The sequence below is a fragment of the Mauremys reevesii genome, linkage group 2 (assembly GCF_016161935.1).
Source record: "Mauremys reevesii isolate NIE-2019 linkage group 2, ASM1616193v1, whole genome shotgun sequence".
Lineage (NCBI taxonomy): Eukaryota > Metazoa > Chordata > Testudines > Geoemydidae > Mauremys > Mauremys reevesii.
In genome coordinates this window covers 146,330,049-146,436,388 of record NC_052624.1, presented here as the reverse complement: position 1 = coordinate 146,436,388, position 106,340 = coordinate 146,330,049, and the positions used below count along the sequence as shown (strand labels likewise).

The window sequence follows — 106,340 nt, the reverse complement described above, 5'->3', positions numbered from 1 at the left end:
CTCTCCTCGGCTCACCCTCTGGCACTGCCTTCCAGCGCGGGGAACAGAATTCGTCGAGCTCCCTGCTCTAGCCACAGCCTGAGCTCCGGAGTCTCTGTTTCGTTGGCAAGAGCTGGAGATCATAATGCCACCAAGTGCAGAACTCAGTCAGAACAGCTTCATGCCCTACCCTGTGCCTGCTGAGCAGGCTAGTCCCAGAGCCCTGTGTCCAGGCCTCTCCAGGTTTCCCCTCCTCCACTTCCCTCACAGGGGGCTTTGTCTCCTCCCAAGAGTCTGTTACTTGTTTGGGATCTGAGATGGCGCTTTCCGCAGTAATGTAACCCAAATTGCTGCACTTTGCCTGCAGTGAGCTTTGTCTGGGGCCAGATCTACAGGTCTTGGGCTAAGCCACAATCTTTGGGGCTGCTCATAGCCTTTGGCAACCCCTGGGCTCCCTGAGCTAGGCACTGGCAGAGGGAGGTGGGGTGCATGGGCTTTGAGGGCAGCTCTGGCGCGGTGGAGGGCACTGTCCCAGAACTGGGGAACCCCCCTCCCTCCACACTGTCCTTGGTGAGAGAACCCTCCACCCCTCTGTACGGTCTGGAGAGGGGGCTGGTACCGGTGCTCTGGGGTCCCCTTCATATGGGCCTGTCCAGTGTGTACTGGCAGGAGCTGGGGCTTGTAGCTGGGCGTGGCAGGACCTCGAGGCCAAGGGGCTGGGGCTGCTTTGCCCGGAGTCTCACCCCTGCCAGGCTTGCGTTGCAGGGGTCCCTGTACATGTAAGGCGAAGCTTCGGGTCCACAGGTGGGGGCGGGAGACCTGGCGGGGCCAGCCAGGCTGTTGAAGTTCTCCAGGGCCGGGACCCTGGGCATGGAGGCTGTTGCCACCCCTGGGAACATGGCTTGTGGGGAGAAGGAATTGAAATCCACAGCACTGAAGAGCTGGAAACCTTTGCCGGGGAGGGGGCTGGCCTGGAAGCCCTTGGGGGCCCAGCTGTTGTAGGAGTAGCTGGGGTAGAGGTCTTCATACGGGCCCCTGGGCAGAGCGTTCAGCTGGGGGCCAAAGCCCCCCTTGCACAGCTCAGTCTGCAGGTGCCGCTCCTTCTTCCGCCACTTGGCTCTGCGGTTCTTAAACCAGACCTTCAGAGAGAGAGAGTGGGGAGGGGAGACAAGCCTGCTTTGAGCTCAGTGGCACAGCAGCCAGCATTGCAGCTAGTCAACCTGCCTCCCACTTCTCAGCAGCTTGTGCCATCCCTGCCTCAGCCAGGAGAGACTCCTGGGCATCCCCAGCTGGGGGCTGTTTGGTGGGGCTCGTCCCTGCTGCTAGCAGGTGAGCCCACATCCCCCAAAGCACCCTCCTTCCCCAGTTGGCAGAGGGGCCAGGGACTGAACGACCCCTAGAGGCTGAATCCCTGTCTCCAGTACAAGCATGGGGCTTGCCCGGGCATTGCAGACATGGTCCCGGCTCGGAGAATAAGGCTCTAGGGATGCCAAGCTGGCATCTTCTCAGCACTATGGGGCCCCATCCAACCTGGTACCAACTTTCTGAGCTCAGTGGAGCTGCACCGGCTCACACCAGGTCTGAAACTGGCCCAAACAGCAGCCCTAGTCACCCCAGCACCTGGAATGACCCTGGCAGTTTTGTCTCCCTCTGTGACGAATTCCTATGCCCCAGTACGGGGGTCTGTCCCAAACCCACAGACTCACTCAGCCCCTGTGATGAGCTTTGCCAGTCTCTGCCCATGCAAGCCCTCCAAGCTGCACACAGGGCAGGGAAAGCCCAAGCTCTGTGGCACCAGAGGGATTATGGCAGCATGGCAGGAGTCAAAGGGCTGCCCCTGCATTCCACTCGAGCCCCAGGTGACGTGGATAGGAATTGCTTCCTGACTCGACAGGAGTTGCTGAGAGACGTCCTCTTCCCACCATTACCAGGCCTGTACAGCAAAGGGTTCCTGGCCCTGCCATCGGCACTTGTAACATACTGGCACAATGTGCACTGTATGCTTCTGTAGTGGAGGACCTGCCAGAGGACAATGGTCTACTATTGCTACCAGCTAATGGAGCGACTTCTTCAGCATATGACTGGAATTCTGTGCTGCCGCGCTCCTCTGGAGGCTCTCACACAAACCCCACTCATCTGAAGGCCCCGCACTGTAAAAGCTACAGTTGGAGGGGAAGGCAGACCATAGGCTGAGCCATTGCAGCCCATCAGGCCTGGACTGCCCCCTACTGGAGTATCTGAGGAGGCACCTGCTTACCCTGATCCTGGGTTCTGCCAGGTTGGTCCAGCCTGCGATCTCCTCCCTGGTGCTCATGTCTGGGTAGCGGTTGCGCTGGAAGGTGGCCTCCAGCTCCTGCAGCTGCTGGCTGGTGAAGTGAGTCCTTTGCCTCCGCAGCTTCTTCTTGCCTGGGTTCAGCTCCTCTTCGCCGCTGGAGCCGGATGACTTGTACCGCGAGTTCTCCCCATTCTCTGCTGCAGAAAGCCGCGGGGAGGAGGGGTTCAGTGGGAGAACCACCATGTGGGCGAGCCCAAAGCTAAACACAGGAGGCCCTGCAGCATGAACCAAGGAGCCTGGAGTGCTGTCACAGATCCCAGGCCACTGGGGATGGGCCCACAGGGGACATGTCACGCATCCCTGGGTTCCATTAGCACATACAGCACTGGAGTGTCCTTCTCTGCCAAGACAGCAGGGCTCACTCAGGCCAGCAGAGGCTTCGGAGAAGAGAGCGGGGCTTGTGGTTATGGAATGAGTCTGAGAGCTGGGTTGAGCCTTCTCCTGGGTCAACCTCCCGCTCCCAGAGGCAGGGACAGGCACACCCCCCCCCCCCCAGAAAGAAGTTATAGCCAGGTCTGTCAATTAATCGCAGTTACCTCAAGCAATTAATGCAAAACCAATTAACTAGATTAAAAACATAGTCGCGATTAATAGCGGTTTTCATTGCACTGTTAAACCAAAATACGACCCCAATTGAAATGGATTATTAATATTTTTGGATGTTTTTCTACCTTTTCAAATATATTGATTTCAATTACAACAGAGGATGCAAAGTGTGTAGCGCTCACTTTATATTAATTATAAATATTTGCACAGTTAAAAAAAAGATACGGTATTTTTCAATTCACCTCATGCAAATTCTGTAGTGCAATCTCTTTATCGTGAACCTGCAACTTACAAATGTAGAATTATTATTTTTTTACATAGCTGCACTCAAAAACAAAACAACTTAAAACTTTAGAGCCTGCAAGTCCACTCAGTCCTACTTCTTGTTCAGCCAATCGCTGAGACAAACTAGTTTGTTTACATTTATGGGAGATAATGCTGCCTGCTTCTTATTTACAATGTCACCTGAAAGTCAGAACAGGCCTTCACCTGGCACTGTTATAGCCATTGTTGCAAGGTATTTACGAGCCAGATATGCTAAACATTTGCATGCCCTGTCATGCTTCGATCCCCATTCCAGAGGACGTGTTCCATGCTGAATTGGAATTGATGTTCTGTTATTGTTTAACAGTGCAATTAAAACTGTGATTAACCGTGACTGTTTTTTTAAGTTTGCAATTAATTGGGATTCCTTTTTAAAATCATTTGACAACGTGGCCAGCTCTCTAACGCACAGAGGACACAGGGCAGGAGAGCTTGGAAGCCAGCAGCTTCGAAATCAGACACTGCAGGGATGGAAGAATTATATCAAAAAGAAGATTGAGAGGTGACTTGATTACAGCGTATATGTAGATGGGGGTGAAATACCAGGCACTAAAAGGCTCTTTCGTTGGGCTGAGAAAGGCAGAGCAAGACCCAGTGGGTGGAAGCTGAAGCCAGACACATTCCAATTAGAAAAGGCACCAATTGTTAAGAGTGAGGAGGAATGAACTCCGGCTCCTGATGGAAGCCTGTCTGCCTTTCTGCAAGATGTGTCAGTCAAACACATGTCATTGGGCTGAGTTCAGGGGTGCCAGGGGGACATTCTCTGGCCTGTGCTATATGGGGGCAGACTGGATGATTTAATGGTCCCTTTGTAGCAAGCCTCACCCTGGCACTGGCACCTGCTGCAGCGGTGATGCAGCAGCACCAGTGTGCTGTCCTGGGGAGAGAGACAGCCAGTGAGGGCAGCTTAAGCTGAAGAGGGGGCGAAGAATCAAGCTGGTGAGCTAGTGGACGAACCAGAGTGTGGATTGGAGGTGAGGTGATCAAATACAAGATGAGCAGGAGACTAGAGTAGGGCATGGGAAGTGAGAAGGAGGAAAGAAGGAAAACAGGGAAAGTTTCAGGTCAGGAGAAGCAGAAAAAAACAGACCTGGGCATGTGAGCAGCACGGTGAGAGAAAGGAAGTAGAAGGAAATAAAATCTACAGACGCACCAGGGAGAGTATCCAGGAAAAACCCTGAAATTGGTGAAAAAGGAAATTGATCAAAAAGCTGTTAGATATAAACAGGTCCTAAAACCAGTAAAAAAGATGCCCACCCAGAGAGGACCTAAGTCCATGAACAGAGAGAACGACCGTTTGAAAAGCTGTTGACAGACCAAAGGTGCCTAGTGGACAAACGAGTGCGCAGTAGATGACAAAGCCCTGCTCATGGATGAACTCACTGCAAAGAGGTACAACCCCAAGACCCTTGAATCTAAGGAGCACGTCATGGCGAAGAGAAGCAAAGAGCAGGACGGCAAGAGTGGCGCTGGAGCTACGGCCAAGGAGAGGAAAAGCTGATTCTTCTCTGAAGTGATACAGTCTATTTTGCTGAGTAATCTCTTGTTCTTGTTAGTACCAGTGTGTTTGGCACTAGCTGCTCAGTGTGTACACGCTCACAAAGGTTACTGAGTTGGTAACCGAGAGTTTATTATTTTATGTAGGGAGTCGTTGGGAATGTTCTACATTATTTATCCTCCTCGTACAATTTGGGGTTTTTCCCTTATAAAGTTCGAAAACTTTAAAACCACCCCTTTTGTCTTGGTTTGCCTCTGCCTCGCCTCCCCGTTAACACCACCGAGCCTAGCTGGGTCACTGCACCCGCTGTCCTTAAATGCTATTAATCTAGACAGAGAGAGAGATTCCCTGCCAATAGAATGGATGGATCTAGCTTTGCAGGGACTTGGGGTTTCCTCCAGCTCTCAACCTACTGGCTTCCCTACATGCTCCACAGACTGATCATTTCCAGAATGAGGGTGGTTTGAAGCCATGAAGTGGCCCTTCTCTGGCTGAGTGACAGGGCAGGTGAGCCAGCGGTCCTGCAGGCAGGCTGCCCACATGTGCAAAGGCTCCTGGTGTAGTGGAATGCTAAACTGTGTTATACTGTTCAACCACTAGGTGGCAATGTGTGTAAAAGACCTCATTTAAATGAGCCTCAGACATGCCTGGCACAGCATTAAAGGATCTTATGATGAACACATGTGGTGTGTACAAGCAAGCTCTGTAGCCAGTCCATATCTGGTACAGGACTATGACATGGTGTCAGGAGTAAACTAAGAACACAAATAGCAGGAAAACAGCAACAAAGGTTGCAAACAGAAGGAACAAAGCAACAAAGGTTGCAGGATCTCATCAGCATGCCTTCAACGCCCCTCTTCAGTGGCCCCAAGAACATCAGCTTCGACAAACCTTCAGAAGGGACAGACTGGAAACAATATTTTGCAAGATTTAGCACTGCTATTCAACTCCACAAAGAAACTGGATATAGCGGTATCATCTTTAGCATATGCTATGGGGAAGCAGGCAGACCCTATCTTTAAATGGTTTGACTTTACTGAGGACACAAGTCACAAAGATGACTGTGAAAGGGTTCTGGCTATGTTTGATGCATAATTTATACCTCAGATAAATGGGGTTTGTGAAAGCGCGTGTTTTCACCAGCGAATTCAAGAATGAGGGGGAAATGTTGAATGTTTTATAAGAGCTCTGCATACATTGGCTGAAAACTGTGATTCTGGGAATGCAAAACATGAAAATATTGGTGACAGGCTGGGTATTTCACAGCAGTTACAGTTGAAGAGAGATTTAACCCTACATACAGCTATGCAGGTAGCAAAGCAGTCAGAATTAGTCAAACAGAACAAAGGGCAGGAGCAACTTGAAAATCTGAAACAAGCTGAGAAACTACAAACAGACACTTGAATGTTAAAAGTCAAGATCATAAAACCCCTGAGGCAAGGAGGGAGAACTTCCAGGCAAAGAGGGACCAATTCCAGCCTACATGCACAAGGTGTGGAAAAAGTCATATCCCAAGAGATGATGCATGTTCAGCCAGAGGCAAACAGTGTAATAAATACATGAAACATGGACATTTTGTAGTTGTTTGCTGTGTGAAAGCAGTCACGGAGTTGACTCATATTACAGTGGGAAGAACATCTCAACAGACCAACACTGTGGCATTTAATTTCAAAAGAGGGAACTATACAAAAATGAGGGGGTTAGTTAAACAAAAGTTAAAAGGTGCAGTGACTAAAGTGAAATCTCTGCAAGCTGCATGGGCGCTTTTTAAAGACACCATAATAGAGGCCCAACTTCAATGTATACCCCAAATTAAGAAACACAGTAAAAGAACTAAAAAAGAACCACCATGGCTTAACAACCATGTAAAAGAAGCAGTGAGAGATAAAAAGACTTCCTTTAAAAAGTGGAAGTCAAATCCGAGTGAGGCAAATAGAAAGGAGCACAAACACTGCCAACTCAAGTGCAAGAGTGTAATAAGAAAAGCCAAAGAGGAGTTCGAAGAACGGCTAGCCAAAAACTCCAAAGGTAATAACAAAATGTTTTTTAAGTACATCAGAAGCAGGAAGCCTGCTAAACAACCAGTGGGGCCCCTTGACGATCGAAATACAAAAGGAGCGCTTAAAGACGATAAAGTCATTGCGGAGAAACTAAATGGATTCTTTGCTTCAGTCTTCATGGCTGAGGATGTTAGGGAGAGTCCCAAACCTGAGCTGGCTTTTGTAGGTGACAAATCTGAGGAACTGTCACAGATTGAAGTGTCACTAGAGGAGGTTATGGAATTAATTGATAAACTGAACATTAACAAGTCACTGGGACCCGATGGCATTCACTCAAGAGTTCTGAAAGAACTCAAATGTGAAGTTGCGGAACTATTAACTAAGGTTTGTAACCTGTCCTTTAAATCGGCTTTGGTACCCAATGACTGGAAGTTAGCTAATGTAATGCCAATATTTAAAAAGGCCTCTAGAGGTGATCCCAGCAATTAGAGACCGGTAAGTCTAACGTCGGTACCGGGCAAATTAGTCGAAACAATAGTTAAGAATAAAATTGTCAGACACATAGAAAAACATAAACTCTTGAGCAATAGTCAACATGGTTTCTGTAAAGAGAAATTGTGTCTTACTAATCTATTAGAGTTCTTTGAAGGGGTCAACAAACATGTGGATAAGGGGGATCCAGTGGACATAGTGTACTTAGATTTCCAGAAAGCCTTTGACAAGGTCCCTCACCAAAGGCTGTTACGTAAATTAAGCTGTCATGGGATAAAAGGGAAGGTCCTTTCATGGACTGAGAACTGGCTAAAAGACAGGGAACAAATACTGGGCTAGATGGACCTTTGGTCTGACCCGGTACGGACGTTCTTATGTTCTTATTATGTTCTTACAGACAATGAAGAGCCATTATTTCTGGGATTTGTCTCTGGTGATGCCATAGAGCATAAGAACATAAGAACATAAGAAAGGCCGTACCGGGTCAGACCAAAGGTCCATCTAGCCCAGTATCTGTCTACCGACAGTGGCCAATGCCAGGTGCCCCTGAGGGAGTGAACCTAACAGGCAATGATCAAGTGATCTCTCTCCTGCCATCCATCTCCATCCTCTGACGAACAGAGGCTAGGGACACCATTCTTACCCATCCTGGCTAATAGCCATTTATGGACTTAGCCACCATGAATTTATCCAGTCCCCTTTTAAACATTGTTATAGTCCTAGCCTTCACAACCTCCTCAGGTAAGGAGTTCCACAAGTTGACTGTGCGCTGCGTGAAGAAGAACTTCCTTTTATTTGTTTTAAACCTGCTGCCTATTAATTTCATTTGGTGACCCCTAGTTCTTGTATTATGGGAATAAGTAAATAACTTTTCCTTATCCACTTTCTCAACATCACTCATGATTTTATATACCTCTATCATGTCCCCCCTTAGTCTTCTCTTTTCCAAACTGAAGAGTCCTAGCCTCTTTAATCTTTCCTCATATGGACCCTCTCTAAACCCCTAATCATTTTAGTTGCTCTTTCTGAACCTTTTCTAGTGCTAGAATATCTTTTTGAGGTGAGGAGACCACATCTGTACACAGTATTCGAGATGTGGGCGTACCATGGATTTATATAAGGGCAATAATATATTCTCAGTCTTATTCTCTATCCCCTTTTAATGATTCCTAACATCCTGTTTGCTTTTTAACTGCCTCTGCACACTGCGTGGACATCATCAGAGAAATATCCAAGATAACTCCAAGATCTTATTCCTGACTCGTTGTAGCTAAATTAGCCCCCATCATGTTGTATGTATAGTTGGGGTTATTTTTTCAATGTGCATTACTTTACATTTATCCACATTAAATTTCATTTGCCATTTTGTTGCCCAATCACTTAGTTTTGTGAGATCTTTTTGAAGTTCTTCACAATCTGCTTTGGTCTTAACTATCTTGAGTAGTTTAGTATCATCTGCAAACTTTGCCACTTCACTGTTTACCCCTTTCTCCAGATCATTTATGAATAAATTGAATAGGATTGGTCCTAGGACTGACCCTTGGGAACACCACTAGTTACCCTCTCCATTCTGAGAATTTACCATTAATTCCTACCCTTTGTTCCCTGTCCTTTAACCAGTTCTCAATCCATGAAAGGACCTTTCCTTTATCCCATGACAGCTTAATTTACGTAAGAGCCTTTGGTGAGGGACCTTGTCAAAGGCTTTCTGGAAATCTAAGTACACTATGTCCACCGGATCCCCTTGTCCACATGTTTGTTGACCCTTCAAAGAACTCTAATAGATTAGTAAGACACGATTTCCTTTACAGAAACCATGTTGACTATTGCTCAAGAGTTTATGTTTTTCTATGTGTCTGACAATTTTATTCTTTACTATTGTTTCAACTAATTTGCCCGGTACCGACGTTAGACTTACCGGTCTGTAATTGCCAGGATCACCCCTAGAGCCCTTTTTAAATATTGGCGTTACATTAGCTAACTTCCAGTCATTGGGTACCGAAGCCGATTTAAAGGACAGGTTACAAACCTTAGTTAATAGTTCTGCAACTTCACATTTGAGTTCTTTCAGAACTCTTGGGTGAATGCCATCTGGTCCCGTGACTTGTTAATGTTGAGTTTATCAATTAATTCCAAAACCTCCTCTAGTGATACTTCAATCTGTGACAGTTCCTCAGATTTGTCACCTACAAAAGCCAGCTCAGGTTTGGGAATCTCCCTAACATCCTCAGCCGTGAAGACTGAAGCAAAGAATCCATTTAGTTTCTCCGCAATGACTTTATCATCTTTAAGCGCTCCTTTTGTATTTTCATCGTCAAGGGGCCCCACTGGTTGTTTAGCAGGCTTCCTGCTTCTGATGTACTTAAAAAACATTTTGTTATTACCTTTGGAGTTTTTGGCTAGCCGTTCTTCAAACTCCTCTTTGGCTTTTCTTATTACACTCTTGCACTTAAGTTGGCAGTGTTTGTGCTCCTTTCTATTTGCCTCACTAGGATTTGACTTCCACTTTTTAAAGGAAGTCTTTTTATCTCTCACTGCTTCTTTTACATGGTTGTTAAGCCACGGTGGCTCTTTTTTAGTTCTTTTACTGTTTTTCTTAATTTGGGGTATACATTGAAGTTGGGCCTCGATTGTGGTGTCTTTAAAAGGGCCCACGAACTTGCAGGATTTCACTTTAGTCACTGTACCTTTTAACTTTTGTCTAACTAACCCCCTCATTTTTGTATAGTTCCCCCTTTTGAAATTAAAGGCCACAGTGTTAGGCAGTTGAGATGTTCTTCCCACCACAGGGATGCTGAATGCTATTGTATTATGGTCACTATTTCCAAGTGGTCCTGCTATAGTTACCTCTTGGACCAGCTCCTGCGCTCCACTCAGGATTAAATCTAGAGTCGCCTCTCCCCTTGTGGGTTCCCGTACCAGCTGCTCCATGAAGCAGTCATTTAAAGTATCGAGAAATTTTATCTCTGCATTTCGTCCTGAAGTGAAATGTTCCCAGTCAATATGGGGATAATTGAAATCCCCCACTATTATTGGGTTCTTAATTTTGATAGCCTCTCTAATTTCCCTTAGCATTTCATCATCACTATTACTGTCCTGGTCAGGTGGTCGATAATAGATCCCTACTGTTATATTTTTACTAGAGCATGAAATTTTTATCCATAGAGACTCTATGGAACCTATGGATTCGCTTAAGATTTTTACTTCATTTGAATCTACACTTTCTTTAACATATAGTGCCACTCCTCCCCCTGCACGGCCTGTTCTGTCCTTCCGATATATTTTGTACCCCGGAATGATTGTGTCCCATTGATTGCTCTCAGTCCACCAGGTTTCTGTGATGCCTATTATATCTATATCCTCCTTTATCACAAGGCACTCTAGTTCACCAATCTTATTATTTAGACTTCTGGCATTTGTGTACAAGCACTTTAAAAACTTGTCCCTGTTTATTAGCCTGCCTTTTTCTGATGTGCCAGATTCTTTTTTATGTGACTGTTTATCATCTGATCCGGCCCTTACATTATACTTCTCATTCCTCTGCTCCTGACTGTAACCTGGAGATTCTCTATCATCAGACTCTCCCCTAAGAGAAGTCTGTGTCCGATCCACACGCTCCTCTGCAGCAGTCGGCTTTCCCCCATCTCCTAGTTTAAAAACTGCTCTACAACCAGAGCCTGCCTGGAGAGTGAAATTGAATAACGATGGCAAGACTATTGACTTTAAAACTGATTCAGGAGTTGATGTCACAGTCAGCTCCCAGAGCTGAAGTCACCTGACACAGCCCTGACTTGCCTGGGAGACAGGGGCGGCTCCAGGCCCCAGCACGCCAAGCGCGTGCTTGGGGCGGCATGCCGCGGGGGGCTCTCTGCCGGTTGCCAGGAGGGCGGCAGGCGGCTCCGGTGGACCTCCCGCAGGCGTGCCTGCGGAGGGTCCGCTGGTCCCACGGCTTCGGTGGAGCATCTGCAGGCGTGCCTGCGGGAGGTCCACTGGAGCCGCGGGACCAGTGGACCCTCCGCAGGCACATCTGCAGGAGGTCCACCGGAGCCGTGGGACCGGCGACAGGCAGAGCGCCCCGCGCCGTGCCGCCGTGCTTGGGGCGGCGAAATTGCTAGAGCCGCCCCTGCCGGGAGGTATTCTGAATTACATGGACCAGTTGATCACAGACACAACCTACAAAGACAAAAACTATGAATTCAGAGTGTATATGATCAAAGAACCACAGACCAACAGCCTTCTCAGCCACAGCATGGACACCATGATGGGCCTAGTGAGAAAGGTGGAAGAACTTGAGAGAGGATTTCATGATATTGGACTTTTGAAAGGAGATCCAGTACAATTCCACTTAAGAGACAATGCTGTACTATGCAGTGTACAGACACCTCTACCGGAGAGACTTTGGAAGAGCCTAGCTGCAGATTCATCTGAATTCAGAGAATCAAAGGATCTTATGATGAACATAGGTGGGGTTTATAAGCAAGCTCTGTAGCCAGTCCACATCTGGTACAGGAGCATGACACTTAGGGAGGCCAGATTTTCTCGTGGGAACAGGGTCCTGGGAATCAGGATTGTAGGCCCACCTCAGCACGCTGTGATTCAGAATTCCTGGGTTCTGTTTGCAGTTCTGCTACTGCCTCACTCCATGACCTCAGGCATGTCCCTGCCCTTCTCTGTGCCTCGGTTTCCCTAGTTGTGAAATGGCTGATAATAATCCAGCAAATCACAGGGCTTGGATTGTCTGTGGCTTTCTTTGTGGGATTTGTTACTCTCCCATCCCAAGTCTAGGGCTCAAATGATCCTCAAAGCAAACATGGCAGAGTTGCCCACTGCAGAAAGATATCCTCCTCCGAGGAGCCTAGCAGGGGGGTGGGTTTGCTCTCAATTTAGCCCAAGTTGAGGGGCTTGCAAACTACAGGCAATCTTTCAGCCCAGCCAGGACGGGGTGGAGCCCTAATGATGCCTCTACCTCCCAGGCCAGTGTAGAATGAACTTATCTGTGGTCGGCTGGGAGGGCTTGAGTGCTTTGGGATCCCCAGATGAGAGGGCTGGGATGGAGATGGGCAGAGCGCTGCTTGAAGTGTCCACCCAGCCCTTGCTGGGGGTCCCTTGGCCATATCTCAGGGCAAACAGGGTGTCTTCTCTTATACCAGCCTTGCCGTCAGCAGGTGCAACCCCACTGACTCCAGAGGGGTAACACTCCATCTCACCAAGCTGGGTCTCAGCACAGGGCTGTGTTGGGCTGCAAGCACTGGGCACAATGCCCACAGGCAGAACACTTCTCCCGCACTTCGTGCAGCTGCCCTCATCTCCTGGCCTGGCTCTGCAGGGCTCAGGCCATGTCCTTGAGCAGGCATTGGGTGGTGGGTGGCAAGAGCAGGGAGGAGTAGGAAGCCAGGGGAACCCACGTTAGCTTGGCACCTATGCCTTGATCAGCTAGAGAGTGGATCTCCCACCACCATCTGGGCAGGCGAGAACACTGGTACTTGGCATTGCAAAGGGCAGCATCTTTGCTAGGGTGGTTCAGAGGAGCGATCCTACAGTTTGCTTGCCTGTGTCCAAGGAGCTGCGGTAGGGCTTATCGGCAGCAGGAGGCCTAGCCAGGTATCCTCAGGGAGAATTACAGTGAGGGGCAGGGCCCAAGAGAAAGGAGAAGAAAAGGGTGAAGGGGGCAGCATCGGCCCGTTTGTTGGCTTGTCCCAAGGGACTTGCCTGGGGAGTTTCTAACAGTTAGTGTTACTGGTCCCAGTTCTGAAACGCTCACTCCAGCCAGCCAGTCACTGACTCCAGGAGAGGATTCTACACAAAGGGAGATGTCAGGATTGGGCCAGTTAACAATACAGTCTCCGTTAATACCCAGCTGGTTCCGTGCTCCATTTCTAGGGCGTGGTCCTGCTTGCTCGTACCACCAAAGAGAACACATGCTACCACCGGTAACCCTCACAGGTGGAGCTGCTCCCAGTTGGTGTAACAGTCTCTGGGAAGATCTACCAGGATTGGGCTGTGCCCCAAGGACCTCTGGATGCCAGTGGGCACGGGAATACATGGCGGGACAAGTATCGGGGGTAGCCGTGTTAGTCTGTATCCACAAAAACAACAAGGAGTCCGGTGGCACCTTAAAGACTAACAGCTTTATTTGGGTATAAGCTTTCATGGTTAAAAAACCCACTTCTTCAAATGCAAAGCTTATGCCCAAATACATCTGTTAGTCTTTAAGGTGCTGCCGGTCTCCTCATTGTTTTTACGGGGGGACAGGGATCCCTAGGTTCACCAAAAGAATGTCATGTAAGGTCTCTATGGAAAGCCTGTGTCATGCTGATCATCATACCCACTGCAGGAAGTACGTATGGATGTTGTGTAAGGAGTTATGGATATACTCAAAAATTGTGTTCTTCAAATCTGTGACTAAGAACTGGTCACCAGAAAGGTGTAAAGCAGGTTTTCTGTCAGGCAAGAAATGTTTCTCTGTCCATCTGTTCACATGTAAATCCAGGGTTGTGTGGCTCAGAACAGGCCTCCTTTGGCAGTCTATGCTGGGGCTAATGAAGGCTTGTGCAATTTGCAGAGAGATTTAAGGAAAAAGTGAACCAGCAGAGGAGAGCCCGATTGAGAAGGACAATGAACATTTGGGGGTATCACTAGGGGGTATGGAGGTACACCCTCCTTCCTTCCATCTGGGAGGACAAGCTGTCTGCGCGCTTGATCTTATGAAGGGGGGATCTCAGCCAAAGTGGTGGAAAATGCTGGGGAAAGAACTTGGGATAAACTATCCTGTAGGAGTCAGGGAAATGTCTTGTTAGTTAGGCCCTAGGAAGCATGTGATGATTTTGTGTTCTATGTTTCCCACATTCTTACTCACAACCACTTGAATCTCTGCTCTTTGCTAATACATGTATTTGTGGTTTCACTAAACCTGGCTCTCCGTGCTGTATGTTAAGTAGAGTTGGGGTCTTGAGCTGAGTCTTGCAAGCTGGGGTGTGCTGTTCCTTTGGGAAGAGCGGATCTGAGAGTTCTGCAGTGGCTCGGGGCCTGGGCACTTTTGAGGCATGCTCAAGGGACTGGGGGTTTGTGATGTGCCTATCGTTACCCGTACAGAGAGCGGGAGCCTGGGAGGCTGTACTTGTGCTGCCGGAGGCTGGTGCGAACAGGCGCTGAACCTGACGTCTGCTCACAGCTAGTGAGGAGACTCCTATTAGGAGTGTGTTGCTATCTGCAGCACCAAAGTAAAAGGGTCAGACTACACCATCAGCTTGGAAATGGATTGTGATGTTTAAATATGTGGCGTCATATGTACAGATACACACTATACCCTTATACACTATACCATGTCCATATATATTATCTGGAAATGCCCCCAAGGCTCAATCATAAAACTACATTCCTCAGTCAAAGTCCCAGACCTAACATAAGAACATAAGAACGGCTGTACTGGGTCAGACCAAAGGTCCATCCAGCCCAGTATCATGTCTACCAACAGTGGCCAATGCCAGGTGCCCCAGAGGGAGTGAACCTAACAGGTAATGATCAAGTGATCTCTCTCCTGCCATCCATCTCCACCCTCTGACAGAGTCTAGCGACACCATTCCTTACCCATCCCGGCTAATAGCCATTAATGGACTTAACCTCCATGAATTTATCCAGTTCTCTTTTAAATGTTCTTATAGTCCTAGCCTTCACAACCTCCTCAGGCAAGGAGTTCCACAAGTTGACTGTGCTCTGTGTGAAGAAGAACTTCCTTTTATTTGTTTTAAACCTGCTGCCTATTAATTTCATTTGGTGACCCCTAGTTCTTGTATTATGGGAATAAGTAAATAACTTTTCCTTATCTACTTTCTCTATATCACTCATGATTTTATATATCCCTAGGAAGCATATCCCCTCTATCATATCCCCCCTTAGTCTCCTCTTTTCCAAGCTGAAAAGTCCTAGACTCTTTAATATCTCCTCATATGGGACCCATTCCAAACCCCTAATCATTTTAGTTGCCCTTCTCTGAACCTTTTCTAGTGCCAGTATATCTTTTTTGAGATGAGGAGACCACATCTGTACGCAGTATTCAAGATGTGGGCGTACCATCAATTTATATAAGGGCAATAATATATTCTCTGTTTTATTCTCTATCCCCTTTTTAATGATTCTTACATCGTGTTTGCTTTTTTGACCGCCTCTGCACACTACGTGGACTTCTTCAGAGAACTATCCACAATGACTTCAAGATCTTTTTCCTGATTTGTTGTAGCTAAATTAACCCCCATCATATTGTATGTATAGTTGGGGTTATTTTTTCCAATGTGCATTACTTTACATTTATCCACATTACATTTCATTTGCCATTTTGTTGCCCAATTACTTAGTTTTGTGAGATCTTTTTGAAGTTCTTCACAGTCTGCTTTGGTCTTAACTATCTTGAGCAGTTTAGTATCATCTGCAAACTTTGCCACCTCACTGTTTACCCCTTTCTCCAGATCATTTATGAATAAGTTGAATAGGATTGGTCCTAGGACTGACCCTTGGGGAACACCACTAGTTACCCCTGTCCATTCTGAGAATTTACCATTAATTCCTACCCTTTGTTCCCTGTCCTTTAACCAGTTCTCAATCCATGAAAGGACCTTCCCTTTTATCCCATGACAACTTAAGAGGTAACATTCCCAGGCCCACCGTAAGGGACTAAAAACAATTGGAAAATAAAATCTGTCCACCGGTCGTAAGAAGGAATGTGCAGACTAACGGACAGATGAGACATGAACGTGTGGATGGTAAAGTAAGGTGACCACATAACAGGGTTTAGCCCACTGGGTCATCTTCAGTCCATGTGTTATGACGGGATGACGGGCAAATATCCTCCCCATGAAAAGACAAAAGGTGGGGAAATATAGTAGAAAGAGAGCCTGAGACATGATGAGGCCTTGTATCAGAGGCCCGGTGTGAGGCCTGAGGCCTGAACTAAAGTAGTGGTCAGGTCCTGCTAATATAAAGCAAAGTGAGGAAAAGCCAGGCTGTGAGCAGGAGTCAGGCTCACAGAACTTGGCAAGCACAGGGCTGGCATTGCAAACACACACACGTTCCTGAGACGTGCTAGGCACAGGACGCTCACGCAAACACATTCCACAAGGGTGGTACCAGAACACCCCGATACAGGGTCATGGTGTAAACACACTCCCTGAAGATGATACAAGGACACGCCACCCCACCCCCCCCAAGTCTGGATGACAGTATGATGGATGGAGATGTTTTGAGCAAACCAACATGTACAAGGAAAAGGGTGGTAACTAACCATGTCAGAGGGGCAACACGTAACTTGTTTGTGTCGGGGTATAAAAAGGAGCTTCAGAGGGAGTTTTTGGCCAGCCTGGCAGGGAAGGGAAAATCCTGCCATTCACTAAGCTGTGTCCATTGCAACGAGCATCCTTGTGCTAGTGTAACTGCAGACATTGAGCTGGGGAGCCAGGACCATGCTTCGCTGACAACAAACCTGGCCGGGTGCCTTCACTACAAAACCAAGTCTTGTGGTCTTATTGGGCAGTGTGTTTGGAGCCTGCTGTCCGGGCTATCTGGCCAGAGCCAGTGCAGCACGCAGAGAGAACACACACACGCAGCCAATGACTAACAACAGTGAGGTGCCCCACAACCCTGGACAGCCCCGGGAAGCATCACACCAGCCCTGACTCTGGAAGGAGTGGAGCCTTTTTATCTGCATGCTGTCTGCTTGGGTTGTGATGGATTTAGATGGGGGGAATGTTTTTGAAGCCAGAATGAAAGCATCCCAGCAGCCACTAAGGGAACTCCTGGCTTATGCAGCACATCTGCCTTCGGGGAGGGCATCCGGAGGAAAAGCCTGCCTTTTCCAGACCTTGCTTTGAAAAGAAAAGTAAAAAATGTGCAGAGATCAGAAAAAATGTGCGGAGATCGGGGCCTTAGGATGAACTTCCCAAGAAATTTGTGTTCTGCTCTTTTTCTATTAAAACTATTACTAATTGCTAGGACTGCTGGTTGTGTATTTTCTGCAAAATGAGCAAAAGAACGAAAAACATTTTTTTCCTAAATATGTTCCTAGATTTTTTAAAAATTCTCAAAACTAAAATGAAACTAAAATGTTCCACAATGAATGTCATTTAGAAAAGGGACTCGTTTTAAGCCAGAAAGAAATGACGAAGGAAAACGTTGAAGCTGCTCTAATAATAACGCTTGGCTTTCCCGGGGGAGTGACATTAACCCTGTGCCTCTTCTCCCGACTACTCCAGCCTGAGCACTGCTCACAGCCCATCACAGCAGCACCAAGACGGGGGATTCATGCTGAACCCGCAGCCTTTGGGATCAAAGGCAAAGTGCGGCCTGGGGGGAGCCTTTGCCTTTGCCATTCTGCTTGCCTGTACCAAATTGGCAATTCCCATTAGGGATGAGATTTTATAGTGCTGTGGGTACCTGTACAGCCCCTGGTGTGGGCACAATTATCCTGGCCTACGGTGCCGTCCCCCACCCTCAATGTAGAGGAACGAGTCTCCCGGCATAACCCCTTGCTAACAGTGTGCACTAGGAGTTATGTGTCGTCACAGGCCTAATGGCGCCATTGAAATCTCAGCCTCAGGGGCCAGAGCTTCAGCTGCTGTAAATGGAGCGATGCTGATTTACACCCTGTGGTCCAAGCCATGCAGTGAACCTGCAGTTTCGCAGGTTTCCTTTGCCCCCTTGCCTGCCTCATCAGCATTAAATGAAACCTGGAGGGGTTGGGCTTCTCTTGGAGTGGGGTTGGGGCTTTCAAGACAACCCACTGGGTTCCGGCCAAGGGAAGGCAGCAGGAGCTCTGCAGTGCAAACCAAACACTCCACGTTACCGGCAGGAGGGAATTCTGCCCAGCAAGGAGCGTGCTGGTGACTTGACCTCCCTGCGGGAGGGGGTGGGAACAAGCGTTCTGTACACTGAAACACAGACGGCTCCCGTCGATGTTCCCCCCCACACACCCGCACTGCTCCCCCAGCCTGGAGAGAGTACCCCCAAACCCAGGAGCTCTCGCCCCAGCCCCAGTCCCCCAGCCCTGAGCAAGTCCCTTGGCTCACCCTGCTGCTCCTTACCTCCACGCTCAGTGCCGGGGAGCCCTGCTGAGGGCAGCAGCGCCGACATGCTCCCCGCTCCGGGGCAGTGCCCTCACGGAATGCCCAGAGCTTGGGAGAGGAATCCGGCGGGCCAGCTGCCGGTCCAGGAGGGCCTCAGGCGCAGAGCTGATGTGCCGGGGGGAGGGGATTAGCAGATGACTGACATGGCACGGGTGGTGTGAGCCATCCACAGGGATCTCTCCACGCCCGCCAGTTATCTGACAGACAGCGCTGCCCCTCTCCAGCGAATAAATAAACCGAGTGTCGCCAGCCACTGGCCGGAGGGATCGGGTTCCCTGACCCCACGCGCCCCCCAGCGCCACGTGAGGCTTGTTAGAAGGTATCTGGCTCCCTGGACCTGGCAATTTAGCCTGCGCCCCCCCCCCCCCTTGCCCATTGATTTCCCTTTTCCAGGCAAGCGGGAGTGCTTGGGAAGGAGGCGGGATGGGGAGGTATGTCGGGTGTCAGGGACAGCTGAGTGCGAGCAAACCAGGTGCCAATCAAGGAGGCTCTTGGCATGCTGGGGAAGTGGGACATGAGGACGGACAGCAGCTGGGAGTTGGCTCCTTGCCAGTGCTCAGCCCTGTGGTGAGACGGGGCAGAAACTCACCAACAAGGGGAACGTCCTCTGCCTTTACTGCTGGTGTGGGAGCAAGGGGCGCACCTCGAAGCACCCTCAAATCCCTTTGGCTGTAGTGAGAGTGGAGCGTATCCAGTCCTGGGCAGGACCAGGCCCCTCGTCTGATCTGTGTGGCTGCTGCTCCAGCCAGGAGTCAGATTCGCTCCCTCCAGCATCCTGCTGTGTTGATAAACTGGATAGTCGGTTGTTTGACAGCACTTTGGTTCATTATTTCGTTATGAAATACACTTCAGAGACCAAATGCCCCGTGTCAGTCAGGTTTATGAATCTGGCCCAGAGGTTCTGTACAATCCCAGACTCGGAAGAGCAGTTCCATGCACTGGCATGCAGTGCTGTTCCATTCGCCTTCTGCAGAAGGTGGCTCCTGCAAGTGACACCTCGAAAGCCAGTCCTTTATCCCTTCCCCGTTCACCCAGAAAAGGTCCCAGGTACGTCGTTTGAAATGGAACGTAATTAATCACTTTTGTACCTTGTCTGTTTCTAGTACTGAGGGCACCCCTTTCTCTTTGGCTCTGAATCCAGCATGCATGCAGGTCATGATGCTCCCTTACCTGTGTTCTGAGACACGCATGCCAGGGACTAAGGGGCATGCAGGCCTCGCCTCAGGTTCTGTGGGCAGCTGCTTGCTTGCTGCCCTGAGGAAATAAAATCGGCTGTCCTGTTACGGACAGTTTTCCATCTACGCAGGCCAAGGCTGACTGCAGCTACAACAAGGTGTTCTGGAGCACTTGCCATAAGCACACAGGGTTATAACAAAGGTACAGGCCAATCTGGGCTATAGAACTGCTATGCTAATACGTCATAATATACACACTTAAACATGTGGAATACCTATATTGCGGGCAGTATTACCAGCATATTATGTGTATGCTAGCCAGCGTCTATTAGCCAACACTTTGTCTGTCCCCCCCGGGGTTATCAGTCCATTTTGGGGACACCCACAGCCTGAGTACCCAGGGCAGCTTGCCCACTCCCGTAGAGCTCAGCCTGATGTCCCATGTGTAAGGGGACTGTTGCCCCCTTACTAACATTCAGTGGGGGTGTTTTGGCTGCTAGCTCCCAGTACTAAAAGGGGAGGGATCGATGGCAAATCAGGACCCTGAGACTGACAGTCCCCAGGAACAAATGGCAAGAGGCCAATGCTCCAGGTCAGATTGATTGACAGGGGCAGCTCAGGAATCAGGAGACAGAAGTGGGTCCTGGGTCCTGGCCTGAATGTGCCGCAGGAATGTGCGGAGGAGTGGGAGAGGGGGAGCTAGGGGGCAGGGCAGGGCCTGGCTGCTGCTGGGAGAACAGAGCCGGGCAGGATCAGAGGGGCCAGAGAGAGCAGCCAGAGAGCCAGAGAGGCAGAGCCCAGAGAGAGAGGATCCTGTGCGGAGAGCCAGCAGAGGAGCCAGAGAGGCAGAGGAGAGCAGAGAGCAGAGAGTGTGCTGGGCTGGGAGCAGAGAGCCAGAGGCAGGAGACAGAGCAGATCCTGTGCTGCAGAGAGCCAGCAGACCAGAGGCAGGAGCAGAGGAGGAGGCAGGGAGAGGAGTTCAGAGCAGAGCTGCAGCCAGAGAGAGAGGCAGGTGGAGCAACTGGGGGCCAGCCGGGGGGGGGGGGCAAAGCCCCCCCAGCCAGCAAAAAAGACACCCCAGCCAGGGGTCCATGCAGGGGCTGGAGGGGGGGAGGAGGGGGAAGGGGGCTGCTGGAAAACTGGAAAAAACCACCCACAACCAAAGGAGGTGTGGTGTGTGGTCACCACATTTGTCCCACCCACAGCATCAGCCAGCCTGCAGCCAGCCAGGCCTGAGGAGGGGGGCCTAGGGGGAACCTACAAGAGGAAGACTGCTGTCTTGATGACATTGTCCATTGTTTTCTGCCGCCCTGTTCCCAGTGGGATGTGTTTTTCCTGTAACTGCTATTTTTATTCTTATTTATTCTTTTAAATTTAAACATTGTGTAACAATTTGTAAATGCTTTTTAAATTTGTCTGGAATAATCAGTGCAGGAGGAGGTGCCCAGTGCAGAGGAGAGAGGAGCTCCTTGGCCTAGGTCCTAGGTCCTAGGAGCAGGGTTGGGGGTCTTGTTGGGGGGCCCAGAATTCCTGGGCCAGTCTTGATTGGGGCTACGAGAACTCTCTTGTCCTGGAGAGTCCTCAGGGGCAGAGGAGAGGGAGAAGGAAGTGGGAAGTGACTACGAGAAACTGTTCACACCACAGCTGATCCACTTCAAAGTTCTCTACAACATGGATCTCTGCAGCAGCCCCAAGGCTGGGTCTCCCTTGAGGGATGAATAGAAACTGCCCCATTTGCTCCCAGGGATTCAGACCTGCCCCCAATTGGCCAAGATGTCACCCGGGGGTGTAGGGAGAGCTTAGATGGGGAAGATCACATGCAGACCCCCAAATCCGACCTGCTCCGCTAGGACATCCCTTGGCACCTTGTATCATGGGCTTCCCTGCCCTGCTATTCGACATGCTATGTTCTGTCCGGCTGCTGCACCCAAGAGGTGGCTACATTTCACAGATGCTGGGGGAGAGAATCTGCAAAGCACCATGAAAACTCAGGGCAGGAGGTTCTAGGAGACATTGCGGATGATGGATTGTGGGGTCCCTGGAGGTGAAGCTCTGGGGCTCTTGCTGTTCATGAATAAGGCCCATTCCGTTGAGGATGAAGCAGGAAGGATGCTTGTCCCAAAGGTGGGTTTATGGAAATAAACTGGCAAATTGCTGCTTCTCCAGCATGGGCCCTCCTGGACATCCCCACGTTGTCTGCAGAGAGCCCCTGGCATTCTGCAGGAGAACCCTAGCAGGTACAGAAAGGGTCCGGTCTCTTCACTGCGCCTGATGACTGACCATTCTGTCCTGGAGGCTGCAAGAATCACTCAGCTCTTGGGGGATTGACTATGACCTCGAGAGTGTTTGCAAAGGAGGGTGCAGTGGTCTGGGCACGAGCCTGGGCCTCGGGACACTCCAGGTGCAGTGCAGGACTCCCTTGGCCACAGCCTTCCTTGGGCAACTTCTGAGGGCCTGGCTGCACTGCAGAAAGTGGTATTCTGATCTGAGCTAAGAGCCAAGCTGCTGGGGCCGCCTGCTATTCTAACCCAGGTGAGATCACCCCTTTTCTGGCTGTGCAGCCAGACATCTCATCATGGCCTCAGCTCCAATCTGCACCAGGGGTGTGAGGGGCTCAGTTACTAGAAGGGTTTGGCTGGAAGAAAGGCAGGCCAACAGAGGTGGCTGAAAGGCTTAGCCAGGCATGGCTGGCTCCTGTGTAATGAGCTTGCTGGATCTTGGTCCCGTGTCTAATGGGCAAGGGTCCAGGTCAACACCCACCCCCACACCTGGCCCCGGCTTTTCCCTCAGCAGGCAGGACAAGGACTGATGGGTCCTCTCGCTCCCCGAGGGTTCCTGCGCTGGAGAACACTGGGGTGGGGGGGCTGTGCCTGCTTGGTGGGGAGCTGGAAGATGTCACCCCCAGCTGTCAGGCCAGGATCAGGGAAAAAACCTTGGAACCCTGTAGGGAAATCCCTGAAACCAAGCCACAAGATGAGCGAGCCCCTTGCAGATTTGCTGCTGTCCCCTCCAAGTCCTGGGGGCACAGGCTGCACCCCACTTAGTGCACTGACTGGCTCTGTGCCGCTGGGGGCTAGGGATGGCAGAGGAGCTGGGCTGGACTCTCCCATCCCCTGTGTCAGGGGTTGGGGTGCGGGAGGGGGTGTGGGCTTTGGCTGGGGGTGTGGGTTCTGAGGTGGGGCCAAGGATGAGAGGTTTGGGGTGCAGAAGGGGGCTCAGGCTAGGGCAGGGAGTTGAGGTGTGGGCATAGTGCAGGCTCCAGGAGGGAGTTTGGGTGTGGGAGGGGACTCCGGCCTGGGGTTGGGGGTTGGGGTGTAGGAGGGGGTTAGGGGTGCGCCGTCGCAGCGGCGCTTACCATGGGTCCCAGGAAATGGCCACCAGTGCCCTGCAGCCCCTAGGCACATGGGTGGCCAGGGAGACTCTGCACGCTGCCTGCAGGCGCCGCCCCCACAGCTCCCATTGGTCGTGGTTCCCAGCCAATGGGAGCTGTGCAGCCGGCTCTTGGGGCGGGGACAATGCACGGAGCCTCCCTGGCCACCCATGCGCCATGGGGACGCAAGGAACTGGTGGCTGCTTCTGGGAGCTGCGCAGAGCTAGGGCAGGTAGGGAGCCTGCCTTCGCCCCAGGCTCCCACTGGACGCCTGGCAACCGTAGGGGCACAGCTATAGAGAGAGACTCTGAGGAGCGGGGGCAGCTCAGGGAGGAGCAGCACGAATGAGCAGGGTCTGAGGGACCAACCAGCCCAGTTTGGCTGGGGGACTGGCGTGGAGGGGGAGCAGGCAAAGAGACTGTGAGTGCTTCGCGTGGGGGCACCAGGAGGGATTATTGAGGGGATTGGCAGCAGAGGGGGCTTACACAGGGAACATTGAGGTGGCACTCAGGGCCAGTGACATCAGTTTGACTGTGGAATCGCCTGCCAGGCTGGGCAAAGCTCTGGAGACAATCCTGCAGGGTCCCTGGGGACTGCGCTAAGCCTGGGGCAGTTCACAGGCCCTGGCCGCCAGTCAGTTACAGACGCCCCCTTCCCCCGTCACACACACACAGTCTCAGACACGGGCTCCTTCACGTCTTGTCTCCACAGAGGAGCCGGTGGGAACGGCCATCTTTAGAGCTCTGGCCCTGGAGCCTGTTTTGTGGCGGGTTCCCAGCAGGTTGCAGCTGTCTGTAGATTCCAGCTCGGAGTCTGCCTCGGCACAGCTGCTGGGGTAGGAGGCTCCGAGACAGTTGTGGGGGTGTCAGGATGTCATTGATATCCTGTGGACACTTGACAAATGGAGGGGCGTGACAGGAGAGGGGGAGGGGAAGGGGTAAGTATTAACAACCAAATAATAACTCAATGCACTTCAATCTGAGGGTCCCGAAGCAGGGGACAAATGTTCATGAACACAGCTGCACAGGTTTCCCAGCAGGAAGCCAGTGTCCAATGGCATGACCTGTTTCTGAGTCACTGATAAGCTGGAGGAAAATGAACTTGAATGCTTATGGATCAATGTTCTAATTGGTAAAGCACAAGATGTGGTATTAGCTGGTGTCTGCTACCAACTGCCAAATCCCACTAGGGAACAGGATAACTGGAATAAACAATCCAGGAAGTTTTTGGAAAGTGTAGGGGACAATTTCCTGGTGCAAGTGCTGGAGGAACCAACTAGTGGCAGAGCTCTTCTTGACCTGCTGCTCACAAACAGGGAAGAATTAGTAGGGGAAGCAAAAGTGGATGAGAACCTGGGAGGCAGTGACCATGAGATGGTCGAATTCAGAATCCTGACACAAGGAAGAAAGGAGAGCAACAGAATATGCACCCTGAATTTCAGAAAAGCAGACTTTGACTCCCTCAGGGAACTGATGGGCAGGATCCCTTGGGAGAATAACATGAGGAGGAAAGGAGTCCAGAAGAGCTGGCTGTATTTTAAAGAATCCTTATTGAGATTGCAGGAACAAACCATCCCAATGTGTAGAAAGAACAGTAAATATGGCAGGCGACCAGCTTGGCTTAACAGTGAAATCCTTGCTGATCTTAAACACAATAAAGAAGCTTACAAGAAGTGGAAGACTGGACAAATGACTAGAGAGGAGTATAAAAATATTGCTCATGCATGCAGGAGTGAAATCAGGAAGGCCAAATCACACTTGGAGTTGCAGCTAGCAAGAGATGTTGAGAGTAACAAGAAGGGTTTCTACAGGTATGTCAGCAACAACAAGAAAGTCAAGGAAAGTGTGGGCCCCTTACTGAATGAGGGAGGCAACTGAGTGACAGAGGATGTGGAAAAAGCTAATGTACTCAATGATTTTTTTGCCTCTGTCTTAACAAACAAGGGCAGCTCCCACACTACTGCATTGGGCAGCACAGTATGGGGAGAAGGTGACCAGCCCTCTGTGGAGAAAGAAGTGGTTTGGGGCTATTTAGAAAAGCTGGACGAGCACAAGTCCACGGGGCCGGATGCGCTGCATCCATGGGTGCCAAAGGAGTTGGCGGATGTGAATGCAGAGCCATTGGCCATTATCTTTGAAAACTCATGGTGATCAGGGAGGTCCTGGATGACTGGAAAAAGGCTAATGTAATGCCCATCTTTAAAAAAGGGAAGGAGGAAGATCTGGGGAACTACAGGCCAGTCAGCCTCACCTCAGTCCCTGGGAAAATCATGGAGCAGGTCTTCAAGGAATCAATTCTGAAGCACTTAGAGGAGAGGAAAGTGATCAGGAACAGTCAGCATGGATTCACCAAGGGCAAGTCATGCCTGACTAACCTAATTGCCTTCTATGAGGAGATAACTGGCTCTGTGGATGAGGGGAAAGCAGTGGGACCTGTTATTCCTTGACTTTAGCAAAGCTTTTGATACGGTCTCCCACAGTATTCTTGCCAGCAAGTTAAAGAAGTATGGGCTGGATGAATGGATTATAAGGTGGATAGAAAGCTGGCTAGATCGTCGGGCTCAACAGGTAGTAATCAACGGCTCCATGTTTAGTTGGCAGCCGGTTTCAAGCGGAGTGCCCCAAGGGTCAGTGCTGGGGCTGGTTTTGTTCAATATCTTCATTAATGATCTGGAGGATGGCGTGGACTGCACCCTCAGCAAGTTTGCAGATGACACTAAACTGGGAGGAGTGGTAGATACGCTGGAGGGTAGGGATAGGATACAGAGGGACCTAGACAAATTAGAGGATTGGGTCAAAAGAAATCTGATGGGGTTCAACAAGGAGAAGTACAGAGTCCTGCACTTAGGACGGAGGATCCCATGCACTGCTACAGACTAGAGACCGAGTGGCTAGGCAGCAGTTCTGCAGAAAAGGACCTAGGGGTTACAGTAGACGAGAAGCTAGATATGAGTCAACAGTGTGCCTTTGTTGCCAAGAAGGCTAATGGCATTTTAGGCTGTATAAGTAGGGGCATTGCCAGCAGATCGAGGGACGTGATCATTCCCCTCTATTCGGCATTGGTGAGGCCTCATCTGGAGTACTGTGTCCAGCTTTGGGCCCCACTCTACAAGAAGGATGTGGAAAAATTGGAAAGAGTCCAGCAGAGGGCAACAAAAATGAGTAGGGGACTGGAGCACATGACTTATGAGGAGAGGCTGAGGGAACTGGGATTGTTTAGTCTGCAGAAGAGAAGAATGAGGGGGGATTTGATAGCTGCTTTCAACTACCTGAAATGGGGTTCCAAAGAGGATGGATCTAGACCAGGGGTGGGCAAACGTTTTGGCCTGAGGACCGCATCGGGTTCCAAAACTGTATAGCGGGCCGGGTAGGGAAGGCTGTGCCTCACCAAACCCTAACCCTATCCACCCTGTCCCACTTCCCGCCCCCTGACTGCCCCCCTCAGAACTCCCAGCCCATCCAATCCCCCCACTCCTTGTCCCCTGACCACACCCTCCTGGGACCCGCTGCCCCTATCTGTCCCCTTGGAACCCCACCCCCTATCCAACCCCCCCTGCCCCTGACTGCCCCAACCCCTATCCACACCCCCACCTCCTATCCAACCCCCCTGCTCCCTGACTGCCCAACCCCTATCCACACCCCCACCCACTATCCAACCCCCCCTCTAAAGCCCCTTTCAGAATGCGGCCCTGCAAACGTGGGCGGAGGGCTCAGGAGGAGCAGGGGCAGCCCCCTCAGCTGGAGAGAGCGGCCATTTCCCCTTCAAAGCGCTGCTTCTCTCCAGCTGTGCAGTTGCCCACTGCTCCTCGTGAGTCCTCCTCCTGCGTTCGCTGCGTTGCCACCACCCACACTGCCCGCCTGCTCCCCTGAGACTGCAGGTGAGCCTCCCTCCCTGCTCTCCCCTGCCCCCACAGTGCAGCCCCCTCCCGCGCTGATATTCTATTCTAAGATTCTATTAACTGCTTCCTTATGCATCTGCTACAATATGTAGCAGGAAAAAAAACCGATGTTATTCTGGTGGACTTCAATGTGAGGCCTTAGCTACACTGGTGCTTTACAGCGCTGCAACTTTCTTGCTCAGAGGTGTGAAAAAACACACCCCTGAGCGCAGCAAGTTACAGCGCTGTAAAGCGCCAGTGTAAACACTGCCCCAGCGCTGCGCTGTAAGCTAATCCCCACGGGGAGGTGGAGTACCTGCAGCGCTGGGAGAGCTCTCTCCCAGCGCTGGCGCGGCAACTACACTCGCACTTCAAAACGCTGCCGCGGGAGCACTCCCACGGCAGCGCTGTTCAACTGCAAGTGGAGCCATACCCTGAGTCATGTATGCTGGGATCTCATTTCGCCAGTACTAGAGCATCCTTGGAATGGCTAAACACTATAAATGACAATTTCCTAACTCAAAAATTGCTGCATCCCACATGGGGGAATTCGCTATGACTCATAGACTCTAAGGGCAGAGGGACTATTCTGATCATCTCATCTGACCTGCACATTGCAGAACACAGAACCTGGCCCACCCATTCCTGTAACTGACCCCTAACCTTTGGCTGAGTTACTGACGTCCTCAAATCTTACTTTAAAGACTTCAAGTTACAGAGAATCCATCATTTACTCTAGTGTAAACCAGCAAGTGATCCTTGCCCACGCTGCAGAGGAAGCAAAAAATGACCAGGGTCTCTGCCAATCTGACCCAGGGGAAAGTTCCTGCCCGACCCCAAATATGGGGATCAGTTAGACACTGAGCATGTGGGCAAGACCCACCAGCCAGACACCTGGGAAAGAATTCACTGTAGTAACTCAGAGCCATCCCCATCAAGTGTCTTATCTCTGGCTATTGGAGATATTTGCTAATATCAGTCGAGGATGGACCATTACAGGCAGTACCACCATTCCATTCCCCTCCATACATTTATCAAGCTCAGTCTTGAATCCAGTAAGGATTTTTGCCCCCACTGCTCCCCTAGGAAGGCTATTCCAGAACTTCACTCCTCGGATGGTTAGAAACCTTCATCTAATTTCAAGACTAAACTTGTTGATGGCCAGTTTATAGAAATTTGTTCTTGTGCCAACGTTGACTCTTAACTTAAATAACACCTCACACTCCCTGCTGCTTATCTCTCTGATGTATTTATAGAGAGCAATCGTATCTCCCCTGTTAGGCTACACAAGACAAGCTCTTTGAGTCTCCTCAAAAGACAGGTTTTCTATTCCTTGGATCATCCTAGTAGCCCTTCTCTGCACCTGTTCCAGTTTGAATTCATCCTTCTTAAATATGGAGCCCAGAATTACACACATTATTCCAGATGAGGTCTCACCAGTGCTTTGTCTAATGGTACTAACACTTCCCTGTCTCTACGGGAAATACCTCACCTGATGCAACCTAGGACTGAATTAGTCTTTCTCATGGCCACATCACATTGGAGACTCATAGTCATCCTGTGATCGACCAGTACACCCAGCTTTTTCTCCCCTCTGTCACTTGCAATTGATACGTCCCCAGTTTATAGCAATAATTCCTGTTGTTAGTCCCTACGTGTATGACCTTGCACTTTGCACTATTAAATTTCATCCCATTTCTATTATTCCAATGTTCAGGGTTGTCCAAATCAGGGCTGCAATTTGCCCCTGGCCCCGGGCCCTGCAGGGGCCCCCATGAGAATATAGTATTCTATAGTATTGCAACTTTTTTTTTATGGAAGGGGCCCCCAAAATTGCTTTGCCCCAGCCTCCCTGAATCATCTGGGAAGCCCTGGTCCAAATCTTGTATGATATTCCAGTCCTCCTCTGGATTGGCAATACCTTCCAATTCTGTGTCATCTTCAAATTTTATTAGCACACTCCTAGTTTTTGTTCAAGGTCATGAATGAAAATAAGTAAGATTGGTCCCAAGACTGATCCTTGAGGAAGTCCCCTAGGACCTCCTTCCAGCCTGACAGTTCCCCTTTTCTTATGACCTGTTTAAGTCTCCCCTTTAATCAGTTCATTACCCACCTTTTGATTCTTGTATTAATCCCCATTTTCTTCAATTTAATATTTTCCCATGTGGAATTATATCAAATGCTTTACTGAAATCCAGGTAGATTAGATCTACTGCATTTCCTTTCTCTAGAAAACCAGTTATCTTCTCAAAGAAAGAGATCAGTCTGGTCTGGTACCTTTTGTAAGACCACGTTGGATTTTATCCCAATTAATGATTATCTCTCTGTCCTTAATGATGCCTTCTTTCTACATTTGTTCTAAAACCTTGCATACAATTGAGGCTTGTAGTTTCCCAGATCACCTTTTCCCCTCTTTCTTAAATATAGATGCTATATTTACAATTCTCCAGTCATAGGTACGACGCCCGAGTTTATGGATTCATTAGAAATCCTTGCTATTTGGCTTGCAATTTCACGTGCTAGTTTCTTGTTTCTTTAGCAGGAGCGGCTCCAGACCCCAGCACGCCAAACGTGTGCTTGGGATGGCATGCCGCAAGGGGCGCTCTGCCGGTCGCCGGGAGGGACAATGGGCTGTGAAAAGGTTTGGCCTTCCTGCAGACCCTCCATACTGCCACTGACTCATGGATGCTGTGATACTACAGAGTCAGGTGGTCTGTCATCTGATACTAAACATTACCTGGGACTTCTTGTAACTTTCCACTGTAAGGGAAGGGGGCTCAAACTAGGGAAACAAAGGATTCCTGCCTTATGCAAATCCTATTTAAAGGTGGGGAGTGAGGTAATCCTGGTTGTCAGTTCTCCCCTGCTGCCCCACCCAAGATGACTGCTGGAAACAACTAAGACTGACCAGGGGGAAAGAACTGGGCCCAGGCTGGAAGGGCGTCTGGCCTGTGAAGAAGATGATTAGAACCACATTTAAGGTGCGAACTCACATGTAACCAGTTTCTTTAGTGTATTAAGCTTAGTTTGTGTGCTCTCTTTTATTTTCTTAGTAATCTGCCTTGTTCTGTCTGCTACCTCCTTAACTACTTAAAATACACCTGTTATAGTTAATACATTTATTTCTGGTTTATAATATAGCCCATTGTATGTGATTTCTAACAGGGCGGGGGGAATTGTGCACATCCCTCTTCCACATTGAGGGAGGAGGCAAATTTCATACTATACCTTTGGGTCTGCACTCCAAGGGAGGGGGACGTCTGAGTGCTGGAGCAAGTCCCTTAAACTGAGTCTTCCCAGAGCTGATCTGCAGCTGGGTATGGCCCTGCCTGTGTGTGTCAGAGGAGGTTTTAAGAGCTTGGCTCAGCAAGACAGGTTAAAGAGGCCCAGGCTGGCAGAACAGGTAGACTCAGTGGTATCTCAGCACATCAGGTGACTTCCCTAGGGGTCCCACTCGTCACACTTATGTACAAATGATCATGACTTGATCACATATATAATGTGCAAGCAGAATACATTCCAGACAAGTAATATATATACTTGGTGCTTTAATAGGGCCAAATTCACAAAGCTGAATACAATTATGAGCCAAATCACCTGAGAGAAAGAATTTAATCAGAAAAATGTGAACAACAATTGGAAATAATTTAAGAATGCCTTACTAGAGGGCCACAATCAAGGAAGAAGGCTGCGCTGGTTAAAAAAACAACCTGATGTAGAAGGAAAGAGAAGGAAGCAATAAAAAATATATCTAACAAATGGAAGAAAGGAGAAGCTGATAGTATTGAATATAAATTAGGAATTGTAGAAAATTGGTAAGAGAAGCCAAGGGACACAAGGAGAAACCTACGGCCAATGGTGATAAGGACAATAAGGAGTTTTAAAAAAAATATTAGGAGCAAAAGGAATCCTGACAATAGTATTAGTCCGTTACTAGATGGAAATGGTAGAATTATCAATAATAATGCAGAAAAGGCAGAAGTGTTCAATAAATATTTTTGTTCTGTATTTTAGAGAAAACAGATGATGCTGTCTCACACTTTCCATTCCACTAGCATCTCTGGAATACATTAAACAGAAGCTACTAAAGTCAGACATTTTTAAATCAGCAGGTCCAGAGAACTTGCATCCAGGAGTTTTAAAAGAGGTAGCTGAGGAACTCGCTGGACCATTAATGTTGAGTTTGAGTAAGTCTGGGAGCACTGGGGAAGTTCCAGACTGGAAGAAAGCTAATGTGCCAATTTTTAAAAAGAGTCAACAGGATGACCCACGTAATTATAGGCCTTTCAGTCTGATATCGATCCTGGGCAAGATAATGGAGTGGCTGATAAGAGACTCAATTAATAGCGAACTAAAGGAGAGTGATATAATTAATGCAAATCAACATGGGTTTCTGGAAAATAAATCCTGTCAACCTAACTGGATATCTTTTTTTGAGCAGATTGCAAGTTTGGTTGATAGAGGTGATAGTGTGATATATCATAGTTAAACTTCTGTAAGGTGTATGACTTGGTGCCATAACCATCATGTCTCATGGCCCTGGTCTACACTGGGGTGGGGAAGAATCGATCTAAGTTACGCAACTTCGGCTGAATGAATAACGTAGCTGAAGTCGACGTACTCAGATCGACTTATCACAGTGTCTCCACTACGGTGAGTCGACTGCTGCCACTCCCCTGTCGACTCTGCCTGCGCCTCTCGCAGCGCTGAAGTACAGGAGTCAACGGGAGAGCACTCGGGGATCGATTTATCGTGTCTAGACTAGATGTGATAAATCGATACGCGCTGGATCGATTGCTGCCCGCCGATCCGACGAGCAGTGGCGACATACCCTAAGTGTTGCACAACATTTTGATTAAGAAACTAGAACGATATCAAATTAACATAGTTGTCGTAGTCGTGTTGGCTACAGGATATTAGAGACAAGGTAGGTGAGTTTTATCTTTTGTTGAACCAACTTCTTTTATTTTTCTGTACAGCTCGAAAGCTTGTCTCTTTCAGCAACAGAAGTTGGTCCAATAAAAGATTACTTCACCCACCTTGTCTCTATAAAATTAATATAGCACACATTAAATGGATTAAAAACTAGCTAACTGATCGGTCTCAAAATGTAACTTTAAACAAAGAATCATCATCAAGCAGGTGTGTTTCTAGTGGGGTTTTGCAGGAATCAGTTCTTGGCACTATGCTATTTAACATCTTTATCAATGACCTGGAAGAAAACATAAAATCACCCCTGATAAAGTTTGCAGATGACACAAAACTTGGGGATTGATAAATAGTGAAGATGAAAGATCACTGATTCAGTGCAACTGCAAGGGTGGTTTAGGTTGGTGTAGCGATGCGGGACTCACCCCTGGGCGCCCCCTGCTAGTCTTCCAGGGAATTAGCTTGTCCAGCCATTGGAGCGCCCTCTGCACATCAATGTTCCATTGTTGCTGGCCCTGTGTTCCTCCTCGACCCCAGTGCCCCTCTCCTTTGGGTGCTGCCCTCTGGCAGTACCCCCACTCTCTGGGGTCGACCTCCCAGCTAGTGTAGACCTGGGCTCAGTGTTCACTGCCAGTCCTCATCTAGCCCCCGCACTCCGGGGCAGACTGCAGTCCATATCACTCATCATCGGCAAGGGGGGTTTGAATCTGCTGCCTCCACCTACCTGCAGGCTGCACCTCTGCAACCACAGTACCTTTTCAGGCCTTTGGCTAGGCCTGCAGCCAGGGGGTTTTCCAGGTGGGAGGACCCCAGCTCCCTTGACCTATTCCCCAGCACTGCTCTATTCCGGTATCTTACTCAAGTCCCAGGCAGCCAGGCCCTTCTTTCTCTCTGTGCCTAGAGAGAGACTGCCTGTGCGAAAAGAGCTAATACGCTCCTTGGATGCGTGAACAGGGGAATCTTGAGTAGGAGCAGAGAGGTTATTTTACCTCTGTATTTAGCACTGGTGCGACCGATGCTGAGCCTGCTGGAATCCTGTGTCCAGTTCTGGTGTCCACAATTCAGGAAGGTTATTGGTAAATTGGAGAAGGTTCAGAGAAGAGCCATGAGAATGATTAAAGAATTAGAAAACCTGCCTTACAGTGAAAGACACAAGGAGCTCCTATTCATTTTAACAAAAGGAAGGTTAAGGGGTTACAGTCTGTCAGTACCTACACGGGGAACAAATATTTAATACTGGGCTCTTCAGTCAAGCAGAGGAAGGTCTAACATGATCTAATGGCTGGACATTGAAGCTAGGCAAATTCAGACTGGAAAGAAGGAGTAAAGTTTCAACAGTGAATGTAATTAATCATTGAATTCTCCATCACTGACCATTTTAAAATCCAGATTGGATGTTTGTCTAGCAGCTCTGCTCTAGGAATGACTGTGGGGCAGGTTTCTGGCCTGTGCTCTATGTGGGGTCAGAGCCTTAGAGTCCCTTCTGGCCTTAGAGTCTATTACTCTATTTTAGATGGGAAAATGGAGGGACAGGGAAGTGAAGTGACTTGCCTGGGGTTACACAGTAGGTCAGGGACAGAACACAGGAGTCCTGGCCCACAGCCTCTTGCTTTAGCCACTGGACACCATTCCCTCCACATACTGGCTCTTTTTGCCCCATAAGTGTGCTCATGCCATGAAGACTCCTAGGCCTCTGCAGAACCACAGCCCCCCAGGCACAGGGACATGGAGTGGGGCTGGCAGATGGGACAGCAGAGCAGGAGACATGGAATGCAGCAACTTTCAAAGGTTTGCCCAACCTCCCCATCACCAAAAAACCCACAGTGCCTTCTCCCAATGCCCCTTCCCCGACATAACACACCCACGGCCCTGCCCCCAACAATAACCCACCCACCGCCCCGCCCCCATTAACTCACCCTCCTTCTGCCCCCAACATTAACCCATCCACTGCCTGCCCCCAATATTAACCCACCTACCACCCCGCCCCCGACATTAACCCACCCTCCTTCTGCCCCAACATTAACCCACTAACCACTTTATACAGAGTAAAACGGATTTATTTGGGGTCTGGATCCCATTGGGAGCTGGGTATCTGGGTGCTGGAGACAGGTGACTTGCTGAGCTGTTTTCAGTTAAGTCTGTAGCTCTGGGGGCGTGGACCAGACCTGGGTCTGTGTTGTAGCAGGCTAGCGTGTCTGGCTCAACAAGGCAGGGTTCTGGAAGTCCCAAGCTTGCAGGGAAAACGGGCTCAGAGGTAATTTCAGCACATCATGTGACAGTCCCAAGGGGGTCTCTGTGACCAAACTCATCACAAAGTTATCTAGCCGATTGCCCTACTTTCTCAGTATGAATCAGGAGGCCTGCCCTGTTGCACCCTCCTCCTTGTGTTTCCTCCCGGTATCCCACTCCCCCACTTACCTCTGGGATTAGGTCTCCATCCCCCGGTGAACCTAGTTTAAAGCCCACCTCGCTAGGTTAGCAAGCCTGCCTGCAAAGAAGCTCTTCTGTCTCTTCATTAGGTGGATCCCATCTCTTCCAAGCAATCCTTCTGCCTGGAACAACATCCAATGGTCGAAGAATCCAAAGCCCTCTTTCTGACACCACCTGTGTAACCACATATTTACCTCCACAATTCGATGGGCCCTACCTGGGCCTTTTCCTTCAACAGGAAGGATGGAGGAGAACACCACTTGCGCCTCAAACTTCTTTATCCTTCTTCCCAGAGCCACGTAGTCTGCACTGACCCACTCAAGGTCATTCTTGGCACGATCATTGGTGCCCACGTGGAGAAGTAGGAAGGGGTAGGCTTGATCAGTCTTGGCAGACACTCTGTCACATCCTGCATTCTAGCTCCAGGCAAGCAGCACACTTCTTGAGTTTCCCGGTCTGGACGGCAGATGGTATGACTACATCTCTCTTAGAAGGGAGTCCCCAACCACCACCATCCATCTCCTCCTCTTGGGAGTGGTGGTCGTGGAACTCCTATCCCTAAGACAATGCATCCCATGCTTTCTGGCCGATGGGATCTCCTTCTGATCCTTTCCCTCAGATGACTCTTCCAAACCATTCTCCTCTGTAGTACCTGTGCAGAGAGCCTGAAAACGGTTTCTTACCTCTATCTGCATTGGGGGTATGTGGGTTCTCCTCTTTCTTCTTCTGAAGGTCACATGCTGCCAATTTTCTTCCCCATTTTGCACTGCCCTCTCTGATTCTTCAGCATGCTGTGCCTGCAGTACCAAACACTGACTTCTATTCAGAAAGTCTTCATTTTCTCTGATGCAGCGCAGGGTTGATACTTGAACCTAGTCCTTGAACCTTCTTTTCCAATATGGAGGCCAGCTTGCACTTTGTACAGAGAAGTCGCTTCTATCGTCTGGGAGAAAGACAAACATGGCACATCCTTTGCCGGTCACAACAGCTGTATGTTGTATTTACTGCTCACAGAAGCCTGAAAGGCAAAAAACTCTGTGTCACCTCCCACGAGGCGAACTCCCAGGTAAATTCCCTCTGTTTGCTTCTCCTCTGTTCACAGCTCACAGATAGCTGGTCAGCCCAATAAAATCTCTTTAAATGGAACGGACTTGGAAACTCTGTCTCTGTGTGTGTCCTCTAGCGTGTGTGTGTCTGCCTGAGCTTGTATGTCTGGGGGAGCTCCCTGTCACCATGTGCATCCTTGTGTGGGTGCATCTTTGTATTTATTGCACATGTGGCTAAGTAATGGGTGTAATTTTGATCTTGTATGGCTTGGAGTGAGCTAAGCAGAGTGTGCAGAGTGTATCTTTTTCTCTAGCTGTGTGTCTGATCTCACTGTAGCTGTGTTTTTGAGCGTTCCTTTGTGTCTGTATGTGACAAGTGTGCATTGTGTGTGTTCCTGTGTATGTGTTTGTGTACCTGTGTGTTTATGTAGATTCATATGTGTGTGCTGCTGAGCAGCTGTGGCTGAGAGGTTATATTCACACTGGAGGGGCAACAGTTTCTGGTTTTAGCCAACCACCCACTGAGGCAAAGCTGAGTCCTTATAACTCAGCACACCCAAGAGCCCTGGTAACACAGAGTGCACTATGTGATGCCATGGGCTCATTTAACAGAAAGTGAATTGAGGGGAAGGGGCAGCTCAAGCCATCGAGATGAGACCCTGAGCCTGGGGATGGGGGAAAGCAGATAGGTCAAGGCCTCCTGTCCCAGCTTGAGCAAACGCCTACCTTCAGCTGGGAATGCCAAAGACAAGGCGCAGAAGCATCTTGGGATACGTGGTCACCCACGCTGCCTGTGCTTTCCCTGGGGCTGAGAACCAGAGCGACTGGGCCTGAGCTGGGAAGTTTGGCTCTGAGTTTGAAATTCTTGTAGCGCCAGGTCCAGACCCACAGCTGGCTCTGGCCTCCAATGTCCCCACGGCTCAGGGAATGGAGCCTGTGTCCTGGGACCAGCCCAGAGGCAGCAGAACTGGCAGTGGCAGGGAGGAGGTGATGGGAATTGATCCCGCACTTGGGCCGGACTGCATAGGTCCTGCCCCTCCTCTGGCCTAGCTCCCTGGGCACCAGGAGAAGACGGTGCCAGGAGGCAGGGATTGAAGAAGGGGTGGCCAGGAACAGCCACATCATTTTAAAGAAACCAGCAGTGGGGTGGCCAGTTGCGTGATGAGTGGCTGCTGTGGGTGCCCAGGGAGTGGAATACGGGGGAGGGGGGCACTATGCCACCTCAGCCCCCCCCCGACTCCATCGCTTCCTCAGTCTGCTATGCGTCTTCAAACCCAGGGCGAGTACCTGCCCCGTGCCCTCCCACACCCATGCTGCTGCCGGAGCCCCGGGCGCTGCCCGACCTCCCTTTGTACTGTGGTGTGATCTCAGTGCCGCTTAGGTGCTGGGCTGGCACCTGACGCTTGCCTGCCTGCCATGGCCCCACAGCCCTGCTAACCCACTGGGGATCTATTCCTGCTTCTCCCAGTGGCAGCATAGCCAAGCAGAGAGCAGGCTTTGGGGAAGAGGACAAGACCCTACCCCAACTTCCTTCAGCCATCACTGCACCCCCAGCCCTGCCCACCCGCAGGCCAAGTGAGACTCAGGAATGAGAACCATTTTAATGGAAGGTTATTCACTGCCACCCTGACCTTCTGTCTGGGCTAAATTTGTTCTTCTGCAAACAAGTCGCCTTATTTATAGCTGTGATGACAGGCCTCGGGGGCAGCAAGAGGCTCCGATGCAGGAGCGCGCCTGCCTGGCCCCTGTGCCCGCCCGGCGCTGATTGGCCCAGGCGGTAATGAATTGTAATCCCAGATAAGGAGTGTGGATTTGCTGGCTGTCGTTACCGACAGACCCTGGTAACTCGACCCCCTCTGCTGGCTTGATTTATGAGGGGATCTGTGTGCTTCGAAGTCTGGGCACCGCCTGGCACAGCAGGAAGGCTGAGCATTGGCCTCAGCATAAACAAACCAGTGAAGGTTACTCAGCAGCACCGGGCTGTGCTGGGCTCTAATCCTGCCCTCCCCCAGGCTGTAAATATACCAGCCGCTGTCACGTTACTCCACGCATCCCCGCCCCCTTGGTACAGCCTGCGCATCAAGGAGTCACAGCCTCCTGAGGTGGGGCGGTCCCCTCAGGGCAGAGCTCAGGGTCTGCTGCGGGGGGGAGTGGGAGTGGTGCGAGGAACACAATGGGCTCGGGGTTGAGGAGACTCAATCCCACCCAAGTCAGACAAAGCTGGGGCCTCGTGGTGGGGGCAAACGAACCCTAGAAGAACCTGAAGATGGAATTCACCCCTCATCCCAGGACAGAAAGGACCCAGGACAAGGTCAGGGTCCATGCCAGGCAAGGATGCCAGGGTGAGGAAGGCAGCAGGGGTGGAGAAGCCCCAGGCCAGAGCTGTCTGGGGATTGTCCAGTGCTGGGGCTGAATGAACATCACAGGCGTTCCCCTCTCCCCCCCAAGAATGGACAGTCCCCTCCACCCCGTCCAGAGTGGGCTGAAATGGGGAAGCTTGCCGCACTCTCTCTGCCCAAGAGGTGATGCCCACAGGGCAGGGCTGGGGTCTCTGATGGCACTGGCAGCTGTGCTATGGACAGCATGTGAGAGCTGAATGTATGTGCCCCCTCCTCCCTGGCTACATGTCAACAACCCCACTGGCACCCAGAGGTAGCTGCAGTTTGACAGCCCCTTTGCCCCATCGGGGTTGGGCTCTGCTCTAACACCGGTGTAAATCCATAGTCGCTCCAGATTTACACCAGTTCTGCCCCAGGCTGTCTCCTCAGTGCTTTCCTTGGCCTGAGGGCACATGCACTGCAGAGGCTAATGGGTGATCAGAGCCGACACCTTGGGGGTTGTGGCGTCAGGGAAGGGTTCTTTGGATCTGTGCTTTGGGTTTCTTTGCCCTGAATGCTGTTTACCAGAGCAGGCTGGCAGGGCACTTAACCCTTCACCTGCCATGGGGAAAAAGGTTCAGGCCTTAACACAAATAAACATCCCCCTCTCCAGAGGGTGAGTCCCAATCTACAGCCGGGGAAGGTCAGAGAGGTCACAGCTACAGCTCCCCTGCCTTCAGTGCCTTACATGCCAGCATCTCTGAACACCAGGCCACAATGGCTCCCCTGAGCCACCAGACCCAAGCACTGACAGATGGAAAGAGACCCCAGGAGTCCGAACACCCAGCCCGCTCTGTTCTAACCACTAGAGCCCACTCCCCTCCCAGAGCCAGGAACAGAGTCCCCGTTCTCCCTCCCTGCTCTCACCTGCGAGACGCCACTGCCTGCCCAGAGCAGGACTAGAACTAGGGCACCCCAACCTCCAGACAGCGTCCCTGAAAATGATACTTTTCTAAGGAAAAATGTCCCCATAACAGCTTGACAAGGGGGGTGCGAGGTCATATCTTGTATTGGCCCAACTTCTGCTGGGGAGAGAGGCAAGCCTTTCAGCCACACACAGCTCTTCTGCAGGGCTGGGAAAGGCACAGTCAGCGGCAGATTAAGGTTTTGTGGAGCCCTGGGTCAGAGCAAGTGGGGGACCCCTCCCCACTCCTTCTGTCTGCGGTCCCTCCCCCATTCCGCCTTTTCCACCTGCTATTTCCCCTACAGCCCTGCCCCGTTCTGCCCTTCCCCTCACCCCTGTTTCACCCACGGTCCCACCCCATTCCGCCCCCCACTGAGGACCCATAACCCATTTGCTCCTTTCTGCCCCCCCACCCCTCTGCAGCCCCAAGACCAGAGAAGCTCTGTTCCCTTCCCTTCCCCCAGGAGGCCATGGCGGGGAGTGAGAGCTCCTCCAGTCCCAGGTCCATCCTCAGAGGGACCTGGGAGGCAGATGTGGCTCCGAGTCACGGCATGGTCCCCCTTGCTTGGGGCCTGAGTCCGCCCTGAGCATAGGGTTGCCAACTTTCTAATTGCACAAACCCAAACGCCGTAGCCCCGCCCCTTCCCTGAGGCCCCGCCCCTGCTCACTACATTCCCCCTCCCTCGGTGGCTCACTCTCCCCCACCTTCACTCACTTTAACTGAGCTGAGGCAGGGGGTTGGGGTGCAAGACAGGGTGAGGGCTCCAACTGGGGGTGCGGACTCTGAGGTGGGGCCAGAAATGAGGGGTTCAGGGTGCGGGAGGGGGCTCCAGGCTGGGGCAGAGATCTGGGATGTGGGAAGGGGTGAGGGCTCTGGCTGGGGGTGCAGGCTCTGGGGTGGGGCTGGGGATGAGGGATTTGGGGTACAGGAGGGGGCTCCAGGCTGGGGGTGAGGCCAAGGGATTTGGAGTGGGGGAGGGGGCTGGGGGGTGAGGCAGAGGCTGGGGGTGTGGGCGGGGGTGCAGGCTCGGGGGTGGGGCGGGGGATGCGGGGTTGGGGGTGCGGGAGGGGGCTCGGGGCTTGGGCCGGGGGCTGGGATGTGGGAGGGGCTGCAGGCTCCAGGGTAGGGCCATAAATGAGGGGTTCAGGGTGCGGGAGAGGGCTCTGGGCTGGGGCAGGGGGTTGGGGCATGGGAGGTGAGGGCTCTGGGCTGAAGGTGCAGGTTCTGGGGTGGGGCTGGAGATGAAGGGTTTGGGGTACAGGAGGGCTCCAGGCTGGGGTGAGGCCGAGGGTGTTGGAGTGCAGGAGTGGGGCTGCAGGGTGAGGCAGGGGGGGGGGGGGGGGGAGAGTGTGTGTGCGCTGGGCTGGGGTGCTGGCTCTGGGGTGGGGCTGGGGATGAGGGGTTTGGGGTGCAAGAGGGGTATCCATGTTTGGAAGGGCTCAGGGCTGGGGCAGGGGGTTGGGGCTTGGGGTTGGGGTGTAGGCTTACCTCAGGTGGCTCCTGGTCAGCGGCGGAGCACGGCTAAGACAGGCTAGTCCCTACCTGTCCTAGCACCATGCAGCACCCCAGAAGCGGCCAGCAGCAGGTCTGGCTCCTGGGCGGGGGGCCAGGAGGCTCCGTGTGCTGCTGTCGCCTGCAGGCACCACCTATGCTGCTCCCATTGGCTGTGGTTCCCATTGGCTGCGGAGCGCCTTGGTGCCGGACCTGTTGCTGGCTGCTTCTGGGGTGTGGCGCGGTGCCAGGACAGGTTGTGACTAGCCTACCCTAGCCCCGCTGACTGGACTTTTAACGGCCCGGTCGGCAATGCTGACTGGAGCCGCCAGGGTCCCTTTTTGACTGGGCGTTCCAGTCGAAAACCAGACACCTGGCAACCCTACTCAGCGCTGAGTCTGGGGCCTTCCGGCCTGGTCAATGGGTGCTGCCTTTCTCCCCCTCTTCTGTCCTTCCCTCCGGCCCCTCCCCACATGGTTCATTTCTCTACCCTGTGACAGGCTGCCACCTCAGCAGCAGGCCTCCTTCTTCCCCGGGGAAGGTATTACACAACTGGGTTAATCTCTCCTGCCTGTGGAGAACTGTCCCCTTGACACCCCAAGGTGACTTGTCATGACTCCAGACTCCCCCCTGACAGCTTTAATCTCCCTGACACCTTCGCTCCCTCCACTTTGATCTCAGAGTTATGGGAACCAACTGCAGGCCGGGCCGGGGGGAAGACACAAAGGTAACGGGACCCGGGACCCGTGGGCTCTGAGCTGTTCAGGGAGTCGGCAGGCACTTTGTATTTAATCACTGAGTCTAACTGGCCTCAGAGAGCTGTAAAAAACCTCTCTGTAGCTTTGCAGTCCCTGTAGAAAGGATTTAGACCTCGTCTATTCAGGCAGCTAACTCCTAGTGTAGACATGATTCGAACTAATGAAACTTGTGTTCACACCACCACAGCCACTCCAGTGACTGAAACCCCCAGCCAGCCCCACAGCAGATGTGACTTGGCCTGGCTCCAGTGAAGTCAAGAGTGTGACACTGGATTTACATCAGGGGAAGGTTTGGCCCCCAGTGTGGACAAGGCCTTAGACATGTTAAAGATCTGCAGGTCTGGCCCCTGGAATTCAGCGCTCTAGGTGAGTGGTTAGGTGGAGGTTTGCGTGTACCGTAGCAGAGCAATTTGCCTGTTTCCGCAGCGTTGTTCAGCGTGAAAGAGCCCAAAGCCCGTTGCAGAAGGGCCGTCTCCATCCTTTGCACAATTCCACTGCGCTTGTTGCAGGGATGAACTTGGCCCGGCGGAGGCAGTAGTCACAATTCTCACTCCTGAGCTGCAGTCACCTCCGTGGCAGGGCTGAGTCCCCTTTGGCACATACCAGTGCAGCTCAATGGGAAATTATTGGTTCCTTTCTAAAAGGGTTTGGAATTTGTCCACAAACCTGAAAAGTCTGTTGTGGTCAGGTTAACAGTCAGCTTCAGAAAGCCCTGTGCGTGCGTTGAGGTGCCTGCCTGGGAACTTGAACCCCAAGTACCACCTTTCCAGGGGAGCAGCCCAGCCCGGAAGCTGTTTCTTTGCCAATCTACTGGGATCTGGGGTGGTGTAAACACAAGTTTCACCAGTTCAAATCATGTCTACACTAGGAGTTAGCTGCCTAAATAGAAGAGGTCTAAATCCTTTCCCCATCTCCTAGATAAATGCCTTAATTACCAGGCTGGAGAGTCACTCTTGCTCTTTGGCCCAGTGACTATTTAGTATTTATCCAAAATGGGACAGCGTCAGCAGGACAGATTGAGAGCAGCCCACTCCAGAATAGTCTGCAGCCTGGTGGGTAGAGAGGGGTGAACATTCTGCCTGGGACAAACGGACAACAGGACAGTGTGCTCTCTTTCCAGAGCCAAGGCATGACATGTGACTCTAAGATTGGATGGGCTTCTGAAGTCGACTGGAAAGGATCCATTGGGGATGGTTCATATCAGCACTCGGGACAAAGGATTGTGGGATAGATGACTTCAGGGAACTCAGAAGTGTGCTGAAGAAGAAAAACGTGCAAGTGATCCTTCTTCCTGAGCAAAGGAAGACAGAATGCAGAAGATTCTGCAATTGAACCACTGGCTAGGTAAGTGGAGGAGGGTTTGGGTTTTGTGGAACATTGGCCACCTTCTAAGGGGAAAGGGAGCTGTCTAGTTTGGATGGCCTCCACCTCAGTAGAAGGGGGAACAATCTCCTCAGGGACAGGCTGGCTAGAGTAGTCAGGAAGGCATTAAACTAATAACAAAACAGGAGAGTAAAAAGAGGGAAGTTATGAGCACTCAGCACACACCTGAGATGATGAGAACAAAGTTAATCAGGGAACAAAGGGACATGAAGAGAAGAAATTCTTTAGTCTGAATGATAATTGGGAATTGTTTAAGAACACTTTACTAGATGCCCAAAAAGACACAATCAGGGAAGAAGGCCATATTGGTTAAAAACCCTACCTGGTTAGAGGGGAACTGAAGGCAGCTATATACAATTTAAAAATTATATATATAACAAATAGAAGAAAGGGAAAGTTGGTAGTAATGAATATAATTCAGAAGCTAGGAACTGTAGACAATTGATAAGGGAAGCAAAGTGACACGATGGGAAATCTATGGCCAGCAGAGTTAAGGACAATAAGGGGTTTTGGAAGACCCATTGGCAAAGGGTTCACTGTTCTTTGCAAAGAATTCTCACCTCAGACCTGACAACCTCAGTATAAGGATGTCTTGCAGGAAATGTATTTGTAAGGGATAACATGTAAGGGATCTACAAAAAGCAGGTAAATTATAAAGATTCATAATCATTGCAAGATGTATTTACAGGTAATATTTAAGGAATAATGGAACTATACTGACAGGCTGCTTTATGGACTTGGAGTAAAAGTTAATCACCCGGGAATATATATCAGAGATAGCCCATTCAAGCAGGTGGGAGCTGTACCCCTCCTGGGTTAGCTGTAATGCCAGGTTCAGTTATCTAGCCTTGCTCCATCCCAAGACTAGCCATGGAAACCATGAGAGAGAACTGCAAACAATCAAAACCACTCGGAGGTGAAAAAGGGACATGCAATAGACAGAGAATTGCCCTGTCTGTGAATAGAGACATACTTGATGGGGACCCCATCCTGAAAGACATCTTTCCTGAACCCCCTTTTCTGGCCTTTAAACAACCCCCACAACCTCTCCCAGCTCATCCTCAGAAGCAAGCTCCCCACAGACCAGGACACATCAAATAAACCTACTTTTGTTTTATCAGAAGTGCTTACAAGGGCTGTATGTTGTACAGGAGCAGGGATTTAAGGTCAAACTAATTAACTGGGCTACCCTGCTCCTTTGGGGGCAGAGGAGCTGGAATTCTGTGAGTAGCCAGTGTCAGGCGCTGAAGATCGCAGGGGAACTCAAAGGGACTCAGTATTAGGGACTGGGCCATGGGTAGTCTTGCCTAATGGCCAGGGTGGAAGGCTGGCCTAATGGTTGGAACAGAATTGCCTAGGCCTAGTGGCCAGAGGCCAAATCAGAAGCCAAATTGCCAAGTCCAGGAAGCGAGTCAGAGCCAAGAGCCAGGAATCAGGAGCCAAGAGTCAGAGCCAGAGTATCATCCTGCATCATCCGTGCAATCGCCAGCTGCTGAGTTCCTTACAGCTACTCCTTTCAGAAGTGGTGTGCCAAGTCTTCATTTATTCACTGTAATTTAAGGTTTTGCGCGCCAGTAATGCATTTTAACATTTTTAGAAAGTCTCCTTCTATAAGTCTATAATATATAACTAAACTAGTGTTGTATGTGAAGTAAATAAGGTTTTTAAAATGTTTAAGAAGCTTCATTTAAAATTAAATTAAAATGCAGAGCCCCCCAGACCGGCGGCCGGGACCCAGGCAGTGAGATTGCCATTGAAAATCAGCTTGTGTGCCGCCTTCGGCACGTGTGCCATAGGTTGCCTACCCCTGATCTAGAGGCTGCTGAGCTGAATTCACTTTGGGCCAATGGTGCACCAGCACTGGGGCTCCCCTACTACAATCACTAAGAGCTGAACTCACTAAAAGAGCTAAACTTACTGAGCTGAGTGCTGTGTTAACTAATGGGGGAGCCTGAAGCTCTATCGCTAAGCGGCTGGCAGAGCGGAGCAGTTTGCAGGACGGTTGGAGTAGCCCACGGAACAGTGAGTGGAGCGGTTTGCAGGGACGGCTGGAGCGGCTCACTGGTCGGCTGGAGGAGCGGAGTGGCTGGTGGAGTGGAGCCGTTCGTGGTGAATGCTGCAGCAGAACTCCACGGAGAGGCGGGGCAGTCGGCCCCAGACCATGTAAGGTGCCCTTTAACACCCTGTGTGCCCCCCCCCTCCAATTTCCACCCAGGCTCGGGGGGGGGGGTGAAAAACTCTGCAGATAGACTTTTGAACTCTGGTGCAGCACTGACCAGGGACAGAGACTTTTGGGTTGTTGGACTTTGGGGTAATTGGACTTAAGACCCTAAGGGGAAAAGGACATTGCCAAAACTTACTTGGTGGGTCTTTTGCTCATGGTTTATGTTATGAATCCTGTTTGTGGTGTTTCCCCAATATGATGCCACATTGTTTCGCCCCTTCAGTTGGCATCTTGCAGTAAACTGAGACTCTGTGCTTCAGAGAAATATTAAGAACATTCCTCCTAGAGGCACAACAGGTGCAACAAAATATAATACTGTCCCAGGTCACTGGGTAGGCTCGAGCTGCTTTTGCATTGCGTTATTGAAACGGAACCCTGGATACTGAACCCGGCCCTTGTTGCTTCATTTTATACTCAGAGGGGCAGAAGGTTACCACCATAATGGGCCCAGCAGAAAGCACCCAGAGGGGTTTCCAGCTGCAACACCCTGGGAGAGCGTCTCTTAGAGCAGATTGCTACTGCCAACTGACGGGGCTGTTCCGGTAGAACTTGCGGCAGAGGTTTAAGGTTGGGTGCTGGGTTCAAAGCCCCCCAGTGGCTGGGGTTGTTACACTGCCAGTGGCTATCAGCAATCCCTAGCTGTTATTGGGTTTGCGTCCTGCTTAGGAGAGACTGAGAAGAGATAGCGCAGGAGCCGGGAAGCCAGTGACAGAGCAGAGCGAAAATCAGACAGAGAGCAAAACCAAGGGCAACCAGACGGCCCTCTACTGGATACTGCCCCCCCAACTATGCCAACTCCCCTTTCTCCCCCCAGCATAACTCATCTGAAACTGCTACGGATGGACCAAAAAATCATGGGCTTCTGCCTGCGTTCCAGCTGGTACTATCATCCGATCCAGACTTGCTCAAAATCCAGCTCCTGCCACGACTCTGGCTAGCTTTGCTCAGAGCTGCTCCGACTGGGGTAAACATTGCACTTCAGGCTGGTCACATGTCATCCCACCAGCTTTGCCCTGCTCCCATCAGTTCATCAGTTCCCATCAGTCACACCTCTCTGCTGGGATCACCCAAATCTGGACACGGGCAATAGCAGAGAGGCGGAGGGGCAGGGCAGGGTCTGACATTGCAGGGCACCCAGGGGGCTTCGTGTGCCGCCCCTTTAAAGGGAGTCTGGCCGGTGTGATGTCACAGAGAGTGGGTAATAATGGAAGATGGTTGGTGTCAGTGGGCTGGGGAAGACAGGCCAGCCAGACCAATGCGAGTGGACCATCCAGGAGAGTTGCTCTTGGTGGGGTTGTAGCATGGGCCAGCGCTGGCTTAAGCTGCACCCTCCCTTAGAGAGTGTGACGCCTCCACAGAGTGAGTATGGAGAGGCTGGGTGGAGGCAGATGGAGGGGGAGCCCCAAGGCAAAGCTTGGAGCAGCGAACATGGACTTGGAGAAGCATCCTGACTGCTGGAGCACATGTTCCTTAAGAGAGTCCTTAGCATTGGACCAAATTGCCGAGAGAGGTCATTAATTTGAAGTGCCCAGCTTGAGACAACCAGGCCTGAGTTTCACGTGTGCGGAGCGGCTGCAAACTGGAGTAGTGGGTGCTCCGCACTTCTGGACATCAGGTCACGCACTCAGAAATGAAGCCCCCCCAATCAGTGGCCTTATGACTAGTTAGTAACTAGCCTTTCCTAAGCTTGGGGGTAGGCAGAATTATTTAACTGCAAGTGGCCCAGATGCTGCCTATCAGCAATTTGGATTTCTTTGGCTCTGCTATAAATTCTAGCCCCTCGACTAAGGGACCAATTGTCTTGGAAAGCAGTTGGCTTTGGAGCTGGGGTCACTGACCCACATTCTAGGGAGAGGTGGGACGATCTGAACCGTCTGTACCCAGCTGACGATGGCCCCTTGGTTCCAGACAGAGGAAACTGACAGAACTCAGCTCCTCAAGGCAATGAGACAGTGCTCCGCTTCCAGCTCCTGTGGGGCTACATGAGACTCAGAGCTGTGGGGGTTGGGGTGGACTCCAAACTTCCCCCACATCAGGGAGTTGTTTAGATCGCGATCCCGTTGACTCCAGTGGACTATTCCGACCTCCCTAATTCACCAGCAATTAGCTTCCAAACGATATAGCACTAAGATGTGTCTTGGCAGAGACCCACGGTCAAACTCAGGCTGGTATCAAACAAATTTGCAGATTCAGGACCAAATGGGACAGAAAATCCCACCCATGACTCAGAGCCAGCATGCCTAATGCACCTGGAATTTGACCCCCACATTCTCCCACGACCCCAGCAGCACAAGCAACCTTCCCCCAAGCCCTGGGTCTAGACTCCAGATACCCCACCCAGCCTCCATCCTCCTGACCCATCCGAGGGGCCCAAACCCCACTTACTTCATAGCTTCCTGCCCCCTAGACACCAAATCCCTCTCTCCTTCCTTCAGAGCCCCCAGGCTCACACACTCCCCAAATCACCCATCGGAGAAGGAACTCCCTGCTCCCACCCCCTTGCCTGGAGGGGAGATGACCTCTCCCAGTCCCAGCCTGGGCCGGGGTATGTGAAACGCTGGCTCCAGGCCTGCGGTGCCTCGTGGAGGAGGCCGTGTGCTCTCCCAGTGCATCTCCTGCAGCACCCAGCCAGGCACCTCGGGGTGCTGCCCAAAGCTCTGGCAGAGGTGGAAGGGGAGCAGGATACCCCTCCCCCATCCTTTCCCTCCTACACCCCCTGAGTGGTTTTCTCTCCCCTTCTCCAGGCCATGGCTGTGGGCAGCCTGCTCTTCCTGGCGGTGCTGGTCATCGTGCACCACCCCCTGAGGGTCAGCGACAAGCAGGACCCGGCAACGGTGCAGCGGACGCAGCAGCAGGAGCAGCGGCTGGCCCTGGAGATGATGCGCCTGCAGTTGGAGTTTGAGCAGAGGAACCAAGAGGAGAGACCGGGCCCACACCAGAGCCTGGGGCCAAACCAGAGCCAGGGGGAGGAGGAGGCCACGGCGCTGAGGGTGGCAGCCAAGCAGGGGCCCAACGATGTGGCCTGGGATGGGTGGCTCTGTGGGTTCCTGGTCATTATCCTGCTCTTTGAGCTCTGCAGGCCAGGCCTGGAGCCCGAATCCAGCTACGACTCCAGCAGCGAGGATGCCAGCAGCGAGGAGGAGGAGGAGGATGATGCCGAAGCAGTGCCAGGGGGCTCCTGCACCCGGCATCCCGACTTCCCCGACAGAGCGGCCCTGGAGCACTTTTATGAACAGCACCTCCAGGGAGTGTCCGAGGACCTGGCCAGCACCTGCGAGTTTGTGGAAGGTCTGGTGAACAGCCTGCTGGAGGTCTGCCAAGTCCTCACCTGCCAGACCTTCCTCCCACAGCTGGAGAACTGCATTGGTGTGGCCAGTGCCTTTGAAGGCTGGTGCCCCCACAGGGACTCCGAGGCCTACCGGGTGCTCGTGCCCCTGCTGCCGCCCAAGGGGCACTCCTTCCGCCTGGAGATGGAGAATGTGGAGGGCACCCTGGAGAAGCACGGCCACATCCTGGTGGAGCTGGAGTGCATGTGCAAAAGGGAGAGGCTGCTGGGGGACGTGGTCTGCCTCCTGCACCACGCCGAGGAAGACCTGAGTGACAACATACAGGGGCCCTTCCGCGTGCACCTCTTGTGCACTAGCTCCCACTTGGATGTGGAAAAAACCACCCTCTGGTTCCACAGTCTGGTAGGCAAGGCCTGGGCCCTTGTGGCTCACAACTACAGCTTCCAGCTCACAGCCCAGCCCTCCACCTCCTCCTGCAAGCTCAGCCTGGCTTGTGAGTCCAGGAGGGCCCTCTCCATTGAGATCATACTTGGGGTGCAGCGGGGAAACTCTCTGGTCTTCCTGGCCAGCAACGGGGCTGAGACGGGCCCCCCGAGCAGCCCAGTCTGGCTAGAGACCTTCGCTGTCCAGGAAATGCTGTTCTTCCAGTGGGTGAGCAGGTACGTCCCAAAGGATAGCTGTCACCTGAAATGCCTCCAGATCCTCATCCACCTCAAGGAATGCAGGCTGCCCATCCTGGAGAACAGGATCCTTACCACTTACCACTTCAAAACTGCCCTGATGCACCTACTGCTTCTCCTGCCGGTGTCGGAATGGCGCCCGGAACAGCTAGCTCAGAGGCTGCAGGACATCCTCTCGTACCTGCGCCGTTGCCTGGAGGAGAAATGCCTCTACCACTTCCTGATTGGAAACAGCACCCTGGCCAGCCAGATCCCTGTCCCCAAGGCCTTCCGGAACGCCAAGCCCCTCAACCTCTTCCAGCATCTGGCACTGGAGCCTGCTGCTCATGCCCAGGCAACCAGTGAGTTCCTGGAAGTGATGGAGCAAGTCAGGGCTCTAAAGTGCAGCAATTAGCAAGACAGTGTGTGGGTCTGAGGCACCGAGCAGCTGATTATGCTGTGAGTCTGATAGCCTAGCCCATCATCTGCGGCACAGAATCAATGCAGCTTCTGTCTCTGGTGTGACTCTCACTTGCAACCTCCCTGCTGAAAAGCATAGGCCCAGCAAATGGTCTGATCAGCCACTTCAAGACCTGGCAAACTTGTACCATCATCGGGCTGGATAGGCCGTTGCTTTTAGATGCCTCTTTCTGGTCACAGGTTTACAGCAGTGCTACAAAATATCCTGGCGATGCCAGACTCTTGTTAGGCAGAAGGGAAAAGGAGAAGAGAAGCACAGAGAAGAACAAAGGGAGAGAAAGAAAAGGACACGTGGGCTGGAGAGAGAGACACAAAGTTTCACATCCCAGGTGGTGGTTGGGATTCAGCCGGAGCTGGGTCTGGGTCCGTCTCTGGCCTCGCCTGGTCAGGACATCACTCAAGATCAGGAAGGATGACGTCCCACTGTCCCAGGAGGTGGTGGGGATGGCAACCATGGTGGTGAAGCTTGCTCCAGTAGCCAATTTTTCTCCCCAAAGTCTCTAAAGCCCCACATTAGTTTGTCCACCAATTAGTTTCAACTCACCAGTTCTGGTTCACTGGTTTCCGATTCCACACTTTTCTTGTTACCAGGCATGATCGTAACACAGTCCTTGAGTTGGATCAGGAAGCCTCTTTGTCGGGACTAATTCAGTCTCCCGTTCGGACTTTCACCCAGCAATGTTTGTTCTTATAGGCTGTTGTCACATCCTATAAATTCACTCTCGTTTTTTACAGCTGAACTCACACGCAAGGTAAATTTGTTGGCCCAATTATCACAACAGTCTTCATCAAAACCAAATCACCCCCCAGCACCTATGGACACCAACACACTTGGTTTCCCCTTAACACTAGCTGCACACTCCATTTCACCCTTCCACGTATCCAAAGACGGAGCACAGCACATGGAATAGCCTCTGTGATAACCCAACATGTTATGCTTCATTTTGTGCTATTCCAACGCCGCCCCCTCGCAATATCCCACGATCCCTGTTAGTGATTCACTTCTCCGCACATATCCCCCTTTCCCACTGCCCTGCTGGCAAAGTCCCTGTCCCCCAAATGTCCCCATTGGCAAACACCCCTCCACACTATCCCAACACCTCTGCCGGTGACCCCCTCCACCCCAATAGTCTGATGTCCCTGCCAGAGAAACCTCCTCCCCCAGGTATCCCAATGCTTTCACTGCCACCAAACATCTCCTGGATGGGGCACCTGAGGAAGCCTCACACACCCTCAAAGGGCCCTGCACCCCACCTCCGCAGTGACTCTCAGCCAACGTGTAACAAAGGTTTATTAGTCGCCGGGAACACAGCGTAGAACAGAGCTTGTTAGCACTGAAATCAGGAAGATTTAGCAAAGTCCACCAGGGCGGAGGGGAGAGGGGGGCAGTATCCAGAGCCCAGGGCCCTCCCCACTGAGTCCCAGACCAGTAGCCCAGCCTGAGACACCCCTCTTGCCCCTCCTCCATCCTCTCTCTCTTTCCCAGGCAAACAGGTCACCTGGTCTCTTTGTTCTCCAACACCTTGGGCTGGCTCCAGCTCTCAGTTGCCAGGGTACAGCGTGGCTGCCTGTTCTCTGTGCCCAGGTAGCCGGCAGTCACACCTGCCCGCTAGGGGTCTCTGCAATCATCACACACCCTTATCCCGCCACCTAGATACTTGAATGCCACACGGGGGAAACTGAGGCACATGCACAGTATTCAGAGAAAACATTAAGAACATTCCCACTTTGTCACAGGTGGCACAGCCCCCCACTGGTCTGGGCTGTACCCTGGTACATCACAGAGAGCGCCCGATATCTCAGTGTCCCTGCTGTGCACCCTGGTACTATCCCAATACCCCAATGGAACCCCAGCACATCCCAGAAGGTTTCCCACACATCACACTGCAACACCATTGAGTCGTCACACCAGGAAGAGTCTTTCCAGTGCCCTTTTCTCATACCCAAGCGTATCCCCAGCTCAGCAAAGCCCATTACACACTCCCTTTGAAAACTGATCAGATCCTAACAGCGGCAGGCAGCCTGCTGCTGTGTCAGTGGGGATCCTGGCCGCAACACACTGACATTGGCTCTGGCAGTGCTGCAGCCAGACTGGGGTCGGCTGCCCCCGGGCTACTTCCACTCTCCCCCTCACCGAGTACCTGAGTTGTCATGGTGTCAGCATAGGGGTCAACCACCATTCGCTCCTCAGGGTAAGTGTCCATGGGCAGGGTCAGTGGGTCCTTGGGGTAGGTGGCGAAAGGTGGGTTCGGCTCCTCGTCGGGGCAGCTGGAGTGGGGCAGGCTCATCCAGGCCTCCCCGGGATAGTGAGCGAGGGGAAGGGGAAGGGGAAGGGGAAGACTAGGCTGACCACTGTCTTCCACTGCCTCCCCAGTGGGAGCTCGGTTGCAGATATCCAGCCCCTCTGACGGCTGGCGCCTTACTGAGCTCGGAGGGCCTGCCTTTATACTTCTGGGTCAGTGCTTGACCCTTTGCGGGGCGGGCTCAGAGCTCCGTAGCTCCGCCCAGTCTGGCATTCTGCTGGGCTCTTCCTCCTCCAGGGCGTCTGGGAACCAGGCCACCTCACTACACACACGCCCTTTGAAAACTGATCAGATCCTCCCGGGAACCTTCACCAAGTCACCGGAGCGAGCAAGGGATGAAAACCAACATCTAGTGGACAGAGGGTCCCTTGTTTCCTGTTTGTCCCTCACTCCCCTTTCTCTGGCTCACCTCCAGGAGCTCAGCCAGGATGCAGGGGAGTGGTTCTCTGCCCACCTCTAGTGCCACCAATTAACAGTGCGAGGCAGGTCAGTGCCCCTGCAGCACTCCACTCGAAGCAGACTGTGCAGATCTCCATGGGATTGGCTCTCTCCTTCCCTACACGTTTTGGTGAGCAGGGAAACAGTTAACATTGACATTCAAATTACCAACAGGGCTTCGAGTCAACTGGTTTATGGCCCAGCTGCCTCTGCCTGAGGATGGCCCTGGGCGCCCCCAACCACTTGCCGCCCCAGGCGGCTGCCTAGTTCGCCTAGGGGTTGCACCGGCCCTGGTAACTGCTGACTTTGTGGGCCTGAAAGACTGGATCTGGGTGTGAAAATTTCTTCCTTTCCACCATTGCAAGTACATATAGACCAGAGTGCTGGGAGCACAACAGAATAGGTTAGGGTAAGAGAAAGCTGATTAGGGGAAAGAGGCCTCCAAAAAAATCTTGTCTGAAAATAGCCACAGGATTGGTTTAGTTGTCAAGATTTTTGTGGTCGTGTAAGTGAGATACAGTCCCACTAAAATAATCACACAACATTCACATTTTATACTACTTATAAGTTTGTTACACATACTTGGGGCTCAAACTATGGCTCTGATCCTGATATTACTCTCTCGGGATCAGTCGTGGATAATTTCCGTCACCCCCTTCCCTTCTGGGGAAGCAATAATTAAAAAGTTATTCAGGGACTGGGGTAGAATTTATGGTGCAAATTTAGGTCATTTGATCAAGACGTTCCCAATACATGTCCTCCCTCTACATTATGAGCTGCTTTTAATTTTCAAAGTACTCTAAAATCCACACGCATAATGAGATTATCTAGGATATTGGTATGCCAGAACAGGGCCAATGGTGCAAGCTTGGAATAATTTGGCTCAGGTGTTCCTCGCATATTGTTCCCCTCAGTGAGAAGAAAATGTTAATATTCCAGTTGCTCTAAAACGGATATGTATCGTGTGATTACCTTGAACAATGGTATTCCACGACTGAGACTATTCATCTCTTTGGAGCATCCTAATTCATCTGAGCACACCCCACTGAATGGGCCATTCCACACATCAACATCACTCCTGTACTGCAGAGGGCTGAGCAGAGCCCCTTCCTTTGCGCTAGCTCCCTGAAGTAGATACAAAGTCTGGGGGTCCCTGTTATTCCTCTTGCTGCCTCCAGCTGGTGGATGTGCTCCTCACAGCCCATCAGTTACCATCCTCCTTTCTTCTCATGGCCCTTCCAGCCCTACCGGGGGAATGGTGTGGCCAGGAGGAGAGCAGAGGTGGTAGCTAAAGTGGCAGATCATTCCCCTCAAACCCCCATGCCCGCCCCTAGAGCCCCTGCTGGCTCACTGCTCGCCTCTTTGCCCACCTGCCACTTGCCCACCCGCTCGCCGCCAAAGGCAGCCTGCCTGCCGTGTTTGGGGCGGCAAAAAAGCTAGAGCCGCCCCTGCATACAGAGAACATGAAAAGGTGGAAGTTGCCATACCAACTCTAAGAGGCTAATTAAGATGAGCTATTATCAGCAGGAGAAAAAAAATACTTTTGTGGTGATAATCAAGATGGCCCATTTGAGACAGTTGACAAGAGGTGTGAGGATACTTAACATGGGGAAATAGATTCAATTTTTGTAATGACCCAGCCACTCCCAGTCTCTATTCAAGCCCAAGTTAATGGTGTCTAATTTGCATATTAATTCAAATTCAGCAGTTTCTCATTGGAGTCTGTTTCTGAAGCTTTTCTGTTGCAAAATTGCCAACTTTAAGTCTGTTACTGAATGACCAGACAGGTTGAAGTGTTCTACTGTTTTTTGAATGTTATGATTCCTGATGTCAGATTTGTGTCCATTTATTCTTGTGAGTAGAGACTGTCCGGTTTGGCCAACGTACATGGCAGAGGGGCATTGCTGGCACATGATGGCATATATCACATTGGTAGATGTGCAGGTGAACAAGCCCTTGATGGCGTGGCTGATGTGATTAGGTCCTATGATGGTGTCACTTGAATAGATATGTGGACAGAGTTGGCATTGGGCTTTGTTGCAAGGATAGGTTCCTGGCTTAGCGTTTTTGTTATGTGGTTGCTGGTGAGTATTTGCTTCAGGTTGGGGGGCTGTCTATAAGCGAGGACTGGCCTGTATCTCAAGAACTGTGAGAGTGAAGAATCATCTTTCAGGATAGGTTGTAGATCTTTGATGATGTGCTGGAGAAGTTTTAGTTGGGGGCTGAAGGTGACGGCTAGTGGCGTTCTGTTATTTTCTTTGTTGGGCCTGTCCTGTGGCAGGTGGCTCTCACTGCTGCTCATCAGGCTGGGTTTGTGCAGAGCAGAGGGAGCAGAGGCGGCCAGTGACCTGGCCAGTGACCCAGCTGCCCAGGGAGACTAACTCCCGGTCCCTCTCCTTCTGCCCCCCTTCCCTCTCCTTCTACCTCCCCCTCCGTTGCAGGAGCCCAAAGAACCCCTACTGCAGCCCCCAGGGGAGGCGGGGCAAGGCCCCAGCCCTGGTGCACCACAGCGCCCCAGCCCTGGGTGTTTGGGCAGCACGGTCCCCATGCCCCCAGCCCTAGGCAGCCCTCAGCCCTGGGGCTCAGGAGGCCAGGCAGCGCAGTCGCCGCGCCCCCAGTCCCGGTTCTCAGGTAGCCCCAGAGTGCCGGGCAGCAGCACCGGCCCCCTCCCAGCACCAGCCCTGAATCCCTGCAGGAGGCACGCTGGCCAGGGGGTGGGGGCGGAGGCCTACTATACCCCCTGCTCATGAGAGGGAGCTCTGTGCTCCTCCCTCACCCACCCACTCCTAACCCTGGCTGGAGCAGCTCCCTGAGGCTGCTGGAGCAGGGACCCCCCCTCCCCACCGAGGGCTGACACAGGGCTGGGTCAGCCTCTACTGCAGCAAGCCCAGGGGCTACAAAAGTTGAACAGCTCATAGGCAATTAATGCAGCCATCTACCAGCTGATCAGTGGTGGGCAGGGCTGCCTAGGAGCTAGGAACTACTGAGCCCTGGCTGGGGCTGCAGCTAATTTTTTCCCCTGGGTGCTCCAAGGCTGTGGATGCCTATCCAGCTTCTCTCCTCTCACTCCCACCTCTGGCATTCAGACCGGTTTTTCAGAGGAGCCCAGAGTTCGCTGTCCATCTCCCAACACCCTGCACCTCCTTGGAAAATCCCACCCTTCCTTACCTCCCACTCAGTACAGGAAACTATAACACAGTGAGAGAGGTATGAGAAGCCAGCTAGAAAAACTGGCTATTTGCCAACACTAAACAGTCCCAAACTGGGGCTATGTTCCTCCCGGGACAAAAGTAAAATTTTTATTAAAGCTAATATTCAAAAAACTCTAATGCATATGTTGGGAAAAGAACATCTGTACATCTAGGCATAGTGCTTAGATTATCCACAAATACAAAGTTTGTTTTTAAAGTCATATGCTACATAGAGTACACAGTCAGCAACAGCCCAAATGTAGGTGAATAGATTTAACAATACAGTTTAGATTACGGGTCGGCAACCTTTCAAAAGTGGTGTGCCAAGTCTTCTTTTATTCACTTTAATGTAAGGTTTTGCATGCTAGTAACACATTAACGTTTTTAGAAGGTCTCTTTCTATAAGGCTATAATATAGAACTAAACTATTGTTGGATGTAAAATAAATAAGGTTTTTAAAATGTTTAAGAAGCTTCATTTAAAATTAAATTAAAATGCAGAGCCCCCCCAGACCGGCGGCCGGGACCCGGGCAGTGTGAGTGCCACTGAAAATCAGCTCATGTGCCGCCTTCAGCACCCGTGCCATAGGTTGCCTACCCCTGATTTAGATATTAGAATCCAAGTATTCAGGTACATCACCCATGAAAAGTTTACAGAGGTTTGGTCGTGGAAAGCAAAATATACCAATGAGTGGAGATTGTCCCTCAGTAATTGAGAATTCGGTTGGGTGTCTGTGTAAGAAAACACAATCCACGAGAAAAGTGGTTGGAGTCTGCCGTGCAGCCCTGGCAAGGGGACCGACCGGTGACACTGGCCGGGGTGAGCCAGCTGCAGGCAGATGCTGTATAAACCTCCCACACCCAGAGCACGGCGCGTCCCTCAAGCCTGACCCGCAGCCCCTGAGATCCCAACCCCTGCCCCATCCCCCACCTGCTCGCCGCCGAAGGCTTCACCACCGTCCTAGTGAAATAGTGTTCCCTAATATCCAACCTAGACCTCCCCCACTGCAACTTGAGACCATTGCTCCTTGTTCTGTCATCTGCCACCACTGAGAACAGTCTAGATCCATCCTCTTTGGAACTCCCCTTCAGGTAGTTGCAGGCTGCTATCAAATCCCCCCTCACTCTTCCCTTCTGCAGACTAAACAATCCCAGTTCCCTCATCCTCTCCTCATAAGTCATGTGCTCCAGCCCTCTGATCATTTTTGTTGCCCTCCGCTGGACTCTCTCCCATTTGTCCACATCCTTTCTGTAGTAGGGGGCCCAAAACTGGACGCAATACTCCAGATGTGGCCTCACAAGTGCTGAATAGAGGGGAATGATTGTGTCCCTCGATCTGATGGCAATGCCCCTACTAATGCAGCCCGATATGCCATTGGCCTTCTTGGCAACAAGGGCACACTGATCTCCCAGCAGTGCCCCAATCCTCTGTCTGCACAGAGTTCAACTAGTGATGGACAAGGCACTGCTTACTGCCAGACACTGCTCCTCTAGCCCTAGGCACTGCCAGCTCCACTGAGAATAGAACAGCGCCCCCTGGTGAGGGCCAGGGTTGCTCTGACTTCTCTGCCTGATTTAGTTCAATAGAAGTGAAGGTGGTGCTAGTGTTCCTACATTGCACAACCAGCAGTGTGAACAGATGCATGCTTCCCTGGGATTGCATGTGGGGCTCAGGCCAGCAGCCTTGACTTCTGCTGCTCAGAGGAGCTAGTCTTGTGTATGCAGATGGGACTGGATATGCACAGCCCGGGAGGTATATTGGACTGCATCTACCTACACATCACAACTACATTTCCTGGTGGGGAGAGCTGAAGCCCGAGTCCAGTGGAGCACTGCGAGGTCATAGCTCAGGTCACGGCTATACAGATGCCAGGACTATGCACCCCAGAACTCTGCAGCACACCTGTATGGTGGCATCACTTCTTGTTTACTCCAGTTAGGAGAATGGACAGAGGCAGTTGATGCTAAGTCTGCCAATGCAACCTCTTCAGGCACCCGGATGTCTGTTTCCAGAGGTTCAGGAGGGAATTCAGTCCGATGCTGCACCTATTGCATTGTTTTACTCTTCTCTGCTTCACCGCCTCCCAGCACCGTGAATTCTGAAACCATGAGGGAGATGCAGTGGGGTTTGTTCTACCCCTGGGAAATCCAGTCTCCCCCCAACAAAGCAGAGCCCCCAAAATCTGAACCAATATTGCAGTTTATTATTTTTTTAAAAAAATGCTCTGTACAAAATAGTTAAAATCATTTCAGAGAGATCCTAATAATGTGTAAAGCGATGAGACAGTATAGTTAAGGGGGTAAAAACCCAGTAATTACAACCAGTCCTATGTACAGAAAGTGAGAGCTGTGTTAAAACAGACAGGTGGGGATATGCTGGAGAGTTCTTTGCTCTAGCAGTGGCTATGGCAAGAAGCAGCATGAAACTGTGGGTCATTGTTACCATCTACAAAGACAAGGGAGACAGTTTGATGGTTCAAAGAAGGCTCCGGTTCCCATGGAAGCACAAGAGTAGCAATCCCCATCTGCCTGAGTGATCCTAAGAGCCCAGGTTTGGAGAGGCAGGTGTCCATGATTCACACAAGGTATTTGAGAAATCCCACTGATGTCGCTGGCAGGGGAGAGATGCAGTCATGCCACTCGCTGAAACAAATGGCTAGTCTCATGGTGGGACGAAGAGCTCCTGTCCTATCAGAGCAGCCAGAGCGCCCTGCTCCGCCCACATAGCACATCAATCTCCTTGCTTCACAAGGATGTCAGACAGGTCCTCTACCCCCTCCAGCGTCAGATTCTGAAAAGGAGAGGAAACCGATTAGTTCTACAAGCCAGACTCTTCCCAGCGGAGACCACTATAGCCAGCCCACAGGAACGCTGTTACTGACAGGTCACAACGGCACGGGTAGTCAAACTAGTCATGAGCCTAGTCTGCCCTGACTTCCAGCTTTGTACCTAGAACCGTCCCTAGGGTGGAACCATCTTAGAGTCACTGCCGAAGAGCCAACTTGCTTATTTCTTATCAGTGCATAGGAAACTGAATTAAAAAACCCCATAGCACAGAAGTGATGTTCAAAGCAAAGTGCAGGGCCTGAGCTAAGCCACCAGAAGACAGGGTGAAAGGCCAAATTCAAACCTTAAATCAAGACCAATGTGTTCGTTTCTGGATTAATAACCGCCTCAAAGAGGACGCAGGAGTAAGCAGAGAGCCTCCAACAAGGACTTGAAGACGGGATTGATCAGCAAAGAAAGCTACAGCTTGGAAGTCAGAAAGCATAGGCATGAAAAAAGAATTGCAAAATTCAAGCTGAGTTAGACCTTGCAAAGGAAATTAAAGCCGTAAAAAAGTTCTTTGGTCATAAATAAAAACCCAAGAAGAAAGGTGGGGTTGCTATGAAGCATCTGAGGAGTGAAGTTCTGAAGCAGCCTCCCAAGGGGAACAGTGGGGGCAAAAAACCTACCTGGCTTCAAGACTGAGCTTGATAAGTTTATGGAGGGGGTGGCCTGATGGGGCTGCCTACAATGGCATGTAGCCGATCTGTGACTGTGAGCAGCAAATATCCCTAGTGGCCAGTGATGGGACACTAGCTGGAGCGGGCTCTGAGCTACTGCAGAGAATTCTTTCCCATGTGTCTGGCTGGTGGGCCTTACCCAGGTAGAACTTTTGGACCCAGCACCCCACCTCTTCCACTGACTGCTCCTTGCAGGCCCAGTGGGATTCATCGGAGTTGCCCAGCATTACACGCAGACACTGTGCTCACCTTTTCATTTGCCAAGTGCAAGAGGCAGGCAAAGGCCAGTGGCACAGAGAGGTTCTGAGCCATCGCGGAAGGCAGTCTGTAAAACAGCCAAAGGGAGGGAGGTGGTTACATAGACAGTGGGAGCCTACACATTAGACACCAGTGATGGGGCATACTGGTGAGCCAGTGGGGGCTGTTTAAGTGAGTGACAGATCCTTCACCATTCTCCAGCTTTTCCTGTTTCTCACTAAGGAGACCAAAACCTCTCCCCTCGAGGGCCTCGCCTGGGCCGAGAGGTGAGCAGACTCTGATCGACATTCAGCAACCAAAGCTGGAGATCAAGCTATCCCCAGCTGCAGCAGATGGGAGAGCTTCACACTGCAGCCAAGACATTCAGGGTATGCTACACTGCCATGGAGCACCCGCAGCTGGCCCATGGCTCAGCCTCAGGGGCTATAAAATGGCAGTGTGGACCTTTGGACTCAGCCCAAGCTCTGGGACCTGGGTGGAGGGAGGGTCCCAGAACCCAGCTTCCAGCCCGAGTCCGTCAGCTGACATGGGGCAGCTGCAGGTGTTGCATTGCAGTGTACATATACCTGCCTCGGAGGCCACTCCCTGTTCAGACTGACACCCCCTTGGTGTAAAAGCCAAGTGCGACATTATCCCGCCAGGGGGCAGATGGGGAGTTAGTAGGGAACACCCAAGATTCATCCAGAGGCTTGCAGCAGCAGCATGTCTGATCCAGTAGCTTGCAGCCATGGTGCAGCAGGCCCTCTCTAGGCCCCCACATACCTGTGAAGCAGATCTTTTGTGATGCCACTGAAGACCTTCTCGCCTGCTAGCGTTACAGAGTCAGTCTCCTTCTCTGCGACTTCATTCTGCTTCAGCAAGGAGAGGAAAGGCAGATAGTCAGACACAGGCAGGTCAGGGTGCTCACCGGGACTACGCCAGGAAAGCCTCACCTCAGGAGTCCAGGTCTTTGCTTTCCCAGACATGAGCAAGCCAAAGATGCATCATGGAGGAGTCTCACACAGCTCCTTCTGAAAGGTGCCATCTTCTCTTCTAAGGCTGCCAGGGACAGTCTGGCCCCTTGACGAGCCATGTGCATTGATCTGAAGCCCTCCCTGGGCCACATCAGCATGAGAGAACGGGACCAAAGCTGAGAGCCTGGCCGTGGAGCTCCTACACTGAACACGACAATCCTGGCAGTGCAGGCAGGGTCGCGCTGAATGGGCTACTTTACCCAACATTCAGGATCCCCCAGGGCTTGGTAAGGTGCCTGCTAGAGCACCACAGAGACGCCTTGGCTGGGAATGCAGTGGAATCAGCCAGCCAGGTCACTAGGGTGCAGAGGAAGGCCTGAGAAGGGGCCGTCAAGCTGGTACGCAGGTGTGTGGGTGGCCAGCCAGGGACGGCTGCTTTGGGTTCTCCTTGCACTCACCTCTGCCCCAACCTGGTCCTTCTGCACATCAGTCAGGAGGTCCCACATGGTCCGTTTTAGCCTCTTCATGTCCATCTTTTTGGCCGTCTTTGCATAATGAATTTCTATCTTATTCACCTGAAGGTAGACATGCAGGGTGAGAAGAGTGGTGAGAAAGGGGGGAGGGATAGCTCAGTGGTTTGAGCATTGGCCTGCTAAACCCAGGATTGAGTGTTCAATCCGTGAGGAGCCATTTAGGGATCTGGGGCAAAAAATCTGTCAGGGGCAGTAATTGGTCCTGCTAGTGAAGGCAGGGGACTGGACTCGATGTCCTTTCAAGGTCCCTTCCAGCTCTACGAGATAGATAGAGCTATCTCCATATTAAAAAGCAGCAGCGTCTCCAGACAAGCAGAAGTGTGTCAAACAGACCAGAGAGCTGAGTCCAGCAGGATCCCCTCTCTGGGCGGTTTAGAGGGCATTATGCTACCGGATGGAGCACGGCAACCAGTTAGTCCCTGTGCCTCAGCATGCCGGCCCGTTCCGAACACGGCAGCGAGGCCTGAAGGGAGCAGGCTCCCACAGAGAGCTTTCCTTCCATGAGCCTCCTGCAGCTAGAGCTTCAGACTAGCTCCCCCCCTCCGCTGCATTGGCCAGCAGCTTGCTACGGGAGCACACAGGGGGCTTCACTGCTCTCAAGGGTCCCAGTCCACCCTGCAAGCTCAGGACTAACCCCGAAAGTGCTCGGCCACATACCAGGCGGGGCCGCACAGGCAGCAGGCCAGTTCTTACCTTCTGCGGCTCAGCAACAAGGTTGGACTCGCCATACGTCGTGATGTCAACCCCAAGGGCCCTGATGAGCTCAAACTGATCTGTCCCCCTCACAGTCAGTTCAAAGGGCCCACCCTGGCCCACGAAGTCAACGGGGTCGGGGTCGTCGTCGCTATCAGCAGCCTGAGCAGATATTGGGGGAAAAGGGAGACGCCTCATGCAGATGCCGTAGTCTGTCTCCTCCCTGCAAATCCCAACAGGAACATGCAGGTTTCCCCACTCCCCACCACTGCTCAAATATCTTCCCCCCACTTCCCCCCGATGAACCATCGACACCCCAGCACCAAAGCAGCACATGTTTTCCAGAGCTGGGAAGTGCAAAGAGATGCCCGAGCTCGCCCACCACAGGGGGTGTGACTGAATATACGGCACGGGGTCTGCGAGGGCATTGAAGCAAGTCTATGGCATTTTTAAAGAGCCAAGGCAGAGCACTTGGAACAGGATCCTGAAACAGCTGGGAAGCCACTGGAGGCCTTGGAGGATGTGACAATTGTGCTGTGAGCTGAGGTTTCGCGCACGCGGGAGGGGCGGCGGCCCGGCCCAGGTTTTCGGCAGATGGAGAGAAGCGCATTTGCAAACATAGGAGCTGGCTAGTTCGGAGTCAGCACGATTCCAAGGTTAGCGAGCATGGAGGGATGAGGAGGCTCCTGCTGCCCAGAGAAAGGTTACAACTGTGTCACCGGCAAGAGTCAGCTGCCGTTTCACTAGTGAAATCCGGTAAGCACGGGGCTTTGTTAGCGCCTGGTTCAGTCCCTCACAAGCAAGCAGCTGCCAAAGCCTGTCCAGGCAGTTCCACTCGTGGCACTGCAGGGACCACATTTGGATTGGTGAGAGCAAGCAGGCCTGTGGGGTGCTGGAGGCCGCTCTCCCAAGCGGATCTTTCCAGCTGGAGAGAGATGGTATTTTCCACCAGACAGTACACAGCCAAGTGACACCCCCACGCCACCTACCTTCAGTGCAGGACAGAAGTTGGAGGTATCATTGGGGTTGTTATAATCATACTCTCCAATCTCATCCTCTTGGTCAGACGAGCTGCTCTGAAGAGCCTTCCTCCACAGCTGCCGAGACAAGGCCAAGGGGGAGAAAAGGACAGAGATCCTGAGCACTGCCCAGACTAGCATCCAGACAGCCATATTCCCTTTCTCCTAGGCCCATGGCACTCCTCTTCCTTCCCAGGTCCATCCCAGCCCTCCTCCATTTATCCCTCTGCCCTCCTCCTCATGCACAGGTTGGGAAGCACAGCACGCCTGGTATCAGCAAGGCATCAGGTTTAACCAGATGAGCCAAGCGCCTCAGCGGACTGTCTCCTGCCGGAGGAGTGTTCGGTGACTGCACCATGGGAGTCCCGCAGCCCACGGCACAGCGGGCAGGGCGGAAGAACCCAGCGGGGTCAGGAAGGGACTGTACCTTGATAGCTGGTTTGAGGGAGAGCTGGATGATGTTGTCAGGGTCATAGTGGAAGTCTTCAGGGAGAGTGGTGCTCTTCTTGTTCTGGTTGTCAAGAGTTGATTTGGCCAGAGTTGTTGCTGCCTGTTCAAAGTCAACACCATATTATACCAGAGTTCCTGCCACGCCGAGGGCCAATCCTAGCCCAATACACCAGGGAGCCGTTTCAAAGAACTCCGTTGTTTGCCAGGGCATGGGAGCTCCGAGTTCCACACAGCACTGGAGCAAGCACACAAAGAGTTTGGAAGCGGCTCCTCAGAGCTCCATGTTCCAGAGAAGAGAGTGGGGGAATATTCAAGAGGAAGCTCAATGCATCAGCAGCAGCAGCAGAGAGCAAATGGGAAGACAACCAGCCTGGGGCTGGCACTACGGTGCCTCAACAGGCTCGAGCTGTGAGTCTCATCTGACAAGTAACTATGGGAAAAGGCACCTTTTCACTCAACAGATCTGCCCATTTATTCAGTCAGACTTGTTCACTTTAGTGACTACAATATGCTTCTAATCCAGATTATTCTTGGGAGTCTCAAAAAGCTAACAGCTCTGGGATAGCAAGATGGAAACTAGGCTAGTGCCCCCACTGTACAGATCTGTTAGCTGTGTGCCACTGGCAGCTCTGCAGACTGCCCTCGTTGACCCCTGGGCAGCTCCCTGCCTGCAGCAGCATAAGCCAGGAAGAATCCAGCATGACTTCCAGAATACAGGGCTAGCAGAGAAAGACTCTATTGTCATTTGATCTGCAGCGAGGAACACCCCCACAGATGGACCCCCAGGGCTCATTTTAGAGTCCAGTTCACCGCAGAACCCCATTTTAAAAATCTGCTAATGGCTTGTACTAAAGACACTCCCCATGTCGCAGAGGAGGGAGCAGAAAACAGCCAGGCCCCGCGGCAACCCAGTACATACCCTAGTCTTACGGAAACGCGTCGTGAAGTCAATATCCTCATCAAAGTTGAGTTCAAAGACTTTCTTTATGTTCCTCTTCCTGCCCGCATTCTCAGTACCCGTGTCCACTGCAGAAAGGGAGGATTTGGTCAATGCTCAGCACTTTGGGGGAGAAGACTCAAGTGCTGCTAGGCTTACTTCTCAGACAGACACTGTTCCTAGCCTACTTGGAAAGGTCCTCAAATCACCCACACCCAGGTATTCTTGAGCTAAAGGAAAGGAAGATGGTATATGCTCCTCTTTGTCAGTGGAGCTTTTCTGTGAACTAACAGAGGCACTGGAGTTTTAATTTGAGATTTAGTATTTTTAAAGGGATGTTTGTCTTTCTAAAGAAGCACAAGCAGAAAATGCAGTTGAGCTTCATTGTGTTGGAGGGAGGTTGCAAGCTAAACTGGGATAGATAAACTGGCATCCCCTATGGCTGCACTAGGACAGGACCTAGATAGTATTCTATTAGATCGATATATATAACCCCTCACCCTACACCAAGCTAGACTCCCCCCCTAGGCAGAGAGCGCTCCTCCCAAACTGGCTGGAGGAGCGACTGGAGAGCAGTGCACAGTCGTCTCTACCCGGATAGTCACTACTCAATGGCTAGAAAGCCATCTGTCTCTAGGCACACCGGAAGTTTATGATAATTGGATCCACTTTCTGAACTGCATCCTACAAATACATACGTTTATGGTGAGGCTTAAAGCGCCAGTGCTCTGGGCCGGCCCACATCAACATGGTGCGGGGGCTGAAGTAGGAATACTCTCCAGGTTTCACAGAGAGATGGAGGCACATGGTCCCGATGTCTCCCTCCGCAAGGGGAATCACGTCCTTACTGAAAGAGGACCCCCCCCCAAATCAGTTATAATCCATGCAAAAAACCACCACCACCACACACTACAGTAGCCCAGGGGCTAGCCAGTATGTGCATGCATCACTGTTGGATGGCATCAGTCCTGTTCAGATGTGGGTCTTTTCCCCATCCGGTGGCTAGTCTGCAAACAGTATAAAACCCTTAACACAGACAACCCTTGAGCTTAAGTAGGTGGGGAACAGTGGCTTCTAATCCCTACACCTCTTATTCACTGCCTTGCTGTTGGTTGTAGAGGTACACACAAAAATAATACAAGTTAGCTGACTTGCCAACAGGGGTTCTGGGATTTGGGGAGCAGATGGTGATTTGCCATGTTGCTCCCTAAGGAGGTACAGGATAAGCAGCTGAATAAGGTGATTTCCCTAGCTTCATTCCCTTTTGTCTCATTCCATCCCACCCCAATAGATGCCCACCACAGATGGTGGAAGGGGTTTTTTACTTTCCTCCTCCTGAAGTCTGTGGGGGTAAGAGCAGGTGTTTTGGCTCTAGCTAAGGGAACAGTTTGGGCACGTTGCAGACCCTGCCACAGATGTTTGGGGCTGTCAACTCCCATCTCTGGACATGGCAGTCAAATGGTTGATGCAGGGTAAGGATGCCCATCCCTTCAGAGGTGCTTTGCACAGGCTCAGGGACTGGTGGCCAACAGACTGAAGTGGCTTGAACTGAAGTAACAAATACTCTGGTGTGACACACAGCCCAGTTCTAACCTTCATTAACAAAGCTCAACCACCCTAATATCTTCAGCACTGATGGTTCCGGTGATTCACAGCAGGGATGGTTAGGGTGGGGGACTGGGAGAAATTTAAAACCATTTTAATTGAATTTGACATTTAAACAGCGTTGGGAGACGCTTTAGATAGCTGTGCCGCTTACTTTTAACCTGGAGAACATATTGGATGGATGCGGGCCTGATTGGATCATTAACTGGGATCCTAGTTTTCCATGATGATTAAAAAAAAAATCTCCAATAAAAAAAACGAAACAAAAACTATACAAAGCCGTGTCTTTCTGCAATTAAAATGAAACACTGAACTTTAGTTTCCCTAGCTACCCTGAGGTATCAGTTGAACACAATATTTTAGAAACCGTTTATCCAAACCTCTGTTATCCAGCTCTCTGTATTAACCAAACCACCAGCCGCCCGAGCCCCACTACTGTCGGTTCGGTTAATACCGAGAGCCAGTCAATGAACGCGTGGATAAACGGGGTTCTACTGTGTTTTTATTTTCTCATTTTAAAGATTATCTGTAAAAGCGCAAATTCCGTGTTTTTTCGTGGTGAACGGATTTCTAGGATCCCTGGTCACCAAGTCCCATTTCTGTCTCTCGGTGGGGGAAAGAAAAGATTAGAGCTAGAGTCCTATAACGAGAAGTTAGACCATTAGTCTGCTTGGTTCACGGATACCACCTGCACAGTAAGCAAGCTCTGCTTGTAAATTTCATTGCCTCAGGAAACCTGCTATCAAAACACTGCTGTCCGACACTGCAATCCTGAGCTGTGGCTAGGTGGCAAACCCCAGCTGCAGACCAAAGCTCTACCACGTACCTCATGCTCTCACGCACCATCCTGCAGGCTTCCCGCTTGTCTAAGAACTCCCCACCATCCCCCGCTACCGTCCTATCTGGCATGTCTGCATCAAAGTCATCCTCCATTAGGGCATCAGCACAGTCTGCAGGGTCACAATCCACCTCTGCGTTGATATCAAAGACTTGGTCGCTTTTCTTAAATCTATCCAGCAGAGCGGACACTGACTGCAGAACAGAAAGAGCAGGTTACTCACTCACAGAACGGATTCAATACCAAACCCTGGGCCTCCAAGGCAAAATAAGACACCTATGCAGGGCTTAACACATTTACTCCAGAATATAAACCCTACTCTGGCCCTAGTACTCAGAAAGAAGGGACTAACTAAAAACCTAAAGGGGACTGGTTATCCAGAGAACGGGCACTTCAGAGAATCCCACACCCAGGTAACCTGCTCATCCTTGGAGCCTTAGTCCAGTCCTGTAGATTAAATGCTATAGGACATCAACCTCAGGGAATAGAGAGGGAAAAGAAATTGTTAAGAAACTGAAGAACTAAACTCAGGTGATGACTCCTGAATGGAGCATATCCTCAGGCACATGCAGGCCATTTGAGCCCAGAGTACATCACCATCCTCCCAATCTAGAAGGACAAGAATTGATCCCATCTTGTACTCAGTATGTGTTTTCTCAGTACCTCAAGACGCAAGAGAAATCAACCTCTCTGCTCCACACCAATGGGTGCTGATTACAATAATCCTAGGGAATCCTTTTGCAAAGGCCAGGGCCTTAATAAGATGTCTGAGTGGCATGTATTTCTCCAGAGATGTCCCTTCAAATAGTTTTGAACCCCTATTTTCTGTTTAAAAGTAGGTCAGATGCTTGAGTTAGTCCCAGAATTCTAGTTGCTAAGATGCACCACAGGGAAATACTGCATACCACTTCCCTGTCCTGTTCCAGCAGAATAGCACTGACCCTGCAGAGCAAGTCTCCCTTTCCTTTCCAGCCTGCAGAGAGATCTTTGACAGAGGCAGCTGAGCACACTGGGAACAACTCCCATATCATGCGCTGCACTGACCTAATACGAGCAGCTTGCTAACAGACCTACCTCATTATGGGAGTCACTGTCCCAGTGAGAAAGCTGGAAGCCACTCAACGTAGGGCAGATGGGGCGCTGTTCGATGCACTGCAGTAGGATAGCTAGAGACCACGAAAGCAGTAAGGAGATATTATGAACAGGGTTAACTGATCAGCAATTAACCTAAACAACCATCATCAAATAACCTGGATTTATACTACTGCTGAGATGACCATACCTCATTTATGGATGAGCATTTCAGAACACACGCATGGGAGTTGAAGGTTGGAGAAGAAAGCTATTGCCCCACCGCTGAGTGATTAACCCAGGAAATAAATGCCTGAAGCCACACTCTGTTTACTTTCACCCTACACTGGCCATGATTTTACGGTTTAAGCCTAAAAAGCAGCAGGAACCAAGAAACCTACCCTAAAATACGTACCACGCATCAAATATAGGAACATCTCCCCCTAAGCAATACATGCATGACAGCACCAAAGGGTTAACTGGGGGAGGGGGGTGGGGCAGAATTAGATAACAGAAGCAAGAATGAGGTCAGCTGAGACCAGAATGTTAAAATAATCCAACCAGCGAAGGGAACATAGTGCCTGTTGCACTAAGAGATAATGAGCATAAGAACTTTATTAGGGGGTTAGGTGGCATGAAACGGGAGCCTGTAGGAGTCCAGAGTTCACAGTTATTACTTGCACCTACACTTCAGGTCTGCCACCTTCACAGGAGTAGAGCTCGGGGACTCCAATGTCTCAGAAGATGGGAGAGGCGTGACCTTGGAATCCAACAGGAGCTCACAGCGATAGCTGTGGGTGTGCAGGGTGCTGAGAAAGATGCCAACCGTGCTGCACTCATCGAAGGAGGCTGCTGTCTTCTGGAACATGGGATCGACCTGCGCATGGACACAAAGCGAGAAGAATCAAGGAACAGAGGCAGAGGGAAAACAGATGATGGATGGACACAAGACCCCATCACAGAGAAGCTCTAAATAGAGACATGAGCTTCACACTCACACTTGGGTTAACTAGTGCAGAGTTGTCTTGCTGTAGAATTTGAAGCACACCAGTACGGGAGGGACAGGGTGGAGACAGATGAGAGACTTGCTATGACAGCAGAGTGCAGAGAGAGGCAAGAGGAAAGCACATGAATGCAACAGCCTGACACAAGATTGCCATGTTGAGAAGAGGAGTTACATGGGGGTGAGGAAGGAGAAGTTTATCTGGCGCAGGGTTGAGTAGAACAATTGCTACACGAAGACTCCAGAGCAGTATTCCCCACCTCACTTCTGCGATCTGCCTCAGAGATGTTTATGTTATTCAGGTTCTGTTCGATTGTTTTGCATGAATGCTTCTTCTTTGTCTGGAGCTTCTTGGCAGCTTCAGTACCGGCAGCAGCTCCATCTATAAAAAAGGAGAATTACTGCAGAGGCTGTCTCTAGAGCCATGTAGCTACCAATGGTGGGGGTTTGACTCTTCTTGAAAAGTGGTGAGTTGAGAGTACATCAAACATAGACCCGACCCACTCATTCCTTTCTAAATCTCTGCCTCTTCTTCTATTCCCTCAAGCCTTGGGCTAAGAGGGGTTGCGTGTGTTTGGCTTTTATCCTAAACACTCATCAGGAGTTACCACAAAAATCAGCGAGCAGGTTCAAGAGTTTTGAAAAATCTCCTTAGAATTACTACAAAAATAATTCTAGGTTTATTTAAAAATCTGATCGCAAAAGGCAGTACTCAAACCCACTGGGCAGACGCTGCAGAGACGCAGACAAAAAAATGTCCTTGGATGCACAGAATCCAGCTCCATCCTCCATAAAATCTCTTCCCATTTAGATTAGTTTGTGAGAATTAACACAGGCTTCTTCTTGCACATGCTGGTGAGAATATCATCTCTGATTTCACACAGTGCAGCCCCACATCGGCTGACAGTGTAGGAATCAAGTGACATGAGTCCCTGGGCTCAGCTGAAGCTGCTTCAGTGCAACAGAGTCAGCGTTTTGTCTGCCAGTGAGCAGAGGACTGATTGTACAACATGTAGCTCCTGATTTCCTTGCTCGCCCAGACCAACACAAGGAGAAGACAAGTTCTGGACTTCACTAGCCATTATTGACTAGGGAACACAGGCCTAGACAAGTCAGAAACCAAGGTCCCTTCAACTGATCAAATTAATCCCAAAATAGCCATATAGTACCTACTCATAGCAAAGCCTTCACTACACTAAACGAAAGCAGGGAGCACAAACCAGACAATCAGCACTAGACATTTGGGGAAATCCTTTAAATTATTTCTCATTCAACTGCATTTAGATGCCTAAACTAACAGGGAAACAGAAACCCATGTCATTCGGCCCATCCCTTACTGCCCATGTAATGGGAAGCTGAAAAAGACATTGCACAAACATGCTAGAGCAATCTGGATTCATCCAGTTTGCTTAGGAATATAGGTTTACCATAAATAGATCAGACCATTAGTCCATATGGCTCAATATGCTACTTCCATCTGTGGCCAATACCTGCACACAAAACTGTCCCATAATGCACCTGACCAATGATACAATGCTGATGATCACAGAGGGCATGGGAAATCCGGGGCAGTGAATGTATCCTAAGGATTAGATTCCATTATTTTTATTTTAGCTTGTATGACTACAAAAGTTACTGGGCATAAAATTATCCATATTGGGTATGTCTGGATTCCCAGCAAAGGGAAGTTGTATAAAATTAGCTAAAAGGTTGTGTTTCCTTTTGCTGACTAATCTGTCTTTCAACAGGACATTCTGCTTTTGTAGCACAAGACAGGATGAAGACAAGGGGGTGCTTCCTCTTACGATTTTGAATCTGTCAGGCCACTCTGCCAGAATAAGTAACCCAAGTACTCACACTCAGCTCAGAGAAGGGAGAAAGGTCTAGCAGGCTGAGCACAGTACTTCGGAGTCAGGAGATTTGGGTTCTAATCCCATCTCTGTCACTGATTTACTGTGTGAATTTATACGGTCACTTCCCTCCATTTCCCCATCCCTAAAAAGGGCCTAGAAATCTACAGATGCTGTGTAAGCATAAGGTTGTTATATGGGGGTCCTGCACCAGAATTGGGAGTTATGACTGTTCCAACTCCCTTGATTAGTACATCAAAGTAAAAGCAGCACACCTGCACCCTGGCTGTCCACATCCTTTGTAGTGGCTGAGTCTTTGCCCAACCCTCCAAGAACCTTGTATACATCTGCATGGACAGCATCCACTCTCACCGCATAGATCTTTGTGCTGGCATCCAGGGTGCCGGCCGCTATCTGTGAAACAGACCAAACAGAACACACAATCAGAAAGGATCTAATCTCACTGGAATAAGTTGCTTTCAGAGAAAGCAAACACAAAATGTGAGCTGCAGGACTGAAATTTCAGTGAGAACATTTATTTTTATATTCCCGATGTAACTGGAGAGCAGCAAAAAGCTAAAGTAGAATTTGCCAAGCTGAAACTTGCAAGAGTGGCCATGTTGATGGACAAAGTTCATGTTCCATTCCATCAGCACGACCGGAGATGGATTCCTTTTGTAAAAAGGATATTTTATGAGCATGAATCACCACAATGCATTTCTGTTCAGCCACACTGGGCTCTTCCATCCCTTTTCCTTCCACAAAAACACAGCTCTTCAGTAAGGTCACTGTGGAGCCTATGGAATTTGTTTCTCACCCACCCTATGTGCTACTGCTGTGACCCATTCTATGGATCTGAATGCCACAGTTCTCTCTTTCAGCATGAGCTTCATACATGGAGGTCAAACTTAGTTACGGTCAGGCCACCATTACCCTATGACTCAGCCATGCCGGAGCTCTGCATTTGGTGCTGTTCTCCCACCTCCCAGATCTCACCTGTCTTACACACCTCATTTTAGCTAAAAGTTACAGAAGCCAAATGGATCACTCTTATTCCCCCCCTTTCAAAACGGAAAGTTAGAGCTCTATCTTCTGCCAGCGCCAGCGGGTCCGGCTCAGCTTTACTTTGAGGATTCTCAGTGACGACCTATCTTCGTAGTGTCTATCTGCAACTGAGTCCAACTTTATTGTATGCTGTTACCAAAAGTTTCATTAATTAACTGCTTCTCCTTGTCCCTCTTCTGCCCTGTTACAATTTCACCCCCTGCTACCAGACAGTTTCACTGCTGTACTGAATTCTACCCAGATTTTTTACCCTGTAGTGCCCTTCAGCAAATACCAGCTCTTACCCTAAGCCCAGCTCCCTAATCCCACCTGATGCTTTGAAAAGATTGGGGAGGTGTGGGGGTTGATGGTTCCCAGGGGTACCCAAGGCACCTCTACCGCCCATCCTTAGCACAAGGAACCCTTGCCAGTACCTGCTATGGTCAGTTCCTCAACACCACCGACATCTGGCAACATAAGAGCAGAAATACTGGGTCAGACCAAATGTCCATCTAGTCCAGTATCCTGTCTTCTGACAGTGGACAATGCCGGGTGCTTCAGAGGAAATGAACAGAACAGGGCAAGTATCAAACAGCGGCATCTCCTGTCGCCCAGTCCCAGCTTCTGGCACTCCAAGAGCATGGAGTTGCGTCTCTGACCATCTTGGCAAATAGCCATTGATGAACCTATCCTCTATGAACTTATCTAGTTCTTTTTTGAACCATTATCCTCTTGGCCTTCACAACATCTCCTGGCAACATGTTTCACAGGTTGATTGTGAGTTCTGTGAAGAAATACTTCCTTTCGTTTGTTTTAAAGCTGCTGCCTATTAATTTCATCTGACAACCCCTGGTTCTCGCCTAATGTAAAAGTTCGTCAATTTTCCCATACCACTCATGATTTTATAGACCTTTATCATATCCCCTTTAGTCATGTCTTTTCCAATCTGAGCAGTCCCAGTCTTTTTAAACTCTCCTTATACAGAAGCTGTTCCATACCCCTAATCATTTTTGTTGCCCTTCTCTGTACCTTTCCCAATTCTAAGATAGCTTTTTTGAGATACGGCAACCAGAACTGCACACAGTATTCAAGGTGTGGGAGTACCCTGGGTTTATACAGTGGCATGAGGATATTTACTATCTTATCTATCCATCCCTTTCCTAGCGGTTCATAACATTGTTAGCTTTTTTGACCACCCAAGCCTAGCAGAGTCCTCAGAAAAAGAGCAGTGCAGAGAAAATCACCAGAGAGGCCTTTACTGAAGCCTTCTGTGTAATCTACATTTTGCTTCCAGAACACTCGTGCAGACTCCCAGCAACATGGCTTGTGGAGTCTGACATCTCCCCTGGCAGGCAAGTATCTTACCGTTACCAGCAAGCAGGAATGCCCACTGGAAAGCACAACGCCCACATCCAGATCTGGACTCCGTTCTGCCAGTGACTTGCCTCTAGACAAATCACTCCCCCTGTTCCTCAGGCTTGCCCTGCAGAGTGGGGCTAAGCGCATCTGCCCACCTTTACAAAGCACTTGGAGATCAGAGGAAGGAAAGCACTCAAGATACAAAGTACTATTCTCAGGGTCACCAGACCCCCTGCTATTTAAATCATGATTGAGAATCCCCTACCCACACCTTGTCCACTTAGCCCAAGTGAATATTCTGCTGGGCTCCCTCTAAAGAAAACTGTTCCCCTTTTGTCTCCTCCCATCATATTGCTGGTTCCCTCCCTGCTGTCCATCTACTCCAGTCTAATTCACTCCGCCTTCAAGTCTCCGACCAAACTCCTTTCGGTATGGCCTTGCTCTATCGCTGGCCTCTAATGTCAGAATAAGGACTTCAGGAAACCTTGCAAGCCTTTCCTTGATAAATGAACCCTGGTTGCTGTGGGCTTAATTCTGCTCGATTATACCAGTGCAGAAATCTCACTGATTTCACTGGTGTAACAGAGGAGAATTTGGCCCCATCAAATTCTATTAGGAGTTACTGTCCAGTCATTTCCATTAGCTGTCCTAACCAGGAACAGCAGAGGAGTTCCTGTCCAGCGTTCCCTCTAAATTTTTATGTCCATGTGCGGAATGAATTTTCCTATGTGCACCAATATGGAAGTGATGTGTGGCGGGGTGGATCCAAAGGGTTTGGAGTCTGGAAGAGGGCTCAGGCAGAGGGTTGGAGTGCTGGGGGGGAGGGTAGGGATGAGGGGTTTGGGGTGCGGGGGGATGTGGGTTCCGACTGGGGGTGCAGGCTCTGGGGTGGGGCCGGGGATGAGGGGTTTGGGGTGCAGGCTCCCTCAGGGCTGCGGCAGGGAGAGAGGACTCCCCCCAGCCCTCTCTTGACACAGCAGCTCTGGGCGGGGTGAGAGGCGCCTCTCCCAACCTGCGCCGCCCTTGATAGCCTGCTGCACGGCCATGTAGCTTAGAGGGAACTTAGTTCCCATCTGCCTGCATTATGCCCATTTAAGGTGAGGCCGGAATTAACAAGAGGCCTCTCTGCTCCAGGAGGGAGCAAGAGACAGAGCACTGCACCAAGCGGGCAGCAGCCATCCACCTCACCTTGAAGTTGGTCAGTTCTGAGTCCTTCTGTTTGAGTATCTCTGCCATGTAGTCTATGAGGTGCAGGCCAAATGCATTCTTCGTGGTGATTCTCTGAAACACAGCACATAGGCAGCTTCTATTATTGGAAAATCATGTCCTTCAATCCAGTGACATGAGCAACTCTTGGTGGGGAATCTCATCAAACAGGGGGTCTTTGGAAATTGTTCTAGGCCTGACACTGTTCAACATTGTCATCAATGATCAGAAAAATATAAAATCACAGCTGATAAAAATTGGTAGATGGCACAAAGATTGGAAGAGGTAAATGAGGACAGGGCAGTCACACAGTGATCTGTATACCGTGGCAGGCTGGGCCTATTCAAACAAACTGTGTCTTAATGCAGATCCTTTCCAGCAGCCAGTTATTCTCCATTTTCTAGTTGTGCATTTGATTGTTCCTTCCTACTTTGCTGGTCTTTATTGAATTTCATCTTGTTGACTTCAGTCCAATTCATCAAGGTCATTTTGAATACTAATCCTGACCTCCAGCCTGCAAGTATGGCCTATATTTTTTGTTCCTAGATATATGACCTTCCATTTGGCCATACTGAAGTGTTTGTTTGCTTTTACCCAGCATAGCCAGCAATCCAGATCACTCTGCAGTGACCTGTCCTGTTCATTATTTACCACTCCCCCAATCTTTGAGTTATATGCAAACTATCAGTAATGATTTTATTTCTTTCAGGACACTAATAAAATATGTTAAATAGTGTATGGCCAAGAACCAATCCCAGAAGAACCTCATTAGAAACACCCCCACTCGATGATGGTTTTGGTCTGATAAACGCACGCATCCCCGCAGGTCAGCGCCCATATGTACCTCCGTTTACCTGTTTGATATAATCCTGTCTGACTGCACAGAATCAAATCAAAGGAGGTTGTTAGAGATGAAGCAAAGAGGAAACAAAATAATGAGAGATAAGGCTCCTTAAGGGAACAGTGAGGGGAGCTATTAATTGGGGATTGCCTGATAATATTTACTCTTTCCAGACCTGAACCTAGGAAGATGGGGGAGAAGGGGAATTGAATATTGGCTAGGGAAGATGGGAGGGATTGAGCGGGTTATCAGCAGCAAGTGGAGATGCCCCTCTGACAGACACAGAAACTGCAGCAAACATGTGGTCTCTCTCAACCCAGAGGTGCAGGTAATGAATGTCATATATGCTTTAGCCAAGTTATTTTCCTCAATATAGGGGGAACTTGGTGAAACATAACAGCCTGTGATAATCTAGATCTTAAGATGTTTATAGAAAACTTTGTTTGACAGCATTCTGTCTGGCAAGAAATCACATAAGAACAGCCATAGTGGGTCAGATCAAAGGTCCATCCAGCCCAGTATCCTGTCTCCCGACAGTGGCCAATGCCAGGTGCCCCAGAGGGAGCAAACCTAATAGGTAATGATCAAGTGATCTCTCTCCTGCCATCCATCTCCACCCTCTGACAAACAGAGGCTAGGGACACCATTCCTTACCCATCCTGGCTAATAGCCATTAATGGACTTAACCTCCATGAATGTATCCAGTTCTCTTTTAAACCCTGTTATAGTCCTAGCCTTCACAACTTCCTCAGGCAAGGAGTTATCACTCATCAGTAGTTGTGGTTGTGAAATCCTTATTGTTTTATCTTTATGGTCCCCACTTCTCTATTATTTGTTTGTATGGTCTCTGTCTGGTTCTTTGATTAATTATGTAACAGATAGAAACAATTTTGCTAGATGTAAATTAATTAAGGTGGTGGGGTATGATTGGTTAGAGAATTTTGTTATTGGTTAGTAAAATTTTAGTAAAAATGATTAGTTACGGTACAGCCAAGCAGGACTCAAGTTTCACTATATAAACTGGGGTCCAAAAGAAAGTTCTTTGGGAATCAACTCCAGGACGCAGCCCCAAGAACAGAGCTGCCAGACCTCACCACTCTGCCAATGACACTGCGCAGAAACTGGAGTCCCCCAGATGACCTGATCCCAACTGGCCAGCAAGAAAAGTTCATCTGTCTTATTGGGAATGGTGAGCATTGTACGTGTAGCCTGTGCATTCTGTTTTGGCAATTGTTAATAAATAGAAGTAGGATATTACTATGTAAGGCTCTTTCACTGGTAAAAGACCCCACAAACCCACAAAAGATTAAGCCCTGCATCCAGAGGGAATGGGTGTTTGCCCAGAGACCCCAGAGGAGTAGAGCTAGAGCGCCTAAATTAAGAGGGTTACGCCCTGAGCCCTAGGAACTAGGTAGAGGTGGGTGCCCTACGTGTGCAAGGGACAGTGAATTTTGTGTGGGTAACACATGGGCTTTTCACTAGTTTATTTGTATTGTTATAGCACCTAGGAGCCCTAGCCATGGGTCAGGGCTCTGTTGTGCTAGAAGATGCACAAAAAGACAGTCCCTGCTTTGAAGCTTACAACTTTGGGCTTACAACTGAAGGCTGCATTCTTCACTTCCAGGCTTAAACTTGGGAGTTATTAAGTCTATTGCTAAACAGCCCAGAAACGACAGCCTTGAGCATATGCCTAAGAGTCCGAAACTTCACCATCTCCACAGGCTGCACAATGTCCTTTTTTGGGTTGTGTTTGGGCGTGATCTGTATGTGCAGAATTGCCCCACTTGAAGAACTGACTTTCTTCAAAGTCGGTTTATTGCGCTACATGCAGAACTACTTTCACTTACGTTCTCTGTTGACAGCTTGATACAGGTGGAGTAGTGATCTGAAATCTGGGTGTTTGTCAGTTTCGGGATCACAGGCAGGGAGGTTTCTGCTGGCCTAAAGAAACAAGCAAGAACTTTTGCTTTAGAGAGCACAGTGAGAACTCCTGCTTGGGTAGCAATGCACGAGAAAGCATCTGTAACTTAGAAACGCCTTCTCACCCCGAGTCCCAGGCCTTTTTGCACATCTCCACCCATATACTTACCCACCCCCACTAAGTCTGGTACTAACACAGCCCAGGGCACTTCCCATAGGCAATAATCGAACGTGGATAGAGGTGCTTCATAAGTCACTCTGACCTGCTGGAAGGGGACTGTACAGAGAGGGGTGAGTCAGTGCTGCTGAGCTGCAGATCGATGACCCTGGAGCGTCGGCGCTGCTTCCGTTCCTGTTCGTCGTCGTTCCCCGGGAAGCTGGCTAGCACCGGGGTGTTCGAGGTGCTGACATGCTGCCGCTTGGTGCTGGGGGACACGAACACACCATCGGAGGAGGCGCTCCGGCTGCGACCAGCGGGCTGGGGCGCTGACGTGCTCATCTTCACTGCAGGGGGAAGAGCACAGAAATATAGAGAAGGCAGGTGATGAGCTAAAGAGACGTTAACCTCAGCCCCCGGCCAGCGCCCCACTAACCACCCTGGGACAGCTCCTCCCCCCTGCTCCTGGGATCCCCCCCCAGTGCCCCCTCAGCCCCCGGCCAGCGCCCCACTAACCGCCCCGGGACAGCGCCTCCCCCCCGCGCTCCTGGGAGCCCCCCCACGTCAGGCCAGCGGGAGTCACCCGGGCGGCCCGGCCCGTCACGCCCCCGCAGGACCCGGCTGCTCCGAACCGCGCTCGCTGGGGGTGGGGGCGGGGCCTCCCACCGTTCGCTGCCGCGCGCCCGACCAGTCACTCACTGGCCCGGCCGACTTCCTCCGCTTCCCGGTTTGAATCGGCCCGCGCGGACACTGCGCAGGCGCGGGCGGGTGACGTGGCAGCGACGAGGGAGGGTGAGCGGCTACGGGGGCCGAGAGGCGGCGTGGGGTTGGGGCCCCTTCCCGAGTGCCTGAGCCGGGGTGGGGTCGCCTTGGTTACCGCGGGGCGGCCCTGGGTCTGGCCGCTGCGCCCGGCAACCTGCAGCGCGGGGGAGACGGGGCTGCGGGGCGGGAGCGAGGGGCACCGCGGGGCTGGGGGGCGGGGCAGGAGTAACCGGGGGCTGGGAGTGGGGCACCGGCAGAGCTGGGTGGGGAGCCCAGGGCTGGGCTGGTAGCAGGGGGCTGCGGGGCGGGAGCGAGGGGCACCGCGGGGCTGGGGGACGGGCAGTGATGAGCTGCCAAAATATTAACAACCGGTTCCCTCCTCCTCACCCCACGAGGGGGTCGTGCCCCCACCCCCCCCGGGACTCCTGCCCCATCTAACTTCCCACGTTCCTTGACACCCCACCCCCCAGGACCCCTGCCCCATCCACCTCACTTCCCTGTCCCCTAACTGCCCCCTGCCGCCCCATCCAACCTCCTCTTATTCCTGATGGCCCCTGGAACCCCTGCCCCCTCCAACCACCCCTTCTCTCTGTCCCGACTGCCCCTGGAACCCCTGCCCCTGACTGCCTCCCACCGCCCCATCCAACCCCTGATCCTTCCTGACTGCTCCCGGGACCCTTGCCCCATTCAATTCCCGTGTTCCCTGCCCTCTGACCACCCTGAGTCCCGACCCTAATCCATCCCTGCCCTCTATCCAACACCCCTTCACTGCTCCCTGCCCCCGTTAGCGCGCTGCCTGGAGCTGGGCCGGCCGCCGGCCCGCAGCCGCGCCGCCCGGCCGGGGTCGGGGCCAGAGACGCAAGGTGCTTAGAGCCCTCCTCGTGCCCCCCGCCCCAGCTCACCTGCAGGAAGCTGCTGCTTCCTTCTCAGCCCTCCCAGGCTTCCCATGCTAACAGCTGATTGGCGGGAAGCCCGGAGGGGGAGCCTTCAGAGGAGGAGGCAGAGGCAGAGCTGGAGCCAGGTGAGCTGGGGCAGGGCAGGGCAGGGCAGGGAGCTGCTGGAGCTTTTGTCAAATTTAAAAGCCCCTTACAACCGGTTCTAAAAGGGTTTCTAAATTTAACAACCGGTTCCTGAGAACCGGTGGGAACCGGCTCCAGCTCACCACTGGGGACGGGGCAGGGGTTGGGATCTCAGGGGCTGCGGGTCAGGCTTGAGGGACGCGCCGCGCTCTGGGTGTGGGAGGTTTATACAGCATCTGCCTGCAGCTGGCTCACCCCGGCCAGTGTCACCGGTCGGTCGCCTTGCCAGGGCTGCACGGCAGACTCCAACCACTTTTCTCAGACACCTAACCTAATTCTCAATTACTGAGGGATAGTCTCCGCTCACTGGTATATTTTGCTTTCCACAACCAAATCTCTGTTAACTTTTCATGGGTGATGTACCTGAATACTTGGATTCTAATATCTAAATCAGCGGTAGGCAACCTATGGCACGGGTGCTGAAGGCGGCACATGAGCTGATTTTCAGTGGCACTCACACTGCCCGGGTCCCGGCCGCCGGTCTGGGTGGGCTCTGCATTTTAATTTAATTTTAAATGAAGCTTCTTAAACATTTTAAAAACCTTATTTAGTTTACGTCCAACAATAGTTTAGTTCTATATTATAGCCTTCTAAAAACGTTAATGTGTTACTAGCATGCAAAACCTTACATTAAAGTGAATAAAAGAAGACTTGGCACACCGCTTTTGAAAGGTTGCCGGCCCGTAATCTAAACTGTATTGTTAAATCTATTCACCTACATTTGGGCTGTTGCCGACTGTGTACTCTATGTAGCATATGACTTTAAAAACAAACTTTGTATTTGTGGATAATCTAAGCACTGTGCCTAGATGTGCAGATGTTCTTTTCCCAACATATGCATTAGAGTTTTTTTAATATTAGCTTTAATAAAAATTTTACTTTTGTCCCGGGAGGAACATAGCCCCAGTTTGGGACTGTTTAGTGTTGGCAAATAGCCAGTTTTTCTAGCTGGCTTCTCATACCTCTCTCACTGTGTTATAGTTTCCTGTACTGAGTGAGAGGTAAGGAAGGGTGGGATTTTCCAAGGAGGTGCAGGGTGTTGGGAGATGGGCAGCGAACTCTGGGCTCCTCTGAAAAGCCGGTCTGAATGCCAGAGGTGGGAGTGAGAGGAGAGAAGCTGGATAGGCCTCCAAAGCCCTGGAGCACCCAGGGGAAAAAATTAGCTGCAGCCCCAGCCAGGGCTCAGTAGTTCATAGCTCCTAGGCAGCCCCCGCCCATCACTGATCAGCTGGTAGATGGCTGCATTAATTGCCTATGAGCTGTTCAACTTTTGTAGCCCCTGGGCTTGCTGCAGTAGAGGCTGACCCAGCCCTGTGTCAGCCCTCGGTGGGGAGGGGGGGTCCCTGCTCCAGCAGCCTCAGGGAGCTGCTCCAGCCAGGGTTAGGAGTGGGTGGGTGAGGGGGGAGCGCAGAGCTCCCTCTCATGAGCAGGGGGTATAGTAGGCCTTCGCCCCCACCCCCTGGCCAGCGTGCCTCCTGCAGGGACTCAGGGCTGGTGGTGCTGCTGCTGCTGCCCGGCGCTCTGGGGCTACCTGAGAACCGGGACTGGGGGCGTGGTGACTGCACTGCCCGGCCTCCTGAGCACCAGGGCTGGGGGCTGCCTAGGGCTGGGGGCGCGGGGACCATGCTGCCCAGACACCCGGGGCTGGGGCGCTGTGGTGCACCAGGGCTGGGGCCTTGCCCCGCCTCCCCTGGGGGCTGCAGTGGGGGTTCTTTGGGCTCCTGCAACGGAGGGGCAGGTAGAAGGAGAGGGAAGGGGGGCAGAAGGAGAGGGACCGGGAGTTAGTCTCCCTGGGCAGCTGGGTCACTGGCCAGGTCACTGGCCGCCTCTGCTCTGCACAAACGCAGCCTGATAAGCAGCAGTGAGAGCCACCTGCTACAGGACAGGCCCAACAAAGAAAATAACGGAACACCACTAGCCGTCACCTTCAGCCCCCAACTAAAACTTCTCCAGCACATCATCAAAGATCTACAACCTACCCTGAAAGATGATCCTTCACTCTCACAGATCTTGGGATACAGGCCAGTCCTCGCTTATAGACAGCCCCCCAACCTGAAGCAAATACTCACCAGCAACCACATAACAAAAACGCTAAGCCAGGAACCTATCCTTGCAACAAAGCCCAATGCCAACTCTGTCCACATATCTGTTCAAGTGACACCATCATAGGACCTAATCACATCAGCCACGCCATCAAGGGCTTGTTCACCTGCACATCAACCAATGTGATATGTGCCAGCAGTGCCCCTCTGCCATGTACGTTGGCCAAACCAGACAGTCTCTACACAAAAGAATAAATGGACACAAATCTGACATCAGGAATCATAACATTCAAAAAACAGTGCAACACTTCAACCTCTCTGGTCATTCAGTAACAGACTTAAAGTTGGCAATTTTGCAACAGAATAGCTTCAGAAACAGACTCCAATGAGAAACTGCTGAATTTGAATTAATATGCAAATTAGACACCATTAACTTGGGCTTGAATAGAGACTGGGAGTGGCTGGGTCATTACAAAAATTTAATCTATTTCCCCATGTTAAGTATCCTCACACCTCTTGTCAACTGTCTCAAATGGGCCATCTTGATTATCACCACAAAAGTATTTTTTTTTCTCCTGCTGATAATAGCTCATCTTAATTAGCCTCTTAGAGTTGGTATGGCAACTTCCACCTTTTCATGTTCTCTGTATGCAGGGGCGGCTCTAGCTTTTTTGCCATCCCAAGCATGGCAGGCAGGCTGCCTTCGGCGGCGAGCGGGTGGGCAAGTGGCAGGTGGGCAAAGAGGCGAGCAGTGAGCCAGCAGGGGCTCTAGGGGCGGGCATGGGGGTTTGAGGGGAATGATCTGCCACTTTAGCTACCACCTCTGCCCTCCTCCTGGTCCCACCATTCCCCCAGTAGGGCTGGAAGGGCCATGGGAAGAAAGGAGGATGGTAACTGATGGGCGGTGAGGAGCACATCCACCAGCTGGAGGCAGCAAGAGGAATAACAGGGACCCCCAGACTTTGTATCTACTTCAGGGAGCTAGCGCAAAGGAACGGGCTCTGCTCAGCCCTCTGCAGTACAGGAGTGATGTTGGTGTGTGGAATGGCCCATTCAGTGGGGTGTGCTCAGATGAATTAGGATGCTCCAAAGAGATGAATAGTCTCAGTCGTGGAATACCATTGTTCAAGGTAATCGCACGATACATATCCGTTTTAGAGCAACTGGAATATTAACATTTTCTTCTCACTGAGGGGAACAATATGCGAGGAACACCTGAGCCAAATTATTCCAAGCTTGCACCATTGGCCCTGTTCTGGCATACCAATATCCTAGATAATCTCATTATGCGTGTGGATTTTAGAGTACTTTGAAAATTAAAAGCAGCTCATAATGCAGAGGGAGGACATGTATTGGGAACGTCTTGATCAAATGACCTAAATTTGCACCATAAATTCTACCCCAGTCCCTGAATAGCTTTTTAATTATTGCTTCCCCAGAAGGGAAGGGGGTGACAGAAATTATCCACGACTGATCCCGAGAGAGTAATATCAGGATCAGAGCCATAGTTTGAGCCCCAAGTATGTGTAACAAACAAACAAACTTATAAGTAGTATAAAATTTGGATGTTGTGTGATTATTTTAGTGGGACTGTATCTCACTTACACGACCACAAAAATCTTGACAATTAAACCAATCCTGTGGCTATTTTCAGACAAGATTTTTTTGGAGGCCTCTTTCCCCTAATCAGCTTTCTCTTACCCTAACCTATTCTGTCGTGCTCCCAGCACTCTGGTCTATATGTACTTGCAATGGTGGAAAGGAAGAAATTTTCACACCCAGATCCAGTCTTTCAGGCCCACAAAGTCAGCAGTTACCAGGGCCGGTGCAACCCCTAGGCGAACTAGGCAGCCGCCTGGGGCGGCAAGTGGTTGGGGGCGCCCAGGGCCATCCTCAGGCAGAGGCAGCTGGGCCATAAACCAGTTAACTCCAAGCCCTGTTGGTAATTTGAATGTCAATGTTAACTGTTTCCCTGCTGACCAAAGCATGTAGGGAAGGAGAGAGCCGATCCCATGGAGATCTGCACAGTCTGCTTCGAGTGGAGTGCTGCCGGGGCACTGACCTGCCTCGCACTGGTAATGTGGTGGCACTAGAGGTGGGCAGAGAACCACTCCCCTGCATCCTGGCTGGGCTCCTGGAGGTGAGCCAGAGAAAGGGGAGTGAGGGACAAACAGGAAACAAGGGACCCTCTGTCCACTAGATGTTGGTTTTCATCCCTTGCTCGCTCCGGTGACTTGGTGAAGGTGCCCGTGAGGATCTGATGAGTTATCAAAGGGCGTGTGTGTAGTGAGGTGGCCTGGTTCCCAGGCACCCCGGAGGACGAAGAGCCCCCTCTCCCGACAGCGGACCCCCTACAGTGTGTAACGGGGCTTTGCTGAGCTGGGGATACGCTTGGGTATGAGAAAAGGGCACTGGAAAGACTCTTCCTGGTGTGACGATTCAATGGTGTTGCAGTGTGATGTGTGGGAAACCTTCTGGGATGTGCTGGGGTTCCATTGGGGTATTGGGATAGCACCAGGGTGCACAGCAGGGAGACTGAGATATCGGGCGCTCTCTGTGATGTACCGGGGTACAGCCCAGACCAGTGGGGGGGCTGTGCCACCTGTGACAAAGTGGGAATGTTCTTAATGTTTTCTCTGAATACTGTGCATGTGCCTCAGTTTCCCCCGTGTGGCATTCAAGTATCTAGGTGGCGGGATAAGGGTGTGTGATGATTGCAGAGACCCCTAGCAGGCAGGTGTGACTGCCGGCTACCTGGGCACAGAGAACGGGCAGCCACGCTGTACCCTGGCAACTGAGAGCTGGAGCCAGCCCAAGGTGTTGGAGAACAAAGAGACCAGGTGACCTGTTTGCCTGGGAAAGAGAGAGAGGATGGAGGAGGGGCAAGAGGGGTGTCTCAGGCTGGGCTACTGGTCTGGGACTCAGCGGGGAGGGCCCTGGGCTCTGGATACTGCCCCCCTCTCCCCTCCGCCCTGGTGGACTTTGCTAAATCTTCCTGATTTCAGTGCTAACAAGCTCTGTTCTACGCTGTGTTCCTGGTGACTAATAAACCTTTGTTACACGTTGGCTGAGAGTCACTGCGGAGGTGGGGTGCAGGGCCCTTTGAGGGTGTGTGAGGCTTCCTCAGGTGCCCCATCCAGGAGATGTTTGGTGGCAGTGAAAGCATTGGGATAATACCTGGGGGAGGAGGTTTCTCTGGCAGGGACATCAGACTATTGGGGTGGAGGGGGTCACCGGCAGAGGTGTTGGGATAGTGTGGAGGGGTGTTTGCCAATGGGGACACTTGGGGGACAGGGACTTTGCCAGCAGGGCAGTGGGAAAGGGGGATATGTGAGGAGAAGTGAATCACTAACAGGGATCGTGGGATATTGCGAGGGGGCGGCGTTGGAATAGCACAAAATGAAGCATAACATGTTGGGTTATCACAGAGGCTATTCCATGTGCTGTGCTCCGTCTTTGGATACGTGGAAGGGCGAAATGGAGAGTGCAGCTAGTGTTAAGGGGAAACCAAGTGTGTCCATAGGTGCTGGGGGTTGATTTGGTTTTGATGAAGACTGTTGTGATAATTGGACCAACAAATTTACCCTGCATGTGATTTCAGCTGTAAAAAACGAGAGTGAATTGATAAGATGTGACAACAGCCTATAAGAACAAACATTGCTGGGTGAAAGTCCGAACGGGAGACTGAATTAGTCCCGACAAAGAGGCTTCCTGATCCAACTCAAGGACTGTGTTACGATCATGCCTGGTAACAAGAAAAGTGTGGAATCGGAAACCAGTGAACCAGAACTGGTGAGTTGAAACTAATTGGTGGACAAACTAATGTGGGGCTTTAGAGACTTTGGGGAGAAAAATTGGCTACTGGAGCAAGCTTCACCACCATGGTTGCCATCCCCACCATCTCCTGGGACAGTGGGACGTCATCCTTCCTGATCTTGAGTGATGTCCTGACCAGACGAGGCCAGAGACAGACCCAGACCCAGCTCAGGCTGAATCCCAACCACCACCTGGGATGTGAAACTTTGTGTCTCTCTCTCCAGCCCACGTGTCCTTTTCTTTCCCTCCCTTTGTTCTTCTCTGTGCTTCTCTTCTCCTTTTCCCTTCTGCCTAACAAGAGTCTGGCATCGCCAGGATATTTTGTAGCACTGCTGTAAACCTGTGACCAGAAAGAGGCAGCTAAAAGCAACGGCCTATCCAGCCCGATGATGGTACAAGTTTGCCAGGTCTTGAAGTGGCTGATCAGACCATGTGCTGGGCCTATGCTTTTCAGCAGGGAGGTAACAAGTGAGAGTCACACCAGAGACAGAAGCTGCATTTTCTACCTTCCCTGTTCTTGTCTCCCCACTTTTGTGGTTTTGTCGTCTTAGGCAGGGGTGGCTCCAAGCCCCAGCACGCCAAGCGCGTGCTTGGGGCAGCAAGCCGCGTGGGGCGCTCTGTCGGTGCCGCGAGGGCGGCAGGCAGGCTGCCCTCGGCAGCTTGCCTGCGGAGGGTCCGGTGGTCCCACGGCTTCGGCGGACCTCCCACAAGCGTGCCTGCGGGAGGTCCACTGATGCCGCGGGACCACTGGACCTGCCTCCCGTGCTTGGGGAGGCAAAATTCCTAGAGCCGCCCCTGGTCTTAGGAAACGGGATCAGGCTTTAAGAGCAGCAGCAAGGACAGCTCCAGCTCATCTCCACTAGCTTCTCCTCTTTTCCCCAAAAAGACAGTTATTGCTGTTACAGGCATCAGCTCACCCCCTCTCAGCCCCAGGCCCTGCCCCCACTCCACCCCTTGTCCTGCCTCTTCCTGCTCCGCCCCAGGCCCTGCCCCTACTCTCCCTTGCCCCGCCTCTTCCTGTCCCTGCTCCACCCCAGACCCCGCCCCCACTCCACCTCTTTCCCCAGGGCCCCACCTCTGCCCCACCTCGTCCTGCCCAGTTCTCCCCTGAGCGTGCCCCATCCCCAGTCCTCCCTCCAGGGCTGCCCGCGGGGGGCAAGTGGGGCAATTTGCCCCAGGCTCCACAGGGGCCCCCAAGAGAACGGCTGAAGCTCCTGCCCCATCCCGACCCGACCCCGTCTCTGCCCCTCTCCCGGAGCCTCAGCGCATCCAGGGCTGTCCCAGAACAGCTGCAGCCTGACTCCGGCGGGGCCTGAGCTCCGCCCCGCTCAGAGCCGCATGATTAGGGGGCGGGGCTGCGAGCTCTGGGCTGAGTGGAGGAAGCTCGCAGCCCTGCCCCCTTACCACGCGGTTCTGAGTGGGGCGAAGCTCAGGCCCCGCCGGAGCCACGCTGCACCGCTGTTCAGGGATGGCCCTGGACGCGATGCACTGAGGGTCCGGGTGAGGGGGGAGCCGGGGGTAAGAAGCTGGGGCTGGGGGGGAGTTCCTAAGGGGCAGGGAGTCTCAGGGACAGTCAGGGCACAGGGAGGGGGCAGAGATTGGGGGGGCGGTGAGGGGACAGGGAACGGGGGGGTTGGATCGTGGGCGTTCTGGGGGGTCTGTCAGGACTCAGCGGGGGGAGGGCTGGATAGGGGTCGGGGCAGTCAGGGGACAGGGAGCAGGGGTGGGGTCCCGGGGTGGTGGTGGTGGTGTCTCTGGGGGATGGTGAGGGGACAAGGAGCAGGATGGGTTGGGGATTCTGAGGGGGGGCAGTCGGGGGGCAGGAAGTGGTGGGGGTCAGATGGGAGCAGGGCCAGGCTGTTTGGGAGGCACAGCCTTCCCTACCCTGAAGCTCATTCAGCAGTTTGAGGCTTGCAGAAGAGCCAAGCTGTTAGCTTTTCCATTAGGGCTACCAGCCCTTTCACTTCTCAAATGCCAAATTATAGTCTATATTTAATTTCAGTGCCATAGGGAGATTCATGTCAGGGTAGGGTAGCTTCATTTAAAATTAGCCACTGGGGGAGGGATCACATGAGAAGAGCAATATCCTTCCCAACCCTACCAAGGGAGACCTCCCTCCCCTACATTCCCTGAGGCTCCAGAGGGGTTAATTCAGTGGTTCTCAAACTTTCGTCCTTGTGACCTCTTTCACATAGCAAACCTCTGAGTGTGACCGCCCCCCTTATAAATTAAAAACACTTTTTTATATATTTAACACTATTATAAATGCTGGAGGCAAAGTGGGGTTTGAGGTGGAGGCTGACAGCTCGCGACCCCCAGTAATAACCTCATGACCCCCTGAGGGGTCCTGACCCCCAGTTTGAGAACCCCTGGGTTAATTAAATTTTAGCACCCTGTGTCCATTCACATGCATGTGCTATTTCGAGCATTTCAGTTTTCACAGCATAGGCTCATCCCAGATTCCGGACCAAGCTCAAATGCTCAGTTCGTGGAGTATGTACATAGTCTATACTAAAGACAAACCCACAGTAACCATCTCCAGTTTGTGAGGGACCCCATGGAGCCAGTCTCTAGGGGCAGGTCCATAAGTGTGGACCAAGCCTAGGAAACAGATAAATGCATGGAGGTTAAATCCATTAATGGCTATTAGCCAGGATGGGTAAGGAATGGTGTCCCTAGCCTCTGTTTGTCAGAGAGTGAAGATGGATGACAGGAGAGAGATCACTTGACCATTACCTGTTAGGTTCACTCCCTCTGGGGCACTTGGCATTGGCCATTGTCGGTAGACAGGATACTGGGCTGGATGGACCTTTGGTTTGACCCAGTATGGCTGTTCTTATGTTCTAACCTAAATGAACCCAAAGTTATGGAGACAGATGAGAGTCAAGGAAGCCAGCAGAGTATCAGAAACCTGGAAAAATCTCTGACTGGATGGGCTCAGGCGTTTGGTCACAAGCTGAGGTGGTTCAAAAGTTTTGGATTTTTTTTAAGCAGAATTTTTTTATTGTTTCTTTAAACAATCAAACACAGCAAGCAGCAAATATTTGGCCACACACTTCTGAAACCCCAAACCATGTTCAGGTTTTGGCAGACTAATTTCAGCTTTTCAGTTAAAAAAAACCACAACAAATTTTGAAGGAAAGCAGACATTAGCCGTGATTTTTTTCTGCTTTTTAAAAACCCCTAGTTTTCGAACCAAAAAAAGTTTTGATGAAAAATATTTGTCCAACCCTTTTAATGAGCTTTAGTGCCTTTTAGCACTAGCTGATGCTGAGAACCAGTGATACCCTGTAAAGAAGTTTTCTCAAAACTAGGTTTGTGCTGAGATGGGGAAGGTTTATTTTTCCCAGGGCTGCCCGTGAGGGGGAGCAAGTGGGGCAATTTGCCCTGGGCCCCACAGGGGCCCCCATGAGCATATAGTATTGCAATTTTTTTTTATGGAAGGGGCCCCTGAAATTGCTTTGCCCCAGGCCCCCTGAATCCTCTGGGCGGCCTGCCTCCCCCTCCCTCCCAGTGCCTCCTGCATGCCATGGAACAGCTGATCTGTGGTGGGCGGGAGGCGCTGGGAGAGAGGGGAAGGAGTTGATCAGTGGGGCAGATGGGAGGAGCTGAGGGGGAGAGCTGGCTGCCAGTGGGTGCTAAGCACCTGCTATTTCTTTTTGTGAGTGCTCCAGCTCCGGAGTCAGCACCTAAGATTGCCTGTCGTTGTTACCGTCTAAGGGCATGGCGACACTTGCGGTTGTACAGCGCTTTGAGTTTAACCCGCCTTCGTACAGCTGAGCAGGGAAAGCGCTGCAGTCTGTCCACACTGCCAGCTGCCAGCGCACTAGCGTGGCCACATTTGCAGCATTTGCAGTGGCACTGGGAGCGGTGCATTATGGGCAGCTATCCCAGCATTCTAGTGGCTGCAATGTGCTTTTCAAAAGGGGGGGGTGGGGTGGAGTGTGACAGGGAGGGTGGGGGGAGAGAGAGTGGGTTTTTGGGGTGCTGAGAGTGTCAGCACGCTGTCTTGTAAGTTCAGACCCCTCTCACTCACTGAAAGCAAACAGCAGCTGTTTCTTTTTTTCTCATAGACCAGATAAGCAGCCGCTTGCCAAAACGGACCCCCCCCACACACCGCTCTTTCTTCAAGCAAACATTAGCTGTCGGCACTCCAAACAGAGCCACCCTGCCTCCCTCTCACTCATTCAAAGCAAATAGTAGCTGTGTTTGTTTTTTTGATAAGCAGCCCCCGAAACAGAGCTTTGAAAGGGCACTTCTTCCTCCTGAGTTCACAACAAAACAAGAGAGGACGCTTCCGTTAAAAGGATTATGGGAAGTTTCCGGAGGTCAATCAGTGTGTAATAACGTTACTCCCTGTTTACACTGGAGCAGCAGCGTCTCAGCCAATATGCAACAGCTGTTATTCCTCTCGGGGAGGTGGAGTACCAGCAGCGCTGTAGCCAAGGAGACAGCACTGTACGTGCCTTGCCAGTGTGGACGGGGAGTGAGGTACAGCGCTCTGGGAGGCTTTATTGCGCTATAACTGGCAAGTGTAGCCAAGGCCTAACCATCAGAGGAGTGCAATTCTGGAACAGCCTACCGAAGGAAACAGTGGGGGCGAAGGACCTCCATGACTTTAAGATTAAGCTAGATAAGTTTATGGAAGAGATGGTATGATAGGATAACGGGCTTAGTCAATAGGTCAATTAAGTGCCACACTGGTAATTAGTACAATGGGTCAATGATAGGATATTGTTAGCCTTTTTCCAGAGGGTATGGCTGGAGAGTCTTGCCCGCATGCTCGGGGTTCAGCTGACCGCCATATTTGGGGTCGGGAAGGAATTTTCCTCCAGGGTAGATTGGCAGTGGCCCTGGAGGTTTTTCGCCTTCCTCCGAAGCATGGGGCAGGGGTCGCTTGCTTAAGGAGTGGGTGGATCGGCTTATGTGGCCTGCATCTTGCAGGAGGTCAGACTAGATGATCATAATGGTCCCTTCTGATCTTGAATTCTATGATTCTATGATTCTATGACTGTCAAATGGGGCTTTTTCCTCCTAAAACCTCTCTCCAGCCCAAGGGAAAGGGAACAAGGGATATAGTTCAAACAGATGCTTGCAGAAGGAGGCAGAGGGCTTGGCCATGAGCTGGAAGTTGTAGTTGTGAGACATGAGCACCCAGTCCTTGCCTTACTTAATACTTTGCATTTCAAAGGCTTTAACTGATTTTTCCATCTTTTCTGGTGTCAAGTATCCGAGGGGTAGCTGTATTAGTCTGGATCTGTAAAAAGCGACAAAAGAGGCCAGTGGCACCTTATAGACTAACAGACGTATTGGAGCATAAGCTTTCGTGGGTGAATACCCACTTCGTCGGATGCATGTAGTGGAAGTTTCCAGAGGCAGGTATAAATATGCAGGCAAGAATCAGTCTAGAGATAATGAGGTTAGTTCAATCAGGGAGGATGAGGCCCTCTTCTAGCAGTTGAGGTGTGAACGCTGACAAAGTTAATATCCACCCACGAAAGCTCATGCTCTAATACATCTGTTAGTCTATAAGGTGCCACAGGACTCTGTCGCTTTTTCCATCTTTTCTGTATCTTTAGTAAATGGTTAAAATATTTCCAGGTGGGTTTGCCTGTTATGGAGCAGGCTGAGGTCTCTGCAAACAAAACCTGTTGGACCTTGGAACTTGGACAGTGACTGGGTTATGTTAACACCTTTGGCCCATATAGTCCATCCAAATTCCTACAACAGACTCCGCATGCTTGGGGAGTCAGTGGAATACGTTTGGAGGGAGGGGGTCTTTCAGCAGAGATTCAGTCCCTTGGCCCAGAAGTGATGGGGTCAGGTGTTTATCAATGAAGATTTGCCAAAGCTTTTATTTGAACCAGTAGAGCAAAGCCCTTGAGAATGGATGTACACTTGTACAAAAATACTGGAGCATTTCTGGGACCAGGAAGTTCGTCTGACTTGGCTTTAAATGTACAGCGCCTTCTGCATGCCCTCTGTCCCCAGGTCTCTCCACGCCCGGGGCACACAGGGTTGTAGGGATATTAAAGAAGGTTTATATTAGACATGGTTTATATGAAAAATGATTTATTGTTAGAAATGATTTATTGTTAATTGATACTTTATAACTGAAGGTTTATATTAGAAGTAAATGTGATTCCCAAGATTTAGCCTCTAACCTGCAACCCACCAGCTGTGTCTGTGTGAAGCCTGCTCAAAGAAATACTTTGTATAAAACTTGTTAAACATTAATTAACTCTAAGTAAGCCAAAACAGTAGCTGTTATAGTATACAGATAGAGACCCCCACCCTCTGTAAGTTTTCATCTCACTTTATTTTTGAATGTTAAAAGACAGGGAGTCTCACATAAATTGGTAACACCCAAAAAGGTAAAGAGACAGTGAAATAGATGTGATTAAGATAGAGAATGTATGTGAATGAGTGCCTAGTTTAAATAATGAATGAATGGTTGGGGAGTTATCAGCCTGAAGGATTCAGTGTGGGCTGAAGAAGGTGTCAAGTGGGATCAACCAGATGACCCCCCCCGGAGGGCAAACTGGAATCCACCCCTCCACCTCAAAGGAAGGAAAAACAAACATCTGACAACATGGAGCCAGCCACCTGTGTAGGGATATTAAAGAAGGTTTATATTAAACATGGTTTATATGAGAAATGATTTATTGTTAATTGATACTTTATAACTTATGGTTTATGTTAGAAGTAAATTTGTGATTCCCAACATTTAGCCTCTAACCTGCAAGCCACCAGCTGTGTCTGTGTGAAGCCTGCTCAAAGAAATACTTGGTATAAAACTTGTTAAGCTCAAAGAAATATTTTGTATAAAACTTGCTAAACATTAATTAACTCTTAAGTAAGCCAAAACAGTAGCTGTTATAGTGTATAGATAGAGACCCCCACCCTCTGTAAGTTTTCATCTCACTTTATCTTTGCTTGTTAAAAGACAGGGAGTCTCACATAAATTGGTACCACCCCAAAAGGTAAAAAGACAGTGAAATAGATGTGATTAAGATAAAGAATGTATGTGAATGAATGGTTAGGGAGGTACCAGCCTGAAGAATTCAGTGTCGGCTGAAGAAGGTGTCAAGTGGGATCAACCAGATGACCCCAGGAGGGCAAACTGGAATCCACCCACCACACCTCAAAGGAAGGAAAAACAAAGCATCTGACAACATGGAGCCAGCCACCTGCTGATTGATTTAGCAACAGCAAAATGAAGCAACTCTCATGAACTGACATAGGAATAAATTCCTATAAAACTGGACTCTAAAGACTGAGGACTTTGAGTCTATGGTTCTGCTGCCAGCCTCCAGGAGCATCAGATGCATCTGACACAGACTCGGCTCCATCCTCATGACCAAGATACCTGGCCAGTAACTTGGCATGAGCAACATCTAGGCTGGTAACTATAACATCTATACAGAACCTGAATGAATGATTGTGTGGATGAATATATGTGTGTGTGTGTGTATAAGGAATAAGTAGTAATAGAAATGAGTAGGAAAACATTGTCTTTTGTTTTGTTATGGTATTTACAATAAATGTGGCATCTTTGCCTTATCCCTCTTAATAAGATCCTGCTGGTTTTTATTATATTGGTATAACACCTGCTGATTGATTTAGCAACAGCAGAATGAAGCAATGCTCATGGACTGACATAGGAATAAATTCCTATAAAACTGGACTCTGAAGACTAAGGACTTTGAGTCTATGGTTCTGCTGCCAGCCTCCAGGAGCATCAGGTGCATCTGACACAGACTCGACTCCATCCTCATGACCAAGATACCTGGCTAGTAACTTGGCATGAGCAACGTCTAGGCTGGTAACTATAACACCTATACAGAACCTGAATATATGTGTGTGTGTGTGTGTGTGTGTGTGTAAGAAATAAGTAGTGATAGAAATAAGTAGTAAAACAACGTTGCTTGCTTTTATCTTTTGCTTTACTATTATATTTACAATAAATGTGGCATCTTTGCCTTATCCCTCTTAATAAGATCCTGCTGGTTTTTATTATATTGGTATAACAGGGTGGCATCTCCAGCAAGCCCTGATGGCCCTGCCCCGGCTCAGTGAAGCTGTTCTGGCTCTGCTCTGATGTCAGTGGCATGGTCTGACTCACAGTAGTGATTCTGTGCCGCAGATGATGGGCTAGGCTATCAGACTCACAGCATAATCAGCTGCTCGGTGCCGCAGACCCACACACTGTCTTGCTAATTGCTGCACTGTAGAGCCCTGACTTGCTCCATCACTTCCAGGAACTCGCTGGTTGCCTGGGCATGAGCAGCAGGCTCCAGTGCCAGATGCTGGAAGAGGTTGAGGGGCTTGGCGTTCCGGAAGGCCTTGGGGACAGGGATCTGGCTGGCCAGGGTGCTGTTTCCAATCAGGAAGTGGTAGAGGCATTTCTCCTCCAGGCAACGGCGCAGGTACGAGAGGATGTCCTGCAGCCTCTGAGCTAGCTGTTCCGGGCGCCATTCCGACACCGGCAGGAGGAGCAGTAGGTGCATCAGGGCGGTTTTGAAGTGGTAGGTGGTAAGGATCCTGTTCTCCAGGATGGGCAGCCTGCATTCCTTGAGGTGGATGAGGATCTGGAGGCATTTCAGGTGACAGCTATCCTTTGGGGCGTACCTGCTCACCCACTGGAAGAACAGCATTTCCTGGACAGCGAAGGTCTCTAGCCAGACTGTGCTGCTCGGGGGGCCTGTCTCAGCCCCGTGACTGGCCAGGAAGACTGGAGAGTCTCCCCGCTGCACCCCGAGTATGATCTCAATGGAGAGGGCCCTCCTGGACTCACAAGCCAGGCTGAGCTTGCAGGAGGAGGCGGAGGGCTGGGCTGTGAGCTGGAAGTTGTAGTTGGGAGCCACAACGGCCCAGGCCTTGCCTACCAGACTGTAGAACCAGAGGGTGGTTTTTTCCACATCCAAGTGGGAGCTAGTGCACAAGAGGTGCACGCGGAAGGGCCCCTGTATGTTGTCACTCAGGTCTTCCTCGGCGTGGTGCAGGAGGCAGACCACATCCCCCAGCAGCCTCTCCCTTTTGCACATGCACTCCAGCTCCACCAGGATGTGGCCGTGCTTCTCCAGGGTGCCCTCCACATTCTCCATCTCCAGGCGGAAGGAATGCCCCTTGGGTGGCAGCAGGGGCACGAGCACCCGGTAGGCCTCGGAGTCCCTATGGGGGCACCAGCCTTCAAAGGCACTGGCCACGCCAATGCAGTTCTCCAGCTGTGGGAGGAAGGTCTGGCAGGTGAGGACTTGGCAGACCTCCAGCAGGCTGTTCACCAGACCTTCCACAAACTCGCAGGTGCTGGCCAGGTTCTCGGACACTCCCTGGAGGTGCTGTTCATAAAAGTGCTCCAGGGCCGCTCTGTCGGGGAAGTCGGGATGCTGGGTGCAGGAGCCCCCTGGCACTGCTTCGGCATCGTCCTCCTCCTCCTCCTCGCTGCTGGCATCCTCGCTGCTGGAGTCGTAGCTGGATTCGGGCTCCAGGCTTGGCCTGCAGAGCTCAAAGAGCAGGATAATGACCAGGAACCCACGGAGCCACCCATCCCAGGCCACGTCGTTGGGCCCCTGCTTGGCTGCCACCCGCAGCGCCGTGGCCTCCTCCTCCCCCTGGCTCTGGTTTGGCCCCAGGCTCTGGTGTGGGCCCGGTCTCTCCTCTTGGTTCCTCTGCTCAAACTCCAACTGCAGGCGCGTCATCTCCAGGGCCAGCCGCTGCTCCTGCTGCTGCGTCCGCTGCACCGTTGCCGGGTCCTGCTTGTCGCTGACCCTCAGGGGGTGGTGCACGATGACCAGCACCGCCAGGAAGAGCAGGCTGCCCACAGCCATGGCCTGGAGAAGGGGAGAGAAAACCACTCAGGGGGTGTAGGAGGGAAAGGATGGGGGAGGGGTATCCTGCTCCCCTTCCACCTCTGCCAGAGCTTTGGGCAGCACCCCGAGGTGCCTGGCTGGGTGCTGCAGGAGCTGTACTGGGAGAGCACACGGCCTCCTCCACGAGGCACCGCAGGTCTGGAGCCAGCGTTTCACATACCCCGGCCCAGGCTGGGACTGGGAGAGGTCATCTCCCCTCCAGGCGAGGGGGTGGGAGCAGGGAGTTCCTTCTCCGATGGGTGATTTGGGGAGTGGGTGAGCCTGGGGGCTCTGAAGGAAGGAGAGAGGGATTTGGTGTCTAGGGGGCAGGAAGCTATGAAGTAAGTGGGGTTTGGGCCCCTCGGATGGGTCAGGAGGATGGAGGCCAGGTGGGGTATCTGGAGTCTGGACCCGGGGCTTGGGGGAAGGTTGCTTGTGCTGCTGGGGTCGTGGGAGAATGTGGGGGTCAAATTCCAGGTGCATTAGGCATGCTGGCTCTGAGTCATGGGTGGGATTTTCTGTCCCGTTCGGTCCTGAATCTGCAAATTTGTTTGATACCAGCCTGAGTTTGACCGCGGGTCTCTGCCAAGACACATCTTAGTGCTATATCGTTTGGAAGCTAATTGCTGGTGAATTAGGGAGGTCGGAATAGTCCACTGGAGTCAACGGGATTGCGATCTAAACAACTCCCTGATGTGGGGGAGGTTTGGAGTCCACCCCAACCCCCACAGCTCTGAGTCTCATGTAGCCCCACAGGAGCTGGAAGCGGAGCGCTGTCTCATTGCCTTGAGGAGCTGCGTTCTGTCAGTTTCCTCTGTCTGGAACCACGGGGCCAGCGTCAGCTGGGTACAAACGGTTCAGATCGTCCCACCTCTCCCTAGAATGTGGGTCAGTGACCCCAGCTCCAAAGCCAACTGCTTTCCAAGACAATTGGTCCCTTAGTCAAAGGGCTGGAATTTATAGCAGAGCCAAAAAAATCCAAATTGCTGATAGGCAGCATCTGGGCCACTTGCAGTTAAATAATTCTGCCTACCCCCAAGCTTAGGAAAGGCTAGTTACTAACTAGCCATTAAGGCCACTGATTGGGGGGGCTTCATTTCTGAGCACGTGGCCTGATGTCCAGAAGTGCGGAGCACCCACTACTCCAGTTTGCAGCCGCTCCGCACACGTGAAACTCAGGCCTGGTTGTCTCAAGCTGGGCACTTCAAATTAATGACCGCTCTCGGCAATTTGGTCCAATGCTTCTTAAATGCTAAGGACTCTCTTAAGGAACATGTGCTCCAGCAGTCAGGATGCTTCTCCAAGTCCATGTTCGCTGCTCCAAGCTTTGCCTTGGGGCTCCCCCTCCATCTGCCTCCACCCAGCCTCTCCATACTCACTCTGTGGAGGCGTCACACTCTCTAAGGGAGGGTGCAGCTTAAGCCAGCGCTGGCCCATGCTACAACCCCACCAAGAGCAACTCTCCTGGATGGTCCACTCGCATTGGTCTGGCTGGCCTGTCTTCAGCCCCCAGCCCACTGACACCAACCACCTTCCATTATTACCCACTCTCTGTGACATCACACCGGCCAGGCTCCCTTTAAAGGGGCGGCACACGAAGCCCCCTGTGTGCCCTGCAATGTCAGACCCTGCCCTGCCCCTCCGCCTCTCTGCCATTGCCCGTGTCCAGATTTGGGCGATCCCAGCAGAGAGGTGTGACTGATGGGAACTGATGGGAGCAGGGCAAAGCTGGTGGGATGACTTGTGACCAGCCTGAAGTGCAATGTTTACCCCAGTCGGAGCAGCTCTGAGCAAAGCTAGCCAGAGTCGTGGCAGGAGCTGGATTTTGAGCAAGTCTGGATCGGATGATAGTACCAGCTGGAACGCAGGCAGAAGCCCATGATTTTTTGGTCCATCCGTAGCAGTTTCAGATGAGTTACGCTGGGGGGAGAAAGGGGAGTTGGCATAGTTGGGGGGGCAGTATCCAGTAGAGGGCCGTCTGGTTGCCCTTGGTTTTGCTCTCTGTCTGATTTTCGCTCTGCTCTGTCACTGGCTTCCCGGCTCCTGCGCTATCTCTTCTCAGTCTCTCCTAAGCAGGACGCAAACCCAATAACAGCTAGGGATTGCTGATCGCCACTGGCAGTGTAACAACCCCAGCCACTGGGGGGCTTTGAACCCAGCACCCAACCTTAAATCTCTGCCGCAAGTTCTACCGGAACAGCCCCGTCAGTTGGCAGTAGCAATCTGCTCTAAGAGACGCTCTCCCAGGGTGTTGCAGCTGGAAACCCCTCTGGGTGCTTTCTGCTGGATTATTCGGAGTGTAACCCTTCTGCCCCTCTGAGTTGGCAGCAACAAGGGCTGGGTTCAGTATCCAGGGGTTCCGTTTCAATAACGCAATGCAAAACCGGCTCGAGCCCCCACCCAGTGACCTGGGACAATTACATACCACCCCCGCCAGGCGCCTCTAGGAGGCAATACTTCCCCTCTCGCAAGCACAGAGTCTGAGTGTAGCAAAATCCTTTTAATAAAGGAGCGAAACAATGTGGCATCATATTGGGGAAACACCACAAACAGGATTCATAACATAAACCATGAGCAAAAGACCCACCAAGTAAGTTTTGGCAATGTCCTTTTCCCCTTAGGGTCTTAAGTCCAATTACCCCAAAGTCCAACAACCCAAAAGTCTCTGTCCCTGGTCAGTGCTGAACCAGAGTTCAAAAGTTTATCTGTAGAGTTTTTCACCACCCTGAGCTTGGGTGGAAATTAGGGGGGGGGGGGCACACAGGGTGTTAAAGGGCACCTTACATGGTCTGGGGCCGACTGCCCCGCCTCTCCGTGGAGTTCTGCTGCAGCATTCACCACGAACGGCTCCACTCCACCAGCCACTCCGCTCCTCCAGCCGACCCGTGAGCCGCTCCAGCCGTCCCTGCAAACCGCTCCACTCACTGTTCCGTGGGCTGCTCCAACCGTCCTGCAAACTGCTCCGCTCTGCCAGCCGCTTAGCGATAGAGCTTCAGGCTCCCCCATTAGTTAACACAGCACTCAGCTCAGTAAGTTTAGCTCTTTTAGTGAGTTCAGCTCTTAGTGATTGTAGTAGGGGAGCCCCAGTGCTGGTGCACCATTGGCCCAAAGTGAATTCAGCTCAGGGGTAGGCAACCTATGGCACACGTGCCGAAGGCGGCACACAAGCTGATTTTCAATGGCAATCTCACTGCCTGGGTCCCGGCCGCCGGTCTGGGGGGCTCTGCATTTTAATTTAATTTTAAATGAAGCTTCTTAAACATTTTAAAAACCTTATTTACTTCACATACAACAATAGTTTAGTTATATATTATAGACTTATAGAAAGAGACTTTCTAAAAATGTTAAAATGCATTACTGGTGCCCAAAACCTTAAATTACAGTGAATAAATGAAGACTTGGCACACCACTTCTGAAAGGAGCAGCTGTAAGGAACTCGGCAGCTGGCGATTGCACGGATGATGCAGGATGATACTCTGGCTCTGACTCTTGGCTCCTGATTCCTGGCTCTTGGCTCTGACTCGCTTCCTGGACTTGGCAACTTGGCTTCTGGCCACTAGGCCTAGGCAATTCGGTTCCAACCATTAGGCCAGCCTTCCACCCTGGCCATTAGGCAAGACTACCCATGGCCCAGTCCCTAATACTGAGTCCCATTGAATCGTTCCCCTGCGATCTTCAGCGCCTGACACTGGCTACTCACAGAATTTCAGCTCCTCTGCCCCCAAAGGAGCAGGGTAGCCCAGTTAATTAGTTTGACCTTAAATCCCTGCTCCTGTACAACATACAGCCCTTGTAAGCACTTCTGATAAAACAAAAGTAGGTTTATTTGATGTGTCCTGGTCTGTGGGGAGCTTGCTTCTGAGGATGAGCTGGGAGAGGTTGTGGGGGTTATTTAAAGGCCAGAAAAGGGGGTTCAGGAAAGATGTCTTTCAGGATGGGGTCCCCATCAAGTATGTCTCTATTCACAGACAGGGCAATTCTCTGTCTGTTGTATGTCCCTTTTTCACCTCCGAGTGGTTTTGATTGTTTGCAGTTCTCTCTGATGGTTTCCATGGCTAGTCTTGGGATGGAGCAAGGCTAGATAACTGAACCTGGCATTACAGCTAACCCAGGAGGGGTACAGCGCCCACCTGCTTGAATGGGCTATCTCTGATATATATTCCCGGGTGATTAACTTTTACTCCAAGTCCATAAAGCAGCCTGTCAGTATAGTTCCACTATTCCTTAAATATTACCTGTAAATACATCTTGCAATGATTATGAATCTTTATAATTTACCTGCTTTTTGTAGATCCCTTACATGTTATCCTTTACAAATACATTTCCTGCAAGACATCCTTGTACTGAGGTTGTCAGGTCTGAGGTGAGAATTCTTTGCAAAGAACAGTGAACCCTTTGCCAATGGGTCTTCAAAAACCCCTTATTGTCCTTAACTCTGCTGGCCATAGATTTCCCATTGTGTCACTTTGCTTCCCTTATCAATTGTCTACAGTTCCTAGCTTCTGAATTATATTCATTACTACCAACTTTCCCTTTCTTCTATTTGTTATATATATAATTTTTAAATTGTATATAGCTGCCTTCAGTTCCCCTCTAACCAGGTAGGGTTTTTAACCAATATGGCCTTCTTCCCTGATTGTGTCTTTTTGGGCATCTAGTAAAGTGTTCTTAAACAATTCCCAATTATCATTCAGACTAAAGAATTTCTTCTCTTCATGTCCCTTTGTTCCCTGATTAACTTTGTTCTCATCATCTCAGGTGTGTGCTGAGTGCTCATAACTTCCCTCTTTTTACTCTCCTGATTTGTTATTAGTTTAATGCCTTCCTGACTACTCTAGCCAGCCTGTCCCTGAGGAGATTGTTCCCCCTTCTACTGAGGTGGAGGCCATCCAAACTCTACAGCTCCCTTTCCCCTTAGAAGGTGGCCAATGTTCCACAAAACCCAAACCCTCCTCCACTTACCTAGCCAGTGGTTCAATTGCAGAATCTTCTGCATTCTGTCTTCCTTTGCTCAGGAAGAAGGATCACTTGCACGTTTTTCTTCTTCAGCACACTTCTGAGTTCCCTGAAGTCATCTATCCCACAATCCCTTGTCCCGAGTGCTGATATGAACCATCCCCAATGGATCCTTTCCAGTCGACTTCAGAAGCCCATCCAATCTTAGAGTCACATGTCATGCCTTGGCTCTGGAAAGAGAACACACTGTCCTGTTGTCCGTTTGTCCCGGCAGAATGTTCACCCCTCTCTACCCACCATGCTGCAGGCTATTCTGGAGTGGGCTGCTCTCAATCTGTCCTGCTGACGCTGTCCCATTTTGGATAAATACTAAATAGTCACTGGGCCAAAGAGCAAGAGTGACTCTCCAGCCTGGTAATTAAGGCATTTATCTAGGAGATGGGGAAAGGATTTAGACCTCTTCTATTTAGGCAGCTAACTCCTAGTGTAGACATGATTTGAACTGGTGAAACTTGTGTTTACACCACCCCAGATCCCAGTAGATTGGCAAAGAAACAGCTTCCGGGCTGGGCTGCTCCCCTGGAAAGGTGGTACTTGGGGTTCAAGTTCCCAGGCAGGCACCTCAATGCACGCACAGGGCTTTCTGAAGCTGACTGTTAACCTGACCACAACAGACTTTTCAGGTTTGTGGACAAATTCCAAACCCTTTTAGAAAGGAACCAATAATTTCCCATTGAGCTGCACTGGTATGTGCCAAAGGGGACTCAGCCCTGCCACGGAGGTGACTGCAGCTCAGGAGTGAGAATTGTGACTACTGCCTCCGCCGGGCCAAGTTCATCCCTGCAACAAGCGCAGTGGAATTGTGCAAAGGATGGAGACGGCCCTTCTGCAACGGGCTTTGGGCTCTTTCACGCTGAACAACGCTGCGGAAACACAGGCAAATTGCTCTGCTACGGTACACGCAAACCTCCACCTAACCACTCACCTAGAGCGCTGAATTCCAGGGGCCAGACCTGCAGATCTTTAACATGTCTAAGGCCTTGTCCACACTGGGGACCAAACCTTCCCCTGATGTAAATCCAGTGTCACACTCTTGACTTCACTGGAGCCAGGCCAAGTCACATCTGCTGTGGGGCTGGCTGGGGGGTCTCAGTCACTGGAGTGGCTGTGGTGGTGTGAACACAAGTTTCATTAGTTCGAATCATGTCTACACTAGGAGTAGCTGCCTGAATAGACGAGGTCTAAATCCTTTCGACAGGGACTGCAAAGCTACAGAGAGGTTTTTTACAGCTCTCTGAGGCCAGTTAGACTCAGTGATTAAATACAAAGTGCCTGCCGACTCCCTGAACAGCTCAGAGCCCACGGGTCCCGGGTCCCGTTACCTTTGTGTCTTCCCCCCGGCCCGACCTGCAGTTGGTTCCCATAACTCTGAGATCAAAGTGGAGGGAGCGAAGGTGTCAGGGAGATTAAAGCTGTCAGGGGGGAGTCTGGAGTCATGACAAGTCACCTTGGGGTGTCAAGGGGACAGCTCTCCACAGGCAGGAGAGATTAACCCAGTTGTGTAATACCTTCCCCGGGGAAGAAGGAGGCCTGCCCCTGAGGTGGCAGCCTGTCACAGGGTAGAGAAATGAACCATGTGGGGAGGGGCTGGAGGGAAGGACAGAAGAGGGGGAGAAAGGCAGCACCCATTGACCAGGCCGGAAGGCCCCAGACTCAGCGCTGAGTAGGGTTGCCAGGTGTCTGGTTTTCGACTGGAACGCCCAGTCAAAAAGGGACCCTGGCGGCTCCAGTCAGCATTGCCGACCGGGCCGTTAAAAGTCCGGTCAGCGGGGCTAGGGTAGGCTAGTCACAACCTGTCCTGGCACCGCGCCACACCCCAGAAGCAGCCAGCAACAGGTCCGGCACCAAGGCGCTCCGCAGCCAATGGGAACCACAGCCAATGGGAGCAGCATAGGTGGTGCCTGCAGGCGACAGCAGCACACGGAGCCTCCTGGCCCCCCGCCTAGGAGCCAGACCTGCTGCTGGCTGCTTCTGGGGTGCTGCATGGTGCTAGGACAGGTAGGGACTAGCCTGTCTTAGCCGTGCTGCGCTGCTGACCAGGAGCCACCCGAGGTAAGCCTACACCCCAACCCCGAGCCCCAACCCCCTGCCCCAGCCCTGAGCCCTTCCAAACATGGATACCCCTCTTGCACCCCAAACCCCTCATCCCGAGCCCCACCCCAGAGCCAGCACCCCAGCCCAGAGCACTCACACTCTCCCACACCCCAACCCCCTGCCTCAACCTGCAGCCCCACTCCTGCACTCCAAATACCTCGGCCTCACCCCCCAGCCTGGAGACCCCTCCTGTACCCCAAACCCTTCTTCTCCAGCCCCACCCCAGAACCTGCACCTTCAGCCCAGAGCCCTCACCTCCCATGCCCCAACCCCCTGCCCCAGCCCAGAGCCCTCTCCCGCACCCTGAACCCCTCATTTATGGCCCTACCCTGGAGCCTGCAGCCCCTCCCACATCCCAACCCCCTGCCCTAGCCCAGAGCCCCCTCCTGCATCTCAAACCCCTCATCCCTGGCCCCACCCCAGAGCCTGCACCCCCTCCCACACCCCAAGACTCTGCCTCAACCCACAGCCCCCTCCCACAATCCAAATCCCTTGGCCTCACCCCCCCAGCCTGGAGCCCCCTCCTGTACCCCAAATCCCTCATCCCCAACCCCACCCCAGAGCCTGCATCCCCAGCCAGAGCCCTCACCCCTTCCCACATCCCAGATCTCTGCCCCAGCCTGGAGCCCCCTCCTGCACCCTGAACCCCTCATTTCTGGCCCCACCTCAGAGTCCGCACCCCCAGTTGGAGCCCTCACCCTGTCTTGCACCCCAACCCCCTGCCTCAGCTCAGTTAAAGTGAGTGAAGGTGGGGAGAGTGAGCCACCGAGGGAGGGGGAATGTAGTGAGCAGGGGCGGGGCCTCAGGAAAGGGGCGGGGCTACGGCGTTTGGGTTTGTGCAATTAGAAAATTGGCAACCCTATGCTCAGGGCGGACTCAGGCCCCAAGCAAGGGGGACCATGCCGTGACTCGGAGCCACATCTGGGGGAAGGGAAGGGAACAGATCTTCTCTGGTCTTGGGGCTGCAGAGGGGTGGGGGGCAGAAAGGAGCAAATGGGTTATGGGGCCTCAGTGGGGAGCGGAATGGGGTGGGACCGTGGGTGAAACAGGGGTGAGAGGAAGGGCAGAACGGGGCAGGGCTGTGGGCGAAATAGCAGGTGGAAAAGGCGGAATGGGGGAGGGACCGCAGACAGAAGGAGTGGGGAGGAGTCCACCACGTGCTCTGACCCAGGGCTCCACGAAACCTTAATCTGCCACTGACTGTGCCTTTCCCAGCCCTGCAGAAGAGCTGTGTGTGGCTGAAAGGCTTGCCTCTCTCCCCAGCACAAGTTGGGCCAATACAAGATATGACCTCGCACCCCCCTTGTCAAGCTGTTATGGGGACATTTTTCCTTAGAAAAGTAGCATTTTCAGGGACGCTCTCTGGAGGTTGGGGTGCCCTAGTTCTAGTCCTGCTCTGGCCAGGCAGTGGCGTCTCGCGGGTGAGAGCAGGGAGGGAGAACGGGGACTCTGTTTCTGGCTCTGGGAGGGGAGTGGGCTCTAGTGGTTAGAACAGAGCGGGCTGGGTGTTCGGACTCCTGGGGTCTCTTTCCATCTGTCAGTGCTTGGGTCTGGTGGCTCAGGGGAGCCATTGTGGCCTGGTGTTCAGAGATGCTGGCACGTAAGGCACTGAAGGCAGGGGAGCTGTAGCTGTGACCTCTCTGATCTTCCCCGGCTGTAGATTGGGACTCACCCTCTGGAGAGGGGGATGTTTATTTGTGTTAGGCCTGAACCTTTTTCCCCATGGCAGGTGAAGGGTTAAGTGCCCTGCCAGCCTGCTCTGGTAAACAGCATTCAGGGCAAAGAAACCCAAAGCACAGATCCAAAGAACCCTTCCCTGACGCCACAACCCCCAAGGTGTCGGCTCTGATCACCCATTAGCCTCTGCAGTGCATGTGCCCTCAGGCCAAGGAAAGCACTGAGGAGACAGCCTGGGGCAGAACTGGTGTAAATCTGGAGCGACTATGGATTTACACCAGTGTTAGAGCAGAGCCCAACCCCGATGGGGCAAAGGGGCTGTCAAACTGCAGCTACCTCTGGGTGCCAGTGGGCTTGTCGACATATAGCCAGGGAGGAGGGGGCACATACATTCAGCTCTCACATGCTGTCCATAGCACAGCTGCCAGTGCCATCAGATACCCCAGCCCTGCCCTGTGGGCATCACCTCTTGGGCAGAGAGAGTGTGTCAAGCTTCCCCATTTCAGCCCACTCTGGACGGGGTGGAGGGGACTGTCCATTCTTGGGGGGGAGAGGGGAACGCCTGTGATGTTCATTCAGCCCCAGCACTGGACAATCCCCAGACAGCTCTGGCCTGGGGCTTCTCCACCCCTGCTGCCTTCCTCACCCTGGCATCCTTGCCTGGCATGGACCCTGACCTTGTCCTGGGTCCTTTCTGTCCTGGGATGAGGGGTGAATTCCATCTTCAGGTTCTTCTAGGGTTCGTTTGCCCCCACCACGAGGCCCCAGCTTTGTCTGACTCGGGTGGGATTGAGTCTCCTCAACCCCCTGAGCCCATTGTGTTCCTCACACCACTCCCACTCCCCCCACAGAGAGCCTGAGCTCTGTCCTGAGGGGACCGCCCCACCTCAGGAGGCTGTGACTCCTTGATGTGCAGGCTGTACCAAGGGGGTGGGGATGCGTGGAGTAACGTGACAGCAGCTGGTATATTTACAGCCTGGGGGAGGGCAGGATTAGAGCCCAGCACAGCCCGGTGCTGCTGAGTAACCTTCACTCGTTTGTTTATGCTGAGGCCAATGCTCAGCCTGCCCCCTGTGCCAGGCGGTGCCCAGACTTCGAAGCACACAGATTCCCCTCATAAATCAAGCCAGCAGAGGGGGTTGAGTTACCAGGGTCTGTCGGTAACGACAGCCACCAAATCCACCCTCCTTATCTGGGATTACAATTCATTACCGCCTGGGCCAATCAGCGCCGGGCGGGCACAGGGGCCAGGCAGGCGCGCTCCTGCACCAGAGCCTCTTGCTGCCCCCGAAGCCTGTCATCACAGCTATAAATAAGGCGACTTGTTTGCAGAAGAACAAATTTAGCCCAGACAGAAGGTCAGGGTGGCAGTGAATAACCCTCCATTAAAATGGTTCTCATTCCTGAGTCTCACTTGGCCTGCGGGTGGGCAGGGCTGGGGGTGCAGTGATGGCTGAAGGAGGTTGGGGTAGGGTCTGGACCTGGTCCTACAAGAATTTCAAACTCAGAGCCAAACTTCCCAGCTCAGGCCCAGTCGCTCTGGTTCTCAGCCCCAGGGAAAGCACAGGCAGCGTGGGTGACCACGTATCCCAGGATGCTTCTGGGCCTTGTCTTTGGCATTCCCAGCTGAAGGTAGGCGTTTGCTCAAGCTGGGACAGGAGGCCTTGGCCTATCTGCTTTCCCCCATCCCCAGGCTCAGGGTCTCATCTCGATGGCTTGAGCTGCCCCTTCTCCTCAATTCACTTTCTGTTAAATGAGCCCATGGCATCACATAGTGCACTCTGTGTTACCAGGGCTCTTGGGTGTGCTGAGTTATAAGGACTCAGCTTTGCCTCAGTGGATGGTTGGCTAAAACCAGAAACTGTTGCCCCTCCGGTGTGAATATAACCTCTCAGCCACAGCTGCCCAGCAGCACACACATATGAATCTACATAAACACACAGGTACACAAACACAAACACACACAGTGCACACTTGTCACATACAGACACAAAGGAATGCTCAAAAACACAGCTACAGTGAGATCAGACACACAGCTAGAGAAAAAGATACACTCTGCACACTCTGCTTAGCTCACTCCAAGCCACACAAGATCAAAATTACACCCATTACTTAGCCACATGTGCAATAAATACAAAGATGCACCCACACAAGGATGCACATGGTGACAGGGAGCTCCCCCAGAGATACAAGCTCAGGCAGACACACACACGCTAGAGGACACACACAGAGACAGAGTTTCCAAGTCCGTTCCATTTAAAGAGATTTTATTGGGCTGACCAGCTATCTGTGAGCTGTGAACAGAGGAGAAGCAAACAGGGGGAATTTACCTGGGTGTTCGTCTCGGGGGAGGTGACACAGAGTTTTTTGCCTTTCAGGCTTCCGTGAGCAGTAAATACAACATACAGCTGTTGTGACCGGCAAAGGATGTGCCATGTTTGTCTTTCTCCCAGAGGATAGAAGCGACTTCTCTGTACAAAGTGCAAGCTGGCCTCCATATTGGAAAAGAAGGTTCAAGGATTAGGTTCAAGTATCAACCCTGCGCTGCATCAGAGAAAATGAAGACTTTCTGAATAGAAGTCAGTGTTTGGTACTGCAGGCACAGCATGCTGAAGAATCAGAGAGGGCAGTGCAAAATGGGGAAGAAAATTGGCAGCATGTGACCTTCAGAAGAAGAAAGAGGAGAACCCACATACCCCCAATGCAGATAGAGGTAAGAAACTGTTTTCAGGCTCTCTGCACAGGTACTACAGCGGAGAATGGTTTGGAAGAGTCATCTGAGGGAATGGATCAGAAGGAGATCCCATCGGCCAGAAAGCATGGGATGCATTGTCTTAGGGATAGGAGTTCCACGACCACCACTCCCAAGAGGAGGAGATGGATGGTGGTGGTTGGGGACTCCCTTCTAAGAGAGATGTAGTCATACCATCTGCCGTCCAGACCGGGAAACTCAAGAAGTGTGCTGCTTGCCTGGAGCTAGAATGCAGGATGTGACAGAGTGTCTGCCAAGACTGATCAAGCCTACCTCTTCCTACTTCTCCATGTGGGCACCGATGATCGTGCCAAGAATGACCTTGAGTGGGTCAGTGCAGACTACGTGGCTCTGGGAAGAAGGATAAAGAAGTTTGAGGCGCAAGTGGTGTTCTCCGCCATCCTCCCTGTTGAAGGAAAAGGCCAGGTAGGGCCCATCGAATTGTGGAGGTAAATATGTGGTTACACAGATGGTGTCAGAAAGAGGGCTTTGGATTCTTCGACCATTGGATGTTGTTCCAGGCAGAAGGATTGCTCGGAAGAGATGGGATCCACCTAATGAAGAGACTGAAGAGCTTCTTTGCAGGCAGGCTTGCTAACCTAGCGAGGTGGGCTTTAAACTAGGTTCACCGGGGGATGGAGACCTAATCCCAGAGGTAAGTGGGGGAGTGGGATACCGGAAGGAAACACAAGGAGGAGGGTGCAACAGGGCAGGCCTCCTGATTCATACTGAGAAAGTAGGGCAATCGGCTAGATAACTTTGTGATGAGTTTGGTCACAGAGACCCCCTTGGGACTGTCACATGATGTGCTGAAATTACCTCTGAGCCCGTTTTCCCTGCTAGCTTGGGACTTCCAGAACCCTGCCTTGTTGAGCCAGACACGCTAGCCTGCTACAACACAGACCCAGGTCTGGGCCACGCCCCCAGAGCTACAGACTTAACTGAAAACAGCTCAGCAAGTCACCTGTCTCCAGCACCCAGATACCCAGCTCCCAATGGGATCCAGACCCCAAAGAAATCTGTTTTACTCTGTATAAAGCGGTTAGTGGGTTAATGTTGGGGCAGAAGGAGGGTGGGTTAATGTAGGGGGTGGGGCGGTGGGTGGGTTAATATTGGGGGCAGGCAGTGGATGGGTTAATGTTGGGGGCAGAAGGAGGGTGAGTTAATGGGGGCGGGGCGGTGGGTGGGTTATTGTTGGGGGCAGGGCCGTGGGTGTGTTATGTCGGGGGAGGGGCATTGGGAGAAGGCACTGTGGGTTTTTTGGTGATGGGGAGGTTGGGCAAACCTTTGAAAGTTGCTGCATTCCATGTCTCCTGCTCTGCTGTCCCAAGGCCTGGGCCCCCTCCTGGCCTGCTGGGCCATCTGCCAGCCCCACTCCATGTCCCTGTGCCTGGGGGGCT

At 51.5% G+C, this 106,340-nt stretch overlaps 4 protein-coding genes across 8 annotated transcripts; 1 reads left to right on the top strand and 3 right to left on the bottom strand.

The window, feature by feature from the left end:
- Window positions 1-353: 353 nt before the first annotated feature.
- On the bottom strand, window positions 354-45,396 carry LOC120398158 (pituitary homeobox 2-like). The gene is made up of 3 exons (XM_039525269.1): window positions 45,072-45,396; window positions 2,237-2,451; window positions 354-1,118 (listed from the first exon to the last, which is right to left on the bottom strand). The coding sequence occupies exons 1-3, from the start codon at window positions 45,073-45,075 to the stop codon at window positions 618-620; spliced, it is 720 nt and encodes a 239-aa protein (XP_039381203.1). The 5' UTR covers window positions 45,076-45,396; the 3' UTR covers window positions 354-617.
- Window positions 45,397-45,473: 77 nt separating this feature from the next.
- Window positions 45,474-49,417, top strand: LOC120398664 (inositol 1,4,5-trisphosphate receptor-interacting protein-like 1). Its single transcript, XM_039526213.1, has 2 exons — window positions 45,474-45,610; window positions 46,996-49,417. The coding sequence occupies exon 2, from the start codon at window positions 46,999-47,001 to the stop codon at window positions 48,610-48,612; it is 1,614 nt and encodes a 537-aa protein (XP_039382147.1). The 5' UTR covers window positions 45,474-45,610; window positions 46,996-46,998; the 3' UTR covers window positions 48,613-49,417.
- A 7,373-nt stretch (window positions 49,418-56,790) lies between these two features.
- NCAPH (non-SMC condensin I complex subunit H) lies at window positions 56,791-76,654 on the bottom strand. 5 transcript variants are annotated; one of them, XM_039528053.1, is made up of 18 exons: window positions 76,551-76,654; window positions 75,958-76,198; window positions 75,622-75,715; window positions 72,916-73,008; window positions 69,600-69,738; window positions 67,735-67,856; window positions 67,159-67,348; window positions 66,475-66,566; window positions 65,389-65,594; window positions 63,656-63,804; window positions 62,940-63,046; window positions 61,998-62,120; window positions 61,541-61,648; window positions 60,552-60,713; window positions 59,784-59,900; window positions 59,135-59,223; window positions 58,364-58,439; window positions 56,791-57,399 (listed from the first exon to the last, which is right to left on the bottom strand). In XM_039528053.1, coding segments are annotated over exons 1-18 (2,169 nt in total). In that variant the 5' UTR covers window positions 76,552-76,654; the 3' UTR covers window positions 56,791-57,339. The 5 variants fall into 5 exon arrangements, with proteins under 5 accessions (XP_039383987.1, XP_039383988.1, XP_039383989.1 ...); XM_039528054.1 differs by having other exon boundaries at window positions 59,135-59,220; XM_039528055.1 differs by having other exon boundaries at window positions 76,518-76,626.
- A 14,824-nt stretch (window positions 76,655-91,478) lies between these two features.
- On the bottom strand, window positions 91,479-94,936 carry LOC120398380 (inositol 1,4,5-trisphosphate receptor-interacting protein-like 1). Its single transcript, XM_039525778.1, has 2 exons — window positions 94,781-94,936; window positions 91,479-93,383 (listed from the first exon to the last, which is right to left on the bottom strand). The coding sequence occupies exon 2, from the start codon at window positions 93,378-93,380 to the stop codon at window positions 91,767-91,769; it is 1,614 nt and encodes a 537-aa protein (XP_039381712.1). The 5' UTR covers window positions 93,381-93,383; window positions 94,781-94,936; the 3' UTR covers window positions 91,479-91,766.
- Window positions 94,937-106,340: the final 11,404 nt, after the last annotated feature.

What these genes read in the sequence shown, in the direction of transcription:
- LOC120398158 (XM_039525269.1), bottom strand. An exon ending in TGGCAGAACCCAGGATCAGG is followed by an intron (nt 1,119 to 2,236) that starts GTAAGCAGGTGC and finishes CTCTCTCTGAAG; the next exon opens with GTCTGGTTTAAGAACCGCAG.
- LOC120398664 (XM_039526213.1), top strand. Translation starts at nt 46,999, where the DNA reads ATGGCTGTGGGCAGCCTGCTCTTCCTGGCGGTGCTGGTCATCGTGCAC.
- NCAPH (XM_039528053.1), bottom strand. An exon ending in GAAGGTGGCAGACCTGAAGT is followed by an intron (nt 66,567 to 67,158) that starts GTAGGTGCAAGT and finishes CGTGGTCTCTAG; the next exon opens with CTATCCTACTGCAGTGCATC. An exon ending in AGGACCAGGTTGGGGCAGAG is followed by an intron (nt 59,224 to 59,783) that starts GTGAGTGCAAGG and finishes TCCTTGCTGAAG; the next exon opens with CAGAATGAAGTCGCAGAGAA.
- LOC120398380 (XM_039525778.1), bottom strand. Translation starts at nt 93,380, where the DNA reads ATGGCTGTGGGCAGCCTGCTCTTCCTGGCGGTGCTGGTCATCGTGCAC.